The following is a 144,179-nucleotide window of genomic DNA, read 5'->3' as shown; positions in this document are numbered from 1 at the left end:
AACACCGACACACACATAAAAACACACACAAGATATCGATTCCGAATGGAGCGGGAATTTGTGCGCGATTTCTTTAACCGAATAGCGCTGGGTGAATCTTCTTCGGCTTCGGGTTGTCCGTGCGGGACAGTTTGTGGTTTTGCGGGGGAAAAAAAGATAAAACCACACGAGATCTAGTTTTATGACGTGTGACGTGGCTATAAAAACGAAATAATTCCTCGTCGACGTGCTTTATTGACAGAAATATTTCACTTTTATTGCGCGTTGAATAGTTGCAACGCGTGGCAGAAGGGTTGGGAAGGTTAGATTATGGGGATCTTGCTGAAGGTAGCTATACATGTGTGTGTTTGTCTGTGTTTGTGAGAAGATAAAAGGGCAAAGGACATGTTCTTCTTTTTCTTCTTTATGTGCAGAACATCACTGCTCTGGTTGGGTGGTCGGGAGATTCCTTCGGGCAAAGCTCTACGACACTTGCCGAGACCTGTTTCTGGCGTGCCGAAGATAGATGGTGACGGTTTTCTACCGTGAGGAATCTTTTTCGTGGAATAGAAATTGAGTCATCGGATTGGAACCATGGCATGCGGTGATGGACGTTTGTTTAGCTTGTGGTGATGCTCGGTTGCTCGATTGCTCGGTTAGGTGCTTCCCCTTGAGATAGACACCACCGGCCCCATTTCGCTATAAAACAAGGACAATCTGTGTACATCCCTAGTACGGATAGCAGCAATGTGGAAAAGAAAGATCACTTGCCTCTCGTTAAATTCTGGTGTCAGTAGGATCGGTTCGGTATGGGACGACGGTAGTGTCTTTATTGAATTTTCAGCCAAGTACGTTTCCGCACGGAGAGCAATCGCCGGTTTTGAACGATGTGTAAAGCAGAACAGAGCTGTCAAACTTATATTTATTTCGATGATTGATTTAACAGGTGTTTTAAAGTAAGCGGAGGTGCAACAATTGACCAATAAAAACTACCCTGGCTTGATGACTGATTTTTATGAAATTTTTAAGTTTAGCTTGTTTATCACTTTCAATATTGAGAGAGGAAGTCATAGTTTTTCAGAGGCGCAAAATCAATCGAGTTAAACCAGAAAATAATTTTGAATGTTTTATATCAATTTTGATCTTCGGCTAACACGAAGTCACTGAAGGCCAGAGAACGAAGACATTTGAGGTTGTAGCGTCAAAAATAAAGATACAAATAATTGTTTGAATTGATTCTCTCGTAGTGATAGATAAAAAGATAAAAATGTAGAAAATGAATAAATAATATAATATTAATGCAACATAGGTACAATATTTCCTTGAAAGATTTGATGATGATATCTGTGATTTCATGGTTTTTATTCTAGTGGAAAATATAAATGCATTGGTTGACTAGCTGGTGGATAGCTTAAACTTTACCAAACACAAGAGGCCACAGAAGATATTAAAGTCGATAGCAAAAATTGAAACCAGAGATTTCTAAATCTAAATGCCAATCGTGAAGTTCTGTTGCCGGGAACCTATTTTAACGAATCCACGGCCTATTCACATTGCGTTTTACTTACTCGTCTGTTCGTGCCATTCTCATTACTCAGGACTGTTCATGATAAGTCCCTCAAAGCTGATAAATCCTCTTTCAGATGAGATTATACCTTCGACAAGGGATTAATTCCAACAAACATAAGAAATAATTTTTTATGTTTTATATTAGAATCGAAAACATTTTATAAAAAATAAAGAAGTTAAATGCATAAAAGACTTGATTTGTGTTGAAAATAAAAAAAGGCCGTGCTTCTCCGTGAGGGTTGGACAACACTGCCGTCGACTACCAGCAAAGGTGATTGAGTTTTTACATTCGATTATACGTATTTGCAGGCGATGAAATTGATCTTTAGCGAGCGAGTTCTATATTTGATGAAGCTTAAAATGGAACCAATCGCCATCCTGGGAGTCCTGGGTAGTGCGAATGGCAAAAGAAGCTTTTAATTAGGTCAAGTGGATTACCGTCGGAAAAGGGAACGGAGCGGACATTGAAACAAAGCATCCAAGGCGCGATCCCACGAAAGCACGTGATGTTTGAAGTTTGTTTGCCGTGCTCTTCGTGCATCAACGGTGAAAGCATCCCGCACAATCAAAATTAAAAACGTTGATATTGATTGAATAAGGGCACTAAGAGGATTATGCATAATTAGGTTTCCGTTTTTCCACGGCCGGAACTGCGGCAAGCGGAGGATAGTTAGAGAGGGACGTATTTAGCACCGGAGAAGAATTGAGCAATACTTTTCGCTTTAAATAAGCTTTAAAAAGGGAAAAAGCGAAAGGAAAATCCTTTTTTGTTGTGTGTGCTACTTTAATCTTTGCTTGGTGCAGCACGTTGAGAAGCTCTCGGCAAGTCGGTAAGTCGATGGAACAAATTTCGATTGGGCGAATGAAGAAATTTTTCCTCAGCATCACAGCTGCCAATGTTTAGACCGAACTAGCTTGCTATAGTCTATCAAGCGAACCTCTTCGGTGCATACGATCCTTATTGCACTTCGGTGGGAAAAAGCTAAGGTGAAGATATTTTTATCTACATTCCAACACGTACGTGCAGCTGATGCAATTCATTTCCAATCGAACAAAATGCTGCTCCGTCGGAGGCAGCCTCATTTTAGCAGCTCTAAAACTACAGCGCCGAACGCTGCTTCCCCTCGGGTGGTAAAGCAAAGTCAGAGGTCAATTTGTATCGGTGCAAACGATTCGATTGCAGCTTCGCCAGACAAGAAACCCATTCCGTGCCACGTCCCTAGGGAGAGGGTTGCCTAGAATGCTGCCAAAGCTAGAATCGAATGAAATCTTATTTATTACGTGAAGGATGCATGGAAGCGAAAAGAAGCAGCAAGGAAGCCAACTAACCGTGCGAAAAGGGGCAATCCGGAAACAATTTTTCAATAATGATTTTCACCCGGGAACGGATAGGAATTTGCTAGAAGTGTTGGGGTCCCATAAAAGGGTCACACCGGTCAGATGGACGTGAATGCATCTCGCAAGTGCTCATTGGCAGGGAATGAATTCCGTCAGGAACGGTGCATAGCGTATGCATACTTCATTCGTATTGTGGATGGAGTGGGGTTGTGGCCACTTACAGCCGGTTTGCACGTTCGCTCTTTGAAAGCAAACAGATCGAGTGTTATTAAAAAGATTTAAGTTTCAGCGGCACTTAAGCTTACACAGCTCGTTTACAGCTACGCCAAGGAGATGGTATGTTTAAGGTGAAAAGCGGATGGTTTCCAATGTTTCCCATACCAAACCTACCATCAGGAGAAAGTCTGTCATAAAAAAAAGTAGAGTAACGTGGTAGAAGCTTTTAAATATTTCATGGGAAAGGACGCACACAAGATAACGATAATACATCGAGAAAATATTTATCTTTATTGGATAAGATAAGTAAGTATTGGATTTAAGTAAGGTCCCAAACAAATTATTTACAAGTTAAAGTTAAAGTAGAAGTTTGTTCCAATGCAATTTGTTGTTCAAAAGCATTGCAGTAAAATTAATAGATTGTTATCAGCTTAACTTTTGTTGTGGTATTTAACTGCTGATATGAACGGAATCGATAGGGAAGCATTTTTATGATATTTTAAATATTTTTATTTTATTTATTTATTTATATTTCTAGTAAGACGGCTTGACGCCGTATTGACAACAACGCGTGTGTTGCCGATTACGAGTACAAATAAATTAACAAGGCATTTCCTCCCTGTTTTTTTGCCTTATCCCAGGCATGCTCGGTTGTCGGTGTGTGGAGATTGCAGAGTAGTTGTCCATTTGAATAAAATTAATGTAGATGAAAAAAATAAATTAAAAACTTCCATTTTGAGGTTCATTTTTTATATTTTAAAGAAACGGTAAAACAGTATATATACCATCTAAAAACATAAAGCAGTAATCGATGGAGACGCCTGGTGTTTCTCTAATTCAAAAGGCATGGAGGTAGGCTCATATACCACAGTCTTTAACAAAACTAAACGAAACCTTGTTTTATAGAATATGGAAGATCTTAATTAAAAATCCATAACCATGTTTTAAAGTAATAGCGAATACTCAAAGCATCCGGTTGATAAGATATAACTACTTAGAAAACACATGAATTGTGAAACACTAACAATGGAATCAATTGTGTTGAAATCAGTTCACCAGATGTTCAATGAATTTAAAAACAGTATCAAAAAATAAATCAATCGAAAGATCGAAAATGCCGTTAAAACTTTAAAAAAAATAATTGTTCTGGTTAAATTGATTAGAAATTTACTATCATAATTATTGCGAAGCCTAGACGTAGGCAACCTTTCACAATTATATAGAGATATTTTGATACATCTTAATACATTTGAATGCTTTTGTTATTCGATTTCCAACACGTTCAGCATAACTTATGAAGAGTTTTTTTTTTCAAAACTGCAACGTGCAACTGACATTTTTTCCTCGTATGGCTCGAAGTTTTTCTCTCATTTTCGTTGTATTTTATCCACAATCTGTGCATTCTGCCTTTTTTTCTCTTAGACACTTTAGCGAATAAAAGAAACAAAAAATCAGTTTCCCCAAGAAATCTCCACTCACTTCCCGATCATTCAGCATTCTACCTTCTGGTTGCTGCTGCTGGACTGCTCGGAACCTGGTCGCGACTTTCCGTTCCTAATTTTCTCTTAATAAGAAAACTTATTAAATTCTCGCCACACTTTCCCTGTGTGGCCAAAAATATCACAGTTACAGAACGCTTCCGAATGCTGCATACAAGGCTAGCCAGCACAAACTCTCACACACTCACAAAACCAAACTTCTACAAAGAAAAGTCCAGCCGGCGAGGCGGGAGAAAAGGTGCGAAAAAAGTACGAAAGTTCTTGGTAGGTTGAAAAATGTTTCATTCAGTTTCTACTGTTCTTTTTTTATTTTTCTTTGCTGCATGTTTCCCTGTGGCTGTGAATTGGTTGGTATAAAAATAAAACTTTCCATTCAACTTTTTAGTTAGTTGACTTTTTGTGGCGCGTTTGAGTAGAAGAAGCAAGCAAAAACCCAAAAACCGAATCACCACCAGCGTTAAGAAACCGCATAGACACTATCGCCTTGAGAACACTCTTTTACTGGAAATTGTGTGAGGTGAGAAGCTTGAGCTTGCTTTTTTTCTGTGTGCCTTGTTTCCAAACCTGCCTGCTTTGGAAGGCTCAAAACCCTCGGCTACTTACTTTCGGTGTGCTTCTCCATGGCTCGAATCTCGATGCCTGTGGTGCTGTTTTTCAGTGGCCAGATTTTCCAAAAAAAAGACCTTCTCGCCTCTTGTACCGGCATTCAACCGGCCGACTTTTCTCTCTTTTTGTACGGGCGAATTATTGGCAATTAGAGATTTATGTTTCTCCATCATCCCCATTCAGACTTTGCTTCTTCTTATGCCGGTTTGAGAGTGTGAGAGTTTGGAACAGGCAAAATTGAATGAAAATAAAAATCGGCAGCTAAAATGAAATAAAATTAGTTCGATTTTTCCTCCGGAGTGGTAGCAGCAGTGGAAACTGTTGAAATGCTACTCGGTCCAACCTTCGCATCGTTAGTGGGCTTATTTGAGCGTCAATTGCCGAACCGAATCATACTGTAACGGCGGCCTCTCGTTTTCTCTCCATACCTCACATTCAACCTCCTGGTCAATGCACCTCGCTGGGTGTGTGGGTGTGTGTACACCGTTTGACATTTCTTGAAACTGGAATGTTCAATAGCACGTCAAATATTTGTCAGAGAACATTTTTCGGTAGAGCCTCCCCCAATGCCGGCATTCCCTCTTCATCTCACCTCACCATTTCACCACACGCATTCGGTGGAAAAGCTTTGGTTGGTGTTTAAAAATGCTCTCAAACAATTCGGCGTAAAATGGTACGAGTGAAAACATTTATTTCAACGCAAACGAACCGCTGTGAAGTTAGAGAGGGTGGAAGAAAGAAAACATGTGGAAAAAAGGCATTCGATCGGTAAAGGCTGGTTGAGCTCTCTTTCCTTTTTGCTGCAATAATAGTGCCAAATCACTCCCGGGGTGTTTGTGTTCTGTTTTGGTGGTGCCGGTCAAGTTTGGCTGAACATTGTTACACGCTGCGTCCTTCTGTCGCAGTAGTCTGACTGCTAGGAGTTGTTGAGCTGAAGTTGTTGTTGCTGCTGCTGTGGAGGGTTTAGCCTTTTTTCGCTCACACTTTCCACGGTTTGTTTGTTTTGTGGTGCACTTGCCGTTTGCTATTAAACTTTATTTTCTTTTCCGAATCCCTGATAGCCCCTTCAAACCCACATGGTTCTGACAAGTTCTCGGTTTGAAGTTTGGGCTCAGTTACCGGTCAACGAGGTTTTTTTCTTCGTTGTACCCTCGCTCGGTAAAAGTTTCTTTTTTTCCCCCTGTACGTGTGGGAGCTTAAGTTGTGTGTGTGTGTGGTTGTGGTGCTGAATGAGTTGTTTACTGTTTCGTGGTATTTCGCGCCAGTAACATACAAATAAAAATCATCTCTACTTTGTTTCTTACTGTAACTGGCTGGGGATAGAAAAAGTTCGCACTTTTCGGGTTGGAGTTATGCCAGTAATCGTTGTGCGTTTTTTTTTTTGTATGATATGTGTTTTTGGCGTGGTTATGGTTGTAGGAAAGGTTGATTGCTTTCTCTTTGCATTTTGGTAATTGAATTTTGCTATAATTTTAATAATTTTGATAGTACAGTCGTAAATAATGCTTTAATATCTTTTAAAATTCAAGGTATTTCACCCTACAATTTTAACATTGCTAATGGAGCAAGCCCTTCACATGTGAACAAAACTTAATTAATTTTAATAACTTTTGGAATTTCTACCCGGCTTAACTAACAGAATGCTCAAGGTAAATTTGGCAGTTACCTAAGGAAAAATAAAAATAAATATTTAATACAATTTATTTTTGCAGAAAGAATGTAAGCTACTCAGTGTAAACAGTGTAAGCTGCTATTTTTAGTTGTGTTTATTCAATATAACCGCTTTCAGAATCGATTTTAGCCTTGATCTAGTTCCGGATTGGAGGATATTCGATGTTTTGGTCCATGTCTATTGCTGTTCATTGATGCGATGGTGGTAGAGGTGTACTTGTAAAGTATACTTCTTTTATTAGGGAAATTTTTGGCAGCATATTTTAACGATTTAACAACAACTGAATAATCATTTAATTGATCAGGTAATAAAACGATTAAAATGCAGAAACAGTAATTAAACTTTTTTTCGTAGTGATATGGCGACCGGCGAAGAGGTGTAATTAGATTTTGTTTTGCGTGGAAAAATCTGGATCTGGAAAAGAAGAAACTGTAGCGCACTTCAAAAGGAAAAAGATTTACATGAATTAAATATCTGCTAACGAAATCACACAACGTTGGTGAGAAGTGTCAAACATTTCTGCGCGCCCCACCGTACCCTCTTAAACCCCAATCCCCAGCCAAGGACAATAATTTCCCTTTCCCTCTTACTTATTCATCTTTTGCCATAATCTATCCATGGTAATAATAAAGTTAAATGGTATTTCTTGACCAAATGATAAAGAAGAAAAAAAGTAAAAATAATCATGTGGTTTTCGTTCCCGAGCGTAAAAACCTTGCGGATTTTTCGCATTCATCTTTTATATTCGTACAAAACGTCCTGCTAAAATGCATGTCATATAATTCAACATACAGGTAACCAAGGTTACCTAAGTAACCAGGTTCTCGTTACTCGGTACTTTTTCTTGAAAACCAGGTACCGGTCCGTTACTTATTTTTCGGTACTGTTCCCATCACTATTTGGAAGTGTCGCAAACACGGACTTGAATTTGTCATCTTCGTTTTGTCTTGGTCACAAAAACAGAACGTTCTCTTTTTTACGAAATGCTAGCCATCGTCTCAATTTCCACCTAAAGTTTTTGTTTCTAGTGTCCTTCAGACGCTTCTTACGACCCTTCTGGGTTAGCAGTTGACCTCCGAGGCGGTTCTCAGTCAAGCAACAAAGATCCTCATTCAACACGTTATTTACCTTTTACATTGCCTTCACCTGTTAGTTAACGTGTTACCTTTAGTTGCCGAGCGTTTGATTTAATATGTCAAAACAATATGTGAGAATTGATTTTTCAGAACTGTAATTGTCAAATTTTCCTTAAAAATCCTATAATATTACAAGTAATCAATACTAATCCTTCAATTTTTAATTATTAACAGATGCTCTGTTTTCAAAAAATTTATTACTTCATTGCATTCATAAATGATAAATTTCAAAAGAATAACTTTAAATCTTCATCAGTCAACAAAAATGTGAGTTATGTTAAATAAACGTTGACTGTTCGTAGAAAACCTCTTTGAATGGAATACTCTAAAAAGCGATTTAAATTTGCCGCCACCAAAATTAACAGTATGATCTTACCCTGTCTTAGAGAGCCTCGGCACCAACATGGTAAAGAAAATGATTTCCATTTGAAATGGCAGCTCTGGGCATCATCAACGCTCGCCACTGTTCTACACTAGCGCCATTCCGTTTGCATATTCTGAAGCTTAATTATGCAGAAAGTCCTAATCTTGACCTCGGCCTAACACTACACAGCTATTTTAATTTTCCCTCACAACTATCGCCCTAAGACCCGGGTCCGATGACGGTTTGAGCCGGAAAAAAAAACTTTCATTTTCCTACCGACACCGTGTGAGATGGTGACCGGTGACAAGCATCTCGAGCGTGGAAAGCCGTGTAGCGCCGACCCTTATCTTGATTGACGTTACGGGGAGGATTTTTTGTTTCGGTGAAATCTTTTTAATTTGCCAAGATTTGCGTCAGTAGATAGTGTATGGTGGTAGACTGTATCGTTTAATGTGACGCTACATTTGCTGCTGCTGCCGCCGCTGCTGCTACTGTGCTGTCCATTCGTATGGATGGAAGGCTTGCACCGTGATGTCTATCTTGTCCGGGGCTTCAGTTGCTGACATTCCGTTACCGTGTGCCTAATTAAAGTTAATTTGAATGCATAAGTAGGCAAGCAGGCTGAAGAGTGCCAGGTCCTACAAATTGTGCAAGCATTTCCCATTAGGTGGACTAAGCGAATGCGCAAATGCAATATGAGAGGTTAAAGCTTAACATTCTATTTCTACAATGAATACTATCTACCTGGTGCAACTAGTGAATTGAGACCGCAGTGAGCAAGAAAACTGAATCTTTTGGGTAGTATAGGTAGTATTATTCAATTATTTTATGATTTAGAGTTAAGGATTTGGGTAAATTTTCACGTATTCATTGATTATAGCGTGAAGTAGTAGACCTTGATGACCTGGAAATGTTTCTTTTGATCATTTTGGAAATAATTCACTTGCACATCGTGTACCCTTTTTCTTGCATACGTTGAATCAAGGTATGGGGTGATGAGCATCTAACAATACTGGCATATTATGACCCTGAACGTAATAGTGAGCAACAGAAATATGTTGAATGTTTAAACAAGCAATTGGATGATAAATTCAATAAAAGGGACACTGTTTGGCCAACACATGACTAACCCGTTGTGGTGCCCTCTGTGACTCTCTTCGCTAACCTCGTTCCTTTTATAAAGTGTTGTCAGTGTTAGGCGACAACAACACTAGATGTTTGAAACATAAATAGCAGTTTTTCAAGAAAAATTCAAGGCTTTGAAGAGTCGCTCAGCTTTCAACCATTGAAGCGAATGTATTGAGCTGAAATTAACTTTACAGAATGATCTTGTCTGCATCCTTCAGCTTAAAATTAATTTATTCATTCCTTTATCTTCGATACCTCCAAAATCGGTTTATCAAAGAATGTGTGGCATCCCTGCTATACATCTGAAATACACCTTATTTCAACCAAGACCTTGGCTCTTGCCGTCAACCAAGAAGTTACTCAATAACTTTAAAAAGTTTTAACATATAACAATGAACTAACCATAAACTAGAAATTTTTGGTATAAATAAAGCTGTCTTCCCCAACCAAAGAGAGAGAGAGAAAGAGAGATAGAGAGAAAGAGAGAGAGAGAGAGAGCGAGTTGATTCTGGGCTGAGACTTGACGCAACTCAAAATCTGACGTCCAATTCCCTTCAAGAGCTTTGAGAATCTCCCTACCCAAGGTAAGGACTCAAAAGCTCCATCGAACCAGTAAGGGATATTTTCTCTGAATATCTAGTATCGCCTGGTCGACTCAACGCCGATGAGCTTCGAGTGTTCCCCTACCAGAGGTCCTCGAAGGCCTCGATGTCTCCAGCAATCCAGTAAGGAAGATAATGATCTAGAATCTTCACAATTGCCTGGACAGTTGATAAAGGGAAGAATTGGTTCGGTCAGCTAGTTGTTGTTCGTTGCTCTCGTCGCAAACCGAATGAACCACGTAAGTACGGCGCGGTACAAATCGCGTCACAATTGCGCAAAGTCCCGTCGCGTAAAAAGACCGACCGATCCCGCGTATAACAAATCACTCGCTCTTCCATATAACATAAAACATGACGACCGTTTTCCATATAACCTATAACAAATGTGCTATAAAGTATTTTTATGAAATCAATATTTTACAAAATCAAAGCGTTCGTGGACTATGCGCAAGTTAGTGTGATGTTTCGTTGGCTTTCGGACCGCTATATTGTAATGATGGCCTTATGTATGCGTTGGGTTTAATTGTACAGTAAATTATTTAATCTACATCTAACACACATCAGGGCGTAGTTGGACCTAGTTAAAAATACCTATCACCATGGCATTGAATCAACGAATTTTGATTTGTTTTACTGATTGCCGTATCAAGAACAAAATAGAATCCAATATTTGTAAGAGCATGATGCTGATTGGAATGTAATAATGATTACTTTGATAAGCTCTTTGTTATATTTTTCTGAACAAAATGTCCTAATAAAATGGCAATACGGCATCGGACCGTCATAATTACCTAATAAATATTGTAAATAAATAAGATTAATTAGTTTCACTTAAATGCAGATGATCATGTTTTTAGCTGTGCAGCCGAGCTACGCTAGACTAAACGCAGTGGAAAATTGTATAAAACAGTTTTTTCCGAAAGAAAAGAAAAGATACTTTATCGTTTTTTATTCCACAACGCAGTACTTTGCAAGATGCCCTCGGGCCAAATACAGCAAAAGAAGAAGAAGAATCACCTTACATGCACGTGGAAACAACTTTCACTGTATTATTTCTCGCTTTCTTTCTCCCACTTACACTCACACAAAAACATACCTTTTGAGAAGGAAAAAGGATGAAACGCAATGAGATCATAAAAGTTTTCCACCAGTGCACAATTTCCTTCCCGTGGGTGCACAAAAAAAGAAAGGGATCCAGGCGCCGGGATGATAATGAGCGTAATTATTTATAAAAAAAACTGCTACTGAGACCAGATTGCCGTCCAACCCAGGGACCCTCCCAGTGCCTTTGTTGATTCACCCGCAAGGAACCTCGACCTCGAACCGGTTGCGAAGGTGGTTCGTGTCCGCTTGAAATGGTTGCTCTTGGGTGAGTGAGCTTTTGAGGTATGGGTCAGCAAACACATTACACTCACACCCCTGGACAGAGGGTTTGTGTCTCGGGCGGTGGGTGAAAAAAAAACAGAATTGCATTCACCGTGGGATGCTACATTAACTTACGCGAAATGGTTTCAAATAGAGTGTGTCTCTGTCGCAGCTTTGCAGTGGAGCGTTTTAACCCTGGCATCCAATTGCCGGCGCCAGTGGATGGAAAACTTTCACCTTCAAACCGAGCGTGGTCTTTCGTGTTCCATTTCATTGTTTTTCTTGCTGTTTTTTTGCTTTTGTTTTGGTTGGTTTTTGTTTAACCCAGTCATTCACTGTCGCAAAAGTTTGAGCGCTGTTTTAAGTTATGGTCCTTCACAATACTAGATGATTGTGGGTAGAATGCTCTTGTGTGCTCACTTGAAAAAGGAGAAGGTTTGAAAGAGACAGAAAGAAAGAAAGAAAGAGATAGAAAGAGAGTGTGTGTAAACGAGAGAGAAAGAAGATTGATATAGGATGCCGTTCGTATTAAATCATACTAAAGTGGGTTATGAAGATCAGGTTTCGTGGCTATCAAGAAAATTTCAACTTTCTTTCGGAACTTACGTTCCGGAATTTTAGATTTTAAATGAATATTTCATTTGAGGAATACTTTCTTCTTCTTCTTCTACCTTGGCCCTACAACCTTGGGAGTTCTCGGCCTGTCATTTCTGGCTTTCTGTGACTTGAATTTACCCGTAGTAAAGTAGTCAGCCTTACGTATGGGGAGGCAGTTTGAATGGGATTTGAACCACGGCCCTGCCCATGTGAAGACCGGCGCCGCTATTGCTTCGGCCACCGGACCGCAGATAATGTTTGGTTTTTGTGTACGATTAACCACCATTCATTCAATTAAAAATATTTATACATTTATAATCTAAGAAATGCGGCTTTACTCCGTAATGAAATTAAAATATTTTGACTATTATCTGACTATTCAGCTACAAGTAAAATCAAGTCTAAGAATGTCGAACTGCCATCTTTGACACCTTCAAGACTTCTCGAAGTTTAAGTGCCATGAAAGAAGAAAAAGAAGAAGAACCTCATAATACCTTCAAATGTTACGGAAGGCATTTCCAGGTAGGCATTTCTGAAGAAGGAGAACATCATTAGATATTTTATCGGGCGTATTATTTAGGTTATATATATCGGCTTGTCACCCTAATGTGTTTTTGAATCTGGGTGTTTGGCTAGCAAGGATCCTACCTTCGTGCAACAAATCAGCGTAATAATATCCAGCTCTGAGAGGAATCTTGAAGATTAAAAATGTGATCTCCGTATTTTTTCTAAATTATTAGTATTTTTATTATTTTAAGTAAAATTGTTTGCTCAAGGGTTTCATAAATTCTATGGCAAGTAAAAGCTTATAAAAATAACAATTGAAATAATAGAAATTCAACTGGCATAAGACGGTTCTTAAAACTATTGACAGGAACATGGTGTTTAAAGAGATCACCTACCGAACTGAATGTCAAAAACGAGCGTGACGGTTGAGAAAAGAAAATATAAAAGGCAAGCTGCCGGAAGGGCGTGAGAATCAATGTTGGAATTAAGGATGTTGGCTATAAGTAACTTGCAGGCATGACCATGACGATCCTCAAGTTTAACCATACCAGCAGCTGACATCGCTCAGAGAAAGAAGCAATTTATCGCTAGAATCGTTAAATAAACGCCTGATAGCTATTCAATTGAACTTCTTACATCCTATTTATGGTGGAAAAGCAGGCAGCGAACCATCCAAAACAGACATATTCCAGGCGTTTAAGCACTAAGCAGTAGTACAGCGCTCTGAAACACGAAAGGCCACGAATCGCAGTAGCTATACGAGTGATGAGACCCAACACCCTGCTAGCTCTCTCATGCAGTAAGTTGTAATGCGGTTTAACAAATTGTCATCCACCCACACCCCAAGGTCCCTGACCAGTAGAAACCAGTGGAAGTGTTGAACCGTAGGGCTGATATTTGCGTTAATATTTGGTAGGTCCTCATATGCCTTATGACTTACTTTTAAGCATTGATCAGGTCGTTAATAGGCTATTACTCAATGATCTTGTCCCCTACCGCCAGGATTCAGAAAAATCGTTCGAATGAGTCCAGCAGTTCAAAACCTTGATTGACCGATCTACTGGCTCTCCCTGTTACGACGAGAGAAGTCGATTATTTTTCTTCGGATGCTGGAAGATCACCGATCCTCATCATAAGCCTTCTTTATTTTATTTATTATATATATTGCCTCTGGACCGCCCTGTACACGTTGGCTATAATTTATGATATAATAATGATATTTAATATGACATTATTTCTCATCGTTAAATAGTTCTCTCAAACTTATGCCTCTGAGATAGTTATCATAAGAAGTAAGAAGTTATGACATTAGCAATTTTAAGAACACTTTCATCTCTGTAAGCTAGACATGGGAGAAGCACGGCATCGTTCATTTTAACGGGAGTTTGTCAAATTTCAGTATTACAAATTTAGCATCCGTTATTGTTCCATGACACGAGTCCTTGTGAAGGAAGTCTGCATTTTGAAACAATAAAATATATTATAATTTATTTATCCAATGTTACGGTCCGATGCCGTATTGTCAAAATATGTTCAAAATCACCAAACAAAATTCAAAGCATATTGTTATTCCTCGCCGCTTTATGCATCCATGAACCTCTTCACTCATCCATATAGTTTCGCTGGCAAATGTACGCATGCAGTGCCACCGCCCAACCATGCCAGCTAATATTACCCGTTCCACCCCCGGATTATTGCGCCCATACATACACACCCGCCCAGATAACCTCGGTTGCCCATCAATCATACAAATTAATGATGACCGGTCCAGTGAATCTTGTGTAACCGCAAAACCGTAAAGCGTAACTTTCGACCAAACCAACGCCAACGCCGAGTGTGCACGTTTCAGCGAGCGCGATGTGCGAATCCGAAACCGTGCAGATTTCTCCTGCACCAGCGAACCATTAGCCTGCACTGGGAGTCCGAATCCGAGATTGGGCAGGATTAGTGTCCGTTCCCATTTTGCCGACTGATATCGAAAGCTAAACTAGCTCATCCCCCGGGTTACATGCCGGCGAATGGCGTTGGCCGTGGCGAAGGCGATCTCCAACCCTCACTATATCACCCAACGCTCTGCATCGATTTTGCTCCGTGGCAGTTTCCATCCGGTTGAGCGTTAAGCACGGCTAGAATACCCTGGCCACCGAATGTTGTGTTTGATTTGATTTTGTTAATGTTCATATTTTACAGCAAATTTGTTTGCATACATTTGCATCCCACGTGCATCCGAGCGTGTGCGTGTGTGTGTAAAGTGTTTGTAAATGCAAATAAGTGATGCTCGATTGATAAATAACACACTAACCTTCCGCCGCTTCCGGTCGGATGATTATTTATGCAGTATATGAACTTCTTTTTTTGTTACAGTTTGGTTTAGGAAAAAGAGAAGATATCCTTGTTGGAGGTTGTGACGCACGTGGTAGATGCACGCACAAGTTAGTGTCCACTTCCGATAAGGCAGCCGGAGGAGCATCAAATATCTGCGTCTGTCTGGGCAGCTGCAACATGGTGCGCGCTTCGGGTCATGGTGGCATGTAGTATAAACATGTTTATCATAAACAGTAACGACGGTACGCACACACACACGTAGAGAGACACGTTGCTGCTGATGAAGGTGACAGGAGGCCGCTCGCTCGGTTTGCCCCAGGGCGGAACCGAAGCACGGAAAGGAGTGGATTAGCTAAAATGGGTGGATGGGACGTTGAAATGAACAAAACAAAAGCGCTTACCCGGTGTCGACGTTTAGTGGGAAACACCTCTACAAACATGGCAACTTTGGAGGACATCTGAAGAGAGCTGTTTGTGTGTGGGGTGTGAACAGTGGCATGAGCGTTTTGTTTGTCACAGGAATAATTGTCGGCCGTGCAAGGTGCTTTGGGCTTAGATTTGATTAGAGGCAAGTTTTTCTGTAAAATAGAATTTATAAAAGTATCGTAAGTAAAGTTTAAAATTTAAATTAATTGTTTATCTGTTGACACTACTTTAAAAAACATATTCTTTCGTCCTAATTAAGACATCCTGAACTATGGAAATTGCATAGCTTTAGGCGTGCTTACTTATAAGAGGGATAAAGAATTAGAATCAAATAATACCACTTTGCACTCTTGCTAATCTTTCCTGAAACATTTTAATAAGACACACTACATCGACGTTCAAATTTAAATATCAATTTATTTTAAAAAAATGCAAAAAAGCACGATGAACACTCTAAAGTTGTTTAATAAAACTAAACATCCGCTGGAAGTCTTCCACCTAGAGACTCGTAAGTGATGTTATGATAATTTCTGGCATGTTTCGCAACCTCCTGACCCCGGTACCCAACTTGCACTTGTACCAGCAATAATACATGCCATACATCAAGGTTACTATCAATGTCTTACCAGCCGCAACACTAACAAGCCCCCATTTGTAATGGGATGTATATCTCATTTTAGCGCACTAACCAGTATTACGGAAAGGCTCTCCCGTTTTCACATATCCTCGTCTACTATTTCCTTTCCCTCGCTGCCCTTTCCCCTCCCCCCATCCCACTCCTAAAGATGTCAACGATTTATGAACAATCGGTGGTAAGAACGAGAGGACGTCTACGATCGCTTCCGGGTATCAGGGACCGCAAGGCGATGAGCATTCAAATTTATTCATATTGCTGCGTGAATCGCTCTCGAGCAGCCATTTTCCTCGCACTGGAAAGCGCGTTTAAGGAAGTGACTACTTTTCCCCCGGAGTTTATGTGTGCGTTCGTGTGATTGAATTTGGGATAATGGTGGATAATGAATAACAAAATCGCGTTCGCTCACCTTTCTCACCGTGTCTCGCGGGAACCGTTTTGTTTAATTTTGAGCCAGATCCGGGTGGGATGGGTTGCGTTTTATGGCATCCCACCGTAAGTGACACACGCGCCGACCGGGTTGACATCTGCCTGCTGACAATGACACTGTATTTGCATATGATCAGTGCTGCTTTGAGCCGTTGGATGCGTGTGTGTGTGTGTGTGTGTGCGAGTGATGTGTGGCTGAGACATGGAATAGAAATCAACTGAACAAACATGCTACATACATGTGGCAAAGTGGTAGTTCTGATTTGTCTTTGCCCGAGGTTCATCAGCCCTTTTCGGTATCCTGTGTTCGCAGTTTGAAGGTGGCGGAGCTGTAAAAGGATGGCTTACCAATTGACACACTGTGTGTACCGGACTGATTAGTGAACACGGCATGTGGCATGCAGAGACATGCTAAATGGTAACATAATAAAGGGACGGCGTTAAGTTTGAATAATGATCGTGAAATTTTAATCACCATTGTTAAGGGTGGGTTAACACGTGGATGAAACTACAAATGTCAATAATTCCTGAATCGAAATAAATGGAAGAAATTTAGTTTCAAAATTCAGATTCTTAATTTTTGTAAAGTATGGCATGAAGGTTGAATTGGCATATAGTTACAGTTGGGTAGATAAGTCGAAGACCTTATAACGAAAAGAGATTTGGTTTTATAAAAAAATATTTATTTTAAAATAAAATAATTGTCTTTGGGTATGCTCAATGCTCATAGAGAATTTTTATCCTTTCGAAGCAATTTTGAAAATATTGTTTGCCTTATTGATTGGGAAATTTTGAAGGGCGGTTCGTTGGAAGATACAACAGCGGCGCCAGTCTTCACACGGCAGAACCAGAGTTCAATTCTCATCTGGGCGGTTCTCTCATAGTGAGGACTTACTATCCAGCTATGAAGAAACAATGAGTCTAGTAAGCCAGTAATGGCAGGCATGATCTAAGAGGTCGATTGGCCAAGAAAGAAGAAGAAAATGTTAAATAAACAATCCTACCTTTCTGTAAATTCTGTGAATTCTGTGATAATTCTTAAAATCCATTCTTGGGTTCTGTTTGTCCTTCTCATGAAAATATGGCCAACAAATGCTATACACTAACCGAGTATGCCCTGGATAAGGCAAAACAACAGGGAAGAAATGCCTTGTAAACTTTGTGAAGTTATAATCTTCAGCACATGCGGTGTTGACAATACGGCGTTGTGATGATTTTGGACACCGTGTGTTTGCATGACCAACTGATCGTGAATTACACGTTCCTGAGAAATCGCAAGAGCTTATTAACTTACTCTTGAACTATTGAAACCAATACTTATTTTTAGTAGATGATAGTGCAGACACTTATCTAATCAATAAATGATTTTAAAAGTGGTTGTTGCTGTTAAAAAGCAGTAATTATACATTTTTCTGATAAATAACAGAAGTTGCTCCTTCTGTAATCTCTATAACTTATAATGTAATCAACTGACAGCTTTCAAATCCATTCATGTGAACTTGGAAGGTCGGACAAATCTGGAAAAAAAACAGATCGTGACAATAACTTACCTACCTATCTGTTACATTAGGCTTTCAAAAATACTTTCTCCTCCATGCATAGAGCTTTTTCCTTCTTACTATACGCAGTTTTATCAAACGATTTAAAACACATGAGATCATTCATAAGGAAGCACCATTTGCTTTTGTTTACGCATCTTTAAGTTAAAGGATAAAACATTCAAAACCCAATTTAAAGTTTCAAACGCAAACGATAGTCCAAAATATTATGCAATTCACCCGCTTCACCGTTCAAACCATTTCATCAGTAACCATTCCCACTCTTCATCGCTATTGCCAGTAAATATTCCTCTACCAAAGGGGAAGATGATAGCGTAAATGGAATCGTTTAGGAATGGGACCCTTTAAAAAAAGGAAACGGCACAAAAGCGAGAATATCAATGAAAGTGATACCACCACCATCGACCGACGCCGACCACCCACCAAACCCACTCGAGCATGTTTTGCTTTATTTTTAGTCACATAAAGAGACAGAGTGGTAGCTTTTCATAAAACAAGCTACAATGAGTTTCAGTTCTTTGTGAGCAATTTTTTTTTCATTCACCCTGCCGGGGAGTAAATCGTAGCAGCAAAGTGTGTAACCAAGAACTGGAGGGCTGGAGATGGGTTTAAGGCAAGGTAATGTGCCCCGGTTTGAATCAACCCATGCCGGGAGGAGCAAAATAAAAGCAAACAGGAACAGGATAGTCTCCCAGGAGTTTCATCATAATCTTCCTTGTCATCGTTAGGGGTTGGTGGGAGTGTATTCTGTGCGAGCGAACGAGAGAGCAACTTCCCTAAGTGGGTGCATAAGCTTTCGTTTTTCGTTTTTATTGGGGTTTGTAACAATGACTTACTTCATATTCGATTAACGTGGAGGCAAAGGGGGGAAATGGAGTTGGCGGAGGAGCAGCAAGGAAGCTCGAGAAAATCGACTGAATCCCCACGTCTCGGCCTGTGGCGTAGGCTCGGTTCTGCTCCTTGCAGAGTTATGTTAGCTTGTATCGCATCGATTGCCGCTCCAGTGCAAGGTAACGAGCAGGTTGGATGCGTAGGTTTTTATTCAATCTACAGAATTTATACGCATGAGTTCCCAATTTTCTAAGGTTCATTATTCAATTCATTTTGGCCTCATGTAGTACGCATCATATGGTGTAGGTTTGGCGATGAGTTGATTCCCACCCGGAACAAAGATGATCGTTTGATGTAAATTTAACTGGGTTGTGTGCCTTAGTTTCCCTCTTTTTTGTGTATAATACACCATCACACCATCTATGTTGAACATTGCGTTATACTTTGAACCTTTAATGTTTTTTTTTTCCACCGTAATGAGAGAGTGATGTTGCGGAGCAGGTATTTATCAAATAAATGAAGGATGGTGGATAGTACTATAGCTCATAAATGACTTTGTTCTTGTGGGGAAACAAAAAATCAGTAGAAAAATGTTTACAAATTGAAAGGTAAGTTTTTGCTTTTGTTATAATTCCTGTAAGAATGATTTCTAGGTTATTTATTTATTTGATGCAGCAAGAGAAATCCATTTATGTAAAATTTGCTCTTAAAAGTCTCCTACATCTTTAGCTCTTAAAATTCTATAAAATACTATTCAAAAAATTATGATTAGTTTTGGCTCTTCATAAAAATTCAATAGAAGTGCTACATCGGGCTCAACGATCTCCTGTGTCGAGCAACGACCTTGCATGGAGCGATATCCTCGGGACGTATGTGTTGAGACTGGAAAGAAGAGCCGGTGAGTCGAGAGTATTGACTGTTAACCCAAAATTCCCGGCACAAACAGCTTTTCGGAATGGCATTTTCGCTAGACTCAAAGCCTTGCAACGCACAGCGTCCGTCATAATTCACTTGGAACCTCAAGAACCGCGCAAGAACAGCCTGATGAGCTTGCATTGGACGGGTTTCAAGCGTGTCAGGGGATGAGCTGCAAAGGGGTACAATAATACAGAAGAATATTTCTGAACCAACAGCGTCGGTCGGTTTAAGCGGCCGTCCACCGTGCGCGGACCGTTGAACAATCATTAACCCTACAAAAATCCTAGTCAACTGGTCCTTTGACGTTCTACGTTCCTTTGACGATCCCTCATTGACGTTCTACTGCTAGTGCTGTGGAACTCACTCTACAGTATTCTTAGGGCTTCCTAAAATTAACTATACTTTTTGTGGAGTCTAAGCCTATGGTCCTAAGCTAAGTTCCAGAACATTATTTGTCAAAAAAGAATGAATCATGAGGTGGTAGAGCAGTTTGGTGAAGCAGATATCCTGTCGATAGTCAAATCCGGAAGTATATTGACTGCGATATTTGTTGAAGCACAGGCTCCTTTGTTCCTCATGTAGAAGAGCACAGAGAGTACGTCAGCAGGTTGAAAAGGAGTAAATTCTGTTGAAGATTGCATGAAGTCATTATTGAAGGAATGCAAATCTGAACCGAGTTTTCTCGAAAAGGTTTGACGTCCTGGTTTACTCTACTAGACAAGGTTATTAGAGCGGGTCAACAAAGAAAGGAAAAGCAAGCATGAAACGAAATAGAGTTATCAAAAATAAAACAACACAGCTTGTAAATCTTACAAAGTAAAGAAAAAGTGATGAGAAGCAAATGTCTAGCAAACAATATGCCAGAAAAACCAGAGTACTTGCCAAATATTTGTTCATGAAATCATTTCATGAAGCTTTGTTTTCTTATTCATCAAGAACCATGACCGTGATCATCATTCATGACATAAATAGAATAAATAAAAAACAGATGAAAGAAAACTCTTATCAAAAATAGGAGAATAAAAATAATTATCTAGCGTTGAGTCTTTAAAAAGCTCCTAGAAAGGAAGTTAAAAACGGATAACGAAATATGCAGCATTCGCAGAAGTGTCAACCCTAATGGAAATAAATAAAGGAATGGCGAACAGTTCAAATCTAGCAAAGAATAAAAAGAGGAAAATAGTGAACTATTCGGCTGCTTTAATTATGATTGAGAACTATGAGATTGTGTTTTTTGTCATCTCAATTGAGTTCAACAAACACACGCTCCGGAAAAATTCATTAAAAATGCTCCACGTGCCCGGATGCATTCACTGCAGACACACGCCCATTGTTCGGGGTAGGTCAGGCACGCGTTAAATTACTTCGCATCGATTCCATTTCCTAATCCTTTCTCCGGCCACAATGCACGCACGGCCGTTGCCCACCACAATATTCCACGTACGCGTCAAATCGTGGCTGTGTAGTTTAAAATCTCATACATGTCAAGTGGACGGTGGAACAATGCTGCCTACTACAACGGGTAAAACCACCACTCCAAACGGCTCCCGGAGCATCGGATGGCACCGGGGTTTGGGAAGTAGTGGGAACAAAACGAAGGAGCAGAAGAAGCAGATTACTTCACCAAATGGGATCAACTAAACTGGATTCCGCTTTATACACATCCTACCAGGCGGAGCAGGCGTGCAATATGGATTGATCTATGCCAAACGCAAACGAGCCAAATCCTGTTGTTTGTTTGCTCGCTTTTTTTTCGTTCCGTTTTGGTTTTCGCGGAAACAGGCAGCTTTCTCGGCTTGGCTGACCACTGCTACCGGGCGGTGTTGGAAACTCCCTTTCCAGCATTTGCGCCGGAGCGTGGGGTCCAAAGCCACAGCGCAAAATGGAGATGACGTGCCTCTCGTGGGGACTATTTTTCCAGTCGCTTTTCTTTTTGTCCGGTGCTCTATGTGTGTTTTTTGTCTTCAACCGCTCCGATCTGTTCTTCTCCACCATCTGCCGGGTGGTTGGCTGCGGGTTTGGTCGGGAATTCCGTCCGGTACTCCTGGAGCCCAATGTTTTTTTTGCTGTTGTTGTGTCGTTTGCTTCCTCTTTTAGTGTACTGTAAAGCGCGATAGCATTTTGTCTCGTGAATCCTATTCCACGTGAGCCCCTCCGGATAAAAAAGGCGTTCTGCTGTGAAAGCGAGTAGATAAACCAACCCTTAAAACCGATCCCCATGGCACCGAAAATGGAATGCAGCCCGATGGTGGGGTCGGTAAGGGAGCGAGAGCGAGAGGTCGAGAGTGGTTCGCGGAATCGCTTCAGCACATAAAGCTGAATGGAAAGTCAAATGGAGTGTACAAATAACATCCCAACCTTGTGCCAGGATTCTACCTCTAACGAGGATTTTTGCATACGACCGACCGGTGGCCGTAGCCGTAGCTCTCCTTCTCTTTAGCTGCGGCCGAAAAAAAAACCCCACCAGCATCACCACCACAACCCCCGCGTAGGCCTTTGGCTTGCGGAGCAGCCCCGAAACAGAGTGGACACTAAAGGGCTTATAAAAGTTTCAGACAAATCATGATCATGCGGGATAGGTTAGGTTTGCGCTTCACCCGTACACTTTCGACGTGGGGAAGAGGAAAATTCGCGATGCAAACCAGGGGAACAAATGCAAAAATCGAATTCACTGCCATAGGGATTTTCAGCGGGTTGAGTGTGAGTAGTGGAACAAACAGAAGAGAGAGAGAGAAAAAATGCGAGCTTTGGATAAACTAGTATTTTATATTAGAAAGATCTGAACAGGGAAAATCGAACCCGTGGTGCAAAAAAGGAAAAATGTTAAACCAAACACACCGCCTAGTGTCACGCAGCGTATTAAAATCGGTCAGCCTGGTTGGCTTTCAGCGGATCGAGCCCACGTCCCGTTGGAGTGATTTTAGTGCCACTCCGGTGGTACATTGTTCCGGAAGCCACTAATTCTGTATCTATCGATTTCTCGTCCCTTCTCACTTTGCTCACGCACGAGCGCTAGATTGCATTTCCAAACTTCTCGTTGTGTCCATCCCTTTTCCCTCCCAGTTCAATCCTCGAGTGAAGCGGTTTATCTCAAACTAAGCCTTGTCCGGGGGACGTGTAGCTGGGCATTATCCGCTTCGTTAGACGGTAGCGTAGTGTGCTGGAATCAAATGACGAGCAAAACAAAAAGTAAGCGGGAACTTTTTCCCCACAGTGGATTTGAATCTTTTCGCACAGCAACTTAGATATGGACGCGAGCTGGCAGTTTAGTTTCTGATCAACTCGGATGCACCGTTGCAGTATTGTGGACTGTATCGATTGCGTTCTCCATAGAAAGTGGTTTTGGAGGTTTCTTTCAGTGGGAAAAACTCTAACCAACGATGAACATTGAGTTTTTATAGGGTGTTTAATAGATGTAACGAATGAAACTGATCATTAAAAAGGTTTAAAGGGGCAGCACCCAAAACTTGTGCTGGAGCTAAATTACAAAAAAGCAATATCTGGACGTAATGAGGAATATCAGGAAAAAATTGTAAACATTTAGTCCGCTTTTTCGCTCAGTGTGAAGCTGGTTCTTACCCTACACTTTTACTGGAAGATAACATTAGTTAATTTCAAGTAATAATGTTTCTTATTGCAATATTTTGCTATTTAAGAATGTCAATCGGTCGGAATTAACGATCCAGAAACAAGCCTTAACCAATAGCCTATCCACGAAAAAAGCAGTACGTACTTTCAGAATTTAGTAAATGGTGTGAAAGCTCGCTTAAATTCAAAATTGGCTCGTTCATATTTTCGTCTGAGCAATACGGCCTGGCCGTTCTTTATGAATAAAAAAAAATCGTCTGATCTAAACCCTCACAACGGTTGAAAATTTGAGATTAAAATCAGGAAAATTATTTTACTCTTGCTACAAGGAAGAAATATCTTCAGCTAAAGATAAGAGTTGCAAATTATCTTTTCAAGGGGTTATATCGAAAGAAAATAAATTAATAAGCTGCAAACACTTTTCTTCCAATAGTTTTTGTAGCGTTGAAAAATCAAATGCACAGGAAAATATTTGTTTAAACCACACATAACATGAGCATGAACTTAACTTTATACATTTCCGTGGAAAACGAAACAGAATAAGATTAAACATAACATTTTCACGCGAAAAAGCTTGATTTTCCTCCCCAATTCCACCGCACGTGCGTTCCTTATCTGATCCGATTTGCAGCTTAAAACCCCGATCTGAGATATGGGTTCAATTTATTTCACAATAAGCGAGATAATATGCGTAATGACTATATATTTGGAAAGATGGATAGATATATAAAACTGTATCAATGCCGTGCTTCCGTTCGGTCCCGCACATTATAGGGTACCGCTTATTCTTCAAAACCCGAAACCCAAAACCCGGCGCTGCCGACTGCCTTATACCCTCGGGCCCAATTGTTCCCGTGGCAGCGGGACGACGCAAATTCGACCACCGGAAACCGCCATTCATCGTACGTTTGGCAGGTAATTTGGTGGCCATCAGCCCTCCATCGCATCCCGGTTTCCAGGCACTAGCGCTGTATTTGTCTGCTTTTTGTGCGTTTTTTTTTCATTGCGCTGGGTTCGAATGTTGCGATAGTGTGTTGCGCTGAATCGATTGGCACGGCGGCAAATGGGACTGTCCCTGTTCGGCTTCGGTCAGTCTGATATTTATTTCGAGGTTTTTGTTGTTGTTGTTGTTATTGTTTCTCTCCCGTTTCAGCCTTGTTTTTGCTTTCAACATACAAACGTACAAATGAAGAAATGTGCGAGAAAAAGAGAAAGAGAGAGTGGGGAAAATATTGGTCCCGAGCAACGGTCCTGGGACCCCAAACAAGCGCCAAGGGCCTGATTTGCGAAAAAAAAGACAAGCTTATAGGCAACAAACAACATAAATGGGGGAGAATACGCATACAAAAGCGCGCACGCGAAAAAAAACAAATGGTTTCAGCACTGGCCCAAAGTGGACAGTAAGGATTATATTATCGTTTTTGGATTCTGCCGCAGACCGCAAGTCGATCGCCCCCGACACCCTCCCCCCCCCTCCCCACCAACACAGCCCCCTAGTGGAGGAATTTAATGTCGTTTTAATATTGCCAATAAATTTGATCCCAAACGCGGCGCACCGATCCCTCGCCAAATGCGTATGAATGAACGCCTTGGGATCGGTTTTCGAAAATAAACAAAATGGTAACGAACGCCAGCACGGGCGGAATGTTTGGTGGAATGTGCAGAGTGTGCGTAAGTATTTCTTGATGAAGGTGCAAACGCGCCGTCCATTTTCCCGTGGCCGGACGGTCGGGTTGTTCGGATCGATTTCGGGGAAAGTTATGAACGTAGCGTGGTATATGTAGATTGGTGGAAAGGAATGGACGGAGTACAGTGGCAGGCAGGCTAGATATTGCTTGATGAAACAACATGCTGAAAGATTAATAAGGAAACTGACGGCCCAATCTTTAAGCAAATAGTCAACAGGTACCGAAGCGGATCGGTAGTTGTAGCAAAAACGTATTGAATGGATAGGAAATCTTTGTTGGTATGGTGGATTGGAGTGGATAATTCTGATAATGATGTATAAATATGTGTAGGGAAATAGGAATAGTAGAGTTGAGCAAAACGATAAAGAATAAACCTTATTAAACTTTAAAGATTATTATCCTTACAAATGAATAATTTGTTTTATTTTCGTTTTGGAACACTCTATGTATGGATTAAAATTGTTTTGTTTGTTTTAGAATAAAAATTATGAGTAACAATTCTTCCAACAGGAGATTCCTTTGTTTTAAGACATTCCTTTGTCTAGATTCTAGATTTGAAGATAATGTTGAATATTTTATACCCGTTGTTAATTTTTGTCGAATATTGGACGAAAAAACGTAGCTGCGTTCTCTTATTGTAAGCCAGATGTAATTGTAGGATTGTATAGTTCGACATTTCATATGCCATAATACACGCTTCGTTTTAAATATTTCCAAGAATGAGAAATAATTTTCATTGTTAAGATCGTAACTGACAAAAATAATTCTAGATCATGTTTTTCTCAACCAGACGTACCAGATCAGTTAAATGTGGAGTAATAGTTAAAGTTGTTCCATAAAGGGAATTCATTAACATTTGGTTTTTAGCTTATCTTATTTTACGCAGAAATCTCTGTTGTACTACATAAAAAATGCTTTACTCAAAACAAAATTGAGGCTTTTCTTTAAAAACAACACGCAAAGTTTCTTTCTCTTTTCAAGCCTATTTTCAACAAAACGGGCTCACAGCATAATTATACATGAAATGAACTGTCATTGACCTTCTTCAATGGCCACGAAATAATTTAAGCAAATAATTAATCATGGAACATCCCGCTGCTGGGTAGCGTCCAGTACCACTCGGCAGTTCTTTGCAGACATTTCAGCAATCGATAAATATTCAAGTGATCTACATACAAATGAGACATCTTCCGTTCGCAGTGTCTTAAATTTTTTGACCCCTGAAACAATCCTAGCACGGAACGGGGATGGTTGGAAAATGGTTTGGTGATGAATGGAAAAGCTAACCAGCGTGTATTTCTGCTTTCGCCATTTCCACGCTTTTCTCATTTCCGTCCATCCTTCCGTCCGTAATTGATTCAACAGCAGCATCTTAGCACACTCAAGAAGCATGGCAGACAGTGCTCGTCCTGCGGTAACAAAAAGGTACCATCTCGTATTGGTTCAAAAAAAATGGAGTGGAGAGTAAATTGGGGCAAATCTTAATTAGTGACCAAAAAACCTGACGCTTGAGAACAGTTCGGAGGTTGACTTTGGGGAAAACGGCCGGCGACTTGGCGACTTCTTTTGAAGAGGTTTTGTTCGCATTGCAAGCGATCCATTATTTATGCTGCTCTTTGACGGTGAAACTGCTCACCCCCAAAGCGCCCCGAAAGCAGCTTCAGTGCTTTGAAGGACGAAATGATTTATTCTACCTTTTTTTTGTTTTTTACCTTTGCTTCCCTCGTTCCAGCGGTGACCAAAGAGACAATTCTTTTGTTAGCTTTTGCTGCTCCGTTCTTTTGCTTCACATCAAACAGTCAGTTGAGGCTCAGGGACAGTGGGCAGCGACCTTTGGTGGAAGTGAGCTTGATTTTTGAAGGAATACTCTCAAATTCATTAGAATATCAAACAATTACATCATTTCAAGACACCTCTCCGGTCTGGGCGCAGCTCAGGTAGCCGTCCGGTGGCAGGACCGTTTTCGCAAGCGAACCAAATTAATCGGGCTGTTTTAAGGGACCGTGCAGATAAAGCAAAAGACGAATCTTAAGCTGCTGGCACTGTGCGCCGTTGGAGATGTTCTTAATTACTCAAACTGGCGGGAGAGAGTGGAATGGAGCCGAAAAAATAGCGTTCAAGATTGAATGTTTTTGATTGAAGTGCTTTGAATAACAAGCGAGAAATTATGCAACCGAAGGGTGTCCTGCTTAAAGCAAAATGTTGAAACTGTACATTTTATCTTCCACCTTGTCGCAAAACGTCTACAGTGATAGTGTTTTTTCTCTCTCTTCTTTAAATTGTTTCAATCGTGAACGTGAGCGAAGATAAGCTGGTTTGTTGTTTGACCAGATTCGTCTCCACACCTGAGCCATGTTTCCCGTGGAGAAAATCCCATCCCCGTGAGCTCGTTTGAGTTGAACGAGCATTTAAGCGGAAGGCTGGTTGGATGTTCGGCAAACCCCAAATCGAAACCGAAAACAGCTACCCCCGACAGTCGAGTGGGAAAATAAATGGAAGATTTATTCATGAGCTCACAAGATTGTGACTAATGCGTGCCTGGTTGGGTTGGCAACAGGGGACGTTGCATACGACTTTCAACGGAAGTAAATCAAGGGAAGCATTAAAGTAGCTCCGACGTTCGGTGGGTGAAACGTTGTATTGAACATGGACCAAACCGGGAGTAAATCTTACTGCCATTGTTTTGGAACTGTTTTCCATTTCTGTGGAAAAGGTGTAGAAGCTGGAAAAGAAAATCCCGCCATCATAAAGTAAATCACAACCGATTTTCAGTTCCTCGTAGTTTTGTCGCTTTACTGGAAGATGAATGTTTTCGCAAGAAATGTTAAGAGTTTTGAAGAGCATTGATTCCCTAAATATTTCCCGTTTTAAAATAGAACTTATCAGCACAGACATTTACTGATGTGACTAGTAATACAACTACGTAAATCACTATCAAAAGCACGTTAACGAGACCCTCATTAATTCATTGTCATTTCAGCATCGTGCAAAGCATTCGATTAGCAGCAAGAGGTCCCTCTTCCGAGATTCGCTAGATTCGATGCTTTGGAATTAAATCGTACATCCATGCCAACCCACCATCACACGAACACACACACACATACAAACCGGTGTCAATGTGTCGCCAGACGAGTGATTATTGGATTATTATTCTTCAGTTCCGTCGGTTCACAAAGTTCCACCACTCACTACCGGCAACTCTTCACCCCGGTTCGGTTACTTCCGGCTACTCTTCGGGTGGTTCGGGTTTTTCCTAATAGTCTTCCCTCCCAGGAACTAGAACCCCTCTCCATATCTTCCCTAGCTTACTCTTCACCGCGAAAGGACGTTACGATGGTTTGCAAACCGTTCGGCACTCTCATTGCCGGATGTACGCTGAGCATAACGGGCTGCGGTGGAAGCAAGATTTGTTCTGTTCGTCGGTCTGCCGCCCGGTATCGAATTAAATCGCTCACTTACCGGACGCCACTGCCGGGATCGAATGGGAAAACGATCCGGAAATGGCTGCTAAATGTAGTGAATATTAATTACAGCAGAGATTAATGCGCACCGTTCCACGAACCGGACGACGTTTGTCGCTCGTTTCGGTGCGTGCAATTGGGTAATGTGGCCGATTCGGAGCGCTCGCGTTTAGCCTGTCGACAAGGCGATGAAGATGTTTGTCGTTGCCCGTATCCATACCACCACATTGGTGCGGGACCACACGGGGTGCGGAATCAATCAATCAGTCCAGGGGGAAAATCATCAACGACATTTGGCGGGACCGTGCGACGTACCGCGGATCCACATCTGGTGGTGCGTTGTTTGGTCGGTCGGTCGATTCCCGGCCTGGTAATGGATACAGTTTCATTAGCATAAGAAATGGTTGGCAATCTTTCGCGGATGGGAAGGCTACACCTTTTGGGGGATGAATGTCAATCGATCGTGTGTTTGAGATTTGTTCTCGTTAAAGCGGGAGCTTTCGGGTGGTACCACGCGGTTGGGAAGTTAAAGGTGTTCATGAGGGATGCTTGAAATTTTGTATTGATTCAGAAGTGAGATTATGATCATTTGTTTACTTCAATTCCTGAAAACTTGTATCAATAGTTCTGTGAAATATTTGACCATATCATTGCTTCATGGAATTAATTTGAATGATTTGAAGAAATATTTTATATTTCATGTATGCTCAGCCCTCGTTTCTTGCTTCTATAAGTTTAATTCGTTTCTTGCCTAAAAGTGTGCCCTATAAATATTAAAAACAGAAGAAAAAGGACTTTAAGTAGAAAATATTGCTTGGTATTGCTAAACAGGCAAATAAACGTCAGGATTAAATTATTAAGACAACGAGAAGAACGTTATTGATGGCAATTTATGGTCGAGTAGCCAGCATTTGTGCTTAAAACTAGCAGCAGTGTCGCCGTCCTTGACCAACACGCCTTCGACAAAAAAGCTGGTAATGCCAGCTGATTGTAGAAAATTCAGTAAAATGTTGAAGAAGCCACGTTGCCGTCAAAGTGGATCAGAATGCTGTTGACGACCAAAACCCTGGAAACCGGGCAAAAAGGCTGATGAAGCACATCAATGGTGACGAGGTGACCCAGAAAGCCGTCAACGACTAGAAGCAAGCTGACGATGATCCATCGATCGAGCCATCGAAGTTCTCGATCGATCGAACGGACCTTCCGTGTTCTAGAAACAAGAGAACTGAAGATAGCGGCCTCAACCGACACAGAAAACGTCAACAACAAGAACAAAACGGATCAACAAGTAAGGAGGAACTTGTCAGGGATTTAAATGAAGGGTAAAATTTAAGTTGAAAAAGTTCACATGAAGGACATTAAAGTGCTCTGTCCAAGCCTATTGAGTCCGATCTGATCGCTCACTTTCAACAGTTTCGTGCGGTCCATTGGTAAGAGCTAGTGTAGGGAACGATCGTCAACTAGGATGGTAAACCTAGTTAAAGATATCTGCACCCGTTTGATGCAATTTATGTGGATTATGGGCAACTTGACCGAAAATCAAAAACTACTCAAACAATGTGTACTGGGTTGGATTTAAAAAAAGCTCTCCTAGATCTGATGACTATAGAGCCGATATGGTGCGAGCAGTTGAGGTCTGTGTCACACCAAGCTTTGAAGTATTCAATTTTGAATTGAAGTCTTATTTGAATTGAACGTGCTTTAAATTAGTGTAATGTACTAAATTGGTGTTTAAATTTGTATATTTAATAGCTTTCAGTTGAAGTATTTCCTACACTTTCATAAGAAATCATTTGACTGGTACCATTACACACTTTTTGATTGCTACACATTGTAATTTGCTTGATTTCGCTACAGTAAATCAAAAACGACAAGGCTTAGCGCTTGTTACATTCATTCAAGCATTGAGCGCTTTAGAGCACGGATACCTTTCGAATAATCGATGGAAAGCAATTAAATATATGACCTTTTATCTGTACCATGCACACACCCTCTTGTAATCTCCTTTGGCAAAACCCGTGATATTTCCACAAAACATTTACAAACGCATTTCATCCAATGGGTGATGATGCCTCACTGTCATCGCCGGTTGCCAGGTCGTGCGTTGCTAGGCAGTCCGCTTGAATAATGCACAGAACCGTCACACTGGGAGCAATTTCACTCACAAAGAGCATTGTTTTGTAATCTATAAACGCTTTGATAACATTTTGCCGAACCAGGTAGCAAAAACAAGTGATTTAGAAAATAGCGAACCCAACGGAATGAAAATAAAAACAAAAAATGACCCACCAGATATTAATACCCGGAACAGGTAATACCATTCATTTTCTGTGTAAGCTCTACATTACACTATTTCAAACAGAGGATAGAAAAAAAAAACAATTTACTGGAGCCCAATCGACGGGGTAGCAATGACATTTTTTCCAATTATCAACCAACCGGAACGGGTAGCATTCTTGCTCTGAAAGCTACTGGGCGCCTCCATCGGAACAGCTTACCGTGTTTGATGATTTCAGGGCTGTATGATTCAATAGGGTGGCCACGGCAGGGCATAGCGCTGCACAAAATTTCATCACAGGCCATACAAAAGGAACTCCCCCCAGCCACCTCCTCCCCTGGTGATACATATTTATACAGCTTTTCATCATGCACAGCGAAATGGGGTAAAAAAATGAAAATAATTATGCATGACTATTTGTACGCGTTAAACACCCATAATTACTTGGCATTCCTGGTAACTTGTCAAGTGCATTGACAGCCGGGTTGATGTTTGATGGCCATGGAGAGCCGAGGTTATGTTCCCTGAGTGAACGCCGTGCTAGCTGTATTATTTGGATCCGAATGCATCAGATCACTGTTCTGGATCATCTAGATGCGTTCTTATCACTAAAAATAATTTTGATATCGATTGGAAAGATTTCAAGTGTCTATCATGAAGCGCAGTGAATTAATTTCCTTGGAATTATGTTTGTAAATTATTTTTTGGTTGTTTATTGCCTAGATTTAATCAATGCTTCAATCGAACATTTTCATGTACACTCCTACGCTTGGAAGCGTTAATGTTGCTACAGGAAATGTAGTCAAAAATGTTATCAAAATTAATGATAACCCAGGTGCGGAGGAATAACGTCCAGAGCACTCACATTACATACATAACCACACATATACACATATCTTCTCATGTTTGTTTTCATTCGTTCTAGACATTATCAATTTGGTACAGACACAAGGCGCACGTGTGTGTGTGTTCGAGAGGAAGTGTACATTTGTGTGGAATTAATTAATAATGCCTGATAGATAATAAGCGTGTGACATTGGCCTGTCAGTGTATCTCGCTCGATTACGGTTGATACCTGTTCCTGTAGCCGTGTGCACGTGAATAGATACGGAACGCCATACAATACTTACTACCGGTCTTGGTCGATTCGGAGCAATGCTAGCAGACTTATCGAACCGTAACTAATTGATTGTATTTTTATCTTTCCTCATGTATTTGACAGCTGACCATATAGAGCTCTTACTAAACCGTTACTTTGGTACTTTAGCTTCAAATTTTGCACCGAGTAGATCTGTTTCCTTAACGCCATTCAATTGAAATGGATACTCACAACCAACCCCTCCACGCACAATCAAACCATATAGAGACGATAAAAAGTAATTGAATTAATGTTACAGTTCAATAAATCCATTTAGGAAATGAGATTGTACTTAATTTTAATTTGAAAACGCAGCTTGAAATCATGTGACTAATTGGATCGAAAAAGTCATAGATTATGGACACGGCAATGGACCATCGGAACGATCCGATTCCTGTCCGACGGGATGGTTTTTCCGATTCGGTTACCTTACGCTCCTTATGTGAGTGTGTGTGTGTGCTCAATCCACATTGGCACACAATCCGCTTGGTGAATGAATTTTGTGGGCTTTCGCTTTTCATTTCCACCGTAGCTCGCACAGCTCGCGCCGCCCGCTATTGCTGGTTGTGGTAATGGTCATAGATCAATTTTACAATACACCTAACCATTCATCGCCCGGGTGATGACGTTTTGGTATTTGCTGCGCCTTCACACCACTAATGGGGTAAGTTGTGCAGGCATTAATATTGTTGTTTTTTTTTGCAGTAGAATGGATACGCGGTACGGTTCAGTGCACACAAAACGAAACATGGCTTCCGCGCTGCCAGGTACATTGCCTTCGCTCGCACTCACGTACTGGAAATGGTACACGGGATGGAATGAAAATTGAAAAATTATCATAACAGCTAAGGCCGCCCGTAATATATGTACACACGAACGTTTGTACGCTAACTTTTTAATACAATTCTCATTTAATAAGCAGCAAACTTACAACATTTCTCATTTTTCACTTTTCCCGGCTGTCCCGACTTTCCTCACCTGAGTCCCGCACACGGACCAACGGGGGGGGGGGGGGGGGGGGGAGGCCAAGAGGTTGGGGGTTTCTTTCGGCTTTCGCGCACCCTTCGGATGATGCTATTTTTCATAGGTTCACTTCGCCACGAATGCTCACTATCATCCTGCTTTCGGGAATCCTGCACCGCCGAGAATCGTAAATTATTGCGCCCAGTTTGTAGTTTTCTGTCCGGTTTCCTTTTTTTCTCGCTGTTACTTTTCCCGTTTGTGTTGCCCCGCTCTACACCGTCCCGGGACCGGGAGTATAGTTTTTCTTTAAAACCAGCAAAGTTTAACCATTTCTTTTACCTTCGCTTCCCTTTCATATTCGTTGCAGCTGTACGGTGGAGTTTATGTTTCATTCTTTTGTGCTTCCACGCTGGGAAACATTTACGTGCTGCAGAGCTACAAAGAAGAGGAAAAGCACGATGCGCCTCAAAATCCCAACTACGAGAGCTTATGCAACTCCTGGTTGCAGTAACTTCACGTATGATTTTCTTTACACGATGAGGATGGGGTTTTTTTTGTTGTTGTAGTTCTTTTCGTTTTGTTTTGTGGAAAGGATTAGGGACCCCAAAAGCACGTTTGGGTTGTTTTTCGCGGGTGGTAAAAATTGGTACAAATTTCGGTACGTACAAGTTGCACGGTATGAAGGATTTCACTTTCACGTGGCTGAGCTTGATAAATGATATGCGGATGAAAAGCGCTTGCAAAAGCACCTTCGGCACGGTGTTGGGGGAAAAGTTTGGAACAGAATTAAAAAGATAGATTTGGCTACACGTTGAAGATAGTTCATAGTTTTAAACGTGAAGAAGTTTTTTTTTCTATATGTTTTAAGAGTGTTGTTTTATTGTTTTTGGTGTTTATGGTGCGTCAGGTGAACTGAACCTGAACTGAAGTGAAGAAAACTTTTTAAGTATTCACTACAATACAGCATTGAACATAGTCATTGAGTTCAAGATAAGACTGTCTTCAACCTGACTTGCTTTTCGATAGCTTGGGCCCTTCACGAACGTACGCAATTGTGTTCCTGGATGAGGCGGGATGTGCACGAACATATTTTCGGGGTTCATCAGGGCGATAGTTTGAAGATCAATCTTCAGACTGCTTTTGCTGTTGCAAAGTTGATGTGCGTAAAGTAGCTTTATATAAAGCAATTGTTAGACTTTTGAAAATGTGTCAATTAAAGCTTCTATTTCAGTAATTATTCTTCACTTTCTATGGTTTTACAACCCCAAAAGAATTTGGTCTGTAATTTCTGAATTCCTTGACTTGATTTATTCGTCAGTTGCGCTATCCCATTGAGCAGCATGATAAAAAAATAATTGATACTAGTTGAGTTTGTACAACTTAACAGAATCCATTTTTTACTTCTTTTTCTCTTTCTTCTTCTTCTTTTTCTTTAGTCAAAAACTCTCGAAAGGTTTTGGCTTGCCATTTTTGGCTTTCTTTTATTTGATTTTACCCGTCAGTCGTCCGTACGGAAAAGCAATCTTGGCGAGATATAGCTGCATCGTGGCCGGTGCCGTTTTAACACTCATCTCATGTAATTTTAGTCCCTTAGTAACAATTATGAGGGGCTGGTTAACTGATAATATTAGCAGAATTACACCGGACAGCAGAGAATTTGTTACATGTATTACATAACGGCGCATCGAGCACTTCTGGACCAAGGTGCGGATCGCCAACCGGTGGTATTAGTATATAACCATTCCCTGAAGAGCTAAGAAGTATCGATAATGTTTCATTGAGTGATTTTTAAGAAAGCTACGGAAAATAGAACTCACGATGATGAAGGTTTAATAATACAAAGTTTAATAGAGGATAATATATATAGGGTTGATACCAGTGGACTAAAACCCATCAATTATATTTTTACTATGTGAACAAGCTTTTACGCAATTGTGTTCCATATTTTTGAGAATCAAAAATAACTCGATCTTAGTGATCCAACGACAAGCGTGAAGGTCTTTCAAGAACGTAAAATTGGAAATCAATGCGCATCCAGGCTACTAAAACAAGGCATAGCCTTAATATTGAAAGCAACTTAATGACGTGAATAACGCAAGAATCGTTGAAGAGCTTAAAGTTAAGCAAAACTACACAACAATTTTTTTTTATTCATAAAGAACGGCCTAGCCGTATTGCTCACACAACAAATCATAAAAAAATATTAAAAAAATTGCTTTTTTCCCCTCGTTATGGCCAAGCACTTCATCTAAATTCTTACAATCGTTCATTCAGAAAATGACGGTCAAACTTCTTCTAAAATCCAAGATTTGTAAATTAACAGACTTCATCCTATTTGTTCGTTAAATCATCTTTTCCTCGGTGGCTTTTATTATACTCATCGCGATCACTATAAAATGCTTTCAAGTTATGAAAATTAAAATAAAAAAATTCACATGATAAATAAAGTAAGCACGCTTTAAAACCCGTCATACATATTTTTGATTATCGAAAACTCTCGCATTCGACGCTTAAACTTGTTTCTTTGTCTTATGAAAACGCCATCGCACTGGCAGTGTCACGTGCTGGAAATGATCCCTTTTTTACGGGTTCATCCTATGTTTAGCAGTTATGTTTAGAGTTCAGCATCCGGGTGTTGGGAGTGTTTTTGTGTCTCTATTTTAAGCGTGCCGAACCGTGCAGAAGGCGCTAAAAATGGCTACCCGAAGAAGCAGTATTTATGATAGTCCCCATAGAGATACCGATACCGGGGAGTGAACATGTGCGTGTGCGCGCGTGTGTGTGTGAGTTTGTGTTTTTTTTTTGCTCGAACGGAACGGATCCAAAGGATAAGAATGGATTATGATTCTCTCGAAACCTGTACAAATCACCTCCCCGAACAAGCGTTATCTCGCCCCATGCTCGCTACCAACCCAGCCTTACGTCTTGTTTAGACGGCCCTTTGGCATGGTGCTTTTATTTTGACTCTTTCTCGGCAAATAAATCGATCACACTGGCAGCAGAGCGGAGCATCCTCACCACGTGTCAGACGCGTGCACGCGTGAGAGCACATGTTTATGCAGTTTCGGAGGCCCTTCAGCAAACAAAACAGCCGGCCCGCCAATCACACCATCGCGCACCGGTGTGAGATTTTATTTTTATATGTGCGCATTTTTTTTTTTGGGGGTACGTCGGGGCGTCAGCCTTTTTTTATCTGTCAGTATTTGCACTGAGCAGAGACCAAAAGTGTGGCAACAGAAAGTTTGCAACAGAAAGGATTGGGCTGCAAAAGGGACGACGCTTTCGCGAAATGCGGGTTGCGTGAAGTAGATTAAGGACATTGAATGATTAGATCGGTGGAAGATAAATATCTTGAAGGCAGTAAATTGGAGATTTTATTGCAAACTTCAAAAGTGACTGGGCGGTGGGTTTGATAGGCCGGAGCGATGGTTTAGATTTACATCCGCTGAAAAGATCACCTTCCTGTGATAGGGAAATGCTTTGAAAAGCTTATTGGAAAACTTAGGGAAAAGTATTGCAATTTTATAGATAATCTTTTTGAAATCTTTGTAGTCAGAATTTAATTAGAAAAAACGTTCAACACATTGGACAGTTTCAGGCACATAATAACCAGAACTATGTCAAAATGTAAATAAAAATCCCAAAACGTGTTTAAGTCCCTCTAGGACTCGCCAGCAAAACGCATAAACCACACTTTGTAACAACATTTCGCAATCACTTTTTGCTCCCCCTCAAATTGGACCTTTTCCAATGGCCGTTACCATCGTTTCCGGAATCTAGATAAAAGCTCATCCCCAATTTCAGTGCTGCCGCTCTAAAAACGCACTCTCACATTAAAACTGGCACAACTTGATCCTTCACAAACGACGGTTCCGATTTCTTCCCGCTCTATTACGTTTGCATTTGCATGGAGACATTTGAAAAAAAAAAATGAAACAAAAGGGAGCACAAAAAGCGGACCTCAGAAACAAAACAAAAAAGAAGAAGGCAAAGATTTATCTACATTTAGTGAACTGTAAAAATTGAACTTTTTACGTTCGATTCCGTAGATTTGTGGGTGACAGTTGGTTTTAACGAGCATTTGTTTTTTTTTTTTGTTTCGTTTGGCCTTTTTTCGGGCTTCCATTGGGCGCTTATTGCCGATCGCTGGAGTGGTAGGGTAACGCCCGGAAGTGGTAGTTATTTGGCGTACCGGTCTTCATGGTGTTTGTCCCACTTACGCACAATGCTGCGGATCCGCTCAATCTGTGCCGCTGACAAACTCGCTGCCAGGAGTGTGTTTGAATAATAAAATGTTTATGGGATTTTTCGGAGGACACAGGCAGGGGTAGGGGTACGCAACGGAAAAAAGGCAACATTGTTTAAAAAGAGTTCTTTGTACATTTAATGAAAGGCGGGAAGGGTGTAACCGTGGATCCTGCTGCGTTGAATTGATGTGCCGAACTTCCGAATGTATTTCTCTCCTTCACTATAACAACCGCACTTTGGAGCTGTGTGACCTTTGATTAGAGGAAGTGAGTTACTGATTTCAGAACTTGATTTGTGTGTGTGTGTGTGTGTGTGTGTGTGTGTGTGTGTGGGGGAGGGGGGTGTGTGAGGGTGTGCGAGAGCCAAATGCGTGTACAGAAGTTATGGTGGACTGCCATTCAAGCGACCTGTGCAGAGTTGAGGGATTTGGTGGACGGTATTAAAAATACACAGGTTGCAGTGCTGTAAACCATGCTGTTAGTTGTGAGTGTTTGTAAACAAGAAAGAAAAACGTGAAAAGTATTTGGAGAAACTTTATTAAAAGAAAGGAAAATAATAAAAAAACACTTAACAATTTACTTCATTATTTAATTTAAGGTCTGTAATACATTCCCTACCTTTATTTTAAATTTTGACACCTCTTGTTTATCTGAAAAGACTTTACAAGCTAGGTTGTCCGGTGCCAATCGCATGACCAGCCTACCAGAACTAGGTGAGTGACATTGCTGCACGATGGTGAGATCACCGTAGAGCTCGTATAGCTCGTCAATATTACGACTCCTCCAAGGTCCTTTCAAAAATAATTTACACCAAAATAAAAATAATGCAGGTTTGCGTAAAAGTACCGCTTGAACACAAAGAAGTACACAATCGCAGCATGAAGACTTTAACAATAAGAACAGCAAAAAAAAAACCACAATCATCTGGAAATAGGAAGCTATTTAAAAAAAGTTCATTAAAATTTTGTGAAACCTAGCAGTCAATAAATGCTCAATTATTCCCAAAATTTAAACTGATCGCCTATATGAACACCACTCTGCAGGATGTGGACCTACATCCTCCAATGCAAGCTGTAGTACAAAGCTTCCAGAAAAGACTTGCATATTTTTAGCATAAACTATACCCATCATAATAGCAGTAGAAACAGCCACGAGAAGAGAGACCAAATGTTATATTTACAGATAGTGCTAGTGTGCTGAAACATAGCATCTGAAGTCTACACGTAAAGGCGATCGAACCCATCATACAAGTTGGAAATTTGTTTTCTGCTGGAAATCAGCTCAGCTTGGTAGAACTGCAAACGAAGAAGCTTAGAGCTCAAGATCAGATAGATGGTGCCATCTTCGGAGCCGTTCCAACTGTCCGGTTCAAAGCAACGGTAGAACAGAGCTGGTAAAATGTTTTGAACACGTCACCCTTTTACCCCCCCGTAAAGATGAATAAAACAGTTGCTTCTTGGCTCGATCCTCCGAACCAGTGCGACCAGAGGGCAATAACAAGGTTGAGATTTGGAGATACGAGTTTGACACACATGTGCCGATTGAGGGAGGTATGTCACAGTTGGTGAGTCCGTCAGACCGATAGAATTGCATAAATATTCCGATGACATTCCAATCACATCGAAGAGAATAAAAATTATTAAATTTTTAGAAAGACGTGGATTTATAACCGATTTAGTTGTGTGATACTAAAAATTGTTTTTTTTAAGAGATAAATAATAAACAAAACTTTGGCTCAGTTAGAGGCTAGCGATAAAAAAGTCTCATAAAAAATAAACACAACAATAACATTAACCAAATTAACAACTTCACGATGACAAAAGCCTTTGTACCGTGAGTAAGTTGATTTGCTCCCTGATTTGGTATTGATAGATTTTATTCTTTGCACTTCACGAAAAAAAAGTATTACCAAGTTTCATATGATTAAGGGAAATTGTTAGTTAGTTATTAAATTGGATAGGCTAGGATACTATGCTAAGTCATATGCGAGCATACTTAAAGTAATCATTTAATCTCGCATATGCGAACTGAATAAAAAAAAATTACGCCTCCAAAGCATTTCTGAGGTTTACAATCGTACCAGCAGCTTGGCTATTGAGAAATAAATTGCATCAGACGTGCACTTGATATACACATGCCCAGTTGGAGCACACACAAGCAAAATGCATGGCTAGCGTCATTCATTTGCGTCTAGGTCAGTTCAATGGACGTCACAACATGATCCACGTTAAGATTCTTAAGCCCTCTCGGAGACTCTCTAACGGATGGTTGATGGATGTGTAAAAAGCAATTTCTGCACCGTACAGTATGCAGCCGGAGCTTCACAGATCTTCACCGGAAACGTTGAAAGACACTTTGCCAGTCAAGTGTGCGCTTGTGTGCGCCAGGTCGTGCCAGGTGCTTTACCGAGCGCGAACCTCACAACGACGTGCTGGCAACTTAATTTATATAAAATTATTAATGATAAGCTGCAACCAGAGCATAAATTTTACGTCTCCACACAGTAAAGGATTTATTTCACAAAGGACGATTTGCATGCTACCGCTCTCCTTTCTCTTGACAGTTTCATTCTCGATCTTTAGCACCGACACCATCATCACCATCATCATGGTTGGTTGGTTTGCAGCACTTAAGACAGTGAGCTGTACCGGTCGAGAGGGAGAGCGAAATTCTTATCACAAGACGCATGTGTGTGAGGGAAGGATTGGAACGGCAGGTGTGTAACACAGTGTCAGCATTGGCTTGTTCGAATGGGCTAAAATTCGAACCACCTCCGGAATGCCAACCTTGCGCTAACCTCGTGGATCGAAGCATGCCGTGTACCGACCATTAAAACGACATTATACATCATAGCGACCTCAGAAAACCCTCCCGGGGGTTTGTCTCTCTTTATGGCTCTCGTTCTTTCGCCCGAGATGTGTGGGCTGAAACGCTGGCTGAAAGGTATCGGATGACAAAATAGGCGTACTGTGTGGTGAGCTGCAGACAGAGACAAAAGCGTTTTGCCAGAACGCTCGCCCGGTTTACCTGGTGGACCCTGGCTGCCTCGTGGGAAGACGACGTGAAAGATACGCTCAACTAGCAGCTACCGGTGGCGTTATTTATCGAGAATTTGTTATGCAAATTATCTATATCTACTCAGCGGACGATGCACTTGCCTTGCGTCGTGCGTCGTGCAGTCCACTTCGCTGGGATGGGTTACCCAGTGTGTGCTACGTCGTTCTGTGGCCACCTTTGACCCCGACACTGATAGCTGGGTAGTGTGCTCACTCCGTGCCTGGGACTGCCGGCTCTGTACGCCAACACCTTCGCTGCGCCCGGTTTCCCGGCTAATGGAGCTTTTTAGCCTAATGCAATGGGGTGTCGGCGACCGTACCCGAACGCGCTGCTGGTTGCATAGCGCTACATTTTCCTTGTACGAAATACCAATATCGTTGGCAACCTTAAAAAGCCTCACACTGAAACCGGTGCACCGAAACGCCGGTCCTGCTGGTGCAAAGCAACGTTCGCTAAGGTCAAGGCCAGTGCGCTAAGCCTGCATGTCTTCGGTTGCAAGGTTTGGAAAGATTCTGTAGGTTTTTGAGTGTGTGTCTTTATGTGTGAGAGAGTGAGGAGACAAGAATTATGCACACGGCTACTCGGATGATATTAAAATTTTACCGCATCGCTACATCTTCGAGGTGGTGCAACTGGTGAGCGGATAGGATAGACCGAGGCGAATGAGCCGACAAAAGTGTTCGTTGTGGGACGTTGGGTTCATATAAATAAAAAGGAAAATCAATTTTCCACACGTTTAGCATCATGAAGCTTCTATGGTGGGGCATAATGGGAGGAAAAAAGCTATTCCAAATAATTTTAAAGAAAAATTATTTTGTTTGAAGAACAGGAGAATTTTTTATTTATACAGGAAAATTTGTTTTTTCATTAAATTGAAAATAATGCTATTGTAAAAGAAACTCTTCAGTTTTGCACTTTGCTTCTTTAAGCTTTTCTGGAGATGAATTTTTGAGACGAGTAGTAAATTTTTCCAATATTCTGAAATATTTTACCTTTTCTCAAAGCTATTTTAGCTGGATAGTCAGCTCTTTGAACGCAGCCTCTACTGGTACGGATAGGATTGGATCCTCAGACCTGTTGTTTGAAGACTGCCGTCGCCATCGCTTCAGCCAATGCATTGAGCATTTGAGCTTGGGACATTGTCGTTTGTTCATTATTTTTCAGGACTTTTTTATATTTAAAACAATTTATACGTAATTTCCTAAGATGATTATTTTGTTATATATGATTTATTAACATTCAAATCTTTACCGTTGCACCCATCAGCATTTTCGTTCCAGGAACATTCATATTATTATCTCAAAAACAAAATCTTTACCTTACGACCCCAAATATTTCTCCAGTGCACGTATAAACAAACGGCCCACAGCGTGATGGGTTCGAAATCATTTTATCTATATTTTAAACAAAACTTGCACTTCTCGGAACACACTGCCTGTTTGGCTGTTATGGTTATGGTTGAATGTTTAGATCTTTGGTTACGTATTGCGAACCTGCACCGCGGAAGGTTGAAAGGGCAGCATTATGTTGTGTTGCCATTTTTGGTTTCCTTTGCTTTCATCCTTCTGTTTGCTATCGTTGGATTGAGTGAGGTGAAGTCCTTCTGGGAAACGTATTCAATGAACCGTGACCGCATTTCGTCCGTAGTCATCCTGTTCGCCAGAATGGGATTAAACAAAAACCCAAATCCTGGAAGTGGCTTTGCCGGTTGTCACTGTTAATGCTTGTTTTGAAGTGACTGTGACGAGTGGTTGGTGATTTCTGCGGAATTTCCTGTTTTTGAACATGGATTACGCGTGGCCATTGGCGTGGTACAGTCGCTTTCCACGCAGCTATTTCTAAGACTGATTTCGGGAAACGAAAACCTTTCAGCTTGAAGAACGAGGTACAAGGTAGTCATTTTAATTTGATTGTAATATTTTATTTGTAGAATTTTGATTATCCAGCTGATATTTCGGTATAAAACTAATCAACAATAACGTTAACATTATTATCATGAGATAAAGTCTGGCCGAATTGTTCTCTTCTATTCTTCTTCTTATGGGTAGTGAATCTAAACAAGTGCCTGCATCAGAAAAGCGAAAGGAACACCGCACTGTGCAAACAAACGGGCAATTAATCGAATGGAGCCATATTTTGTCAGCCATTGCACACCGTCACCATTGAATGCCGAGTGGTAACACTGAACAAACATTATCAAACAGCACCGCGTTAGCAGCAAAGTGTCGATTCTGACGCCAAGATTCAACACAAAATTCTTCCCCTGGGAGTCTTTTCTTCTCACGTGGAAGGATCAACATTGGCCCGTGCGTTTGCATGTGTGTGTGTGTGTGTGTGTGTGTGTGTGTGTGTGTATTCATGCACGTGTGGGGTTGATTGGCCATGTTAAAATAATAAAAGACACCTCCCAAGCATAATTAAACCATCATGTCAGGTAATTGATTTATGGTGTATGTAAATCGTCAAACGTTGAACCCGGTACGTGTGTGCGGGTGTAAGCCAGCATCGTCGTTTAACAGCACGGCGATGACACAGGGAAAGCTAACAAATTATTTCCATTACCTCACTTTCCATCATCGCTGGTCGGTTGGTGTGGGAGATTCGGCGACCGGTCGTGTTTACCCATTCGAGTGCTAGCTGAAGATGTTTTGCCCTTCACCACCGAAAGTCTTCAAAACTCGAGCGGTTCGGTTCCCTCTTCAGACCTGTGCTGTTGCAAGCAGGCAAGAATTAAAACCATCAATTCTTCATGCTCGTCTGGGTGTGCCTCGATCTCCATCCTTCCCATCGATGCTCGGCCCAGTGCTTAGCCTGTCCAGACGCAAAGTTCACGCGACCTTTTGGCGTCCCTCAAGTAGATGATGGTTTAATCCTCCCAAGAGGTCAGTTAAGCGAAGATGCCGGGACGCAAATAACACTCGAACAGTCGTTCGTCAGCAGTAGAAGCTGCGCTTGCGATAAAGTGTTTTACAGCAGTGTAAGCAATCAAGAAACAAATCAAAACTCCCCAAGTGCTAATAAATTTGGTGTTTTTCCCTACCCGGCGGTCCGGGGACCTGATTCCCACCACCGTCAAACGGAGGTACGTTGCACGCTAAGAGCCTGCTGGAAATGTCTTTATTCTGACACATTCCAGCACACACACACACGTTAAACAAACAAATTGGTGCACAAGCGCATGGTGGGATATTTTTTTATAAAGAATGAAGATATGTGAAGTGAGGCTTTAGGTTTGGCAGGAACTCCTTCTCCCTGAATCTATGCAAAACCATTCCCGTTCAGTTCGGCAGTTTGTATCAATCAAGGTAAATAGAGACGTGAGGCTTGATAAATGCACGTATCGATTGAGCTGTCTGATAGGTTTGACCAGTTTATGCAGATGGGTCTCATTGTAAATTCAAATGTTTGGCTGAGCATTGACGTCCGGTGAATGATATGCGATTTGCATAATGATGATGGTTTGGCGTACTCGGCACTGAAGGTTCTCATAATCAATCGTTCAGATCGATGACTTGCATATCATCTCTGCTTACAAGTATGCTCGTGTGAGTGTGTATGATTAGATGCAATGTTTACCAGCATTAGAATATGTTTGATGCTTACTGAAAGATGCGATGACGTCGGGCAATAATTCTCCTCAAGAAACGACGAGTTTCAACACTTGCGTCTTGTATCTTGGAGTAAAAAACATGCCATACATCTGCTGATTGCATTAACGTTTTGTGGCTTCAAGCTCAACCGCTTGAAGATGAAATTTAATTTATGGTGTGTGTGTGCTTTTTATGTGTTTCCTGCATTTCCATCCATTTCCAGCATTTCGCCGCTGCTCTCACAAACACAGTTCCCCAGCTTCGAGTGTCAGAACCACTCGATTACCGGCATTAGTGTATGCAATGTCATTAATGTAGTAAATCATATTTTCTATCAATAATTTTGCGGTTTTGAAACGCCACGCTTTGCGCCCCCTGCGCCCAAACTTCCCATAAAACATATTCGATTACGGGATACTGGGCGCCTCCATTATACGTACAGCGCAAAACCAATGCACCAACCTTGTTTGGTGCAGGTTTTCTCGAAGGGGACCGGTTGTGAATGGAGTTCCGGAAGGAAATTGAATCTTCCCTGCTGTTGGTACGGTCTCGGCTGGATGCTACGACTTATGACTTGGTGCTCCGTGCACGATAAGACCCACGGACGAGAAAGTGCCCGTACATGTAACTAATGAGCGTTACTCGGCTTCGTGGGTGACCGGCGTGCGAGCACACCACGGTCAAATGATCTTCCCTACCCAAGTGGTGGTACACTTGAAACGACCATCAGCATCTTACCGTGTTTGAGTGTGTATGGGTGAACGAGTGATCCAAATGGGTTTATAATTTATTTATGATTCCCAATTGTCGCTTTCTTCTCCAGCACCATGCCGTGGCGTTGTGATTATGTCCGCATGATCCATGGATCCATGTACGGAATGGTAGCGAATATGAGAACCGTTCCTGGGAACTGCTGTGCCTGTGGAATGTAATCAGTCTTAAAGCGGTAAATACAGCGAAGTGGTCGTCTTGCTGGGAAAGGCTGCGAAATTTGTACGGATGCTAAAGTCTTATAAGAAGAAGAATTTACTTCCACGATTTGGGTTCAGAATTGTTTGCATAGCTTTAATATAAGTAAATTGAGTATCTTTGTAGATTCTGAACTATTACTTAGCAGCTATTCGAAGAAATGTAGTATTCTTAATACATCGAAATAGAACAACACCGACCTTGAGGGACGAAGCAAGAAATGTAATGAGTAAGTTTATGCAAATACGGGACATTTACTCAGTCAAAGGCGGAGGAATCTTCAAATCATTCTAGCAATGCTTCGATTACCCAATCACGTAATGTGAATGAAGCTGGACGCCTCCATTATAGTATCCAGAACGAAAGGGTTTTTCAGGATATCCAGACAAACTGTAGAGTTATTGTAAGCGAAAAAGGATATTTAAGACCAGCATAATGTATCAAGGAAAACTGCAGCTCACGAAAATCGTGTTGTGGATGTGGATTCTGATATGTTCGGTAGTACTTTTATGGATCTTATTTAACTTCACTTGATTAAGTCGATCAAACATTTAATTTAAACCATATTTTTGGTAGATTGCAAATTATGATTTTTTTTTTGTAGTCGCAATGATTTTTATAAATTTTGTTTTTATTAAAATAAAAACCTTCTGCGCGGGCTTCCAAGAAAAAGGAGAGTCCCTGAGCGGCCATTAGTCCATTACAGTTGTCGACGACACTAGAGCTAGGCACGGCGCATGAAGGAAGCTCGAGTAACGTTTCGAGCTGCCGCTTCTGCCGCTGGTGTTGTTGATACCGGGGAGGCAGGAGCTAGGCACATGCAGGCATCTATGGTAGCGTGGGAACGTATGGTCGGTCTGGTACAGTGTTATTTTGCTGACGCTGCATGCAGTATATAACTATATGACCGAAAGAACTTACGGGCTGGGTAGTCCGGTGTCATTCTCATGACGTGACCAGCACACCGAAGCCTGTGCGAGTCTAATGCGCTACATGATGATGAGATCATCGTACAGCTCGTAGAGCTCGTCATTGTAGTGGCTCCTCCATTGTCCTTCCACACATACGGGGCCAAAAATCCTTCTGAGCATCTTCCTCTCGAACGCGGCTAAGAGGACTTCGTCAGTTTTGGACAGAGTCCATGTCTCAGAGGCGTATGTGAGTACTGGGACTATAAATGTTCTGTACAGTCCCAGCATCGTCGCGACAGGAAGAAGTTTCCTCAAGCTGTAGTATGACCGGTTGGCAGCCAGCACCCTTGAACGTAACTCAACATCAATGTTGTTGTCGGTGCTGACTTTTGACCCCAAATACGTGAAGTTTTAGACGACTTCGAAGGTGCGGTCCCCTATCTGTAGATCACCCCTGCGTAAATCAGTGGTTGATAGCAGGGCCGCTGGTCTTCTTCTTCTTCTTCTGTGGCACTACAACCTCGAGAGGTCTCGGCCTGCCATTTCTGGCTTTCTGTGACTTAATTTTACCCGTAGAAAAGTAGTCAGCCTTTCGTACGGGGAAGCGGTCTGGATGGGATTTGAACCCCGGCCCTGCCGTGTGAAGACCGGCGCCGCTGTCGCCTCGGCCACCGGACCGCCCCTCTAGGGGGGGGCCGCTGGTGGTGCCACCATAATTTTGGTTTTCGCCTCGTTAATCTCCAACCCGAGGTTCTGTGCCGCACGCTCCATCCTTTGATAAGCTTTTGCTACATAGGAGAGCCTCAAACCAATGATGTCTATGTCATCAGCATATGCCATGATCTGGATTGACTTATAGAAGATGGTGCCCGAAGTTTCCACCTCCGAGTCAAGAATGGCTCCCTCTAGCGCCAGATTGTAAGGTCCCTGAGAGTTTTCCATTCACCTTCACCTGGCATGTGATGTTGGCCATTTTCATTCATACAAGCCTGGTAAGCTTGGCTGGGATTTCAGAAGAGCTCATTGCATCGTACAGTTTTACCCTGGCTATGCTGTCATATGCGGGCTTAAAATCAATGAAGAGATGGTAGGAGTGGAGCTGTTGCTCCGCCATCTTCTCCAAGATTTGCCGCATCGTGAAATGTAACATCAATCTCAACTTAAACGAGATAGTTGTCGAGCGAGTGAGCATTGTCTTTGATCTGGGTTTTGGTGTGCTTCATTACTCACTATCTTCTATTACTTTATACGTAACTGTTGCTACATCGTATAAGTGTCTTGGTCTTATTTGTAGTTATCTATAATATCATCTCTGCCTTAGAACTTTTTATTGTGCTCAGGTTGGATCAGTATTAGAATACCTCATCATAGTTTGGCCTATATGGACGTTCTCTGCTGTACTTCGTGGTGAAAGAGTCCAAAAACCTTCCACGCGTCTCGCTTTTCGTAGATTAACTGGTTTGTCATCTTAAACTCTCGTATTATAACCACTTCGTTCTTTTAAACATTTTAGCCAAGAAATCGTTAGTGACCATCATTTCCGTCTGGTATTCATTTAATTATAAACTTTATTTGATTCAAGCAACTTTATTTCGGGTTTTATTAGTTGATTTAACAAACATAGATTTTATCATTTGCTATAGATTTACTTTTACAAACCGGCTGTCGTTTAGAGAAAATTTAATTTCTAATTTAAATGCATCCATAACATCGAAGCTACATATTCTCAACGCTGTCCATTTGTGGAGTTCTTACATGAAAGAAGTATCGACCTTTTCCCTTTTGCGACTGTCACCCACCACGGCTGTCACTTACTGCAAATTCAATTAAACGTAACACATCTTCTCCGAGAAGCTTCCCAAAACGATTGAGCTCGCTGCTGCCGGCTTCTACAAAAACATCAATGTCTCCATGTCGTCCGAGCGATATATAACATCTCCCGAAAATGGGTTCTCAACTGCAGAAGAATGGGAAGAAAGCAAACACACACACACATTCACTAACTAGGCTGATTCCCGAAACACGGTTGTTTCGCGCTCGATTGATCCCCTTTCGGCCGTCAGGGGATGGGGTTCGGGTTGGCCAACCAATTGCATCGTACCGAACGTCGTATCGTGTTCGTTGGCCGTTGTACGATCGGGGTGGTAAATTCGATCAACATCAGTCCAATGCAACCGGCCAACGCCGTCGTTTCTCATGTCGTAAAATGCGCACATTTTTGCATCCGATCCACTTCCCAAGCATGCAGCGAGTTGCAGGCGAGTTATCCCGCCTGGCCCCGTGTGTAATGTGCCGTGCTGTAATGGGCCGCGCTGCTGGTCGTCGGTCGCGGGAGCAGTATCGGAGAAGATTTGGACAGTGCATGCAAAATTAATTGAATCGAATGTTTACGGGATTATTGGGCGCCCCGGTCCGAGGGAATGCCAACGCGTCCCGAAACGGACGTGGCGCCGTCGAATGGACGATACATCGCAGCAACAGCAGCTGGGTGGTTTAACATGCCGGCCTAACTGCCTGGTTGCCGAATTGGACGGATCCGTTTCGTTCGGGTTCGATTGACTTTGAAATGTTCACTCCAGAGAGTTCTACCAGAGTTCTGCCGGTCGTGTTTTCGTGTTCGATCGAGTGAGTCACGGTTTTTCTTACGAATTGCAATTAGATTGGCGTTTCCCACAGGTCAATGGTGGTGTCTGCCCGTGTTTTGTGTGCGGCTGTGTGTGTAAGTGTACCGAGGTCGTACGAGTTTTTGGTGCATTTTGGGATGTTGTGCTGCAGCATTGGTAGCGCTGGAAGGAGCAAACTATCACAAACTTCGTTAACTGTATTTGACGGAAGCTTTTCACGTATTGCCAAACTCCTTACAGGCCTTAAATTGACAGGTGGACAGTGAGAAGCGTTAGACGTTCAGTTAAGCATAAAATCGTGTTCGTTAGTGATACGTTCTTAAGTGGTTCATGGCTTTCAGTTAGAAATTGATGCAATTTTTCCATTTAATTTTTGTGTTATTTGCTTCTTTTATACAATATTTTTGTTTTGGAAATTTATTCCCCGTGCTCATTAGAGCACTTACACTGTTTAACACAGAGCTATTCCATCCTTTCAATCCTTTATATTACCTTCCGGGTACGAATCATTGAAAACCATCGCCATTAAAACATTGAAAATCCTCATCTTCCTTCCTGTTTCCAAGGGGTTCACAATCAAGACCGCAAGCATCGTGGTAATTTGAGCCCAAAATACAGGAGAGAAAATGAAGCAAAAAAGAATCAACAACAAAACACGTAAACCGTAACAGTGGCCGTTTTCATGCGTGGGGATTCTCCCGGGCGCCTAAATTATGCAAATATTTGATGAAAAAGTTTAGACACTTGATTGAATATTTACCGACTGTGGTGACTTTTTGTTCTACTTCTGGCTCTATTCGCCGCTCGTACCTTCGCCTCCTACGCCTATACCTGCCTTCGAAGCTATTACTGCTGCTGCTGTGACGTGGGTTAGGGCTGTGCAACTGTTGGTGTGGCCCCCGATGACCGCAAGGGCCGGAGTTGGTCTTTTTTATGATTGTTTATCTTCGGTTTTGTAGGCAATCGACGTTGATGACGCAGTTCCTGACATCGTGCTTTCGATTTCTGGGTGGGGGGTATTGTGGGTTAGAGGAGGATGGTGATTACATCGTGGGTTGAACTGGCGGATAGAATGTGCTTTCCTTTTCGCCAGGATTTTCACGCCATTTGACCCCTAAATCTCATTTCCGTCATCGTTGTTTGCTGAAGTTTTATTGGTGGTAAGGATGTTAGGGGGAGGGAAGCAAATCAGTCAGCGAGAAAAACGCTGCGGGCAGTTAAACAAGAGAAAGCAACAGCAGGTATTGAGGTTGGAAAGGCCTTGGAAATTGTTTGAGTTAGTTTCGTGTTTCTATGGAACAATTTTCCATTGGTAGTTTGCAATGTATTCATTACAATGGTTAATATTAAAAGTATCGAAAAATGTATCTCAGACTTTTTTAAACGACAAAAAGAAGCAGTAATGAATTAAAGCATATTTTTCATTACACAAGGAAACGAGAGTCTGTAAAATGCAATTATTGAACTTATGTTAAAGTGTTTAAATATATTCTCTTACTCGTTTACTTATACACGGTCAAGACCTGCGGAAAAATTCCTCAATACCGCTAAGTGTTAAGCAAGGTCATCTTTCTATCCAATAAACCAGAAGAATCCTCTGGGAGAAGAGCCAATGTTATCACAACTCAATCAGAAACTACAACTCTTCCTCTGTCTATTTGAACGTTCAAAAACTATACCGTCTGATGAGGACACCGTGCTGTTCTTGGAGATGGCCATAGCAGTTTCTTTAGTGTCTTGCCACACATACGGCGATCAAAATCCTGTCAATAAGTAGTTCGTCAATCATGGACAAAGCCCATGTCTAAGAGGAGTACATGTGCACTTGGACTTTAAATTTATATACAGTCTTAGCTTTGTTTATAGTTACAGTTATTTTGAGTGAAGAAGTTCTACGGCTGCAGCGGTAGCCCTAAACTGGCATCGGATTAGTGACCAATTCGACCAGGAGCTGCTTGGGGAAACGCCTCTAAGAAACGGCCCATGATGTAGCGGAATAAAATATTCAACGACACGTACCGACTTTGACTTTGAGAGTCATTGGTCGCTAATATAGTCATGAGAGAAAACTTACGTTGATATCATAACTCAAGATTTAATCCATCCTCTTGTCCTGCAATTACATCAATTAGGAAAGAGTGGAAAAATTATTTACAACTTCACTCGGTGATGCGTGTTTGATTCTATTGAATTGAATTTTTTAAGCTAGCTCAAAACTATTCAAACGAAATAAACCATCTGCCGTATGGCTTTACAGTTCGTATTTTCATAACCTAGATTGCATGAAAGAAAATGGATCTGACCCTAAAGCAAATGGCGTGAAAGTAGAACCAATTTCCTCGAACCGGAAGCAAGTAAGGACTATCCTTAGAATCTCTTACGGTAAAATGTTTTCTCTGTCATTCGGACGACGCACTCGACTTCGTAATTGTGCCAGCAAGATACGTTGGTGCGTCATTCGTCTCGCAGGAAGGAGCAGAAAACTCATGAATTGAAACGATTCTGAACAGAAAATCATTACGCTTTGCCTTATTTTCAACCAGGAAGTCTGAATCAAAATACGGCTATCTTTTATTCATTTTCTTAGTGGATTTTTTTTCAACTAAGCTCCAACCACACCCCTCCACCTGATCGGTCCGGCATGGTTCGTTAAATACGGTGAGTAGCGCTTTTTTTCCTTCTTCTTCTGCGTTGTCGATTGTACACCAAATGGAAGCGTGTAAATAGCACGAAAAATAGCAGCCAGCAGTCCGTGTAGCAGCACTGAAAACTCATCACATGCACCGTGAGTGAGAAAATGTGAGGTGTAAAGTAAACTGCGGCGGCAAGGCCATCCATTATAAGTGTCCTTTTTTCCGGTCCGCCAACGGACCTTGGGTTCGTGGCATGTATACCTGGTTTTTTTTTCGCGTTTAGGACGAATGGACGAGCGGAATCCAATTTAGCGTTTTATCACATTCCCTGCCCGTAATACGACGTGATCGGATGAGGCACAAAGGTAGCAAGGGGCAGGGCTTTATAAACTCTTAAGAATATTCTCATAAGGATGTCTTTTACGACTGCGATACTGCCAGCAGCGGACAAGAACCGGTAGATATGCGGGTCAGAGGTTGAAAAAAAATTGCTTCCCGAATCCTGGTGAAGAAAGGAAGCAAAAAAAAAATTAGGAAGAAAGAAAACCCAATGACCGGTAAACGAAATTACATGACCGTCGCTCATAAAAGCGGATCAATGATCGGATGCTGCGGCTGACGGGAAGGATGGAAGTCAAATTTTCTCACCCGAGAGGTGTAAACGGGCCACGGTACGATGTGATACCGCTCACGTTCGGTTGATTTCGCGTCCCTGACTTGCCGTGTGCCTGGCTTCCAGCGAGTGCGGGAAAGGTGGGCAGGTTAGGAGTCATTTTCCTCTATCTCACTTACGTTCCTCATTTGCCGCAAATTTACTACCGTCCGTCGGTCCTAAGCTGTATTGACCACCACCAACGCCCCGATTTGGCATCGGTGAAAAATTCGGCCTTTATTTCCTCGTAGCTTGTGCATGAAAATGGTTTCCTAGCTTTCATTTTCTATGCATAGGAAAGATCGACTTCTCGTTGGACGATCTCAGCGAGGCGACCATCCGTGGCCGATAGGCTGGACCAATTGGACATCGTCCAATTGCAGCAGTGTCCTTGGGAAGCTAGAAGATATAATTCCCCGAATTTGGGTGACTTTCCACTCTTTAAGAGGAAAAAAGGTGGAACATTACCATGGAAACAGGAAGGACCTGGTGTACGGGGTAGGATCGTTTTGGGTGAGCTGCGCCTGTTCGGGATGGTTTCGATTAGGCGAATGGTGATGAAAATGAAATGAAATGTGCACCCCGAAATTACCGGGTATAGCCTTTAATCGGATTTATGATTTGTACGAGTGGTACTTACTGGAATCGATTTATTAAAAAAAATTCGTCCCTTTTCTGTGGGATTAATCTGAGCTTTTTTTTGCTTTGTGTGTGTTTCACGCACTAGAAAATGCGAAAAGGGACGAATGGTGGAAGTATCGAGCATTAGCATTTATGATAGGAATTTTTCAAGCGAATCATCACTAGGCAACTAACTGACCGGTACAGATAGGGAAAAGGACCTAGTCCATTTGGTTTTCTTATTGGGGATAATTTTTACTAAACTGTGTTTTTGGATTGAGATATCCTAATCAAACCGTAGGTGCATCAAAGAATACTTCATTTCGAACCGTAGTTTTGTGGCAAACTGTGGGTGCATCGATTCTGGATCGATCAGGAGGTACTGCACCCAATGGGTAAAACTCGATTCCTATAGAGGGGAATTTGGGTCGATTCGTCAAAAGAGTCGAATTATTGATCACTAAAAGAGTGCTTCTAATATGAATGCATTAAGTTCTAAAAGACCTGCACCACAAAGCAAAGCCGGAGCCGGAGTTCAAGTACGACTCGAGTTTATTGTCCTGCTGGCTGGAAACAAGCAACGATATTGGTAAAATTACAAAACTTTTTAAGATCGCATACAACAGGTTGCCTGTGTGCTCACCGGATAATATCACCGAGGTAAGTCCAAATCCAAAGTCTAATAAACCTCTACATACTGAGTGACAGGAGATTTTATTGTCATAAACAAATTGATGGTCACGAGTCAACCTAAAAGGGTAATCAATCTGATTCTTCTGTTTGGTTCTTCATAAGACTATCAGCGGAAATATTGACGCCCCGTTTATTCTGGATAAATTAACTTCCTTGCTCCAGGTAGACAATTAAGACCACGAAAACTATTACGACCGGATTTTTCTTCAACAAACCATAGCGCTTACGACCCAATAATACAAATGATCGAGACATATAATGATTTCGACGATTTAATAGATTTTAACATGTCAGTTAACAATTTAAAAACCCTTTTAAGGCAACGGTTTTAATGATTATTTATTGTAACGTATCTGGTTCATGTTATGAAGGCAATTATTGTTAGATAACTAATAAACGAATATGAATATGAATATGAATTTGAATAAGTAAAAGTACTGACGAAAATTGTTCTAAAATTTCTGGATAAGGGATGCTCAATTTGGTTTGATTTTGGCATTATGTAATCGTTATGGAATTGATCTATCTCACGCTGACGTAGGACATTTCATTTAATTGTAGGGTCTTGTAAGTGTAGCTGAACTTATTTAAAACGTGAGGTACTTCTGAACATCATTCTTTCTTTTTTAGCAATTTTTTAAACGATTAATTTTCTTGCTAGTTCTATAAGAATTAGATATTAAGGTTTTTGCGACTCGAATGTTTGACATGATAGATCCTTTGCGCATATTTCTGGAATCAACATGAGATCTGATGGAATTAGGTTACATGGGTAATTTCCTTCAATCTTCTGCTGTATTCGCTATAAAATCCAATAAACAATACATTAAATATTTTAAAATTTAAGTATAGAGTGTAGTATTAGTATACAGTATGTAGAATACACTTTACAAAGTAATCGCAAAAATCTCCACAATTTTTGTACATGTACGTTCACCTGTGTAGCAAAAGAATAGTGTACACACTCGTACACTATGAAGTTCACCGATGAGACACATTTCGAGCAAATGTGTTAAGCTAAAACGGGTATAAAAAGCAGTAAAAAAACCCCTCGTCACAAACTTCCATGCTTTCAATGAGAGATTTGAACGAAGAATGGTTTGCTTTTGAGTGCAGCTTACTCGACGCCATGATGTAATCCTACCAGGACTCTCCAACAGTGAAAATGGACTACCTTCATACACACACACACGCTCGTTCCGATAATCCGCTCCATTGCGTGGCCCTGCGGACATGCACATAATAATAAAAATAATAATAATAATATCGGAATGTGTGTGTGTGCGTGTGTGTGCCAACGGGTAAATTTTTCAAACAGAGTAAAAGAGCGCTACCGCTGCTGCGTTCGGTTTATTACTTTCTCTTTAAGCTCGTTCCGTTCCGATACTCGATGCTGCGCTCCCGCCGAAGGGTGAAATCCGTTATCCTTTCGCATGAGCTGGCGGTATTAGTTTGTGGTTTAGGGGCGAAGATTCTATGAATCCCGGGCCGTTTCGCTCATCGGATGTGGGCTATGTATGTTTAGGACGGGAACGGATCACGATCAGACGGGAGGATTGCATTGCGTTACACTGGCCGGCAATATCCCTTTTGCGATTGGGTCAATATGACGCTGCCTCCAGGGGATAGTAACGAGAAGCGAAAGCAGCAACCAACAACAACAAAAAACTCTCCCGTGAAAGAAGACGTGAAGGACCGTAAAGAATTTATGCCGGTGCGGGGTATCACTTATTACGGTTTATTTGATTAGAGATCATATAAACTCTGGGAAACATCATCGAATGGCATCTCCTTTCGACCGCTTTTCAAATAGTGGTGCGGATAATGATTATGAAGGTAGAGAGTATCAGCGCTATCGGTGCTGGAATGCGCAGGACAGGGTATCATCGGCATTACTACACATCTAGCGTGACTATTTGAATATTTTCTTTTAACCGTCCCACTAAAACGACTCCAATTGAGTGTAAACGAGTTGATTTGATTTCATAGAACCGTAATTTGATTAACATTTTTGTAGAATTGTATGGCAATTGCTTATCAAGAGCTTGCGAACCGGGGTTCAGATGACGTTCAACACCATTTCATTAAGGATTTTAAATGATTTTTCCACTTACATTATCATAAGCTGCTAGTGCTCATTAGACGGTATGATAAGAAATTCATTTTATTGATGCAACTCCCGTAGCGGGAATGTAGTGTAGATCAGTCCACATTAATCAATTAGCTTACATCGTCTCTGCTTTCCACGCTTAGCTGTGTGGCGGTACTTGGAAAAGCGAATTATTTTCAATTAACATGCGATTTATTATAACTATATACCCGGACCGCTAATACGAGTAAGGTGGATGTTTATCTAAGCTCCTTCGAGGGTACACACTCACAGCTTCATCGATCGTACCGAACGGTTAGAGCAGATTTTAACTCAATGATAGGAAAATCTCATTGAAAGCACCGATAAAGCATTAATCCACCGCTGTGCCAGAGCGAACCGAGCAGCAGGGCAATTTTGCAGCTCCGTGTGTGATTAGGGGCGGTGGATGTGAAAGTGCATGTGCCGATTTTCCCACCCCGAACCGTATCGTGCGCATCGTGCACTTCTTGGACGAATCATTGTGGTGTGGTCCAGCGAAATGCGAGCTACGGACAATGGAATGCGTGCCTGGATGGTGCATTTGTGCAGGCGTGCAGGAAACCTCACGTTCGGATAGCGTGCGTGCGTGTTTCGTGCGAATATTGGTGCATCGGGTTTTGCACTGGCGATGGTGAAAATGGTGGAAAGTTTATTTTTCATTATAATTGAATACACCAATCTAATGGGTTTCGTTTATTTTTATCTCACTGTGTACGTTATCACGTTATTGCTTGATTTTAATCATCACCGAGCGGGAACGATAATGGTGGGATGCTTCCCATATGGTGCTGGTATTGGGCGCGAGAATTATCGAGAAAACACTGAAGAACTAGATAGGTACTGAACAAACTGGACATGTTTACCGAAAATTATTGATTTTGGGAGCAGTTTTTTTATACCTGGACATGTTTTGTTCTGATTGTTTGATGCCTGGATCTTGTTTGTTAATAATAATATTTCAAATATGCTATATATTTTTGAACGCTAAATGAGTTTGATGCTCTCTATTCAATTAATAATCAAAAAATAAAATAAAAATATTATGTTTCTTTCATTCGCGGTGTCTGCTACTTGAATTTTTTGTAACCCTTTAAATTTCTCCACCAATAATATTTTTTTCTTATCACAAAAGAAATGTTGTCACTTATAGTGATTTATAATTTTATCATTGGTAACAGCTTGACGCGGTATTTTCTGAAGTATTTTGGTTGAAACAAATTTTATTTAATGGATGAGTAAAAGTTTATAGGCTGCAATTATTTAAAAGGTACTTGGAATTAAGAAGGCACTTGACAGTTTAGAGAAGGATAACTTCATGGCTTTTATTTTCAATACATTGCAAGACAGCGCAAAGAAATGAATCGTATGATCATCGTAGCTAACAAATATCGCCTTGTTGACAAGACACGGTTGGAGTTAGCGTATAGGACAACAGCTAGAGCCAAGTAAAGGAATGCGTTTGGTTTGATAACTTAGTTGAAATGTAAACACATAAGACCTAGAATAAATTTGCAGAAAATAAACATGCAATTTTTTGAGCAGATCAAGTGACGTCTACAGTATTCTTAATCCTCAGAATTCGTAAGGCTGCAGTGTTAATATTTGTTTATTGCTTGAAGGATAATAAAACCCTTATAGTAAGACAGTTACTAGCACATTAGTTATCGAAGACTGCCCATAAGACATATGTTGATCAATATTTTAAAAAGAAACTTTAAAAAATCCGTATCTCGCTATTTCTTTCGACACCATGAACGGTTCCCATGGTTTACCGATGTAGTTTAAAATATTTATGATTTCGACCAAAGGCTTTTCTTAAGTTTCCCAGTTAATGTTCGCTTCTTTCCACAACTGTTTCCCACATTGTTTGCCAAGAATTTTGAGTTTATAATATTTCTTCAAGTAATTGTTTACTTTTCTTACATATGGTAAACATTGAAAGGTCTTAGGCTAAACTTTTAAACATGAAACATACAATTGCGTTAATCTAATTGATAATATCAAACATATCCGAGCAAATTTTTCTTATTTTTCCCCTTTAAACTTGAATTTAACAAGTGAAAGTGAAAGAAAGGCACTTCTATGGAAAATGGCTTTTCCTTTGCGCCCATTTACAAAATTCTTTTCTTCCATACTACAAACAGTCATGGTTGAGAATCGCAGTGCCAGCTTTCCGTTGACTGAATTTCGGTGAACATTCGAGTGGCTGTCAATGGCAACGGTTCTACCATTTAGTGATTCGGGTTAAGCAATCCACCGAGACGGTCCAAATGAATGTTCTTCCACAGGCTCGTTGTATCTACACAGACCAATAAGTTCATGAGCACTCACGTGCTGAGGCCCTCCAACCATCCGGTTCCCGTAGATGCAGAGGACACACCCATGCGAAGGTATGTGGCACAGGTGAATGCCGGAAAATATGTTCCACCAACGGTTAGAAACAGAAACGCTTGCTACCGGTCTTTCATTTGGAACCCTTCGATGCGACAGTAAAACCAGATCTGAATGTACAGAAGATGGACAACGGGTCGCCATTTTGCGACGTGTAGTCGAACAGAATCAGGCAGCCTTTCGCTTGTGCATGGGGTCATACAAAACGGAAAACAGAAAATGATAGTGCACAAAGAAAAACGAAACGGTAGGAAAAATAGCTTGCAAGCTAATTTTGTTTGTACATGTGTCTACCCATTTCTTCTTCCACTATCGTGCACACTGTAGCACTATGGAACGCGTGCTACCCGGTTCACATATCCTCCCGAGCAACCACATTCATAATGCTTTAACCGTAATAGTCAGATTAGCAGCGTTGCGCAACGGTTGGTTCGTTTTGTTAAGAATGAGCTTGCGTGAGTGTTTTCCTTCTGTCTTTTTCTGTGAGTGTGTGTGTGACGAGAAGGTTCCTCACAAGCAGGGAGCTTTTATGCGGACAAGAAGGATGGCCACGTGTTTCCTGTGTCTCTGATGCAGATGCAGCATTGCATTCCAAGCAGAAGGTAGGAAGCTCAAGCTCAGAAAAAAAGCCAGGACCAACAACAACAAAAACACACGAGACAGACCGAGAACTTTATGTAACTTAAAAATGAGCATCGTTGTAGCGAACCGAGAGTGACTCCTCATGATTCTACCGAACCGGACAGTTTTGTCTTTTTTTTTGCGTGTCTGCTCACACCGTTCCGTTCCCGATTCTCGTACCGAGGTCACCGTGATGAAGGAGCCAGGAATGATGCCGGGAATGAACTTACGATCTTTTGTACAATTTGCATAAACCTGGTTCCTGTTGGCTTCCTTGCGCTCGCCAGCTTCCTTACGCCCGATGTGCGATGCGTTTTACTTCATGTATCGACTAGAGTGCGCTTAGGCTAATGCTGGCCAACGGGGGAAGGCTGTGAGGGCGGATGGCTGGCAGGAAGATTTAATGTTGTTAAACAGCAGTTTTGCGTTGGTAACAGAGGGGCAAAAAGATTTGCAAAACGGGAAAAAAAGACCAAAAGATCCGGGGACGTCACCGATGGTACTTACAGAAGGATCATGTTGTCGTTGCTATGGTTTACAATATGCACATTACATGGCTCGGGTCCGTGGGGTCGTCTACGATATGGGAGTGTTTTTGAAGCATATGTACGTGTTTCTGTTCCTGATTGTCCTTTTTTGCTCTCCTGCAGACAAGATGAGTACATAATTTTAATTTACGTCTGTTGGTTTTTAAATGTTTGTTCGTGCTTACTTACCGATGTTACCATTAGATTGACTTTTGTTTTCTTTGCTTTTGTACGCAGAGCTTATTTGACGTCTTAAGAGGAAATACAAAGTTATGCGTTTTCTATTAATGGGGTATATAATGCTTGGCTTTTAATCAAACCAATATTCATCAGATAGCATGCATGTATGAGGTTCTCAAATGAATGAAGTTTAACCCTACTTGACGTAAAGGACGATGCTGTTGATCTTGAAAGATATACTTTTCTTCATTATGCAAAATCAGAACCTTGCTTCAAAAACTTTTCCGAGCAAAGTTCGAGGCTCTCTTCTTGGCCTAACGACCTCTAACTATTATATTCATGTCTTTCATTTCTTGCTTACTAGAGTTAATGATACCACGTAGGTGGATAGTTAGTCTGGATGAGATTTTAACCCTGGTCGTACCGTGTCAAGGACGGCGATGTTATCGCTTTTGTTATAATTCTGCAAACCCCACTAACTTAAGGCGGATCTAACAGTGGAAGCGGCTGGTGCTGTCAAGATTCTTGTAAGGGGGCCTCGTATGAGGGATCTCGATGTATTAACCTCGCCGAAAAGGTAGGTTAAGCCCCTGAAAGGTTTCTGGCTAGTCTTAGGTAGAAGGACTTATTACAAGATCACTGTTGGAAATATTCGTCGAGACAATATACCTAACCAATCTCTTAGGGATCTCATTATCTTGTCATGATGACTAGCTTTGTAGAATATTTGTTGCAAGTGGTAACGCTAGATGAGCTTAGAACTTAGCGCCTAAGAGCCCACTGACACTACATACTATAGCCTGTATACAATTCTCCAATCGAAATACCTGTTGCGACAGACGAAGGTTGCAGATAGATTCTGGATAAAAATGAGACTTATGCACTCATAAAACCCTCTTCGCCGCGAGAGGGAGATGCTAATATATAGTGTGGAGATGAGCAATAGAAGAGTGGCTAAAAATGTCGAGCTCTACTGGCTGTACTGTGATCTTGAAATTGTACAACGAATAAGACTCGCCATGCTCCAGGCAGCTGATTAAGTTATGAGAATGGCGCCTAACAGCCCAGCTCGTAACGTCTGTTAAGGCCGTCCACATGGACAAAGGATTGCAAATCGAAATTGAGTAATAGCGTTGATGCGTCTGCCTGAACTGCCAGGATAATGAATCGTGAGTTGTTGTGGAAAGTCTTATTTGTAAGTAAGAACCTTAAAAGAAGTAATAAAATATTTCTACATTGTGGTTTATCTGGAGTATTCAAAAGAGTTTGTTGAAGTTTCTTCATCTACGAACTTTGATCGCATGAATCGTTGTTCTCTTATGTTACCAGGTATTTGCTGCTTCCTGTTCGACCTATATCAACTTACCTGTTCCACTGTAAAGACACAGCTAAACTCATAACGTTCTCGCTAATTAAACGATTAGTGATGGGATGATTAAGATGAAAATCACATCACATGCATAAATAAGTGAATCCATTGAATGCGAAAGATCTTTAACCTCATACGTCGATGTGCATTTTAATCTGTAAGCAACATAAAAAGAAGACATAAAATTTTTACCGATCACATCCCGGACATTATTTTCATGTTCTATTTTAATTCTATCGCACCGCACTCACACACACGCGCGCGCGCGCTCATTGTTTAAAACCAATTTTGAAGCTCTTCGCGAAAGACAACAGACCCGAATAGCAGCATCGAAAAAGTTAAGCCATTCTAACCGCCATCCGATCTCTGCCTCCGACCGCTAACACTGCACACTCGCACGCAGTCATTTTGCTGACTCATAAAAACCATGCACGATTGTTCAATATGAACATATCAGCATATATTGCCGCATGCAAAACCGTTCCACTAGCGCCCGGATAAGACGGTTGACTGTGAGCTAGATATAATAATATCCATTGCCGTTAATCGACACCGTAATGGCTCACAGTCCTCCTGGCGCCTGGCACCACCCATCCACGGCATCTAGCGGGAAAATCGACCGTACCGAGCCCCCGAACAGCGCCAGTTTTAAACAACATTAAAGATGCTGTTGCTCGATCGACGATGCCACCGCGTGGAAATGATTATGATGATGATGACGATAATGATGACAATGTTATCTGTTGAAAACTTTTCTTCCCCATGCTGTCAGAGCGGCACGGCTACATGTGCTCTCGTGAGCCTGGGTATGTGTGTGTGTGTGCGTGTGCGAGCGTGTATGTGTGATGGAAAGCTTCATGCAGAAACCTTCGCCTCACTGTTCCCAAGGAGTAGACCGAAATGATAAGAAGATCACGTAGTTTCAGGAAATAATTTATACCGACGTCAGCGCTCGGGAAAACGAGTTCCGGAGTTTGTCCGCCAGAGCGCCGGCCCGCTGGAATGGCTTTCGGGAAGACTAGGGCACCACTTTGCACGATTTCTTCCTGTTTGGTATGCACATTAGAGCGCTCGCCGAAAAGTTCACCACTGCCACAGGTCACAATAATGGGGCCGTAGAGTGACATGACATGGACCGGGCGGCAGGAGCGAAGGCCCTAAAACTGCACCACGGCTGCCGGTGCTGGTGCTGCACTTTCGATTTGGCCTGGACAGAACTTACTTTCCTGCACGTACGGTGCAACCTTTCGTGCCATGGCAGGACGGGTGCCCTCAATGTCCGGAACCGTGCGCGAGTATGTTACCAAATTTTACCACAATTTTACAACGCTCGCTGTCAAATAGAGCGAGAGAGAGAGAGAGATATAGAGAGCGAGCAAGTAGATGCGACTTGCTATAAGGTGTTGCGATAGCGCATTTAAAAGATTATAGCACATTTTTTCTAGCTTCGGGTTCGCGATAGTTCGTCATTCTGTTAGGACCATCTGGGAAACTTTTCATGGGTGTATTAAAAATAGAGTTGTTAAAAGAAATTCATTGACAAATCAGCTAAATGATTAGAAAATTTATTTTAACTTCGAGTAAATAATGCATAAGTCCTTTCCATGAGTCGATCATCCTTAGAGCACGATGTCTCACTTGCAACTTGTTTTCGTTCCGAAACGAAATCGAACTGCACACATGATGGAGGACCTTACCGTAAACCTGGCCTGTTTAATATTCTTGACCGCAAACCTCAGCTTCAGTTGACCCCTTTCTCGAAGTGGCAAAGAGTTGCGGCGAGGACTCATGGTTGGAGGAGTTTATTTTCCCTGCAAGTCATTCAGATGGTGCATTTGAGATGATCACGAGTTTTACTATCTTTCGTGGAACTGGAATTTTGTTACTTTACTACGAAAAACCTTACAAAGATAGGATGTAGTTTGGCTTTAGACGCGTTGGCTTGTTTTAGGAACATTTCAGGGAAATTTCCCCACATGATGCCACAGCTTGTGACACAATTTGCAGCAATTGACATGCTCTGGCGAGGTTCTTCAATTACATAAAATAAATTCTAGGAGATATTGGCACCTCTGGCTGTGCGGCATCTGTTTTCGGAGCTTAGCGGTTTCGTTTCAAATTCATATATCAATTGTTGTAAAAGCGAAATTCCAGCAACCAATAAAACTAATTCAAGGAAGCCAATTAAGCAGGGCCAAAATCGTACAAGATGTTAGTTCCAAGAGAAGAATGAGACTTAGCTCCGATACGTCTCTGCTCAATTTTCACAATGTTTATCGTTGTAGTTACACTGATCTGCACAGGACTATTTGTCAGCAGATAAGGAAGTGTTTTTCTTTTTGAGCAATTAACATTAATTTTAGTGTGTTTACTGAAGAATCCCTTGCGGGGCTCAGCTATACCATTATTAAATTGGAGCTAGAACTGTAGTCATCGTGTTGGTTGTCACAAAAATATATTTTCTAAGTTCATAAAAAGTAAGTTACTGTTCAATGTGAAACGTGGTTCGCCGGATTAATAGAATTTTTCTAAGATTTTTCCTTGCAATGATACTACGTTCCCAAAACTATTATTGCACACCTCTCATAGCACACCTTACATGTGAAGTATTTTCCGCTTAAGCTCATGTTCTACCATAGCTTACCACTACGTAACGGCAAGTGCTCTGTCCTGTCTCTTCATCCAGCAAAGGAAGCTCACGGTGGGGTGAGATAAATGTGCTCAGGACGATTATCATCAGCAGCTTACCTGAGATCCCGGAATGTCCTTGCTATGGTGAAAAGGCGTCATCTTCGTCTTCCGGCTTTCTGCGGGGATGCTAATGGGAAAACAATTTTCCAAAATGATTAATGGTGCATATCCGTTTTTTCCCCGTTCCGCCATCTCGGCGAGTATCTGGAGCGCACTGGTGCTGCACACAGGACACCACCAGGATAGCACCAGAAGACTATGATGTAAATGTATGTGTGTCTGTATGTGTGTGTGTGTGAGTGCGTTTAAATATGGATCGAGGTCCCCTTGATGATGACAATTTCTGGGTAGCGTTCTCGCCCTTTGAAGGATGTGGTGGGTTAAGCACCGGATTCAGGATGTCCTCGTTTTTGCTAACCGCCAAACTGCTGGGCAACGAACGCACCACCCCCCGCTCCCCAACAACCGAGACTTTATCCATTACTTTTTGTCCTTCGAAGGTGCCAGCACCGTGAGGAGCACCAGCGAGGGACAAATTTAATGTCAGCTAGTGTTCGCATCTCGGACTTTCTCGGTTTGTGCATGGAAGTTTTTATCGGGAATTCATGCGATGGGAAGGAGCTGAGCGGCCTTGGGAGTGCGAGCGAAGCGTTGTAAGTAAGATATTGTTCATTTGCCGAAAAGCAAACTCCAACTCCCTGGAAAGAGCTATCCATCATTTGAGGTTACCCATTACGGAGCACACAAGAAAGAAGACGAGTAAAGCCACAAATTTCGACACTTTTACTCGGTGGCCGTCCACTGAAACAATGGCCCCATCGTGTCACCGGTGTACCGGTGGACAAACTGACCCTCGTCCAAAGCGAGCAAGAAAAAGAAGCTCGTCTTCTTTTCCAATGTACATTTGCGTAGGGTCTTTTTTTTTACTTCTTCTATTTGGTTTTGGTATTCATATCGGTACGGTAAAAAACCGACTAACTGAAGGCCAACACATTAAGAGTAGGGTGAGCGCAACCGGCAGGCGCAGATACAATTAAGGGGTTTATGATGAAGAAAAGTTTCCATCGGTAATCAAGTGTAATGTGGCCCGAAAGTAGGCTCGTGGCCACGGTTTTTGCGGTTTGTGCTTGATGGAAGACGTGCTCAACCGGAACGACACTCGCACCCCCTTGTCCGATGGTTTCTGGGACACGTGGTAGCCTTGGTAATGAGATAACCTTTCGCTTTGACCACGGAAACTGTCCTGCTGAGAAAAGGTGAGTATGATTCTATTCTTTTTTCCTTTTGCTTTCGGTGCGTTTGGAACGAAAACGTAAATGAATGAGCCGAGTGAGTGGGTATTATCTCTTACCGGTGGTTTTAGCTATTACCTTGCGGGGCAATATGGTATTCGTGAAGGAGACATTTGTAATGGACATTGCATGGACTAATTTCGGAAAAAAGGAGAAAGTTGGTCATTGTCGGAACCGCTTGCTTCTATACCGTTTGATTGCGGTTTGGTGAACAATTTGTTGGGAAAGCTTAAGTACAAGGTTATATGGAATTTAATTGTTATACAGCATAGTTGAAGAGGGTGCATTTATTCACTGAGGAAAAGAGTGAGTGAGTAACTTTGCATTTTTCAAACGTTCGCCAGTGCATTAACTGTAACAAACAATTGCTTAACATATATTTATTAATACTTTCAAAACTGTTTTTTTAAGGACATGAACCATGTAAGCGAGTGTTCTGTTAGGTAAAGTACCAGAGAGGAAATTAAAATCAAAAAAATCGAAAGAACTTTTTATTATACCTCCAGATTTGTAAATCTGGCATTTTTTGTTTTCGAACGTAGAATACGATCAACTAAATAGTCATAAAAATGAATCATTTGAACCCAATAATCATTTTATTGATTATCTTAACTTCAATGTATAACAAAAGCAATGAATGCCCATGTGCGACTAGTCCGCATTAATTTACTGCTGAGATTCATTAGTGAAGGGATTCAAAAGAATACGAAATATGAACCTCATTATTTGATGGGCGTGATGAGCTGATCTACAGATCTTCTAGACTTGGGCGGGCCCCTGGACATCCGTGGACTAGCCTGCATTCGACCTTTATACTTAATTGATGGCTCGAGTAAAAAACAATTAATCTTATACCCATTTCAACTATCTTTCAAATATGCTATTAAGAAACTTTTCCTTAAATATCAAATCAGAATTCTACTACATCAGAATTGCAACTTTTTGCAATGATCTTGAGGTACTAGACGTTGATTTTTCATGGAGATCGTTTCCTTCGTTTACAAGTAGGGTTAATGGCTTCCACACATTACAAAAAAATAAAATACTTAATAAAATACCTTAAATGTTTATATAAGTTCATTACCATTATCAAATCTTGATTTCGTGTTCAAATCTTATGGCTGATGACTAAAATTCTATTTCCTTAGGTGGACCTTATCTTTTCCAAACGCACGAAGTTATTCGCTCAACCAATCAGAGGTTCGCCACGGTGTTGTCACCGTCAGGTGCATTTCTGGCCTTGTCTACACGCTGTTTTCATCCGTTCTCGAGGTATAACTTGAGATTTATGCCTGCGCGAACATGAGTTATCCATCGGCTTCAATTTCGAGTGTTCAAATACCTTCCTACATGAACGAACATATTTAACCAACAATGGACGCGTTAGGTACATTAGCGTCACGAATGGCATGAATCCTACAAACACGGTTACAATAGCCACGATGAGGAGTGTGAGAAAAGTTTTTTGACTTAAAGTTTTTTATTTTATTCAATAATTTGTTCAGGCGAAGGAGGTATCAGAGATCGAATGACTCCATGTAGAAGGTTAAGATTTTGAGAATGCTTTGAAGAAATAATAAAATTAAAGCTCCTGCAATTATCAAAAGCAGTTATTTGAAAAGGTTTCGTAAATAGTTGTGTTGAGAATTTACATGTAATATTGTGAGGAAGTAATTGGAATTTCATATTCACCGCAAGCTCGCTCGGGATAGGGGCTAACTGGCATAGTGTATATTCGGCAAGTGATGCATGAACTAAACGTTGGAAGATGAATGCACGAATGAACTTGTAAATGATGAACTCTTGGACAAATGAATAAACAGTTTTAAACCAAACGGCGCACAGAGCAGCGGTGTCTCCTTCTACCGGTTACTCCGTGGATTCCGATCATCTATCTAAAGTGGTTATATCTCACAAATGATCTTTAACGGTTCTTAGTTTCTTTAACAGATACAAGCACACCGAAATATTTAATGATGAATAAAATTAAATGTATAACAGCTGGAAATATTTTTCGCTGGAAGGTAGAATATTAAATGATAGCAAAGCTTCGTTAGGTTCGATGTTTCAAAGCTTAGAAGCATTAATTTTTTTTACTATTTAAAAAATTGAAATATAAAAATAAGATCTCATTGAACGCTTCTTAGCAGGAATATTGCACGCTATCATAATTTCCCGATTGAATCGCATCGGTCAGAAGAACACTCCATTTTCAAGGAAACCCTTCAATCACAGCGCCATGAACGATTCGAGTTGTTTGTGAAAAATAATTCTTAGCCACACTGGCCACACTTTCTTTTCCACGTTCGCTGCAGCAAACAACGACTAATGCCTTTGATTTCACGCGCTCAGCGCACCGTTCTGCTGGACAGGAACCATCTAACCAGCTTCTCTCGTGCTTGCCGTGTCTTGTCAACTTGGCCCGCTCACGGGCCAGAAGTTTTACCGGATGGCCGGAAAAATATGACACACCGTCTGACAAACGAATGACAAACAACACGTCAATCCGGCATAAGTGTGTGTGTGTGTGTGTGTATGTGTGGCTGAGTGTGCAAATGGTAGGAGGTGGGGTGAAGAGTAGATTGCAAAGAAAAATAACCAATCTCCACACTTTCAACTACCCTCTCAAAAGACTACCGCGAGCATCCCCGAGCCTGTTTCACGTCGAGAGAAAAGTTACCCCGAGACATTATCCTTCTGTTGTTGCACTTTGAGGATAAAAGAAAAAAACACTCTAGCATGGGAAAAATTGATGACTGGAGTAGGTGGGAGAATCAGGTGGAGTAAAAAGAAAGTTTTTTCCCACATTTTCTTTCCATTCTCTTCTCCGCCCACCATTGGCAAACTTCTACACCCTTCTTCCGACCCAGTGTGTGTGTGTTTGTGTGTGTGTCTTTCTCCCCCAAGTCCACTTGACTGTGGGTTTGTGGGTTTGAAGCGCTAGGAAGGAAAACTCGTACCCTGCCCCTTCCTCATCGCCTCTCTCCATCCCGCTCCGTCTGATGCCTTGATTGGAAAGGAAAGCGATTCGTGGTTAGTTTTGATTCCCGTGTCAGTTTCTTCGAGCAAAAATTGAGCTTCTTCCGGATGGTGGTGTGGATGACGACGACGACGACAACAAGGAGGAAGTAGTGAACGGTTATTTTGGTAGCTTCTTGTGCGTGTTTTTTGGATGTGTAGGTATGTGTGTGTGTGTCTAAGGAAAAAAGTTCTTTCTTGCCTTTGAGGTGTCTACCCTGCCACTGTTTGAGCTGCCCTGTGAAGCCAATGTTGCGTACACAACCAGGACCAGCTGGTGACGAACGTTGGTGAGTGTTTGAAATATGTTTTCTTATTAGTTTCCAAACACTTTTCGAACGGATGGAAGCGTCGGAAAGGGGAGAGAGAGAGGAGTGTTTGGGGTTTGTTTGTGTTGTTTCGGGTGTCACTTTTTACGTACGGAGGAAGTGGTGAAGTGAACAGCTCCCAGCGGTTCCGTCAACGCGTTCGTCGCTTGAGTTGCTATTGAGTCGAGCCTAACCGAGGAGATAATTCGTTTGCAAGCGTCCTTGACAGTCGTATGGCTGTTAAAGGGGCTGAGGAAAAGGGTGGAATGATGGCCCACTTCAGTTATTAGGAGATTTGAACGTGTCGACAAAATCTATTTTATTACAAGGTTTTTATTTTATTGAAATGTCTATTCAGTTAATATTTTTCAAGGGCTTCAAGAAGCAATGTGACGTTTTTTGGATTTTACACAAAATAGTATATTGTTGGATCGTACTGTAAAGCTAACTCTGATATAAAGCACAGCGAGCCAAGTTAAGCAAGCATTTCCCCTGGTTTTCTTTGTCCCCGGGGGTGGTTTATGATTTATTGTTCCTAAAGGTGGCAGCCGTTCCAAATGGCCAGTTCCATGCTGCGTCTTCTTTGATGAGAGTTTGGCATCGATTTGAGCAGCTGGGATTTATGTTTCCATTTGCACCGTTTCCACTTCCGCCTTCTTAACGACCGTCGGCAAAGCCTGCCATGGAGGGAACCATAATCCAAGAACACACAAAAAATCAATAAATGATAACTTTTTGAGATTTGTTTGCTTCACTGTGCTGTTCGTCACTTGCCCGTAGCTAGCAGGGACGTCAACGTTTGGTCGTGAAGGTGTGTGGCACGTTATGAATTATTTGGCGAATCTTGTTTTTTTTTTTATGTTGTCGCACACACAAACCAAAGCTCCACGTGCGCGAGGAAACATCAAAAGGAATGAATATTATTTTGCAACGCAAATCCAGTGGCCCCATTGAGCTGCTGTAAGAATTCTCCGAATGCGAGGAAATATGCAATCGGGAAGCATTTTTTGATTTCCTACCACCCGTAGGTGCTTGTTTGCTTGTTTACCGGTAAACAGCTAAATTCAGGTTCAGCATCAGCCGACTTATAGTTGCTTAGATTATTTGGTCTTTGCTAGCTGCACCTGCTGTGGTTGTTAATGGTAGCGCGATGGACATGATAAAAATATTTTCAACTGAAGTGAGGGACCTCCCTTACACCCAGTATTTTTTTGTTCTGTGGAAAGGTCATTCGGAGTTGAGAAACATACCTCGCTTGGAAGGAGATGTACGAACTGAGCAACAGTAGCAAGGATATGTTTATTTTTAGCCTCTGGTTAGCCCGAGATTTATTTGCTGATATGACAAGTAGTAATCAAAATCAATGTGTTTTTTTTTCGGTGTATTATTGGATTCTATTCACAAACTTGTTTTCTGGTACTGATGCCACCGAAATGGCAAGTGGTGGGCGGAAATGATAATGCATGTCAACAGTGAGGCAGTAACAGCAAAAATATTTGAATCAGCATCGAAAACATGAATGGCGTAGGAAGTAAACCCCCTATGTAGACATGTTAGAGCAAATGGTTGTGTGCTTGACAATACAATTTGAAGGTCTGCTGCTCCAAAAAAAAGGGTGGTTCTTTTCCTATGTCTTTTAGTGTTGCTTGTAACAGTTAAATGTATACTTATCATTGGCACTTCATCATTGGTTTATCCTAAGCTTTCTTTTAATCGAATTTTTCCGACATTCGCCTTCAGGAACAAGTGCCTGAGTACCTAATCATGAGGTGCAAACATTGTCATTATTTTTATTTAGATCGGATATAAAATCCGTTTCAATTGTATCGACGCTTACGATATTCAATATTGTTTTGAAAATACCTATAGAAAATCCTCTTCTGCTTGATCAGTTCTGTTAGCAATGCAGCGCCGCTAGCTCGTAGTTTATGTCCATGTTCTACATGTCCTGCTAGTGTTCATTTCGTTTGTTGATGGAATCTTGTACTGATTGTACGAGTTTGTGAAGCAAGTAGAAGGGTCGAATCAATTAAACAATGTGATTGACGAATTTTTAACCGATGTGACAATAAAGCCACGGTAGCAGAGCTCTCCAACTGATACTCTGCTTTCGAGGCGGGAGCTATCGTGGTTAAAGCTATCGACAAGGAGGTGCTAAATCTTCTACGCATTGATCTTCAATCCTATGGGTCTCTCGTTTTAGTGAAGAATTCACCTCGCACTCGCTCGGAAGTTAGTTTTGGTTATAAGGCAAATTCCAATAGAAATGTACCTTCTTTTGTCAGCATAGCCCTGTTTTATGCAAACACGAATTAAGCAGCTTCTTGATAAAGGTAAAAACATGAACATTTGAAAACAAATTCAAATCACTAATCAAAGTCTTATTGGCTGCCAACAACTCCCAACGCCTTTCATGTGACATTAATCTCTCCCTATAGATGTGGAGCGCCAAACCTTACACGTATGCAAAGTTCATTAAACCTTCTGCAAACCACGCCGCCACCAACGCAAAATCTCGCCATAAATAGGACCCTCAGCAGCTGCCAAGCCAATTATAAGCGGACATGTAATAATTTCCAATCGTTTCACACCCCGTAAAGACAAACATGGCTGCTCCCCATCGGCGACCGTTTCAATCCAGTTTGCCCAATCGCACCGTACAGAAGTTACACATCACCTCGGTGTCTTGTGATTGCACAGGCCTCCCACAAGACATTCCGTATCGCACGCGGGCGAGCGCACGGCACTGCAATTTTCTCATCCGAGCATCGATCCGGCCTGGTCCCAGTGTAGCAGGATCCGGATACGTCCCTGGCGCTGCAATAGTTTCAAGCGCCGTCATCGTTGTCATCGTTTCGTCCAATATTTACATTCAATTATTTGGTTTTCCTTGCGTTGACTTTACATATTAAATATTTACCCAATGCCAATGGCTGCGGGCCTGTCGGTGGTGATTGCCCCGCCACCTGAGAAGGCATCGGTGCGCCATTCGCATTGTCATCACCTGACAAATCGATCGATCACGGGATTCAATGTTCAATATGGTGCGATGTGGGTTGCAGCGGAAACGGATAGAGAACAAAGTTTTCCACGCCCGGACACATCCGAACCGTGTGAAAGCGGATGGGTGGTATCGAAAGAAATTAGGTCCTTTGTTTGAACCACCGATCCATGTGAGGCTGCTCCGGTTGGTGGGGCGTTGCGCGTGAAGCGTTACTTTTGTTCCTGGCGAAGGCTACGGGAGGAAAAGTTAAATCCAATAAAGAAACTGATTTCCATCACCTTGCATTGTAGCAAACTGTCGATGCTTCCGGTATCGATGGCAAGGGTGAACTGGTCTAACTCAACTTCGAATCGAATCTTCCTCACGAATCACGACACAACAATAGATTAACGATGAAGCTGGATGTGTTTGTGTGTCTATTTGATGAGGTAAAAGACATTAAAAAGCGGTAAAACTGTGCCGGAAAATCAATCCCGTACAGGAAAACACTCGTACTGACGACACGTCATCAAACCGTGAAGCACGCCTAGCTAGACGAGGCCGACCGACCGAAGGCTTCTGCTCGTCCCATCGGGCAAAAGTTCTATTTCATGGGCCGTTCGAAATGGTACAGGCGATAAAGTCTTGCGCCATAATTTCGTCTCACTCAACGGAGGTACGGCTTTTTATGAGCCGGAAATTCATCAAAACAAAGTACAACATGAATCGATACGCAGTAGGGAGGCGAGACCGACCGAGCGATGAGGACCATTTTCCCACTCAAATTCTCCCTGTGCTGAGTTGAATTGTGGGGTGGCATACTTACGTGGTGCGATAAAGTGTCACCGTGAAGCTGGTCATTATAGTCTACGAATGTATGTGTGTGTGTGTGTGCCTGTATGAAGGAGCGTGTTTTCCTGCTTGCAATGTGTCTTCTAGAGATCAGAATTCAATAACCTCGCCGATGGAAATCAATGCCCATTTGCTGGCAGTTATACGGCCCAGGTCTACGGCACGTGTACGGCACAGTACGTCGCGGAGACACTTTCTCGTTATCGGTGACGTTTTTACAGCCCCTTAATCGAGCGGCTGGGTGGGTGGGTGGTTATACACCAACTCAGCCACACGCGCACACAACCACGCAATCACACCGAGATAGCGGCAGCGATCATCATTAAACGTGAATCACCCAGAGCGGTCCTATCAGAAATCGGTTTGGCTAAAATCTTCCCACTCGTCCGCCGATCCCGACAGGCTCCGAGGCGGACAGTCTCATCAGTCACTTCCGGAAAATGGGACAGTTCTCGGTGGTGTAGCGCGAGACATAAATTGATTTTTAATCATACTGCTTCAAGTGATGTGCTGTTTGCCGAGAGAGCAGAGTGTAAGAGAACATCATGGCTGCGAGAAGCTGATCATCTATTCCGGCCCGTGGGATGATCGAATGACGTCCGGCAATGTTTCGTTGGCGATTCGCATGCGGGTGGGTGTGTGTGTGTGTGTTGATCTAATTTCTCCATCGCATGGCAGCATGAAGCTAAAAGATGGCGTTTTGCATGCATGATGAAGTTGTGATGCTCGTGACTCTTCGTTGTTTAACGAACGTGACCTCGGATGTGGGGATGAGCTTACATGTGACCGTTCAGAGTGAAAAATAACGGAAAAATTACGTTTTATTACAATCACTTTGAGCTTTCTCTGGTGAAGAGTAATACATTCATGGGGTTTAATACAAAAAATCAGTCACAGACATTAGCCTGACCCTACACAAAGTATAAGATTTCTGCTTATGAATTAAAATCAGCTTAAACAGTGAGATGTGCAACGAAAGGTAAACCGAAACCACAAGTAAATACCAACAATAAAGGCATAGTTACCTGTTAGCTACCAAGTCTCGGCCAAGCATTGTGTGCCCAACTGATGCAAACCTAATGCTAAAAACCGCATTAAAATAGGATTTCCTTTCCAGGTGCATACACCCGGCCGGATAAATCGGGCTTGCATTCCACCCTTTTTCTCTTTGAACCGTTTTTCAGACCATTTTCACCACTTCCACATGGGTAGGCATACAGCCACGTAATGGAAGTGGAAAACGACCGACACCGTTGCGTACCAACATTCTGGCCGTGGTTTTTGGCAAACCGCTTACCCGCAAAGGGGTAAAAGCCAAATCCAATGCCACACTGACGAAGAACAAAAAAAAAGGAAAGAATTATTTACCAGTTTTACAAACAATTCGAAATAAATGCACCAGAAACGTTGGCAGTCGATGGTTTGTGTGGTTAAAAAATTTGGCGTAGCATTCAAAGCCAGCTTAAGGAACGCCAGGAACTTCTGTGCATACCTTAGCTTGCAGTCTAGCGGGGTGGAAAATTGTTCGCGCAAATAAACACCACCCACCCTGCAGATGCTGTACCCACCCCAGAGCATCGGTGTGGCGATTTATTTCGATTTCATTTACTAGCGAAAATTCCATCCGCCATCATAAACAGTAGTTTGTGTGGAACTGTATTTGAAAGCGATTTTAGCGCTTCCCTGCGAGCTATATTTGCTAACTTAATCATGGTGAGCTAACGTGCATGTGTGTTGGGAAACGTCGGAGGGAAGTGTGCAATGGAAGGATGGAAAATAAACTGTAGATTTGATTTTATTCTGTATTTTTTTTTCGTTTATTATTTTATTTCTAGGTTCAGTTTATGATAAAGAATATGGGAGAGTTTGGTAAGATATTTTAGTTGTCATACTCACTTCTTTTTCCATGATTATTGTTGTTTTTTGTCAATAGAAACCAATTGTTTTTATTTGCTTAAAACATTTTAAAACCATGTCATCAGCTTTGTGTGCACTTAATTGTATCGTTGGTTATTGCGTTTTACAATATAGTTCACGTGTATAGTTTAATGTCCATAACATAACATAACAAAAAGAAAGAAAAGATAGATTGGAGACCATACAAAGACACATGTTTATATCCTATCACAAGCATTACGGCCACATCCTTAAAAAAGCGTATAGAACCCTGGTACTTATTCGCAAATTCTTCGTTGAAATCACTGACTGATGTCTGAAGTCGTTTGTTTCGATCCACCCTCGAGTACGGGAGCATCATCTGGTGTCCCTCGGCTTCTGTATGAATCGCCAAGCTAGAACAAGTGCAGCGCTGTTTTACCTGACTAGCTACCCGTAGGTTCCTAGGCTTCTCCAATCGGTCCCTTCCTTCCTATGAGATCCGATGCCAACTCCTGGGGTTGGCGTCCTTAGAGAAACGGTGGTCTTTGGCTAGTACGGTGTTCATCGCTGGCTTGCTCCTCTACGCCACCAACGCTCCTGATCTGGATAGGCCTATATGTCCCCACCCAATCACTCCGTCCCCGTGATCCGCTAGCTATCGTATCCCGGCGTACGTGCTTTAACCATAATGGCCTATATGTCTGCGCAGTTTTAATAGTGTCTCCGATCCTTTTGATTTCAGCTCATCAATCCCTGCCTTCCGAACAACCCTCCCTACAGCTCTTAACCTCACTTTGCAGCGAGTCAAAACCTGCTGCTACTCTCTTACGTTGCCTAATTTTGCGTCTCTGGTGGTGTAAATAAATAAAGAAATAGATAAAAGTCTAGAGCATGCTGCCTACTTCTTATCGGACTCCTGTCCTTTTTTACGTGTTTGATATTTACTCTTTGGACAAGATTCGTCAATACACACAGGCAATAGGCACGGTGTTTATTCCTTCATAAGGCTATTTTTGGGATCCTTGATGCCTTATATTTACACTTTTCTATATTCGTCTTAGCTCCTAGTAGTTCTTTGAGAAGAAGAACCTGAGCAGACTTTAGAAACAGAACGAATAGTGCTATGCTTTCCTTCCGACGTGATAGCTAAACATATTGTTTACTATAACAGAACAGTTTTTATTTATATCTCCGATAAGTATAATGTTTTTTCTTGAAATAGTAATTAATAAAGTTATAAACTATTAATTTTTAAAGAAAGAAATTTCCGAAGCCTATTTAGGACTAGAGAGGCTACAAGGAAAAAGAGAAAACATAATATAATAAATGTCTTAAAAATATTATTAAGCGTTTTATGTGTGTATATGCAACGGTTTTAAATGCGTAAAACAAACTTATTTGCGAATTGAAGTATACAACTAAGGAAAATCTCAAATTTAACAGTTTTAAAAACAAACCAACAATAAGTAGCTAAAATATTGCTGTAAGCATTACATCCAGGCCATTCTTATTGATTAATCAAGAACTATGTACTAAAAAATTGCTTTAATATCAATAACAAACCTAGAACCGAAATTATACATACAGAGGACACCATTAATATCAGGAAAGCTTGACATTTTATGGCATTAGGGGCAGAGATACAAGAACAGTAACACTAGGCAATCAACTATCACACGGAGAATCTTGTTCAATGACCCGAGAAACAATGTGTTGACTGCTTGATGCGTCTTCAGATTAATAAAATGTTATTATTTTCAGTAATTTTACTTGAGGTGACAATTACTGTTACTTCCCCATAACCTCTATTCAGTTGTTAAAACGTTAATAACATAATCGAGTTTATGTCCATTGTTATAAAACCAAAAATTGAAACAAGTTTACCAAAGCTCTGAACAAGTGCTTCGAATTGTAAAGTTAAATTTAATATTTACCACGCTGATGAAGAGTAAACACGTTTCTCCATTAGAGACTAAAAAAATGCGACCATCTCTCCGACTTTTTTCTGGACGGCGCTTCTGATTACTGGTACAAGCCAAGACCCAAAGGGTAAGGCCGATTTGTGAAATTTATCTTTATTGAACCACTCTCTCTCTCTTTCTCTTTTTATCCGACACATACATCGTCTTTCCTCACAATTTTCATCGCTTTTAGCGACCCAAAACACTTGTAGGCTAAAAACTTTGTGAACTCTAGACCCCTTTCTCTTCCTTGCGCTTGCACCGTTTTTCTTTAGCGGCACGGATTTACGATCTCTATCGTTGGAAGCTTCCACCATTGAATTCCGAGGCTGCGGTTGGTGGGAAGAAAAATACGGTGAAACTTTATCATGCTCGCTTGATACACCATCCGATCGCGATCGTTTGGGCGGTGCGAGAAGGAACAGAAGGTTAAGAGAAAAAGGGTATGAAAGCATGTTTTGTTTGTTTAGCCCGGTCTGATATTGGAATGGTCAATCATAACCGCCGCTTAGGAATGGGGCATAACGCTGGATGTACATGCGAGGACGGCTTACATAAAACCAGCCAACCTTCGGGGCTAAAGTTTTGTGGTACAAGTTCATTTTTGGCGAGTCACGGATGGTGGTCCGTTTCTGTTTGCGCACACTTCCTAGTGTGTGAGTGGGTAAATAGAGGCCAGTGAAATATTTTGATAATCCCCATCCATACACGAGATTATGATGGTCTCTGACCATCGCCATCATCATCATCGTCACGATCATCGTCGTCATTGTTGTGCTGCTCAGTGCTCAATGGAGTGATACTGGTAGGCTTATCTGGGTTTTTTCCCCCCCAGCTGTGTGCTCTGCTCAACCATCGGCCCAGCTCAACATTGTTTGCTTTCCATATGTGGTCGCCGATGTAGCTCGGTTTGGCTCGGTTTCGGTTTGTTGGGCAATGACCGGCATGTAAGCTTGGTTTATGATGCTGAATAGCTTTATCCATGATAAGCACGCTTAACTTCGTTAGATCATCATATTGTCTGGCTTGATGAAGTCTATCAGGCTGCAGGTTTCGTTTGTTGTTTGCGATGATTGCGAAAGAAAATTAGAACGCTTCCAAATGAAAGGTTAAAACTAGTGAGCAACACACTCAACAATGGGATATAATCGTGAGCTAAACGAATCGTACCAAGGTGACAATGTGAACCATGCGTGCATGTGTCTCAACAGGCAGTAAATGTATCTTTAATACCAGCATCATTATCGCAACCTTTTCTTCATTGACTCACATTATTCCCTAAAGCGCTCACCCGGTCCTACACACGCTCCCCCCAAAACGCTGCTCCTTCTTGTTTCGATAGTTTTCCAAGTGGGAACCTCCGCGCAAAGTCCGGTGGTCGTTAGCGCGCGAAAGCGAAGCAGCACAATAATTTAAGATGCATTTCAGCCAGCGATAAGAGACGAAATTTATGGCCACCAGGCGAGGAGAGACATTAATTTCGTATTCCAGTCCCCGCCACACGCCGTGGAAGAAAAGTTTTTGCTACCAGCGTTGCAGCGGGGGCCGGTTTGGATCGTCTTGCAACTTTTCTGGCGACTGGTGCTGGGTAGTGCGACAGGCGCTGGGTTTCACGGGCAGCGCTTAATTTAGCTCGAAATGGAAGGAACACTTTGGGAGTGGTAAGGCATTGTAGTAGCGTTCTTCCATCTCGAGTGCATTGTGCCATTTTTCGGGCGACTCTAAGGATGAGGCGGGGATTTGTTGGGTGCGTGCGTATCTTTAGAAATTGTTAGAAAAGTTGGGATGCAACGTTTTTTTGTACTTAGTTTTATCATATAGCATTAAAAAAAAAATTACTCGAATGTAGCAGTACTTAAATTTTATTTTAAATTTTGATTTTTGTAAAGAAAAGAAAACAGAAATAACCGGCAATTTTATTATTTTTTTTACTTTTTATGGGAATTATAAAATTTCCTGTAAATGTACTTCATTGATTTAATACTCATGCGTACCAGGTCATGCAAGTCGATGCCTGCTGCTGAAACTCCAGTCACTGGCAGCACGACGATCGGCAAAACGGTGACTGTTTGTGGCTAAGTTGACACGCAACGAAATTGAGGCCAGTACTCATATATGCCTCTGAGACATGGACTCTGTCCCAAAATGACGATACTCTGTCAGCCGCATTCGAGAGGAAGATGCTCAGAAGGATTGTTGGACCTGTTTGTATGGAAGAACAATGGATATGCTGATACAACGACGAGTTCTACGAGTTCTCAACATCGTGCAAATAATTCTTCTCGCCAGGCTCCGGTGAGCTGATCATGTCATGAAAATGGCACCGGAAGACCCAGCTCGTAACGTAATTTAGGGCATCCTCATAAGTAGAAAAGGCCCAAATTGACATGAAGTGATAGATTTGTGGCGTCCATCGAACGGTCGGAATAATCGAATGTCAGACGACGGCGCTGGACCGACAACGGTATTGAGGAATCGTCAAGACCACGAAGCGGTTTTAGCACCGAGTAAGTAAATAAGTAAACTCTCCTTAGGAAAGTAAAACTCTCAGAACTTTTTGAACTGTCAGATCCAGTTAATACCACATTTTTCATGACACATGCATGTGTGATGAATTATTGATATAAATGTATTTTTAAATATGATCTTCTTAACCATCTTTGTGTGAAGAAGAGCTACCAATTATTGAAAATTTCGAGAGGTTCGAGGTGTTCTTACATAAAATTATGTTTAACTTACAAATTAACATGATTTTAAACCTTTGAATTTCTATCATCCTGCTTTTTGACTGTCAGTATATAGCTTGAAACACCCAGAAACTTGTAAGTTTACCTAACAAAATGATTTCGTGAGTCAGTGCTTGTGTTTGTACGCTAGTACAGACAGAAGAAAACTTCGTCGCCAGATAAACCTCCTTGCCTTGAGCGTTCGAGGAAATGCTGCAGACTTACAGGGAGCATCAGCATAAAACGAAAGCAGTGCAACGAGCTGGCGAGCAGAGTCGTGGATTCGACAGCAACATGCAACCGTCCCCACTTTCCCTGTCGGGCAGCAGAAAGAGCCCTGACATGGTGCATTTAGACGCGTAGAGAGAAAGAATAGCTTCCCCTAAAAATGCACTCCCACAGACACACACACACACACACCACCACATCACCATCACACTGTGAATCCTTCATTTACTCGGACTTGGTCGTTTGTGGTTTCGCACCGAGAGTGCATCGTTTCGAATCCGTTCTTTATCACTGGCAAGCGAAACTCTCGTAAAAGAGCGTCTAAACGGAAGCGGTGGCGATGAAAGCTGAAGCTGAAATTAAATACGAAATAAAAGTAAGATTTATACAAATTAATTACATTTTGCTATAAATTCAGTTTCGTCCCGCTGCTTAGCAAAGCGGGAACCATTTAGCGGGAAGTGTGTCGCCTGCAGATATTCGGTCTTGCTCCGAGAGAGAGAGAGGAAGAGAGAGTTGGAACGCGGGCTTGAAACTGGCGGAGGGTGACCGATGGACGAGGACAGTGGGCGCAGAGCTAGCACCAAAGTTGACTATCGTTGGTGGAGCTTGAAAAATTCCTCGAAACACTGCTTCGGACTACTAAGACGCCCCGGTTCCTCGAAGCGACGAACGGTCGGTCGGTGTTGGTGGGAGCATTTTGCAGTTAGTTTGGCTGATGCATTCGCAGCTTAATGCGAATTAAGATGGCACCGGTGGGAATTGGCAACACGCAACGTTTCGGTTGAGTTTTGGTGCAGCAGAGTGCGCTACGTTCCGTCTGAGGTGATGGTGGTTTTCTGGTTGCGAGCGTTCTCGGACGGCGGGACATGAGGCATACCCATTTCTCACTCATCGGTAGAGGCGAATGCGCCCCAGCTTCGCTTGGGACAAAATTTCATTTGCAAAATTCACACAACGACCGCGTAACGCGTTCGAGCGACGGCACTGGTGAGCACAGTTTCCAAAACGGCATGATGATAATTCGGAATAGTTCGCGCTAACTGCACTAAGTGTTTCAACCACCAACAAGTAACTGAGTTATAGCTGTCTTTCGCTGTTTCGGGCTGTGAGTGGGTCTGGGCAGATAGTGACAGTACGGGTACTAATTTGAAGCGAAAAACAAAACGACAGTGCTGCAGCGGAGAGTACGAGCGATGCCGGGGTTACATGTAAGTGCTGCGTTTCGTAATGTACTCGCTCGCGTGACTCGCGCTAGGATGGTTTTGGAAGTGCGATGGTATCTGGCAGCTAGTTTTGGGGCCATCGCCCAGTAATATGCACTCGGCTGTGGACCACCAACACGTTCTGAAATTGTGGTTAGTTGGGTGAAAGTTGTTCACCGTTTTAACTGATGCGTATTAGAGCAAGATGTCAAAGTAAAGCGACTTGCTGTCAAATCTTCATTAACGACGCTAATTCATGGAAGTGAAATAATGTTGTACAGTTGTATTCCAAGGGCTGGTGTTTGCCAATATTATGAATAGCAAACAGAAATGTATCATTTAAAGGACTAATTTGATGTCTACATCTATGGAATTCCTTTGTTGCATGTTATATGACGACCATTGCTGTTCTGAAACACATTTGAAATTTCATGAAATCATTAATAATTTGGTAAACTTACTGTTTCCTTCTGTTTTGATATATTTACTTAAAGCACAACTCTTCTTCTTTTTTGGCCTAACGACCTCTTAGGTAATGCCTGCCATTTTTGGCTTACTGTGACTTAATGATACTGAATAGTTGGATAGTCAGTCCTCACTATGGGGGAACGGCCCGGATGAGACTTGAACCCCGGTCCAGCCGCGTGAAGACCGGCGCCGCTGTCGTATCCACCACCGGGCCGTCCCTAAAGCACAATTAAACTTGTCGAATTTCAAATCTGTAAAGTGATGACCGACCGACCGGTTCTGCTTATACTTAATCGCTGCGCATTAAACGAAACCCAGGTGAAAAGCATACTCTAAAAGTTCAACTCCCATTATTCAATATAATTATCTAGGTACTTTTGAAAGTAGAGTACTCAGCAACCTTTAATTTTACGCTCAATAAAATTTCGGGCTTGAAAACAAATGGAAAGTATTTACTTAATAAGTAAATAAAAATAACATTTTTTTCATAGGATTTTTAATACTTCAAAGATTGCCTTTATACGACTTTTAGTTTTTTTTAAATATTCTCTCGAAAGTTTTTACTTCGGTCAAATTTTATACAGAAAATATTTGAAAAAGATATTCTACAACGCAATGACATTACGAGTCCAATGGTTATGGCAAGATTGGAGGCTGTATTCGATTACGAATGAAGCCATATGCAGTCCTCATATTCAGAGACATTACTTTGTTTTGGGCTTAGTGTAATTTTTATATTACTTAAATGTATCATAGAATGGTGGATGCGGCAGCGGCACCATTCTTCATACGGTTGGACCAGGGTTAAAATCGCATCTGGGTTGTTCCCCCATAGTGACGGCTAACTCTCCAACTATGCGGTATCAATTAGTCTACTAAACCTGAAATGGCAGAGATGGCTTTAAGAGATTTTTAAGTCAAGAAAGAAGAATATGAAATGTTTCAAATTATATCTCCGGCGATAATTATATCTCATTGGAATTGAGCGAGTCTTTAAATGGTCTTTAACTTCTTACTTCTGTCAACGATAAATGTTTATCTTTGAATTTTATGCATTCTCTAAAGCCTGCCAAGTACACCCAAAAACTGATATCTGTACTTTGATAATGTAAGTACTATTGAATCCTTAATAATAACTTGTCTTATTGTTTATAATTCTTCTCATTAAAATAACCTTTAGCAATTAAGTTGTAGTTTTTTCACTGCTCAAAAGATCATCATTCAGCCCTATGTATTGACATCTCTTCTGAACAATCGCAAAGAAATCCGGAACGCCAATTTAAAACTAACCATCGTTAAGAACCATCAGCGTCAAACTGACAACGGCACGTCCCACTGTAAGGTGGGCGAAAGGGAAACTAAGGGTTTTAACCATGACAACCGTCAGCTTAGCATTACGTTATCAATTATATCCAATCGACGTAACAATCTGTAGGTACGATCTTGCCGATAGCTGCTCCGTAGAAGTCGAAAGGTTTCCAGATTCCATCCCATTGCGGAATGTGGCTTCAAAATGTGGAAGTTGTGGAATGCAAAAACCGCATCGTATTGGGACAGGATGCCATGCTGATAGGGAAGGTGGTGGTCGTGTAAACCCAGCATACGAACGAACAGGTATAATCTTCACAGAATCATTCTAACGATATCTTTTCCACCACTCGTTGGTTGACGCGTCGGGAAGGTGGTGGATGAAGACTTTGACTATACCATTACCTTTCCAACCTGTAATCTCGTTACAGTGGCAAATGCTTCGATTATTTCTCTTACCCATTGGTTCAAGACCTTCGAAGAGTGGGCTGCCGCCAATAGTGGTGGTCATGTCGCGTAAGATAACCCCATGAATGGTGGTTCACGATGGGAAACGGGCATGGGGTACATGAAAATCAGCGCACTTTTTTACAATTTTGCGGTGAGTTCTGGAAAGCGAAGCTGGTCCTTTGAACCACAGCCACGTGTTACAGCTGTAATTTAATGTGAGCATAAGTTTTAACTTGTTTATTCAGCGAAATTGCTCTCAGTATTCCCGGACGAGAACGAGACGAAAATTATTTCAGAATGATTGCTATAATTGAATAGAACAAGAGTTACGTGTGAACAAAATCGCGTGAAAGAATTAGCACACAGCACACATCGATAAATCGTCTACAGCTTGTAAAACACCAAACAAGTGTCTTCCATCCATCAGACCGGACTGAGTTATTTCACCAGTCGAAGTGTGACAGCCGTTCTGATAAGACGTGTTTAAATCCCACTGAGATAAAAAAAAAAACCGAAACCAAAACAAACGAAATGGTGCTACGCGTGAACACCGTAAAGGTGGACTTCACCGGTGTACCGAAACCAACGTACCAGGAGATCCACAAGTTTGTGGAAATCAACCTTAAACTGGACGTACATGAGGTGGTAATGCTGCAAATTTGCAAATTGGAACCAACCGTGTATGTCAAAGTATCCAGCCAAGAAGTAGCCGAACGTACAGTGCTTGCAGCCGCAGAAGCGATAATCGTGCTAAATGAAAAAACGTACAAAATCCCAGTGGAAATGGCAGACGGAACAGTGGAAGTTAGGGTGTATGATGCACCGGAGGAAGTAGAAAAGGACGATATTGCCAAACTCCTACAAAAGTACGGTGACGTGAAAAGTGTCATGCCAACAACGTGGGGAGCCAACTACAAATACGCAGCCAAGACGGGTGACTTCAAAGTCCGTATGAAAGTAGAAAGCCCAATCCCTTCCACGGCCTACCTGGGAGGCGAACACAAAGTTTTGATAACTTATCAAACTCAAGCCCATTTGTGCCGATTCTGCAACTGCAAGATACATCCAGGCGTGTCATGTGCTCAAAATAGGTTAAGTTATGCGGATGCAACAAAGGCTGCAGTAAGCACAGCTAACACAAGCAAAAGTAATCCGAGCAAAACCTCCACACTCATGACTACGCCTAAACCCGCGGTTACAAATACATCGCCGACACCATGCACATCAAAATCTCTAGCTTTACGCATAGAGAAGTTACAAACCGAAATTGCGGATGAAACGAGCGTAGTGATGACTGAACTTTCGCCAATCTCTCCCGTACTTACACCAATAAACAGACCCAAACTAGTGCGTCCTTTCCCCGTTGAAACAGAAGATGAACAAAAAGAAACGATCAAGCGAGGAAGGGGGCGACCAGCGAAACCTAAACCCAGCCGTGACAATAGTAGTGAGAACCTGTAATAACAGTGACCAACAAGTTTGAACGACGTATACAAAAAAAAAAAGGAAAAAGAAAAGATAAAATTCAAAAAAAATTTTTTTTTTAAAATGACGCTAATCAGTTTAAAAATTTTACAAAGTAATATAAACAGTGTGACCAAAAACAAAGAAGAAATATTACGGCTTATGTCTGCAATGGACATTACTGTCGGATGTTTTATGGAGACGTGGCTCAACGACACAAATACGCAAAAAGCCAAAATACACAATTATAATCTAATACACACAAACAGAAAAGACGGGTACGGTGGAACTGCAATTTACGTAAAAAAAGGTATCCCATATAAAGTGTTAGAAGAATATGAAGAAAACGAATATATTCAAATTACTGAAATTCAGCTACTCCAACTAAACTTAAATGTAGTTAGTGTGTATGCGGCCCCATCCACACCGATAAGTGTATACAAAAACGTCGTGACAAAAATACTAACAGCAAACGCACATCAAAACAAAACTGTAATAACAGCTGACATAAATTGTCACCACACTATATGGGGTAACACATACAATGATAGCAAGGGCAATTTTCTAGTGGATGTATTAGAGGAGACAAATCTGTGCTTGCTCAACGAGAGTGAGTTCACATATATTCCCACAGATGCAAAAAAACAAAACACGGCAATTGATCTTACCATGGTATCGGAAGATATCATGGTTAAGAGCAACCGAGAGGTATTAGACCACCACATGGGAGCCACAAATCATAGAACCATCATAACAAATATACAGATAAAAGATCGAGCGAGGCAAAAAACATACGTAAACAAAAAACAACTGATGTGTGACATCAACCAGATTGTACCAGACAGGACCGAAAATCTAAACACGCTTATTAAAGTAATTCAAAAGAAAATACGGAAGCACAGTCATGTACAAAAGAAAAAACCAAAAATATGGTGGAACTCTGAAACTGAAAAGGCCTGGAAAGAAAAAAACCGCACTCGTAAAATATTTACCAGAAACAAAACTGTAGAAAACAAAATCAATTACAACAAAGCTAATGCAATGTTCAGGTATAAAAAAAGAATATTTAGAAGAGCACAATTTGAAGCGAAACTAGACAAACTTGACATGAACACCAATAGTAAAGAAATGTGGGAGCTTTTGGGTAACTTGGAAGGAAAAACCAAATTTCCGTTAGAACAAAATAGAATTCATCAAAGTAAATCAGCGGCAAGAGAGTTCATGAGAACAAATTTTAAGAAAAATCAAAAAGGTAACAAAAAAATATACAATGAAGAAACACCACCAACACTAATCAGCTTTGAAGAGTGGATTGATATATTGCGAAGAAAAAAGAACACAGCACCAGGCAATGACAAAATATCTTATGAAATACTAAAAGGCCTCAATACTGTTGCGACGAATAAGTTTATAGACGAAATCAATGAAATGTGGAAGGTAGGAAGGTTAAAAAAACGGTACAAGCATATAAAAATAATAGCGATCCCGAAACCACACAAAGATCTAAATGTAATCAACAATTACAGACCAATAGCCATGATACCAACAATAACAAAAATTGCAAACACGGCAGTATTACGCAAACTAGACAAACAAATCGCTCAAAATAACATAATCCCGGATGCTTCGTTCGGCTTTAGGAAAAAACGAACCACGAATCAATGCATTAGTCTCCTATTGAACCAAATTTCTCATAACAAAAGAAAAAAGAAATTTACGGCAGTCGTTTTTGTGGATCTAACAAATGCATACAACAACGTCAAGACGGACATACTGATAGAAATTTTAAAGGAAACCCATATCTCTACTGATATAACAAGATGGGTTGCAAGCTTCCTGAACAATCGAACATTAGAGATAGAAGCTGAAGGAGACATGATTCGGAAGTTGGTATCAGATGGGCTCCCGCAAGGAGATGTTCTATCCCCTACTCTGTTTAACATATACACACGATCATTTCACAACAACAAAAACAAGAATGACATAGAAATCATACAATACGCGGACGATTTTGCAATCATACAATCAGGCAATTCACCAGAAGAATTAGAACATAAACTACAAGAGGCACTGAACTCATTTGTTGAGACAGCAAAAAAATTACACCTGCACATTAACACACAAAAAACCAAAATTTGGCTCACAGAATCTGAAACAAAAGACATACAGATTGGAATAGAGGAAAAAATTATTGAAAGGGTAGAGACATACAAATACTTAGGCATATGGATGGACAGTAGGCTAACATTCCGTAAACAAATAGAAGTACAAAAAGACAAAGCCCGCACCAAATTTAATGTAATGAAACACATTTGCAACTTCAAAAATAATCTTAACCCAAAGAAAACGATCGCGGTACATAGAACAATAGTAAAAGGAACACTCGAGTATGGAGCATCCATTCTAGGAAATGGTAAAAAACAACATTTGAACACAATGAACCCAATAGTCGCACAATCTATCAGAAAGGTATCAGGTTGCACAAAAACTACCCCGATCAACACACTTTACGCCATAAATGCAGAAATACCCCTAGGCTACAGAACTAAATACCTAGCTACGAAAGAGCTCTTTAAAACAATCCTATATTCACCCATACATAAAAAACAATTTGAGAGGAATCGCACCAGAAAAAAACGGAAGAAAAACTACCTAGAAATATTATACACGGAAAACAAAGAGACCATAAAACAAATGACTGATATAACCTTAAACAAAGTACAGGAGGAGATAAAAATACGCACTAAACTCGATCAGAGGCTGTCAAAAAAGAATCCTCACGACCAAAAAATCATGAAAGTAGAATATATAAACGAAATCGAGCAGGCCCAAAAAACAAACACAATAATCTTCACAGACGGTAGTAGATCGGTAGAAGGAGCAGGCATAGGAATTTTCATCACATCTCTCGACAAGACTCACACCTACAAATATCGTTTAGAAAATTTAACTTCAACAACATCTATCGAATTATCAGCAATAGAAAAAGCCCTTAAAATAGCTCACGACACAAAAATAAAAAATCCAATACTATATACAGACAGTCAGGCAGCATGCCAAATTATCACAAGAGCACAAAAAGACTCACACATAGAAAAACCACTGCATAACATATTAAAGTACTGTAAGCAAACTAAAGCAGAAATCAGATGGATCCCTGGACATGTGGGTATCCCAGGTAACGAAAAAGCCGATGAACTAGCCAAAGAAGGCATTAAATCAGAAACTCGCATAAAAAATAAGTTAAGATTAGAAGATACCTTAATAGTAGCAAAAAACAAAATGCTAGAAGACACAAAAAAGTGGTACAAAGAACAATGCGAAGAAAAAGGTAAAAAATTCAAACAATATCAACAAGAATTTACAAGTAAACCGTGGCATCATGAAATCGACTTAACTGCAAACGAAATAAGGAGGGGCAATAGAATCTTAACAGGCCATGATTTAGCAAAATATTGGTTACATGTAATGAAACTATCTGATAACCCAAACTGCAATGTGTGTAATGTACCAGAAACAGCTACACATTTAATATTCGAATGTCAAAGATTCGACCCACCGCTAGGTTCAACTACTGAAGATTTTATGGCACACTGGAATGATAGGGATGGAACGATGATGAAACAAATAGCGAAGTACGTAAAGCAAAACAAGATCGAATTCTAGAGAAACAACAACAAAAAACAAAACGCAAACCCAAATTCCGAATTAATCGTAATATTAATACGTCGATATGACTCAGGGAAGTCAAAGACAAACAAGAGAGAGGCAAACCTCTGATTATGTAGAGATGGTTCTGCCACTAAACATAGGAGGATATGTATTCCTCTCTCATATAGCGAAGAAGAAGAAGGGTTATTTCACCCAAATCTCATATTTCATCTCCCGCTAACGCTAGGTGGTACGGAAATTCTGTACGCAGCACAGATGGGGTCCTCTAAATTCGATCCATATGTGTGTGTGCGTGTGTGTGTGTCTGTGTGTGAATCTTCATCATCGCCGAACGGGTGAGATGCTGATGATGGAAACGATACGGAAAGCGCGTGGCGTGAGCTGAAAAATGGCGCCAACTTTTAAATCAAATTATATTTCGTAGATAAATTATTGCCCCGCGTGGTTAACTCTGGGTGGAGTAGGTGTAAATGTGGAAAATTTTCAACCAATCGAACGTAATTACACCACCCTGCCGCCGCTTCAACCGATGGGGACGAAGGGATGATGCTTTAGTGCTGTGCTGTGGACGTGGTCGTAAAGCAGCAAGAAAAAGGTTCAGTTCAGCTTTGGAGAAAAACTTTTTACGCTTGTCAACGGTTGGTTTTGTTGGATTAGGAACAAGATTAATAGTAGTTCGGTTCATCTCCTGTGGTGGGATGGTTTGTTTGGGCAGGGGTTGTTCGAGGGTGGAACTGATGGGTTGTGAGCTCAGCACTTGTTCCACTTGTACCAAACAGCACAGTCCATTGGTAGTTACCTACTTTAAGTATGGTAACAGTTTTATGAACTGCTTGTTCATACAATTTCTCTTTTAATAAGACAACAGAGATCTTCAAACCAATTTTAAGGGAGAATATTACTAATAAGTTTCTTATTACTTGAAATAAATACCTTTTAAGTAGAATAAGTCTTTGCTCTATTCTGCCAGAACTAGTCACAACTTTCGCATTCCTCCTCGCATTTCGCTTTTTCTTCTGCTAAGAGTTTCACAAAAACGAGGCACATTTTTCCATCAGGAGAATGACACAGGGAAATCAGTCCCAGTACCGGCGTGACCATATATCACTAACGCATAGCCACTTTCGACCCTCCTCCTTCTTGCAGCCGTCTCGTACTGCTGCTGCCTTCCAACCGGTGAAGGTGAGCGTTGAGTAACTCACGCACACAATCACAATGAAATATACCTTCCACCGAATTCGGGCCACCGAGGTCTTGGTGGGTGGTTCGCCGATCCGAAGCGGGGCGTGTGTTAGATGGTGGAAATGCTTTTAGTATGATTAATTAACTTTATTATCGATACGCTTCGCAGATGTTGCTTCATACTTGGTAGTGAAGTGCGCTGCAGCTGTTTGGGAGGTAGATTGTATGTCACTTACCATTGCCTGATGTATGACAATAGATTAGAGCACGGTTCATGCTTCGGGAGAGCGTGGAGCTTTTATTGTGCTGCGTAGTTCCGTGTTTCTGTTGCCGGTACTGTTTGAAAGGTGCGTTTGAATTGAATAATTGTACAAAGCAATGTGTTACTGCAAAGATTTCATGCATCTCAAATGGCGTTTTTTAGCAGTTACTTAGTATGATTACGTTTAAAGAATTTTAAGATTGGTTTGAAATCTTTTTTAAAAAGAATTTTGTTTTATTTTCAGATTGTAGCTCATGGATTCTGATTGAAGTGTGCAATATATTTATAGTAATTATGGGTAGACTGACAGGGTTGTAAGAAGTCAATCCAGTTGATAACAAGAGGAAACCATCATCAAATTCTATACGGATCTTACTCATGATTGAAAATTCAGGTACGGGAAAAATCGACGTATCCTAGCGTACTCTACCAGATAATATTGTGTTCCAGGAACATTGAAGCCACGGAACCCTTAAAATACATGAAAATTATTCTCCTGAGTATTAAAAAAACACAAGATTGGCCTTAACTTTTCTTTAATTTGCCATACAGAGCCAGCATTGCGATTGCAGAACGTTTGCTTTAGGAATACTAAGCTGGAAGAAAGTTAAAAGTTTTACGCAAAATATTTACAACAAGCGATCATTGTATAATGAAAGGGCAACCCCAATCTTTATTTCTTCTCCACCTTTAATTTTCTCTTGTGGATTGTGTTGTTTATGTAACAAGTTTATTTATGAGCATGAGGCGATATTCTTCTTCTTCTTCTTTTTCTTTTTCTTCTTCTTCCTTGGCACTACATCCTCGAGAGGTCTCATCCTGCCATTTCTGGCTTTCTGTGATTTGGTTCACCCGTAGCAAAGTAGGCAGCCCTGCATAAGGGAAGGCGGTCTAGATGAGATTTGAACACCGGTCCTGCCGTGTGAAGACCGGTGCCGTTATCGCCTCTGTCACCAGATTATCCCATGAGGAGGTTTTATAACCGTTTAATGAGAAGTGAACCTTTCTGTTGCCTTAATGAGCAGTAAGGAATAATTTCGACCCTAAAACAAGCCCGGACTGAATTTCTAATGATCTGATATCTAGCATATATCTAGATAGCTAGCAAACATGTCTAAGTCTATCAGTATCAGATTATTTTATTTTATAAGTTTCATTTTGCTTTCTTTAGCAATACGACCAGACCGTTCTTTATGAATAAAAAAAAATGCTTTCGTTCATTGTAACAATTCATTTTATCTATTACAGAATAAGGATAAGATTTGGTTTTGTTTGATATAGTTCACCACATTCACATTCGATAACATTAGATATCGACATTAGAACTATTACAAAACACATCATTTAGGGGTAATCTAATAAAACGCATGCGTTGTAGTATTTATTAAGCCAACATTAATCGCATGCAGTTGGTTAGAGTTTGATCTCAGATTTATGAGGCAATGTTGCTGATGTCATATGTTATGATTTTGATAGTCTCGAAGTTGTTTAAATCATCATATCCATATTTGAGACTCACACCATTGACCTTACAGTCACCAATTGAAGCGTTTAAAAAGGGTTTGGCCCAGAAGCTACCAGAAAGATATTTAAATACTCTCAAACCTAATCGCTCATAAATGATGAGAGAAGACTTTAGCTTTTTGGTAATCGTTAACTATTAGAGGCTTTAGTTTGGTGCACAGTAAGATTGAACAAGGTGGGGAAAATCTGTGTTTTAAAAGCTGGCTAATATTTTTTCATAAACTTTTTTTTCGGAAACCGGAGTCTTCCATTTTTTCCCCATTTTGCAGCGAATATTTGTAAGCAATGTTTGTTCTATTAAATTAAATTCCTCCGTGGGAAACGTTCAAACTATTTGAGAACTTGTTTCTAGCATGACTTTAAAGGTCTTTAGTCCATCAAAGATAAAGAAGAAGATTTAAATACCGGATAAATAAATTTTATTTTTACGCAGCCGATACAAAGCCTGACTTTGGTATAACTTCCACATATTTTTGGTTACTCTGATACAAGCTATTTGTTGGCTCAACGACCTTCGCTGTCTTTTCGGCAAGCGATGGGAAAGATCTTAAAAAAAAAACACTTAAACCGGATAGAATGCATTACACTCACCAATCACTTTGTGCAACTCACCAGCATGGAAAGCTTCTTTGGCAATTCATAGCGGTTTTTCGTGATGAACGATATCAAAATAATAGATCGTTTAGTCCACCTGCAGTTAGAAATGATATTTGTAGTGGCAAACAAAATTATTGGAAAAAACCGCGTTCGAAGACAACGTCAAATCTGTCGTAAAAAGTCAGATAGGTTATCTACAATGCAACATTGTTGCTGTTTCAATTATGGCACTGTGTTAAATAAATTTTACATTCTTAAATCGTCATCAGCGATGGAGTTGAATTTTTGTTCGTTTCATAAACACAATTCTTTCGATGTGTATACAAAGCATTTGCAAGTTTGATTACGTAGAGCGACAATCCCTCAAATTTCCCAAACTTTCATTGAGAAAGCTTTCAAATTTATTAGCAACTTACGTTAAAAATAAGATTTAAGTTATGTGCATGTCCCAAACACAACAGTGTGGTTCCGGTAAATTTTATTCCTGTCTCATTCAAACCCGTCTAGTTGTGTTTATTATTCCACAGATTTAACAGAACTAATATGGTGGTTATCATAAAAATCTTTAATAATTTTTCTATTGAAGTTAAGCTTGTTGTAACTGTTTGTAACTGTGTTTAAATCTCGTAGATTTAAAATAAATGTATTGCTTGTTGTTGGAAGGACCTAAATAATCATTGCATAAACTCACCTCTGTACGTTAAATAATTAGTAGCTATTTTTCCTGCATTTGCCCTATTTTACGTTGCTTAATGCTTTACAACCATTTGGCAGCAAACCTCAACTCAATCACCGTAATTAAAACAACTCTCCCACCAGTACAGGCCAGCGTTACGCAACGTGCGCCAGGGAAAGATCATCGCGGGCCAACCTTCAAAGGTCGTATAATTAGTGTGTCCCACCGTTAGCCGAACGTGTGACAACTTCATCAATATGAAATTACACCATTCCCATCGCGTGCCACAATGTGCATATCGATCGGACCACTCGTGAGAGCGTTTGTGTGTGTGTGTGTGGCTGTTTGCGAGTGGAATTGATTTTTCCCAGAACTAAGTGACAAAAAGAAAACCTCGGAACGTGAACATATTATCTGTCATGCATATTAATGTCCACTCTTCGTACCGATTCGATTGTGTACTGCGCTGTGTGTGTGTGTGTGTGTGTGCATTTGGTGGTATTGGTGGTGGTGAGTAGGTTTTTTTTTTTGCGATTGTGTGTTAATAAAAACAAAATGTGGGTGAATCGATCCGTACGTATGCGATGCGCAATGTGTAAGTTCAATTCGTTTGCAGGATACGTGATTGTCCGGCTGATGATGAACTGAGCGCTTGGTTCCTGTGCTGCGCTTCCGGAAGTGACCTTATTTCACGGTTCATTGAAAGATTTCACCATTCGAGAGAATAATGCATTCGCACCGTTACTTCCTTCCGGCTGGTATTACAACGGCACCCATCCACCGAGTTTGGTTTCCCAGCATAAAATTGTCATCACCGCAACGAATCGTTTGTGCTGTGTTGCACCACAAATCAGATTGCATTCGACTGCCCGGGGAGTTGTTAACAAGCGATACACGAGGGCATTTAAATTTGATACAGGAATAAAAGTTCTATCAGGAAAGCTTCTATTTCACACTGGCGGAGTGAAATTCTCAATAAGTGCACTGCTCATGCTGTAGATTTTTATGTTGTGAGGAATGAAATATCATTATCGTAGCTTGCCCCGTTAGCACAAACTTCGGTCGTATGGCAATGACGGTGCAAAAGTGTGTCACATTCTCAACTACGATGCGATGGTTTGCCGGGCTGTAGTTGCAAACCATCACCCTAGGGAAATCCCGGACAGTCTGTCGTCCGGAATCAGGGAAGATGTGGCTGGTGTGATGAAAGTGATGGAAACATGACGGTGATGTTGACGCTACTGCGTTTCCGCTGCAAAAGATGCGCCCTATTCCACGCTGCTCGTAGTTTTTTTTTTTTTTCGTCAGCCTGACTCCAACTGAGACCATCTGGTGGACAGTCGAAAGTGGCTCATGCTGTTGCTGTCCATTTTCGATTATTCTTTATGGACATCTAATGAACTCCGCACGGAGCTGCCCGCAAGTCTGCGTTTTGGGTGTTGAAGATGCAGTCGTGTTACAAGACCCGCGGGCTTTCATCCTCCAGTATCTTTTGCTCTTAGTTGTGTGGTCAACATGAAGTTGAGTAGTTGTTGGCACTGCTTTTTATTTTTGGAGCAGTCGGTGGAGTTGCCAGTTAGCTCAGCTTGTGACACATTGTCTGTTTTCATTTGGCACCTAGTTTTGGCAAGCGATCCAGCCCTCGAGGAGGATGTGCAGTCAGTATTTGTCATGTTGGGTGATTTCCGTTTCTTTCTATCTCGCTCCATCTCTCTTTTTTTTGTCATCCCCCCCCTTGCAGTCCCTGTTCCCGGTGCCCACGTAAGCAACAAATTATGGAAAAATAAAAGACGGGACGGACCAGTTATTGCGGTGGCAACGATCCAGCCCGCTCGTCGTAAGTTCATTACGAGTGTTGAGCGGTCTTGTTTGGTGGTCAATTTTCGGGACGACGATACGACGCTACCCCCTGTGGAAGCATCCAATTACGAAAGCTCTTCTTCCTTCGGCTGCTGTCCCGGTATGTGACCGTGCCGTGTGTCTGTGTCTTCATTTGTAAGTGGTTTTTGGGGACAATAAAGTGAAATTCAGCGTAAGAAGTGAGGGCCCTTGGTGCTTTCCAAAAGGAACATATGTAATCTTTCGCAAGCTGGAAATTGAAACATTGTGCTAATGCGCTGAGGACTATTTGTGTAAGTGAACAATGTAAGGGAGAGTATTATGGCGAGCGCATCGTACCGATGAAGTGATTTGGGCACTTGATGACACTTGCTTCTGCGGGAATAAACCGATGGAGATATGCTGGTCCAGTTTGGGTTCTTTTGTGAGCGCAAAGGAAAGGGATCATAAATGAGTGTATTTAATAAACGTTACATTCAAAGCATATGCAATTTTTGACGCTTTTTTGTAGTTTTTGACGAATGTATATGATTTTTTTTTTCTTGTCCGGAGCTTTTTTTTAGTTTATGAATATCCTGCGTGCATTCCGTGTGTTATAATGTACGCACAAGGAAGTTTATTCTACTAACTTCTTGCTTTTACGAAAGCACACCAGAAAAAGAGACTGGAACCCACCGCGTGCACACTTATATATCCCTAGGTGAGTTCCCCGTGTGGAACTCCCTAACTTAACGACACTTAACGTTCTTATCGATATAACTCTACTACAGTCGAGTACCACAACACGCCCAATCATTTTTTTTTTTTTTTCTTTTTTTTTTTACGTTGCCCTGGTCTTCGGTTTCGGTGAACACACTGCACTTTTAATTTTCTTTGGCACGCACGACACTTACTCCTGGCATGATCGCCATGTTATAATGTACGCACAAGGAAGTTTATTCTACTAACTTCTTGCTTTTACGAAAGCACACCAGAAAAAGAGACTGGAACCCACCGCGTGCACACTTATATATCCCTAGGTGAGTTCCCCGTGTGGAACTCCCTAACTTAACGACACTTAACGTTCTTATCGATATAACTCTACTACAGTCGAGTACCACAACACGCCCAATCATTTTTTTTTTCTTTTTTTTTTTTTTACGTTGCCCTGGTCTTCGGTTTCGGTGAACACACTGCACTTTTAATTTTCTTTGGCACGCACGACACTTACTCCTGGCATGATCGCCATGTTATAATGTACGCACAAGGAAGTTTATTCTACTAACTTCTTGCTTTTACGAAAGCACACCAGAAAAAGAGACTGGAACCCACCGCGTGCACACTTATATATCCCTAGGTGAGTTCCCCGTGTGGAACTCCCTAGCTTAACGACACTTAACGTTCTTATCGATATAACTCTACTACAGTCGAGTACCACAACACGTGTATTTCTGATTTCTGCCACTCTGACAATCTGGTACAGGTTAATCAGCCCATAGAACAAGCATTCCAAACTCTTAAACAATGTGAAATAAGTGAAGCATAATATTTTCCCACTTGCTCACACTTTTCACCAATCACCAAGCTACCCCGTTTCAATTGATGTTATAATTTTCGAATGTTTTAAAACGCAGTAAGATTCGAAACTTTTCTTTATAACTATTGAAAACTTGAATTGAGAAATGATTTTGAACATTTTTCATATAAGATGTTTCGGAAGGCGTTATGAGTAGGCAATAATAAAGCAAGAATTGCCATGAATTAGCTACAGTAATATGTTATAGCAGTTAGTGAGTATTAGTATTGGTGATCAGCAAATATATAGATATTCTTAAGTACTTAAGTAGTAAAAAAGTCAGCCCCGCGCATGGAATGGTGGTCAGAATGGGATTTAAAATCCGGTCCTGGCATATGAAGACCATTGCTACTGTAGCATGGGCCGCCGATTCGCTCCAAAAATATTCCATCTGGAATCATATAAGCTTTAGACCTTACTTAGAGCAGAATTTTTTTCATCAAAGTAAAATAAAAATTTTATTATTCGCTAGCCCAGCCATCTTGAAGTTTAAGTTTATAGTTTACATACATTTAAGAACATGGCATTCCTGTTCTTCTTAAATAGTTTGAAGTATGAGAAGCATTTTATTTATTTATTTATTTATTTTCGATTATGACGGCTTGACGCCGTATGGTCAGTACCGCAAGTGCTGACGAAGTACAAAATTCAAAGACACAAAAAATTACCAAGGCATTTCCTCCCTGATATTTCGCCTTATCCCGGGCATGCTCGGTTGTAGATGTGTGGAGGTTGTGGTGAGTTTGTCCAGTTCTATTGTTGGTCCGGGTCTATTGCTGTGTAGAGTGTGTTGGTGGTTAAGATGTGTACACACGGGACTCCATCCTTCCGTGTAACGGATCTGGACTGAAACAAAACAGAAGGAAAACAACAATTGTGACAGCACAAACATTTGCCTGTGAACAGTGGACCTCAATCTGCCCAGCAGTGATAGCCCGAGCTCGATCAAGCCAGCACCGAATTCAGAAGCTATCGGCGAGTTCCATTCCGTAACAGCAGGGTCTCTGCTAATTACGAGGTTGAACCCGCCGACCACCTCCGAACCCAACGCCAGCAAGGCCGCACTCGCTCCATCAAGGCTAGACAGAGATGAAGGACACTGTTACAGAAAATTCTGCCTCTCTTCTTACGACAGTGACGTCTTTGACCCCGGATGCTGTTGCTTCGTCAGCGGATCACCCGTGGCACTACAAGAAAAAAAAACTTAACACTTAAGACAAAGACAACACAACGAATAACATAAAAGGAGTGGCGGATGTGGATTGGAAGGATAATAGGGATGCGGAATCAAAGGATGAGACCGTTGTCTCTGGCGAATCGGTAGATGAGCCTCATGTAGGCGAGGTCTCTAGTCGCCAACACTTCCCTTATTTCTATACCCGGTCGTCTGCCGATGCTCTCGACTGCGCTTAACAAGGAGGGTCTTGCAGTTTCAAACTCCACGCAGGACCACAGAAGGTGATCCACATCGTGAAATCCGTCACCACAGCCACACACCTTCGTCTGAGCCAGAATTATACGCTGAAGATGAGCGTTCAACGCGAAATGATTCGACATAAGTCGAGACATCATGCGTATGAACGCCCGGTCTACAGAGAGCCCACCGAACCAAGGCCGCAGGGACACTTGTGGAGAGATCGAGAAAAGGAATCGCCCGAGATCGTCCGCCTCCCACATGCTCTGCCAGCGAGACAGGAAAAGTTGCTGTGGTAGGCGAAGAAACTCTCGGGCCGAGATCGAACGGTCGTAAAATGCGCCTTGTTGGACGCCTGTTTTGGCCAGTGAGTCTACCTTCTCGTTGCCGGGAATTCCACAATGAGCAGGTACCCAAATTAGCGAAATCCTGAACGCCTTGTCGAACATGGAGCCAAGCAATTCTATGATTTTAATGACAAGGAAATCCTGACTCTTAACAGCCTTCGGGGACCTTAGTGCTTCGATAGCGCTAAGGCTATCTGTAAAAATGAAGTACTGATCCGAAGGTCTCGCTGCTATAATCAATAGTGCGTACAAGATTGCGGCTAGTTCTGCGGTGTAGACACTACACGGCTCCCGCAATTTGAAAAATGCTTCGGCGGACTCACTAAAAACGCCGAAGCCGGTGCCTTCCTTAGAGGATGATCCGTCAGTGTAATACTGGCTACTTTGGTCTAAATGGCCATACTTATCCCTGAAAATGCCCGGAACTACCATCGGGCGAAGATCATTCGGTATGGTCTTAATTTCCTCGTGCAACGAGGAATCTGTTGTTAAAAGGGAACTGTAGGTCTCAGGAAGGGCAGCACGGTTTAATGCCTGTGGAGCGCTAGGATGCACTTGTAGGGCAACAAAATCTTCGTAGATTTTCAAGATCTTGCTCTTAGAACCTGTCTCTAGAAGCGCTTTAAAATTTTCTTCGATCAAGGGATTTGATACTGAAGAACGTACTAGAAGGCGAAGCGACAGCATTTCAAAACGTAGTTTTAGCGGCATCACTCCGGTCATCACTTCTAGGGACATGTTATGTGTGGATTTCATGCTCCCTAGTGCGAGTCTAAGACAACGATACTGTAGCCTCTCCAGTTTGAGGATATGCGTGTCGGATGCCCAATGGAAACATATGCTTCCATATTCCAACACGGATAGTACCGTTGTCTTATACAGTCGCAGGACGTCTGATGGATGTGCGCCCCACCAGAATCCTGTGACTGTCCTTAGAAAGTTGATTCTTTTACTGCATTTTTGCACCAGATGGGTGATGTGTGTACTCCAGTTTAGTCTTGAGTTGAACCAAACACCAAGGTATCGAAAATTGTCGGTAGTTGATATCTTTTCACCGTACAAAAAGACATCAATTTTCGGGTCAAATAGTCTTTTCTCCCTGTTTTTTGTCGTGTCGCTGAAGGGAGAAAAGACTACCATCTCAGTTTTCTTTGCAGAGAACTTGATACCAAGGTTTTCAGACCACTCGGCAAGGTTGTCCAAAGTGGTTTGTAAAGCCAGTTGGATTTCGGCGGCGTCCCTGCTTGCAAAAGATATGACGCCGTCGTCAGCCAATTGTCTAACGCTGCAGTTTGGTGCTAGACAAGAATCTATTTCGCTAACATAAAAGTTGTATAACAGGGGGCTCAAGCAGGACCCTTGTGCTAGTCCATGGAAACTGGTCCGCTTTAGTTGCACATGACCATTGTTGAAACTCATAGCTTTTTCCGAAAAAAGGTTGAACAGAGAGTTGTTCAACTTTGGACCCAGCCCCACATTTTCTAATTTTTGACTCAGCTTTTATGGTGATACTGAGTCAAATGCCCCCTGTATATCCAGGAAAATAGATCCCATGTTCTGCTTGCGTGCACGAGCAAGCTCTATTTCTGTTACCAGAAGGGCTAAGCAGTCATTAGTACCCCTGGCTTTACGAAAACCAAACTGGATCAGATTAGTAGCAAATTGCTTCAAAAACTGCCCGACATAGGGAGGAAACGTCTGTTAAGAGGATTTATTTTAGTGCGTTAGTAAACGAATCACTACAAAACTAATGTGGAATCAAGGCTCGAACTGATTTCTTCTATCAGGGTACATAAAAAACTACAATTGCACAGGAGCCACGTGATTCTCATGATAATTGCTACATATCCAACGTTCATCACAAGCAATACTTGAATTGAATTGATTAGAGTGATAGTGGCAAGCGTTGAGTGCTGCAACATGTGTTGACTTTCGCTTGATGACACACATTGAATGAAACTCTCAAGTGAGAAAATCATTAACTATTTTCCCCTGAACCGGCACACACCCACCCTTGGGTTCCCCGAGCTAGTTAAAAGGCGCACCTCCCAAAATGAACTTACTGGACAGGTGGATTGATGAATGTTTTTATTGTTCGCAATCAAGTGATTCTATTTCCGTCCGGCAGATGGTGAATCGATCAAACTGATCGCATAATGATGCAGTTGCACATGCTTATCATCAGGTGCGTCGTTATCATAATCGACACGACGGTGATCATTATTCAAATCAGGCAACCCCATGCAACTAATTACGTATCACATATTCAAATCTATCTTTTCTGGTCAGTACCGAACAGGTCATGATGGTATGTGCGCAGTTATGGGGTACTGTTTGAAATTTGATGAAGCGTTCAGCAGCGTGACTTGGTTATTTAGCAGATGATTGAGTTGCGGGACACCTTCATGCTGAAATTGAAATTGAATGAATTAAATTACTCTTAAAACGCAAGGGACCAATATTGAATATTTAAACTTATTTAAATTAAAAGATATATTCTGAGCAACGTGTTCTTACACAGATATTTCAATTAAGAACTGATCTATTAAAGTAAATTATTCTGGGAAAGTTAATCAATACTTTAAAAAATATCAGGTCGTACATGCCATTGTATTCGATTTTTTTAATGAGACATTTAGTGAACGATTTGATTGCATGTTTGTGATAAAGAGGTGTCTATGCGACTACCGAAACGACAGGCTATTCCGCTTTCATTGCAGCTCGGATTTCATGGGGCATATGCTAACTTAATTAGTTTTTTTTTTTCATTCTCTTCCGCATACATGCTTCATACGATAGGCTTTGATGGAGGCGCCCAGTGTTCCACAGCTGCACAAGATTATCGGCATGCATAAAAAAATATTCATGTTAATAATTCTATAAAAGTGTTTGAGTGTTCGTTCCTAATAAAATTAAAAATTTGTTGTATTTAAAATCTTATTGAGGAATTTTAGTTGTACTCCAAGCAAACGTAATGAGTTTGATTCCGTATTCAACCGTTGCTTACTATCTACAAAATAAAAGAAAAACGTCAAACACACACAACAGAAGACAAATATCGTTCTTATTATTTACCCTCGGAAGCACGGACTGTGCCACCACCATTGGGAAATTATTAAGAACTTTTACAACAAATGAATCTTTTGTGCCTAAGCAAACAACAGCTCAAACCAGATGTAAGTGATTTGAAGAGCGTGTGTTTAATTAGCTTACGAGAACTGTTTGCTATTTACTCTTCAGTGACGCATTTTGAAAAAGTAAATAGCCAACCGTTCATCATTCCGAGCTTAACGTTGATGATGATTTAGGATGTTTTGTCAACCTTGCATCGCATTATAAGAATGGTTATGGTCAAAACATTTTTTCAAAACTATGTAAAGGATGTATTGTGCATGTCTGAAATAAGAGCGCATTTATGTAAAACTCATGCGTAGTAGAAAACGATCATCAGATTTTGATAATAAATAGCATTTTTGGGGTTGAATCAAGTTTGTGTTCATACCAAAGATTAATAGTTTCTCAATAACGTCTTTTCCAATACCTGTTTCCAACAAATAATAATACCTGAAAGGGGGAATAACAATTACTTGGGTTTCAGATACGCTATTAAAAATCTGATAGATTTCTCTTCAGACAAATGGGAATGATAGAATACATACTAAAGAGTAGTTGAATATTCCAATACAATAAACCTGACCATAGCTCATAAATAAAATTTATATTTTATCACGATGTAGAATAAAAATGTTCATTGCTAACTTAAATTGACGTCTCATACCATCTAGCTTCTTCCCTTCTACCATCCCTTTTTCTTTACTCAAATCACTTGTGTTCACACAGTCAACTTATCCGAATATTTTGCTCCGTTCAAATCCCACACCTCAGAAGTTACTTAGCAGCCGTAGGAAATTAACTTCCGCTGGGAAAGGAAAGAGCAAAACTTTTTGAATTATTCGCACCTAACGACAGTTGCGTGCGACAGTACTGTCAAGTGCAAATGTCATTCGTTCTATGGGTGCGACCGGTTGTCGAAACTTTGGTCAACCGCCGTGTTCGGTAAGTTTAATCCGTACGCGAGTTTACATCAGCCAACAACAACTAGGTCAAAGGAACAATCTTGCCAACGTAGAACAATGGACAGTTACTTACCGCTGATGTCGCACTTGCTAGCGAGCGTTCCTTTAAAAAGACGTAACAACACTCTGTGACACCGGCAAAAAATTTCCTCGGGAGGCAGCGCTTACTTTTAAATATGGGCAACGGTGTCACAGATACCACTTCGCACCACTTTGCCACTTTGATGGCTGCCCTGAAACCAGGTAGGGAAAACCCATCGCTCTCAAGTCGTTAAATTCTTCACATAAAACGTGTTCTGCTCCTAAAGCTCACGCACCCTGCCAAACGAACTCGGTAAAGCAACGCATTATATGGTTGGTAAGAAAAAGAAAAGCAAAACAAGCTTCCGAAAAATAAAAGCGGCAGTAGCAACAACAAAAAAGGCGACCAACAGTCACCGGACGTGTTCCGCTACTCCCTCCGGCAGCCAGCGACGTAACCGAATCACGGGGTGTCATTAATACTTTTTCAATTACGACACATTTTTTTATGCAAATCCTACAGACAAATTAAATAAAAACACGCAAAATTAATTCCCGGTCGTGTTGCAGCATTTGAAATGAGTGTTTCACTAGCGCTCGATACCCGCGAGTGCCCGGCTACGGGTACGGCGTGAAGTGTAGCAGAAATGGCAAACAACTCACTCACACACACACACACACACACACACACACACACACACACACACACACACACACACACACACACACACACACATACACTTTGTGGGAAGAAGACTAGAGAACATGGATGGTTTACTTCGGCGGTGCCACCGTTGAAAGTGAATCAATTCCGTGTCGTAACGTGAGTCGCCTCTGATGGGGGTTCCGTTGGCAGGTCTGCCGTCCGCGGTCCGCAGAATAGGGAACTATGCTCTTTTATTACCATTTGACCACCGGGCGTAATGCCGAACGCGTGCTCCTGGTGCGGGAAAAATGAAGGGAAGTTGTTGGAGGTTGTTAAACAAAAAAGACTTCCAAATCTTTTGTGGTTGCTGGCCGGTAAAGTTGTAGCAATAGGCAAGCCACAGGGCGGGGAGTTTCGCCAAACTTGTTGAAGTCCGTTTTTTTTGTCTTTTGCCAGCGCTATGATACTTTGCTTAGGCCTGTTTTTCTTTGAGCGGGAAGTAACGAATGCGCGTGAAAGTTAATGGGCAACGGAGAAACCAACAGGGAAAAGTTTTCCAAAAGTGTCCATCATAAAAGGGGTGGAAAGTCTTCATGCCTCAACGCGAATAGGTATAATTTTACTGCTTTCGATTGCTCTAGGCAGGTGATAGTGTTTCACGAAAAAGACTGGCAGAAGTGAGACCGGAATGTACGTTGTCCTGAATATTTTTTTCCCAGAGTTTTCTTCGTCTGAGTTTTCCTATGTAAAAACTACAATGTAAGATCCAAAAATAAGTAGCTTTAGTAGGAAACATCACTAAAATTTCACCTTATTTTGAATCATCTATACAGGATTATCAATTCATATCCTATACAGAGCATCCATCCGGACCGTTCCCTCGTAGAGAGGACTGACTCTCGAAATACGTGGTATCATTAAGTATAGTAACCCAGATACGGTGGGCATGGCCTTAAAAGGTCGTCAGGCCACGAGGAGAGAGAGAGAGAGAAAAAGAGAGAGTGGGAGAGGGAGAGAGCGAACGTTCCGGTGTATTGCTTTAAAAGAGCAAAATCTTGGCATCTGCGAATTATCCTTCAACACTCTGTAAACAGTGCCCACTATTGCAATTGCACCTTTTTGTTTCCATTTTGAGGAGAAAAAGCACTTGCAAGCCACTACCATCATGCGTTTCATTACCTTCTCAACGTCTGTCTTTTCAAGCGAGTTTTAACAATGCAAATATTAGCGCAACAATTTAATTAGGGTTGAAATATGGGGGTTAAATATTGTCTTCATTTGGGTGGGTTGATAGGATTCAAGCTTTAACCGAATGATTTCGCGAGTCTTATGTCTGATGAGACTGAACCGGTTGGCGAACATCCAAGTACAATTAACAAACAAAGAAGATAATTACCAGAAAAAGAAGAATGTTTGTTGGGTTAAGGAACTACAGGAACACATTTTGAATTTAGAATTTTCGATCTAAAGGCTTACATGGAAGTAGTTTTACTCAGCAAGATCGAGAATCGAATCTGCTTTGGAGCGTTTAACTAGATGCAGTACTGTCTTTCCAAGTAAGGGAAAGCGCTGTCAACCCCAAAACTAATATCCAGAGAGCTTTGCCTATTATGATCTGTCAAGTTACGTAGATGGATTGCATATTTCAACTCCTTTTTCGTAAACCATTAACATTCCATCGATCATCTATTTACAGAAAAGTGCTATAATTGATTATATTGTTTGCAATGAATTCGGTGTTAATTACGTATCTGCTTACTGTGGAGGGCTTTGACATTGCCATAGTTCGTTCTTAAATAAAAATTCAATTCTTAGTTTTAGTATGATCCAGAACAGGAAAAGAAGAATGAAAAGATAAATAAGTGTGGACAATGCATGTATGTAGCGATGCGATGCACAAGCAGGTATTATAGAATATGCAGGTATCACTGATTTTCTTTTGAGGGTATTGAATCTAGACAGCGTTGTTGGTTAATGATGTTTTGCGGCGTCGCAGTGCAAATGATGAAGTTCATGTGGGATGTAAAGGGTCGTCTAAATAAATGTTCTGATGATACAGGGACCAAATGAAAGCCTATGTTAACTAGCGCACTTCACTTTCACCAGCCATCGGCTTCATACGCGGTCACACTGTTTTGAATGAGCAATTTAAGATCCACAGACATTACTCATTATATTGTTTTAGATATACGGGTGATTATATATTCTAGATGTAAAAATGACATTCAATATTCGGTAGGGACATCAACACCTTACTTTTAGTAGGGGATATCTTAAAGCTCTTTAAATGATTAGACGAAGGCTTTTACAAAGAATTAACTCTAATATTAGCAATTAAATTGATTCTAAAGAAGCAAAACTAATTATCTTTTTTTAAACAAAATTGGTGGGAATTCAAACATTTTGTCCTTAAATTTTGGTTTTTTTGGGGGCGAACCGTTAGATGAACCAACAGTGGCATCTGTCTTCTAATGGCATGACCCTTGGATCAAACCTCACCCGAGTCGTCTCTCCATAGAAACGATTGACTATACAGCATTGTCGTATCAATAAATCCACGAAGCCAATATATGGTCTGTGTGACGTAGGAGGTCGTTAGGCCAAGAAGAGGAGCATTCCTTTTCTCTGTTCAAAAATATTTGTTGATTTACGATGGTTGTTTGGTTCTGTTTGGGTTGTTTTTCAATTCTTGTACCATTTTTTTACACATCTTTAAGAACGTAGGTTTTTTATTTCTGTTTCTCTGTTCTTGACTTTTTACTGTTTTTTGGTGATTTCACTGTTTTTTGGTGATGTTAAGCAGATATGCGGCAATTTGAATCAAACCCCTTTGAAATGTTTCACTGGATAAGAGAGCTTTAATCTCTGAGAGCTGAGTAGTATATCTGATGACAAACGTAATAAGTTTGTTTTCGGTACGAAAATATTCTCAACAAATCATAAAACACATCAGAAAACGTTCAAAATAAAATCCACAAATTGCCATTCAGTCCTTTGTAAGGGATATATTTTAGGCCCCCCAAAATCAGTCAAAAACAACTCATAGTTAAGCATAAAACATATTTTTTACTTCTGAGCAAACATGCACTGCCCAGTAAAGCCTTCCTTTTGAAGTGCATACAAACACACCTACACATGAACAAACACACACACACACATGTCCAGTGTGGAATGCACGCAGCACAAACGATGAAGAATGTTTTATGGTGAACTTTGGGCCAGTCGTTATAATTTACAGAAATAATGAGAAGCCCGGTACGTGCACAAATCCACAAACGCACATCCCGCCACTGGAGAGCGTCAACCAGAAGAGCTTGGCTGGGCTCGAGCCGGGTTGGTTCGGTGAGTAAGCAACGAGGAAAGCTTTCCTGATAAGCATATCGGTCGTTTCCTAATTAAAAAACTGTCAGTGTTTGAGGTCAGAGCATTCGGTTTCGACTGAGGTCCGATTCCGTGTTTGGATTGCATGTGAAGTGCCTTTTGGGAATAGCTGTGAACTTCCTCTGTGTGTTTTTTTTTCTCTTTCATGCTATTTTAACTTTTGCTTTTATTTCCTTTGCCACTTTTTAATGGCACTCAGACCGTTGCTCTTAAATTGAAAGGGGCTGACTGGGGGTACTTTTTCACGTGCACAAGTGTTTTAAATTATTGGTCAGACGTTCGGTCCGAAGAATGTATGCCCACGTACTAAGGGGGCAAAGATAAATGCTTCAATAGAATTTATGTGGCTCAAGATAAGGCTCAACAAATATTTTAATTCGTGCGCTATGGAGTTTGTTTTATTGGTACGGTTAATAAGCACAGATAAAGGAGGAAAAATCATATTTAAACGCCATACTAAATTATTTTCGAGATGTGCATCAGTTTGTCTTCGCTTTGGTTGCTACGTTTCCAAGTAAATACAATGCCAGATTCGGTTAATTTACTGAGAGCAGTAAGGCAACAAAAAATCACACACATTCCACACATAATCGGGATAACATTTCCACCCTTGGTGCACGTTATAGTGAACCCCATTATCGGCAATTACGAACGATGACAGCAAAAGTAATGTTGTAATTTCGAACCATCGCTGCTACCACCGCTCACCATCCGCTCACCGTCCCCAGTTCCCGGAAGTCGTCGTTTGTCGATGAACACGATCATCTCAGGCATGATGTAATCTTATTTTCTGCCGCAAGCAATTGAAAATCGAGCGTTGGTAAAGGCACCACAAAAAAGGACCGGAAAATCCTTCTGCTGGTTCATGATACAGAATCGGGATTGATAATAAATGAAAGGAAAAAACGAGGAAGATCAGGGGCGATCGGGGATGGACACTCATGGGGTAAGGGTTTGTAATTACTTTGCAACGGTTTTTCCCAGGAACCAAACTACAAGCCGTTCAGCGTAATCGGGTGTGGGTTTTTAATGAAACATGTAGCACTGGTTGCCGGTGCAATACGTCAGCCAGGTGAACGGATGATGTAGCTTATCGATTTTTAGTAGCCTGAACCGGGGTGTGTGTGTACTTTCGTTGGCTTAAGATTGGGATTATGGTTCCATTCTAAGTCCATTTTCCAACCAGACGACCCATCCACCCGTGGATGTAACGATGAGTTTCCACCTCTTTTTTTTTCCTACAAAGGCACCCCTCAAGGAGGTTTTCCCTGGTTCTCCTTTTTTTTTACTCATCCCATTCGGCACAGTTACTTCTTACAGCCGCAAAGAAAAACAGCCTGGTTTGGTTTCGGTTTTATTTCCCCATTCCCCGGGAGGAAGATCGTTACCGGTGCCATTAAAATTAATGCATTGAAAATAGTGTCGCTGCACTTAAGTGCATCTGCAGTGCATCGTTTCGAGCAGCAGCAGCAGCAGCATCCCGCGACGATGACGCTGGCCCGGGAAGACAATTTACACCACGGCAAACGACTCAATTCGACCCGGAGACGTTCATTCGTGCTCGCGAGGCTCGGTGGGTGAGGGTGAAATAAAATAGATTGCGATTAAAAATTAATTGTTTGCAATGCACTCGACGTCTAAATGTCAATTTGCCGTATGCTCGTGTGCTCCTGGGAATAGGTAGCGCACCCAAACACCAACGATCCCGCACGAACGCCTCTGAAACTGATATATAAAACCTTCAGCCCCATAGCGATAGGACGGATAAGATGTTTACCCATCGGTGTGGGTGTAGGTGTGTAGGTGCAAGAGGTTCTTTCTCTTCTTTTTTGTTGCTCCCAGTACCAGCAATGTGAGCTCTTGTGTTTGTGTGCCAAAGCGAGAAGCTGGAAATGAAAATTGAAATTTATTCGCATCTCTTACCATTTCGCTTGTGAGAAAACGCTTAAACCATTATTATGCTCAAGTAGGCACTCGGAGCGGCCAGAAAATGGTGGAAAACGCTTGCCGGGGGAAAAAAATAAGCCAAAATGGGAAAGTAAAACAAAATAAACCACGACACGATGAAAACACATCGATAACGAACTATCATGATCAGCTTTAAAAAAGTCGTAATTCTTGCACACCGGCACCCTCGTTCGGCGCCGTTCGTACCGTGAGCATCAAGAACCGGGCAAACGTGGCAAAGCGAGCGATGTACAGTCTGTTTAAAATAAGTTATCTACGCTAAACAGCCCAACCGGGCACCGAATGTCTTTATTGCCATCGCTTGCCGGTGGGAGGAAAAATTAAGGAAGGAGCAAACGTAACAGCAAAAACAGAAAACCGCCCAAGAAAATGCGGGAATAAAAGCGTCGTGCGCAAATATACTTTTGCCCAAAACGGGGGAAAAAAAACCCCGCAGACTCGGGGATCCTTTTCCTTGAAGCTTTTATTTTGGCGCATCGTGAGCATAAAAACGGCACAGGGACAACAAATCATAAATTTTATTGCGTCCCTCCCGATTGCCATTGTTTGTGGGAAGGGGTTTTGGGTGGTGGGGGCAAGAAGGGCAAGGAGAGACCAGGGTGGTTGGTGTTTCTTTTATAGAGCAGATTTGAAGCAGCCCTAAGATGCTGGACGAATTTCCCACCATCAATAGGGCTGGGGTGGATTGAGTAGTAAGTGGCAGGAGGGGTTTTTGTTTGTTGGCAGTGTTTATGATAGATCTGTAATATATCAGCATCAGCAAAGGAAGAGTCCACGGAAAACTACGGGAACTAAGAGACTTGTCTGTTCCTGTTCGTCGAGACATCGTTTCTTTTAATATTTCTTGTGTGTTGAGAATCGGACGACAAGTAGCTCGAGAGAGGAAACAGTTTCAAACAGGATTTTTTTAGAATGTTCACCAAGAAAGCCAGACTTGTTGACCTCAAATTTATCCACGTTCTACATCGGTGCATTGCAAGACTAGCATTCGAAGCTACTGGTTGTAGGATTGAGAGTGTAGTTTCCCCACATGTCTGGGTTATTCCTGTGCAGACAGAACAAGAAAAATGCCCCAGACAGGGAGCTGGAAATAGCTTTCTTGGTGGTTGGTTCTCTTGCCCACTGTGATAAATGACATATAATTTTTAAATACCTTTCTAAGATATTCTTAATTTGTTATCAACATACTTTTCCCCCTCATCAGATGTCCTGCAAAAGAAAATCAACACCCTAAAAAACCACACCCATCAAGCTTCCAGCATCGAAATGATAGAATCGTGACTATTCATTTTACAACCCTGTTAGCTGTCAATCTCGCTTCAAACTTTCTCACTTAAAGCAACCACTAGTAAACTAATTTCCCGCCCTGGGTTGCAGCGATAGTTTTTGTGTACCTCTGCATAAAACGCTTCACTTGTTCGCAGAGCACTTCAAACTACTTCAAAAGTGGAAATTTTCGATGACTAGCGTTCTCTGCTCGGGTATTTGTGCAGCACGGGTAAGGCCTATGCATCGTAATTATTCACTCATTATCAGCTCAAGATTCCGCAGCCAGTCGGGCAGCCACACTTCGTGTCTTTGGTTCCTGCGAGCATCAAGAGATGCTCTTGAGATTTTGGTTTAGTTTGAATTCAGTTGATAGAGCGTAGATACATGATTTTCGTCTAATGCAGTATTAGTATTGAGTATGAGGCTCATCCTTTGAATCCTCATAATGCTTTTGATTGTTTATTACATATATGCAAGCGAAGAATATAGCCACTTTTGACGTTCGCTTATAAAGTTATGTTTTAAGGATTAGGATTATAACCCCCACCAAACAAAATTTTAAATATTTGCATCTATTCATCAGGAAAAGGTCTTGGTTGTTACATTTCATTCGAAATTAATTTTAAACATTCATCATCATTGAATAACGAAGTTTAAACGCCTAATGCAAGCTTAATACACCGTCAATATCAAACGCACACACATTGATTAAACCTTCGTTAACAGCCTCCATAAGCGAAGATTGCAATCTGCCATAAGCTGCCTTAAGCAACAGTGACGAAGCAAGCGGATAAACAATTATCCCAACTACGGTCGACGCGCGTAAGGACGTTCCGGCCGATGCAACAACTGTTGGCCGGCCGCTCGCTTATTAATCCCCATCGTCCACTCAACCCGAACGTCAAGGAGGCTTAGGCCTCTTACGTAATAATGACACGTTCTGGCGGGATCTTAAGCAAACGCCGGGCCGTGTCCACACTTGTACGCTCATACACACTTGAACCACAGCGTCATACGCGTCTGACCAGCGCAAAGTTCGATTCGCGAACCAAAAGCGAAGGGCACCCTCCCGAAACGGGCATCTCGCGCGTGCTGCGACCGGTGCAAAACTGTCCGCAGGCGAAGCCTACCCGGCGGCCATTATTTTATTCATTATCGTAATGGTTTATGGTTATACATGGCAAATTAGCATAGATTAGGGAATTGGGAGCAATAACGTCCATAACAATAACAGCAATCACTTTATGGCGGCTTTCGTTCCGGCTTTCCGGTCGCTTTCCGGTGGTTGGTTTGGGAGTAAGGTGTCGGGTCCACTTCCGTCCTGTCAGGAGGCTCCACCACTTTATCATCCTGCCGGTGCGAATTTACTTCCGTAAAGCTACCACCGGAGAGCCCTGTCAGTAGGAATGAAATGTCTGCCGAGCCTTCGCTGACGTGCTTGACGGTTCGCACCGTCCCGTGGGGAGGTGCCCGTCTTCTTGGGCTGAGCACATTGACAAACATTTTGAATGAGCTTCGATGCTCATTAGAATTTACAATTGACTCTAGTGAAGTATTTTTCCAGTCGTTTGTGTTGATCGACTTTTGACTTCAATTTGACAACACACCGCGGCCTTTGGTGAGTTCAATAGAGGCTTAATCGATTGAAAAAATGAAAATTTTTGTTTGACATTCATTTGGGAAGAAATCATATATATTTGGACAGCGCTATGAAGCATGCAAGTCGAAAGGAAACTTCTCACATTTTTCGTCTTTGCCTCTTCAAATACAACATCTGCAAAACTTTAGCCCTTATTGCTTCAATTTGATTGAGTGTAAGAATGTGACGTGCTGCTAATTTCTGAATACTTTGTACAGTTAATAAATGTTTGTACTTGCTCACTGCATTGCAACTTTACCGTTTCTTACCGTTGCTTTACCACTTCCTGCACAAGGATGAACGATCGGTGTTGAAAGTTTTAAATTGAATATTTTCCCCGTTAGCAAGCAAGTTGCTGGCAGAAGCAGCAGAGAACAGCAAAAAAGGAGCAGTTAAAACAAATCTCGCTAAAATTGCAAAACAGCCGACCCTATCATGGTTCGACTAGGATGGTCGGGAGGCATGCAATACCTTGAGCCAGCCGGGGTGAACCGGGCATGAAGGATAATGGGAATTTATATTAAATCTCGCCCAACATCTCACATCCATTCATGCCCGGTGCAGGGAAGCCAGAAAAGAGTTCACGCGAGAATGTCAGGTTCAAGGATCAACGAGCCTTTAAGTCGAGCCGCGTCTCATTTTTCACTCCACTTCTTGAGAAGGTGGATTGAATAAGAATTGCGCCCGGTACAAGCACGGGGCCGGACGAACGTTGGATGTACTGTTTTTCAATTACTGAAACTTTCACTAACCCATCCCGGTGCGGTCCAACGCACCGTAATGATGCTGTTGCTGCGTTGTCCTGCCTTCGGTACACCAACCGGTCGGTGCTTCAACGCCTTCGGGGCCGGCTGGTTTATGGTGTAGTGCGGTGAGATCAGTTTCAACGGTCGCTCGAAGCGTGGTTGTTTAGTGTTGCTGCTGCTCGCTGCGGTCGACGGATGGGGCAGAACACGTTCTGGGAGGTGGCTGGCGTGACTTTCAACGTTCTATAGGTCAGCAGGTGCTTAAGGCTTACGGGATCAAAACGGCTACGCACGCAAGTGCTTAAATTTGCATTCTTATCCAAGGAAAAGTAACGCTTGTCGTGGGACAGAGGATGGGCTTTGCAAGCTGCAGTGGAAACTGCAGTTTGTAAGATCATGTTCAGTGGATTTTGATCTGGTCAATAAGAAGCTCAAGTCATTTTAAAGGCGTTTCTCTCCGTAACTTTATTTAATATAGGAAACGCAATCACCATGATTCTTTTGAGCAAGAAAACGAGTGTCAGCTATCTTGATGCTCACTTGAATTTGTTTGTTGCAAGTTTAGCTACAACATTGGCGCACAACTTCTCCTCGGTTTAGCCAGCAGTCTAAGGCTACAGAATGTAGTTGACGATACATGTTTTCGTACTCCAGAACAGTCTGATACCGTTAATTGTATATGTAAAGTCTTCACCCGGCGGTTCGGTGGCCGGGGCGATAACGGCACTGGTTTCCACACGGAAGGACCGGGATTCAAATCCCATCCAGGCCACCTCCCCATTCATAGGGTTGACTCTTTTGCTACGGGTAAAATTGAGTCACAGAAAGCCAGAAATGGCAGACCGAGACCTCTCGAGGTTGTAGTGCCAAGGAAGAAGAAGAATAAGAAAAATTTTAACCTATACTACTTCAACTATTATTTTGGAGTTTTTCTGCCCACGTTTTGTGAATCAGTTTTTTTTTGCTAAATTTTATTACAATGGAGGAAGTGGTCTTATCTTATTGTCAGTCTTTTTATATTCTTGGATGTATGAAAATAGTTTAGTGCAGTCAGCAATGCATGTGTTGACTGTAAAGTATTTGTTTCTGATTTCGATTTACTGTTTAAGGTTTCCAAGAATTATTTCAAAAAACAGATTAAAATACAATAACATAACTCAACCATGTGTACATCTTCAACCTTCTCACCTTCTTTATATTACTTCACCATGTTCAATGGGGTCAACCACTCTCGCCAGGCTTGCGACTGTTTGAGTCATTTGCCTTTACTTTCTTCTTTTAAAGATTGAAGTCTTCAACTCTTGCATATATCTGGAAATAAATCTAGTAAAACCTGAAACTTAACCTAATGTATTGTAAAGCCAATGAATTCATCTGCTTCAATCTATACGAAAAATTAAATAATTGAGCATACGTTCATGGATTTGTAAACTAGAAGACACCTTTTTTTATTCATGTAGGACGGAAGGGCCGTTTTGTTACAAGATGACACCTTCATTGCAACTTATTTGTGCTGAATAATTTTTCTGAAAGATTTCATACTGTTTTAAGTTTTTTTCACAAAGGACCACCTTTTCGCATTGCTTGTTAGGAGTTCTATATTACTGAAATCGTTGATGATGTAAGCCAGACTTTTATGTATGTTTTTAAACATTTTGCAGGAAAAATGTTTCTAGCTATCCATACAACCAAAATACCAAAAAATATTCAGAGCCAAGGTCTGATATTTTTCCTAGTTATAGAGCTAGTATCCGGGATGAGGCAAATAATAGGGAGGAAATGCCTTGCAAATTTTTGTGAATTTGTAAAAGTCAACACATGCGGTATTGACAATACGGCGTCCTGCCGTAATCCTAAAAATATAAATACTAAATATTAGTGCTAGTATCTCTTATTATTTCAGAAACTTAATCCTTAACAAATATTATAAGTTCGTGGCGTGGTTACCGAAAGAAATGTCTAAAATGTGCAAAATGAATGCTTTTTTCGTTTTAGCTGCTTCTGATGGCACGAATCTTTGACAGAAGCAAGCTAAAATTTTCTGAATTTCAAGTACAGATCATCATCGAAAAAGGAAACTAAAAGAAAAGAGGAAATAATAACACTCGACTGGCTATCCAGCTAAAGGTGATATCAGGTCCTGGAAAGACAGAAATGGCTGACCGAAAACTTCCAAAGTTGCATAGCCAACGAAATGGGAGAAAAAAGTTTTATAAATAATTTCATTCTCCTTAGTCGAACAATTTTTAAACAAATTCATGGTTTATTATATCCATCACTCCACATTTTCTCTTAACGTTGTCTCTCATGGCAACAAAGAATCACCACGTTGTAGTTTACATTGACTGCACGACAAGTGTTTACAGAAGTTGTTTAATCCATCGAAGCTTCTCGCCATCAAGCACAACCTGGTAACATCATTCAAAGTGATTGTCAAACAACGGAAAGGCTTCTTAACTACATGTCCTCACTCCAGTAAGTAAGCACAACCTCAAATACACAACTTCATATTTAAAACTTCTTCCTCACCGTGGGTCTTGTACCGTTCGTTGAGAGTTTATTTCTCGCCATGTTCCACACCCCGTGAGTGTGTATGAGTGTCCATTTTGTGTGAATGTGTGTGTGTGTGTTCCGTCTAGCGCCATCGCTTCCAGCAAAACTGTCAACTGCGGTATTTTTCTCTCTACTTAATAGTGATTATTTTTGCACTACTTTTCTGTTTTCTGTCACCAGTGCTTCCGGTGTTCTAGGCCCGGGACCGGCTCACCGGCACCGGCTGACGTGCAGGGAACGTTACGTGTGACGTGCTAGGGCATAATTAAATGAGACATCACATCGCCGCAAAGCGACGTTCGTCAACAGTGCTGAGGCAGGTAGACAGCAACCAGCGGGTAGGGTTTCTTGTTCGCGGAAAGACTTGGAGCTGGCGGTTCGTTTGACAGTGGCATTTTCTTTCCACGTTGCTGGTTTGACGGTGATCTTTCGTTTCGGTTGTGCGGTATGGTGGTCGGAATGAAGAATTAAAAGCGGGTGGTTTAATGCTTATTTGTGAAGGATTTGATGAAAGTATGATTAAGTAGTGATGGAAGTGAATGGGTTTGCTGGTACCTTGTCACCTGGGATTGGAAGATTCTTTGTGACAGGTTGGTACTAAGTTGCATTGCAGTACGGGATGGGTAAGTTTTCAATTTTAAAGCTTTCTATGTTATTTTAAAAATTAATTACCAAAGCTTAATATTTTTCTTGAGAATAATAAATTATATCTAACTCCTTCTTGTTAAACTCACCAGAAAATGAAGCAATTTTTGTGTAGCTCTCAACCTAAATTTGTTGAACGAAAGCACAGTAAAAACCCATACCTAACGTTAATTAGAACATGGGTCGGTTTATGAGCACCAAGCACCAGGAAGCGCGCAAAACATAGAGGCCCACCACAGCCCCCCCCCCCCCCCAGCACCAACCACTCAATAGTTTGTGGCTGTTGTTTATTATGCTAATTATAATCATGTGCCAGGTGGCTGGAACCTTTCACTGGCCCTGGGTGCGGAAGCTACACCATGTCAGCTGGTTCGTGGTCGGTGGTTAAATTGCTCATAAAAATAGCGATCCATGGGCCCATTCGGTTCGGTAGTTGCGTGGTCACCGGGCTAGAACTTTTCGCCGCGTGAAAACACCGTCGACCAAAACAAAAAAGGAAGAAGGAACGCGACACAAAAAGCACAATGGCATCTGGCGTGTACGAAAATCGGCCAAACATCCTCCGGCCTTTTCACAAACTACGGATGCAAGGCAGCAGCATCACTGCTGAAAAAAAAAGGCATCCAGCCCGCTTTTGGGGATCGTTTTTGGAAGCACTTCTTGTACAAGAAATATCATTAAAAAATGGCACGAAGAAAAGAAGGCCAGAAGTTGTGCTGCACAAAATGCACAAATAATGGACAAATTGTAGAGACAAAAAGTGAACCATTTCTCGCCAAACTCACTCTAGTACCTTTCGCCAACCGGCGCTGGACGTTGCAATCGACTCCCCTCGAAACCTCAAAAGCGGAGAAAAGTCGCGCCTCGCAATGCTCTAAATTCTTCGCCTGTAACGAGCTTGCGGAAGCATTCTGTACCGGCAGGCTTGGTTGCGCGTTTGGTTGGGCTGTTTTTTTGCTTGCTTTCGAGTGCGATATTGCAGCACTTACTGGTCCAGATATGCGGCCTTCGGGGCCTCGGGTGCGCATCGATAGGATAAGGAATTTGCGACGCTGCACCGATGCAACGGACATTCTCGAGTGGCGTTGATAAATTTCACTTCACCATTTTCGCATGGTGTCGGTTTCGACGCGGATCTCGTATTTTTTGCTTGCTTCCCGCTTTCTTTGCTGTTTCTTTCTTAGTGGACATCTGTTTTTTTTTGTTTTGTTGGCGTTCGTGAAAGATTCGTAAAGGTGGCAGGACATGGGCAAATGCTGGACACAGTTGTGCCGGTACGGAAAGCACTTGCCACGACGAGGAGTTACTTAAGCGATTTGAGTCGCCACTCATGACGGCGAATAGGTTCAAGTGCTGGGCTGGCTCAGCACTGGGACACAATGGTTGAGTGTGCCATTTAAAGTATTTTGTCACTGCATTTTGTCTGTTGACGCGGATGGGTTGGTTTGCAGGAAATAGGCTCAGTTACGTTACACTGGCGATGCTGTGCTGTGCAAAGGCTTAGCTGTTGCTCGTTGTTTACCATTATGTTGAACAGAAAGCCCTTTTGTCTTTAAAGTAGTTTAACATTGTTTTAGAGTTAAAGTTACATGAATATCCAAATATGTGTATCAAATGAACAAAAACTTGTAGGTTTTTCTAGGTTTTACTTAAGCACAACAAAATCAGGAGGTTTAAGTATCAGAGGCCGAAATCGACGCTTTTTGTTGATTTCAATCGTAATTGGTTGCTCAGTCGTAAAAATGAGGAACGATCAAGAAGGGAATAGACAGCTACCTCAGAATGATCAGCGTTACTTTGACACCGCTGAAAAAAATGCTCTTGTTCAGTATCATCAACTGGCGAATATGTGGCTTCTGTACTGCGAAGCAAGAGTAAATTGAACTCTAGCTCGAGGGAAAACTTGGAAGCATCCATCGTTGAAGTCCAGGAATGCAATAAAGTTACTCGGTGGCATAGTAGATGATCGTGCAGATTTTCATTTTTCTATAGGACAATATCAGTTGAATGCAACATATTAATACATTACACACAGTCTGGCAGAGAGAACACTTTTCATCAATTGAGAAAGGGTTCCTTAAGTTAAAAGAACACAAAAATATCATTACACAAAGTTGCATCTAAAAATAAAATGAAGACTATGTAAAAGTGTTTGGTTATTTAGATCGGGCAGCTCCCGTCTAAACGGGGTCAAGATATCGGAGACACTTAATTGAACCATACGCTCCTTCCATGTAATTTTTGTTCACCTTACCCTTATCTCTTGTTCACGGGTATGCTTCACTTTTCTTCCTGCGTCCTATTATCCCAGCCAATTACAGGCGACGTAAAGTCCTGTTCCTGTCCACTGATAGCACCACCCGTGTGTTAATAGCACGCTAATCTTTTAAGCTTAGTATCATAATTAACACGCACCAGCTTAGTCGTGCTCCTTCACTTGCTGCATGGCGTTTGGAGTAAAGAGGGAGGAAAAAAACAAGATGTCCACTCCATCACTGAACCGTTTTAAATAGAAAATGGTCATTGTGGGTCCCTTTGGAAGCGAACCAGGAAGCGAATAGCGAGGCAGAGAGGAAAAAAAAGAACGATGTACAGCAAAGACATAAATACGTCCTAGCAAAAAGGAAAATTGGCTCGTTCAGCCCAATGCACGGCAAAGAACCCGATCCGGACGACCCTCGTCGAGCTGTCACCTATCGCCACCATCGTGCCCGTTATCGGATGAAACCGAGATCGTGGCCGGGAAAAAGACATGTTCAAGCTTCGGCTAGGTACTAGCTGGGCTGGACCTTATGCTAACTGCACCCGAATCATAAACATCTCATTTGTAGACTGCAGCATAGGAAAGGAACGAAAAAAAAACGATAGAGAAAACGTAACCGATCACAAGCGAGGGAAGTGCGAATTAATTTGCTCACAAGGCTCAAGGACCTTCGTGGGAGAAAGAGTTACAGCGCACAGTACGTAACATATTGGGCTTTCGAGGAGGGTTGTAGTTGCGTTGAGTAGGTGAATGTGTGTTTACACATGCTAGAAAGTGATGGAAAGGAAGTTTGAAAAAAGAAATAGCAAAAAGCAGCGAAAGTGTTCTGCGCTGCGGCAATGCAGTCAGTTGCGGGTGGATGCATACATCCTGTACGGCATGCCATCTGCCGGTACGGTATGCATATTTAACGGTCAGTGCATAATCTTGTTACTACAAGCGAAGCAAATGACCAGCACCGTATGAGATGAATTGGAAAGGTACGGTGGATAAGAATGGCTTGTCGAGTGGCAAAAAATCGGTTTTAATTTTTGTGCAACATGTGTTTTAAAGGCAAGACAGATGAACATTTCTTGTTCTTTTTTATAACTTTCATTATCATATCATACATTGTACTACTACTTATTTGTAAGAGTAACCTTACTTAACTGCTATATTCTTCCTAAGCTATGATATGTACCATAGACTGGCCCTATTTTTGGAATGGATCCGGAGGCAAACGAGTGCTACATTTTCAATAAGCCCTGTCATACAACCGAGGATATCTAAATCTCCATATGCTCCTTATTTCCAAAGAGGCGCTAATAACCAGCAGATACGTCGCAGAGCAAAGGTGTCTAAGAAAAGGGGACACATCTCATGCGCTGGAAATCCACCAAATGTCGGTGCCATCACATCCTCGTACCCTTTCTTGAGGAAAGCTGCACAGAATCTCAGTCATAACATTAACGGACAACACCACAGCCGCTAGTTTTAAGGTCTTCTAAGGCCAAGATTCTTCCAAATATTAGCTGGCAGAAAGTGTGAGCCAATCCAAACATTCCAATTTTTGTTGACTCAGTATAAACTAGCTCATGGAGAGCAACATTTCAGCGAATGAATCGAACAATTTCAGCAAGTACAGTGAGCTGGTGCTTACTAGTAGATACTCTGGAACACAAGAAAACGTTGAGATCTAGAGTGTCCCTTCCTTGAGATATCCCTTCCTTGAGATGGCCATTAAAATCCTTGCACTAAATCTTCCCACAGCTTGCTTGTACTTAATAAAATTGGTAAAAGTAAACAGTTATCCTTCTTTTGTTCGATAAATATACTATGCACATTAGTGTTAGCAATTATTATAATTAATATTTTTATAAATCTCTTATTACATGCAACCAATATTTAAATGTTCTGATTGTACCAATCACCAAATGGAAAAAAGAATTAATCGTTTATGTGAAATATTCCTTTTGCTTTTTAGCCGTGCCACGCAATCACATACACTATGCATGCAACTCACCGTATCCGTTGGCTTGCAAATGTTACTACGGCTCATCCTCACATCATTCCGAGCCGTTTGCAGCACTTTCGCGCGTATCTCCTTTTTTGCACTCTTCCACAACGCTTCCCTCACCTCTAAATCCTTCTCCAACCCATTCCTGCTGTTGAATGTGCCCGCACTCTCTAAGCTGCAGTTTCGCCCCAGCGTCTGCCTGTCCTGCCGTGTCCTTCTCTTTCTTTTCACAGTTAGTTTGTGTGCTGTTGCTGTATGCTGCGGCCGCTACTCTGTTGTAGCATTTTGCAATTTCAACCCCTCCCCATGTGCACGCATCTGGGCGAACAGCAGCTCGGCTCCCGAGCGGGCGTCACGATAAGGCCCCGGTATTAAATTAAATGAGTCCAGTCCAGATGAGTGATAAAGTAGATTGATGACGGACGGTATGACGAAGTTCCGTACTAAGGGCGGATGCCGCGTACTGCACTGTCCGCCAGCATCCGAGCGGACGGTTCGATGAAAATGTTGCATGCTCATATTTGTCCACCTGTCAGCTGATGTTTGTGTGATTCTTTCTTTTTTTGTCTTATTTTTGCCCCCTTTACTGGCAGAACGAAACGTGGCGTGATGAGATGTGGTGGTGTGGCTGGTAACGCGAACGCCACGAATCGTCAGTGTACATGTACGTCCGTGTTGTGTCGGTAGTCGGTGTCCTTGTACCGATGGACAGTTCTGTATCCGAAGCGCAACATACTCGTGGCGAATTTGCTCGCCATGTTCACAGTGCAGAATGATATCTCGACTCGGAATCATTTCTCCACGGAGTTCACACCTTCTGCTACTGCCTCCCGGCGGGTACTTGTGGCCGGGACGTATGCTTGTCGTTATTATCAACCGACCGTCCGGTTTCTTCATGGCGCAGCGGGGAAAACCCTACCAGGCTTGAGGTTTTTTTTCCAAATCGACTGTATGGCGAGGCTGACCAGCGCGTATCGTGCTGCTCTCGAGCAGGGAAGAAGCCATTTGCCAGTGTGTTAGACCTGCAACTTTGAAACATTTTTGTGCGAAACCTCGAATGAGACGAAACGACAAGAGGGCCAAATTTTCACACCACTCGTGCCATGATTACTGTGGTTCGCTGGGAAATGTTTAGGACCCAACTTTGTGTGATTCGTGGAATTGAAGTTGAAATGCACTTTTTATTTGTTTAATAAACAAACTAACTATTTTTCGATAATATTGCTTTCAGATATTCTCTTCTAACCGCTAAGAGGACATACCAGCACAAATGACATAATTGCTTCACATCCACAGTAATAAGTATGTTATTTGTGCTGCATACCTATTTCAAACCTACGACAACATATTGTACTGCTAACTGGGACCTCTGAGACCGAATTCCCATTTTTCTTACCTTTTTTTTGGTGTATCATTTATTTTACTACCCATCCGAACCGTTCAATGCAGGTGGTGTCCGTTCATGTCAGCGTGTTGTGTTAATTTGTAGTCTTCTCTGCACAGTGTCTAAAGGTACTAAATGACAACGAAAGAGAGGAAAAAAGCATCAACCCATCGTGTCCAAACCAAACGGTAACGGTACGGTACCGCAGGTGGCAAATGATGGAAGGATGGTCATCCCATCCCGGCTGAAGTTCGCCAGTCAACTCGCATCAGCTTACCAACGGTTCCGTGCGGCCGTTGTCGGTCCGTGAGTGGTTTGGACAGTGACAAAACGTCATCAAAACACGCCGGACACCCGCCCGCCAAAGTGAGGCAGGTGGCATGATGCCCAGATTGTAGCGTAGATTTACTTTCCCAGCCTATTTTCAGCCAGCGTGCAGTCACGAGCGCGCGGCAGAGCGGATTGGGACGGACACGGCGAACCCCGAGCTGAAGCGCTGAAAGTTACGAAACGAGAGATTATTTCCGCTATGTGAAGCGCAAGCATTTGACAAAATCGATTAGTATCTCTGACACTTCTGAAAGGCCGTACACCGCCCGGTGTGGGCATCAGCCGTGAAGGATACTGTTTCGGATCTTATCGTATCGATTTCGCTTTTGGATGGTACATCAGCTTCGTGGAATAGGCTTAAGACGATTAGGACGGTGCCGGGTTTTGGATGTGATATTTTGGTGTGCCCTTATTAGCACTGGTTAAGAACATATTTATGGTTGCTGTTGTCGGTTACTGTTGACCAGTAAGTCTTTAAAAGAGAGCTGAAAACTTATTGATTTATTGAAAAGATCTACTGAAAAGAATCATTCTTTTGAACCATTCTCAACACTTCTCCAGCCCATTCTTTAACACGCGATGCAGCTAATCAGACACCGTTGGTATTTTTATAGTCGCCTTTCCTCCTCGGAACGCACAACACACAAGCCTCTACATAAAAAAAGAAAAAACAATCGGGAGAATAAATTTATTTGTTCGTATAATTATCATTTATATCATCGCTACCGTCTGGCGAGCAAACGCTCACCCGGTTCGTCGGCACGTTGCGTCGAATCAGAATATCACGCAATCGTGCCTTAATAATCGTGAAATCCATTCAATCTAACGACCAGCATATCGGGTTCACTTTCACAGCGAAAGCGAGCGTGTTTGTGCCCGTACCTTAGCGAAAACGGAAAAATGAACATAAAAATGAAATAAAGTTCGACACCGCGGCCGAGGCCGGTAAAGTCGCAGAAATACCTGGTGCTAATGGTGAACACCCTGCTGGCGGATATCATGTAATCTAGTGGCTCGGTGTATCATTTATCAACCGTGCCGTACCTGACCTGACCTGCCGACTCATATTGATGGTTTGTAAATGTGTGTGTTGCCAAGGCGAGTGTGCTCGGACCGAGAATTTGCTGTCAGGCTTTAACTAGCTGCTTTCATTCCTTGGGACTCATTATTGGCAGAATGATTTCTCAAAACAGGACCATTTCCTTGGACGTTACTTTCCTTCTAGCGATTGTTGGATGACGTGGGAGGGTAGCCCGTCTCAAAAGGAACGGGCAAGAATCCAGCTTGGTGGAGGCGCCTGGTGATGCATAAAAATAAAGTATCGTTGAGTGGGATGGGTAACATTTGAATGGTGTAAGGTCACGAAAATCACTTTAGAGAATGTAGAATGAAGATTTGATATGAAATTATTTTGTTTTCTACGAGAATGTATTTTTGAAATACATCGGCTCTATTATACTGATTTTGAATTGATTAGTGCTAATAAACAATTTGTACTAAATTTTTTTACTCAAAAAAATAAATTTCAAATTTGAAGCGGACGTTCAAAAATTATTGCCCAGAATATTGTATTTGATCAGTTTTTACAATCTTGATTTAATGTTTCATTTATCCGTTGCACGAAATGGAGGCGCCTAGTCTTTTATGTTGAAAGCGTTAATCTTAAGTTAACCAACAACGCTTATTTTCGGTTAAGGCCAGTATTAACATTAAACTTTTCATTGAATCAACCCATAAACTTATTATTTGGACTAGCTTCGATTCCCAGTTCTGCCGTCTGAAAACCGGCACCGCTACCATCTCGATCATCGAATCGCTGGGAATCGCACAACGTTTTTCATAATTTTTTAAACTGTTTTAAAATATAAATTGCACAAACCTAAGCTTACATTTCAAAATGTTTCTTAAGTTTGTGATCTTTTTTTGTAAAAAAATCATAATAATGACCAAGCCAGGCATGATCGAACATTCATTTTTTAGTACATACAAACCTTCGATTTGCGTTGAAGGCTATTTTGGATTATAACTGTTAAACCAGGAGAGTTTGCTGCATCTCAGCAACTTGACGCATTTTATGAAGCTGTTTTTAATAGTTCTGGCATCGTCATTTACATGAAATTCAGTGGCGTTCAAATGTTTTTAATATTCAAAAATGACGACCTGGTTGAATTGCTCGTAAAATTGATCAAACCATGTTAAGTTTTATAAAAAATCTGTAAAAAAATAACGTAAATCTGATCAAAGATATTTGTTTTATAATTTTCATTTTTTGAAGTTAAAAAACATTATAACCAGTTTTTACAAAGCCTTTTTACGAATCGTTACTCTACAACAGATACATTTCCTTTTTCCAACCATAACTATTTTTTTAAATTTAATCACACAGCGCTTCCACTTTGCGTGCCTCGTAAAGTTTAATGCTTCCATCATGATGAGATCCGATTGCTGTTCCGGGATCGGTTACACAAAACCAAAACTCAAACGTACCGAAACATAGAGCAAGACAGAAGAAAAAACACAACCACCGGCTGGCCGCTAGCTGCTGGTAATGATGATTGTTTGCAACGGTCCGCAGTTCGGTCCATTGACGTTACGGTCAAGATCTGTTTCTCATCGTCAAACCGTGGAGTATATCAAGATTGTCCGAAGCACGCAAAGCAGCAGCAGCAAGGAAACACCACGTTGGACACGCAACTGAAGTACTGTTTTTTATGACTCAAAATACGTACACAAACACACACACACACACACACACACACACACACACACACACACACACACACACACATATATTTTCAAGCAACCCACACCGTCACAAATCGAACCGGTAGTTTTGTTGTGGATGTCCCCTTCAAGGGTGAAAACATATCGTACACGGGTAGAGAACGGTGGTAGAAAGGCAAGGAAAAATGTATTGCCAGTTTTTACCGGGCTTTCTTTCACAGCTCTTTCCTTTTGAATCCTTACCGGGTGGAAATCCATCTGAAGCTATGGCACGAACGCGACCGGAGCAAGGTCGGTAAATCATGTTCACGTGCCACGATGCAAACGGGACGCGTTCGTATTCGCGCGAAGGTCAACGAATTTTCCTCATAAAACGATTAAGCACTAAGCACAAGTCGAGCCGTTGTCGTCGGTTCGGCTGCAGTGAATGTGATTTTTTCACGTACAACTTGACTCCCGCACAGGAAAAGCAAAGCAAAGACCTCGTTTCCTGCCCATTCCCCTGCAATGCACCCCTGCCCATCATTGACTAAGGGTTCGGTTTTGATCGTAAATCCTTAAATGATGGTTCCGTTTTCATTGCCAGTTCCCTGTCCAGCGCTGTTCGTCCTCCAGAGCTCGGCACCAAGACGAGCAAAAATGATGGAAAGCTTCTCTGCATGATGTTCCGTCTGCTTTACAGAACCACCGCTCGACCCAAGCACCAACCCCAGCGGGCCAAAAATGATGCAGATTCTTATTTTCTCATTTCGGAAACAGCTCACAATGCTTTGCCGGCTGAGCGAATCGTGCCGAGCGCAACCAGCTCTTTTGTGTCCCAGGCAGAAGAAGCTTTTCCATTCGCGCTTTCCCAACATCCCCGTTCCTCAGTGTGCTGTGGAAGTGCTTTGAGGGGAGATTTCTTTTCTGTTTGTTACTGTTGCGTTTCAGAACCGGACCATTACCACCCGTCCACGCCAAGTCGCGGCGTTGGCGTTCCAAATATCTTCCGATCGCACTGGAAGAAAAATCCACGATGCGTGCTAGAGAACGAATAGTTGAGGAATAACAGAAGCAGATTGCTGCTGTTGCTCTACTGCCACTTTTGCTGCTTCGCGCTGGGGCCAGCCTATCGCATTACAAAAGCGCTACCGGTGTGCTGCCGGTTGTCCCACTGCTTGCTTCCATCGCCCCGGTTTCCATTTTCCATTTCCGTGGCACCGAATGCGGGCTACGGACGTGAAGGGAAATAAATCATCTTATCATCACGATTCATCTTCCACGTCCGGCTCAGTGACAGATAGACAGCCGAGCATCCCAAGCACCAGCCATCTATCTCATCGTGCGCCTACGAAGCGCTACGGTGCGGTTGTGGTGGTGTTAGTTGGTTTCGGAAAAGGAGACCCACTCCGCAAGAACAACATCAAGTGTATCTTCTTCGCGAGTACGAAATCACGCTTACCCGGGGAATACTCTTTTTTCCACCGCACCAAACTGCGTGGATGATGATCGCGTAGCATAAATCGTTTTATGCTCGCACACCCGCCAAATTCACCGATTTGCAACAATAGCTACCGGAGCGAACGGTGCAAAACGAACGAATGGATGGTGGAAATGGTTTGGGGGGGTGGAGGGTGTTGAAGCGCCTTTGAATTCATGTCCAAGCGAGCAAGCTTTACTGCCAGCTCGGGTTTGGCTTTGATCTGAGGGTAAACGTCGGTGGAATATAATATTAAGTACTGAAGTTTCGCAAAACTTGAGAAGTAAGCGGTTTTTGCCTTTTGCCTTTCTATTGGCATCATCCGTTTATTGGAAATGCCGGAAGGAATGGAAGCAGTTTCCTAGCAGTTGTCAATAGTGGGTTTTGAAATGGGAGAGGTTATTTTTATTCCTCATTGGCACTTCAAACGCCATCCCAGTACTCGGTAAAATATATCTAATGGCAGACAATTTGTGAAGCACAACAGAGCTCAAAGAAGCTATAGGAAAAGAGCATTGAAATGATTCGTTTGATTTGTTTCAATTGAAAGACTCAGTAAAAAAATCTCAGGAGTTTAAATCTGGAATTTTATGCGAATAGATTGAAAAAAGAACAAATGATGCCATGTTTTTAGCAGATTTGTGTATCAATAAGGGTCTATAATTTTTCGAGTTATTTGGATTGAATTTGTGACAGGATAGGTCATGCTGGGTATAGGAAAAAGCTTGAATAAAATCACTCGAGCCCACACCAAAAACTACAACCTATGATCATTCACAAATGCTTAAGCAATTAGGATCACAAACATCACATCACAAAACATTTGTTTTGAATTGTATCCTTACTACGATGTTTACAACGTCAAATTGATCTGTAGAGCAATGAAGCTTCCATTTCGTTTAAAGCTATTCCAGGATCGCCATATCGTACATTCTATTACCTCAAACCCATTGATGACCTAGAACCTTAACATTCTGCTTGAGCTAGGTGTTTTATGCAGAATATGGTATATCTTAGCTTTTCCGAAAATATAAATCGAGACAGCTTGCCAGGAAGCTCCTTGTTTGAAAAATCGTTCCCAATAGCTCTTGTTTGGTTATAAGTTCATTGCGGTATTCTAGACAATTAAAATTCAAACTAATTTCTTGGTCTATTCCTGCTATTCCTAAAGGCTATTCCTGCCTCACGAGCACATCAGTGCTCCACAATCTCTCTGTATGGCTCGAAAGTAGAGTAAGTGAGACACAGATGAGCGTGTGAGGGTTTTATATCCAATCACTCTCCAAGATTCCTTCAATCAAGATCTCCTGCTTTAATTTGAATGATATATAGGCTTAGATCTAATCATTTCACATTGCGCGCGCATCTGGCAGCGCATAGAATGGGTCGACTCCATAGCATGTGGCTGCCGATGACATAGATCTTGGGTAGATGGGCAGATCTTCAGGTCTTGGGTAGAGTACGAGACTGCTCAGTTTTGGTAAAATTCAGGGCTTTTGAAAGCTGACAAGTTTTCCGATTAGGAACTTGCTGAAAAACACAGACAACACTTACCTGAAGGCCTGTTTATTGGTCTATTATTTGTGTTATTCCTCTTTTTTATGATTGATGATGTTTGAAACAACGATTCAAAGAAAAAATTTAGGAGTGCGATGAGTCCAGGGTTTATTTTGGCACAAATCAGATGCAGATGCACTGATTGAAGTTGAAAGACGATTCGCGCGAGAAGAGACTAGTAGGACATTAAAAAAATGGACTACGTAAACACCTAAGTTATGGAAATGACGTTTCTCATTGATTTTGCATTACTTTCCTACTTAGCGTCCGAATACACCCGGGATAAGGTGTTCTTGTTTGATTTATACTCCCGCTATATGCGTTCGGTGATCAAATCCCACTTGAAATACCTTTCTGTACGCAGGACTGAATATTCCACAAAGGGTAAAACTAAGAAAAATCTTTATTTCCTATTACTGGTTACGCTAAAAATAATTACGCTATGGAAGCCCGCACTGACAAGCAAAAATTATTGGAGGCTGTACAAATACAAAAAACAGATAGATTATTTATTTTTTAGATTTTTTTTAAGCTTCACAAATAAAATTTAAGTCAATGATGTTATTAAATCAAAAAAGGTTTAAGAATACTGAGAATTTTTCTTGATCGCTTTTGGCATTACTGATGCCGACTATGTTTGGAAGTTGCATTGCTGAAGAAGTCTTCAAAAGTTTTAACGTTCGGGCCTGTCCAATGTCAATCCTTTGCTACAACCATTCTAGCAGCCGAATAAACGCCGTCACTCCGCCTAATCTTGTTCTATTAAAATGTCTTCTCTCTAGGACTAGGGCCAGGTTCTTCATTTATGAAAAAAAATCTTCAAGCAAGCCAGAGGGATGGAAGAACGCTGGATCTCGACACGCAGAAAACTGACGATGGTATATCCCAAAAAACAAACGGGATGAGATGATCACCTACGATACCGACCCTCGCAACCAACACTACCACGACTACTGGATGACGGATATATATCAACCGAGCTCACCCGGGATAAGGTGCCCTTTCACGGTTTGGAGAAGGAAATGTTTCCAAACCATCGTGAATTGTATTTACTTTTGTAATTTAGCTTTAAGCAATACGGCCAGGCCGTTCTTCATGAATAAAAAAAAAAAAAAATCTTCTCTCTAATGATATAAATGACCAAAAAATAATTTACAGGTTGGAAAGTCCGGTGCCATTCTCAAAATAAAAAAGGCTTTCGAGTCTTATTCGTTGCTCTATTCGAATTGACTCAAACAGCTCATAAAAATTGTTATTTTAGTGGCTCTGTTTTTAACTTTTGTGATGCTTTAGTTGCTGTAATTTCTCAATTTTATTAAAACACCAGCTTTTATTATGCCCGGCACATGGGGGAAAATATTTAAAAAAGACTATAATAATGTTAAGGCATGTCGTCTGATTTTGATTGCTTTATGTTGTGGTTCATTCGAATTCTCGTTGCTGATTTGTGAATTTTCTTTTAAGGCTTGTCGTTATGATGTAGTATTCAGTGATTTTCTTGGAATTAATTTCATGCCTATTGCATTTTGTTTCTAAATCCTACCCTCATTCAAGATCAAACTTCAATGACCGTATCCTTGCTTGACTATTCACGAAGTGTACATGCTCATACACACATCACATCAACACCAGCCGGTCAATTAGCATTGAATGAAGATTATCGCCAGCTCTATATTCATATTTTCTCCAATCCACTTATTCCCACTGGCCATCAAACTGTCCCGCAAATCGATCAGTAACACCTGATGTTAGGTCCAAGAATCAAATCTAATTAAAACTTACCTGCCACGCTACTAAGAAACGCCATAAATCATTATTATCACATTAGCCTTCGTCGGTGTATGTCGATGCGGAAATGGTGCGTTGAGCAATTCGTTTGAACATCTTACGTGCGAATGGGAATCTGCTGGATCAAATTACACCAGATTAAGGGACGGAGTCCAGGCACTCGGGCCCCCGTAACGCCCGATGAATGATGAAAGCGAATTAAATTTGAATTGAGTGGCGATTGACGAACACATGCAGGCGCGTAAGGTTAGCGTGCAGTGTTGTTGTATTTTTTTCTGTTTCCTTTTCCTTTTCCCCATCGTAATCTGTTTCAGCTTAATTCGATTCCATGCTTGAATCCCCGTTTTGTCCCACACCTATACCATTTTCCCGTCGGAAAAAAGGACTCAACGTATCAAACTGTTGTAGTGAGCTAATACGATTTTGATTAACAAAGTTTAATAACTTTCTGCGCCAGGCGTGGTGAGACTAAATTTCCGGGGATCATTTCCTACGGGGAATAGGTTCGGCGCAAATCTGCCATGGGGCAATGCGAGACGTTCTTGGGTAGTTAGCAGGGTAGGTAGCTCTTACCACGGAATTTAAATCGAAAAAAGCGCAACTCTCCACAAACATTTACGAGACGCGTCAGCTCTGTCACGCTCTCATGCATGGTTATAATGTGGTGAAGTTTTTGCCTTTTTTGGAATAGAACATAAAATAATGCTAACAACTTGGGGAAGAGTTTCTTCGCCGAAGCACAAGGAAAAGCTCCGAAGCCATCACTCCCATTAACCCGATGCGTTCGATAAAATAACCCGGTTAGCATAATCATTCACGTCCCATTAGCCATTTACCGTTCTCGTTGACATGCGCTGGCAACGTTGCAGGGACGAAGCAAAGTGGGAATTTATAAACAGAAGGATCAATGTTATCTATTTTTAATTGGGTCGAACGCCCGGGCGATGTGACTTAACCGCTTGATTCGGGTGGAACATGGAGTTTGGGTCCCTGTTCTATAGTGAGGTCTATAATGATAGTCTAATCCATCTTGTGTGCTGTTTTCTTTGCGTTTACTTGGTCAATACCGGTAATCAGGGTGGCACGGAAAACTTTGCGTTTTGAGCATGTTATAATTATTCAACGATCGGTAGGGAAGCGGTCTTTTTCAATAACGACACAGCACTAGCATTTACGGAGGTGGCTCATAGCTTACAAATTGTTAATGATTAAAAGTTTTGCAAAGAATATGATCATGAGCTTAAGAAAATTTGAATGCACTAAGCGATTGACATTTTCCTAACTTTCTTATCACAAAAAGCGAGTAAATTACTTTCTTGTACGACCTTCTGCTCAGTTCAGGAGAGAGAAGAGCTGTACATTCCAAATTCGTTAGACCATTGGGGTGTATGATTGCTAAAATGTTGCTGTCTTACCATATTGATTTTCTTGATGTTTGTTTCACACTGATTCGCAGTCTGATGCTGATTTTCTTTTAAACTTTTAACACATTACCAATTGTCAAACGCTTTGTGAGGACTTTCCTTCCTTCTTCCCAATTCTTGTGACTGCTCAACTGTTTCACAGAACGCTGCTTGTTTTTAGCAGATTGTATAGCTTTGGTTATCAAACACTTCATTATCCACTGAACAACTCAAGTTCTAACCGGTTACTTTATTTTATAAATTCCTAAAGCTTCCCGGATGATTTTTTATTCATGAAGGATGACCTGGCTAAATCGCTCTTTTTAGAAATTTATTAACTTAATTTACTACATGATAATCATGATTTTCCACCTGAAATTAGGCTTGAGAATGACGAACTTATCTTTAAGATGTATTTATTCTTATAGATGTTCTGGAAAAAGGCTACGGTTAAGTGGTGGTGTCGACTTGCATTCTGAAGAGTCCACCGATTAAAGCGTCTAGGATGACCTTCATGATTTCACGGAGAAAACCAGGTCTCCTAGATACTAAGGCAATCATTTGTTTAGCAATCAAAAAAGACTTCAACTTGATATTAACCTTTTTGCAAACATTTTTTCTTCTTAGTTTGCCTAGCAAAAACTAATTACATTTTGTTAATTTCGAAAATTCTCCTTGAACAATACATGCCTCTTTGCCCGATAATTGTTCCAAGTATTTTTTTCTGTTTAAAACAAATTTTATTCTTAAACAGCAAGTCATAATCCCGTTTGCAGGCTGCGGGAACAAAACCCGTTTACGACAAACAACAAGCGCTAAGTACCCGCCCATAACCGCACGCTTCAATCCCGGCGCGCACTAGATTATTCCTGTCACGTTCGTCTAATCTCTTCAAATGAACAAAAATACTGTTTGATATCTCACGTGGACACGGATTGTGTTTGCGGGTGTCTTGCAGCATCCAGTGAAAAGGAGGAAAAGCGGAAAAGCTTTACCACCTTCCCACTAACCAAGGCAACCAATGTTTGGATGAGGTTGTTGGTGCAAAAACGAGAGAACAAAACTGAAGCAGCAAGGAATTCTAGCTAGAAAACGGTCGGACACAAACGAGTAAGCTTCAAACACCAACACCAGAAAAAGGTTGAAGAAAGGGGTGAAAAAATATAACCCTTCACGTAACAAACAACTGGACGAATTGGAACCGTGGCCACGGACAGAAGTGGCCGACCAAAGCTTGGTCCGCGGTTCCACACCGTACATCCGCCTTCAACCCTCCATTTTCTGTAGCCTTAAGCTAAGCTGGAGGGATTTGGTGCTGATCACCCTTTTTCCAGTTCCCCGTGTATAACGCTGTGACACGGTCAGCCGGTGACTAATACCGCACCCGTGGGTCGGTTTCTAACCTCACTAATCCGTTTGCAAAACCCCAGCGATGCAGCGACCGTGTGCGTGTCTGTGTGTATGTGTCTAGGTTTCGCGACTTTGGAATCCCAACTTTGATCACAGTGACACACAATCCAATATTCCCCGACTGGGACACGTTTTTGGACAGCAAAAGGATAAATTGTTAATTGTTGTGCGCTGGCCTTCTGTTTTTTTATGATGAGGTTGGAAAATCCCAGCCCATATCCCACATCGAAATGATAAGGTTGACGGTGGTACTGTTGTTTCTACTCTGCTTTTTGTGTGACCTGCCAAAGATAAAAGGCGAAAAAGGTGAAAAAGTTAATTTCGTAGCAGCATCAACGACCTGCAAGTAGCGAGAGTTCCACCTAAAGAAGGGCTAATTGTAAATGACATCGGAACATGTGTACCGTGTAAAGTGCCGTATCTGCTACAGATTCTGGGGTAGGGACCCGTTAGGTCTGAGCATGAAAATACCATCAAATATTCTATAGCGAACCAAATACTTCGTCATCAACGCCTTACCCAACACCCAGCGTGTGCTCCTGTTTTGATGGTGAGGGTGAATTGAATCTACAAATACAATTCGATCACTGTTCCTGCTGATCCAGACACAAACCAGACGGAGCGAAGTAGTACCGGGAGTACTTGAGGACGAAACGAAACGTCCGATTTCGTGATTGTTCCATTGGTAAAAGTTTCCCACCAACCAGCGGTGGCAAGGGAATTGAAATAGGAAAATTACGAAAAAGACACGAGCAACTACTACCAACCATCAGGTCGAGTAATGATCGAACGATACGAAGCGGGAAAGGAAGAGCAGCCCGTTGGCCGGTCGGGACGGTCGGGAAGCGGTGACAAGAGAAATGAGAAAAACATTTTCCTAGTTTTTGAAGTTTTGTTTCAGTCGGTGTGCGACCATTTCATAACTGTAATAAATGTTTTGTTGTAGAACATTAGTGCTGCTTCTCCATTATGGGATCGGTTGGGCGACCGTTTTGTCCCGGTTGTCGATCGAGACACAAGAGAACTACGGGAAGGTAAGAGGACACTGAGGAGCAAAAGAAAAACGGAAGACAATTGCACATCCGCTCGAGAGAAGTTTCTTTGGAGCATGGAGACTTTTGCTGGTTCGGTCAATGGCCGACAACCCAAGTCCGTTTGGCAGTTCGAAGAAGCGTACTGTTGCCCTTGTCGAAGGATAGTGAAAGCTTGATGAAGTGCTGCTGCTGCTTCTCGTCGTGCTGTGATGGAAAAATGGTACCGAAACCAACCCAAACCATTGGCCAGTGAAACTTTCGTCATATTTTATTGCTTCTTACCAGGGGGACAGACCGAAATGGGGGGTTGAAAAACTAGGGACAGGAAGAGCATGGTGAGCAGTTAGAGGAAGAAAATGCTGTGTAAAGTGCAACCATGCGCCATTTTCTGGACACAATCACGTAGGAAACTTTCTCCCAACCTCCCGACCGGGCTACCATTGGTTGAGTGTTTGGTGCGGTTCTGGAGTGGATTCGGAAATGCATCCAATGCAAAAAACCAACCACGCTAGGATTATTTGTCCAACTGACTCCCTTATGCGATCGCTCCTTAAAGAAGGGAAAAGAAATATCGAGACCTGAAACGAGCACCTCGACACACTCCGACCCCGATGCTGGTTGATGGTGGAAAGTTTAAACACAAAGGGGGCAAGAAAAATGGGCAGCACTTCGTACCATAATTGAACACATGTTTTGTCCGTATTATGATGTTGCTTAATGCGCTTACCGTTAAGCGGGGACGGATAATAAATGTGTGCTATTTGTTGAAGCGGCTGAGGCTTGCGTTCGAGAAATGCTCTTAAACGTTGGTGGCGAAGGTGTTCAATTCAGTAAAATTTTCATGCTGAGTATTTTTATCAAGATATTTTTGGAGATTAACTGCTATATCTCCTGAGCTACCTTTTCAATTTATCACAGGTGTCGAATGAGGTCATCTGTAGCCTGGGATGCTGGCAAGTTATATTTCCATGCTTTATTGTCTTGGAAGGTTCGATGATGACAAGAAAAGTTTCCTTGACCACACAACAATAACACGCAAAAGAAACGCCAAGTTCATAGGATTAAATTGAGGATCGTTGCAATAAAGTCAAAGTTCCTCCTTGTCTGAGGATCTAACCGTGAAAGCGATCGCCTTCACAGGAAGGTATTAACTACGACGATCTGAAGGGGGTAGAGGAATTCTTATAACAACGGTGGTAGCTCGGGAATTATAAAACTCGGGTACATTAGTAAAGAAGCACCTGTCCACATGGACCAATCCTTTAAGTTCTGAGTTTCTGAAGACTCTAGCAAAACAAGGAATACATCCAGTGTTCCCATGTGGGACGAATCCTGTATTATGATTACGAAGAACGCCTGTTGCTAACGCGACAGCGCTAGGGACAGGGGAAGGTAACCTTGGGCATAATCAAACCAAATCTTGAATCAACATGTTGCATGAAAGAAACAATTCTTTCGATAGAATGTCACACGCATCGAGAAGATTTCAGCTAGCGCGGATGATGCCTCTAGCGCGGATAAGGCATAAGTAGCGCGCGTCCAATGTTTGCGATACAGTGTGGCGTACACAACGCCTTTAGCGCGGTGCTAGAGCATCGAGAATGTTTACAGAACAATGCGCGCCTCAACATACGCATTCAGCGCGATTAACGTTTACATTACAGCATGTGACAAACGGAAAGTGCGTCCAGTGCGATGAATGTTTACCTTATGTGAAACGCAAGTGTTTCTGATCAATGAACAAACATTATAGCATGGGTTTGAACTGATGGTTTGCGACCACGATAGTGAGTTAATGCGAATAATACGGCGTTAGCATAAAGAATACGTAAACACAAGCTGGAAAGGAAATAGTTAAACAAGAAAGAATGATCATTCGTCTCGTTCTAAGGTACCCCAAAATTTGTATATAAGGAATCAACTTATTCAATAAAGAGGACACAATTCTTAACCGGCGAACCGAACACTTCGTAAGAGTTTCAGGGTTCTTTTCAGGCACGAGATCCGAAATAATCCTTCCCTCCGGAGAACGGATTCGATCCCTCAGCGGTGTCTACCACTCCGACGGAAATTACTAGGAATCGTGACTGTGAAAACCCTTCGGAAATCTCCCCTTGCTCCCCTCCGAAGACCGGATCCGACACCTCAGCGGTGTCTACCACTTCGTCGGAAGCTAGGAGAGAAGCCAGTGTCCAGGCGCTGGTCAGCGGAAGATTCGACCTCGTCCTACCTACGGAATTCGGGCCGGTGCTCTAGTAGTACCTACTGCTCCGTCGGAGGAATTGGAAGAATCGAGATCGCCCCTCTCATCAGGACCACTTTTGGAAGATCGCCCGGTTATCTGGGAATGAAGCCACTTGTCTGACCTGTGCGAGGTACGTTGCATCCGTCGATTCAACGCCGAAGGAAGGTGCGCGACTTCTTTTCCGAATCGGCCATACCTTCGCGTGGCCGGTTCACCAACGGGGACGTTTTACATCCACTGCTGTTCCCGTAGCAACAACAACGCCAATACACTCGACATTTACGCAGGTACTAAGGAAGCATGTGAAGATCGAGAGTGAATTTTGAGCTGACTGAGCTGTTTGACGGTTCATACATCCTGACGTCCTTAATCAGGATACAATGATAAACGCACATTGTAGAAATACTGTATTCACACCTCACCAGGAAAATGTTCCGGAGAAAGATATAAGGAACCTGTTCGACACGAGACACGTTCTTTACAAAAGCAAAGAAGCAAAACCTTTCGATGAACGCAGTTTCCTGGAAATGAATTTGCGATCTGTTCATGTCATCTCACCATGCCCCTTTCAACATTGACCAGAACAATAAAATAAGAAATGGTTCTATTTAATCCGTTTATACAATTTATGTATTTCTTACATTAGTATAAAAACACCATATAAAAGGATTTAAAGAATTTCGTCATTTCCGATCTTATTAAGGTCGATATAACATTGGATGGAGAATTTCGCTCTTAATTTTAACATTCACTGTTCACCGTTTAATACGTAAACCAGCTGCTCTAATGAGCAAAATCCATTATCTTTCTACTGCCATCGACATTCTCGTCCTCGATCGTATTACCGTCAGCCACAGCCAATCTTGAATTACACGATCGTATGGTAACGCCAACGCGCTTGAAGCAGCCCTACCAGCAGCAGCACGAAACATAATTCTAATCGCCGAAGCAATTTAAATAAGTGCCTATCAAATTATCAGCGGAAGGAAATTTTAATATCAAACACCAACACCGCGCCCGGGCTGCGATCTGTTTCCTTTTGAAGAAGAATTTAAATTGAAAACTCGCTTCAAGCAGTGAGAGCAATAACCGCAGAAACTCCTAGCACACACACACTCGAATGATAACGCCAGCTTGAAGGGAACATGAAATAAGTCATGGTGGGATGAAAGCGCGGGGAATGTGGCGACCGTTACGCAACACTACAACTCTCCGATTGGAAGGTAAGGATGCGGCGTCCGATGCGGGACCAGAGCAACAGCGCGGGAGCGCATCGTTAATCATCCCGCAAGCGAGCACGAGCGCCCAGCTTCCCGTGAGCGAACCGGGCCAGTGATGGTTGTGCGGGCGGTACAAATTATGGTGGTCATAATTATTAAATTTGTGGAAAATCGTAATCCTTATCTCAACGAACGCCTTGGTCGTGTGGTTGTACGGATGCTTGAAGGAAAAAGTCAAAACTGAACCCGGGGATTATCGGTCGATTGGAAGTCGGACGTCCCGAGAATGACGAGCAGCTCTCAGATCGGCGTCCCAAAGAGCTGCTGTGGATATTGTCTGCTTTACAGTGAAAAGGGGTTTTGCGGTAGTTTCAAGAAATCGTTCGAAACCAATTCTGTTGCGATATCTTGATTTTGATTGAAGGATGATAATCGGCATCGGTAAGTGTAATGGTCGGCAGGTGGTGAAACGACTGTTTTTGTTCCGTAGGCCACCCGTCGGCAGCCGTGGGCTGTGGGTAATCATTAGTCTAATTGCAACACATTTATAGGGAAAGGGCAGAACGTAGCTAAACGAGCGGTTAACGGTGCGTTAAGAGCAACACTTCGACAGCGTATAAATTGAAAGATTCCGATCGGCAAAACCTTAAGGGGCGATTAAAGTTTTGATGAAGTTTTATTATTAATCAGATGTTTCTTCAAGCGTTTTGAGCTGCGATTCTACTGTACACCGGTAAAGAATTCTTTCAACGATTGAAATAAAAAAGAACTATTTAAATTACTGTACAGTTGCTGATAGTCTTCAAAACATGGTTGCGCAATGCTCATTTACTGCGATGAAGGTATATTTCTAGGCTGTTTGGTCGCTAATTCTCTCTAAAGAATTTAATATACTGTTATTACTGGATATATTCGTAGAAGTCTAAAGTGCAGATACTTTTTAACCATCAAATCAAACAATCAACTGAACACGACTTCATCCTAAAATGAAAAATTCAAACAAGACTTTTATTAGCAACTCCGTTTCAAACGTTGCTATTGCAATCGAATCGGAAGCAAACTCCATACATTTTCAGCAAGTGTCATCAGGTTTCTTCGCTGACATCATGTCAATTACTATATTTTCTTACGATGATCTATTGTTCCTTTTGAATTCAAGCACAAGATTCAAGATCGGCAATTGCATTTAATATAAGGGTAAAATACGTCCCAGTCCATAAGGGAAGAAGTGCAATTTCACGAATAGAAATACGAATAGAGGTTAAAGAAATGCTACCACTACAATGTAAAATGTATCTGTTTTGTTTTATACAAAGTACTAAGATAGTTCAGAAAGCATTTATTCACCTAAAGAAACAATATGTGAAGTTATCTTAATGTGTTTTAAATTATTTATTGTGTATGACTACTTGACGTCGTATTGTCAATGACAGAAAAGTGATTATAGGAACCGAGCGGATGAACGAGTACGTTGTATTATTTATCTGTCGAAGCATCAATCGTCACATCGAATAAAACTTTATAAACTCTTAGAACCATCTAAGAACCATGTGTAGTCGGATCGAGAAAACGAGTTGAATTTGTTCAGTAAAGTAGCACTTGAGCACTTGATTTGTTGCGCTGCAACACTTAGAGAATTGACGGAACAGCAGCGATTCTTCTTCTTCTTATTCTTGCTTGGCACCTCGAGAGGTCTCGGCCTGCCATTTCTGGCTTTCTGTGACTGAATTTTACCCATAGCAAATTAGTCAACCTTACGTACGGGGAGGCGATCTGGATGGAATTTGAACCGGTCCTGCCGTGTGAAGACCGGCAACGTTATCGCTCACCGGACCACCGGACCGCGATTCTTCTACCATCTTTAAAGCCGCATGTTCCAGGTGAAGGTGGATGGTAATCAAGGGCCTCCACCTAGAAACGAGCAATCCTAGTAATCCTGCTTACAATTACTGTTCTACGCTGGGACGATGTACATATAAGTAACTGCACCTTTAACTCCACACCTTTAACTCCAAACACCTTCATGGGGACAATGTTAGCACCGAAAAGAATATTTATGTTGACTTTCGTCTCAGGAAGCATCCTTTAAGCTGTAGTATGACCTACTGGCAGGTCCTTACGAGCTTCAAGGGCTGTACGATGATCTCACCATCGTATAGCAAACTAGACTCGCCCGGCTCCAGCAAGCTGGTGATGTCATGAGAATATCACCGGACGACTTAACCCGTACAGTTCTTTTGACATGAGGCATGGTCAGAGGTGGCGTGGTAGGATAACAAATTGAAATGGCAGACGACGACGCAGGACCGTAGGTGGAATCGAGGATTGTAGCAGCTGGCTTAGAACTCGAAACAGCCGAAGCGTCTGAAATGGAAATAAAGAGGATAAGTTTGCTTATTATTTTTTATCATCTTTTAGCTTTCGTTCTTGCTTAACCTCAACTATTACGTATTTTACTTATAATCATTTTTAACGTAATTTCAACAGCTCCTTGGGGAGGGGGCACAGTTCTAGCATAAGAGCACAACGTCCTGCGCTGAGTTCTCTCTCCTAATGATTCATCAATTGCGTGGTGGGTGAGTTTCCTACTTATCTAACATTCTGCTCATCTCATAGCACATTTGTGATTTTAAATTATGCTTTACAAAATTCTCAACGATTTCATAGAAAATCGTGCTCTAATAGACGTTTTCAATTTACTAACAAATTCCCCTGTTTTAAGTCGTCACTACACTATCTTGCTTGAATATCCCATCACCCATCCCGGTGGAAACTGAACCCCTTCGTGCCGTTGCAATTTATTCGAACCGCATCTGCTAAAACAAACCTCCGACAGCACGCTTGATAAACGATCCCATTGAGCGTTGCTGAGGCACGACCCGGACCACTGCTCCAGCCCCGGGCGCTCAAAATTCCTGTGGCAAGCAGATGAGCTCTCATTATGACTCCATAAAGCTCTCCAAACTCCGAACCGACCCGTTTGGTGCGAAACAAAGTTGTGCAACCTGCCGCGTAAAATAAATTTCACCAAATTTATTGCATCGTGATGATAGTTATGGTAGGCGTACACGGTACAAAGCCATTGTACCATTGGTGGGTGAGATAGAAAAGCGAGGGAGGGGGAGTGAAGGGTTGGGAAAGCCTGAAAAGTTAGACGACAGGCGTATATCAGGCACCACCACCAGCACCAGGGAGTGACGGAATGATACACGATGGTGAACTAGTCCTCGAAGTGGGTGCTTTGGAGGTAGGCCGAAATTGATGTGGAGCTGTAAAGCAAAGCAAAAACGGGGTAGAAATAAAAACGAACTGCATAGCAACTAAAACTCGATCCTTTTGCCCCTAAACATACAAGCCTGTCCGTACTTGTCGCTCTAACCCCTTACGGAGGAAAATAGAAGAAAAACTCAATTCTTTCGCCATTCGAGCTGTGGAGGCTCGCTCCGCGACGAGCCGAGTGGACTTCAGCTTCGCACCTCGGCAGCAGATGCTTCTGTTGAATGTTAAAATTACAATTTATTTACCCTTTTACTATCGTGGAGGGAAGGGTGAGTTTGCATGCTTTTCTGGGTGTTTGTCAGTGTGTGTGTGTGTGATGGTGATTGCCTCCATCTGGTCAATGTTTACCCAAACCGACCGGAATGAATTTGATTCGATTCCGGCTCGTGCTTTTTTGTGTCTGCTATTATTGTCCTTTTTCTTGTGCAGCTTTCCAATGCAACTTCGATGCAACAAATCGACCGGGAACACATATTCAGATTCAGTTCCTATGCTCTATCGAGCACAGATGGTGTGTATGCATTATTTCATTGCCGTTTTATTTGAACAGGGGTTTTCTTTCCCCTCGTTTTTTTTTTGTTTTCGTTACCTACTGTTCCCTGCCTTCGGTAGCAATGCTCATCGGAAAAGCGGGCGTGATTTTTCGCGAAAGGTAATTTATTGAACAAATGGCACAGGGGACCAGTTTTCCACGCTTTATTTGTACACCGCCACACTTTATTCGACCCTCTCGGGGGGAGGGGAGGAATTTCCCTGTCAACATTTCGAATCAAGAGCGAGCCGCACAAACATAGTAAAATTTATTGTTTTTCCATTCAAATCTAAACATTATCGAACGTGCACCGTATGCAACCAGCAGCACTGGGTGCGAATGCAGCGTTGGAAAAATAATAAACCAACTTCCTACCTTCAGCACGAATTTGCCTTGGTTCTGCCGAATTTCAGTCGCCGAAAGTTTTTATTCGCCTCAACATCGAAGCGCAACACATCAAAAGGTGGAAAATGATTTGCTTAAAATGCGGTGCAATCAAATGAAGGTTTCCCAGTGCGAGTTTCCGCCTGGTAAATTTCATCCCTTTTCTGCATCATTTAGTTAATTCCGTGAAATGTCAGCCAAATTCGATAAAGTGCTAGTGCCGGTCGGTCTTTGCACGGCGTGTGCTGACAGGAGCGAGCGCGCGCGCACCCACGCAATTATAAGCCTGTCGAACGTGGTGATGACGTACCTAAGTGAAAACCAGTTTAACCCTTTTCCCGACCCACACACACACACACATATGTCTCCCACAACGGGTGCAAATTTTCCATCGCGTCCAAAAATGCCACACTGCCACGAACTTGCGCATATACGGCGCGCGTGTGTTTGTTAAAAGTGGCTTAAGTGGTGGTAATTGATCGCATCACTTAACACTACGGCACTTGCGGGCCTTCACAGCACGAGTAATCGTTGTCGTATGTGTGCGCGTGTGGATGTGTGGTTTTTATTTCCTTTATATGAAAGTTTCGCTTTTTTCCTCATCATCTCGCCTCGCCTGTTTCATCATTCCCGGCTGCTCTCTCTTTCTCTCTATTCACTTCCGGCTCGTTAGTTATGGAGTTGGGATGCTAGAACGCATGAAAACGCCCAACCCCCCCTTGGAAGGCTCAGCGTTGGAAGCACGGGAAATCGGGTGTACCGTATGTGGCGTCGTGTTCATTTCTCTGACACCTCTCAAAACCATACTTTTAGCATGCTTTCCACCCGCTTTCCCCGACCCAGTTCTCTGCGCCGGTGAAATCGTTGCCTAATGGTTTACTGCTACTCCCGAAATACAAAGTACCATTAAAGAGACTTCCCGGTAAACTAATTAATACCGAATATTCGCTTTGAAGTTAACCGAACCGTTTCCAACTGCTACCCGTGTTCCCCCCATGTTCCTATTGCCCCGTTTGGCAGTGTGGGGTTCCGCTTAAGGAAGCTTTCCCGTGATGTGTCACTTGAAGCAACCGGGAGAGTAACGTTCGATCGGTACGCTTCTACTTTTAGCCAGACCCGGTACCACACCATCTTCCCGCCACGGAATATATAGTACACGGTTTTTAACAAAGTTATGATACAAATTGAATTAATCACACTTCTTCTGTCGCTGCTCTCGTGGGAAGGAGCAAATTGTGCCAAATAAGGCAGCCATGCTTCCTTGGTTCAATTTTCGATTATTTTATTATGGAAATTGAGTGTTTAAAGTGTAAATAACCAACATATTTACTATGAAAAAAAATATTATCGTTTTGAGGCAAAAGAAACTGTTTTAAATGAAACGAACGTAAAGAGAAAATTTGAATACCAAACTTGACGATACACTTGAATGTTCTCTAAGTACTTTCAAAAGCGTGGGAACTTCTCTCATTTCAATAGTTTTAAGTAAACAAGGCACATAACATTGAAGTTTACTGAGATTGTGGATAATTACCCGGCCGTCCTATACGTATCAACGCAAACCCTACATCTCAATCATGGCCTACCACGCCTCCTCTGACCGTGAGGTCAGCCTAAAAGAACTTTAAAGAGTTGTCCGGTGACATTCTCATAACAACTCATGGCTTCGGATCGATGTAAGTACTGGAATATTGGATTGGCATTAGTCATTTTTCGATCGGTTTAGAAAACTTCTAAAAAAATTGCCAAGCGGTTGTCAAGCCTGATAATTAAGTATGTACAACATATTTTACTGCTTAATATCAAATCATCCAATAATTCCAATTCTTTTTAATATATTTTTTATGTCAACCTACATTATTGCATATTTACCAGTTGATTAAGAAGAGCAATGGCAAGACGATACAGGCAAACTTCACTTGGAGATATATTCGTACAGTCAACAGTCAAGGACAAAATTTTGAGTGAAAAACTGGAAGTATTGATAATAACCTTTAACGATTACTATGAGTCTCAGATTATCTTTTTATTTATTCAAAAACACGAACCAAATCATGGAAAACGATTAAGTATAGACATCGTCCTTCTGATGATTTAAACATTTTTAATAGTTTATGGCAGTCAGGATGCGCGTAGCCAATATCATTAATAACATTAACACAAAGCAGAGGTACGAGAATACTGCCAAGTTGTACTCTGTTGTCCGTAGAAAGGCGATGAGAATGAAGCATTAATATTTACTGATAGGGTCCTATCAGTTAAGCTAACTGAGAGCCATCGAGCTAAAGTATTTTGACACCATATTTAAAGAGTTTAACAGTCGTGAATGATTGACATATTGGAAAGCAGCAAGAAAATCCGTGAACATTACACTCACTTGTTTATCACTATAAAGCTTCGCAAAGCAGGAGTTCAGCCAAGATATGAGGTTGGTTTCTAAGCTGTGATTTTGTAAGAATCCGTGCTAGTCAGTCAAAATTATGCGCTTAATGTGTTTATGTGCAGTCGATAAATGTATTGCGTGAGAAACTTGGAAACTTTGTTTTGGGTTTTGCCCTCATTGTAATATGATTGTACGATATTCCATTTTTAAATTTGAATTATCGGTGCCAAAGCAAGTTCCGCAAACATAAAGAATATACTTTGGATCTCACAACGACATAGTTTGTACCTTAGATTTGGTTCTTTCCATGGTTTAGAATTTAGAGCATGTGCGATGTCAATTTGAAGGTAATTTGCTTGTTGTAGTTCAAATTGTGTTCCAGTTAGCTGCTTGTTGGACCATTCTACTCCTTCAGGATGTCGACTAAACACCATCTATAGTTGGTAAAGCACTCTGCTCTTGTCACTCCATTCAATTGACAAGTGCCCAAATACGCAGCTGACTACCAAACTGCAGCAATGCTTTCTCGCTGTTTTGTTGTCACTATCTCTCTTGCTCGCTAGCTGTATCTCCTGGGACAGGACCAGGAATCGTGACCTGTCTACCGTGAATAAGGCCAAATTTCAGTGAAAGGTCCTTCACTCATTCTCCGGCTCATTCCTTCTAAAATGTAACGGCGCAACGCTTCACACTAACGGATCGGTCGGTGTTGAGTGTTTAGAAAGTAAATTATCACACATTGTGCACCGTGCCCGAAGGGTAGACCGAAGCTTGCCAGTGCTCGCACAAAACCCACTTGGGAGGTGTCCACCAGACTACCGGGAACGATGTATTCTGTAATAAAATAATGAAGAAGCTGGCACGCTTTGACGCCACCGACAACCGAGTGATGGACTGTTACACTAAACGATTATACTGCGAATTGTGAAGAACGTCTCGCGAGAATTTCACCGAGTTGGAATGCAACCGAAGCCACCGTTGAATGGAACGTTGCAGCAGCGAGATAAAGTTTTAATGCACTTTCGGTCAATCTTGTCACCAGTGGCTGTTTAGAGTCAATTTGTGAAATTAATCCGATTGCAAAGGACATGAATGACGTTTTAATTTTCATTTCATAACATTACTAAGCTATTTTATGGTTATCTTATTTAATAATTTAACTTTTTTTTTCAAAAAAATCATGAAATCAATAAAAATGAAAAGAACTAACTTTTTTCCATCAAACATGTCTACCGGAAACCAAATAAATTTGTCCTTTTGCCCAACGTTAACGATTAATTTAATTCCTCCCCACGAGCACCAGCGTTTTCACACATTAATTCTTCAGCAACACTTAAACTCTGCTCGGTTCAAGCATTTATCGGTGTTTATTAAAGCAGTCGTCAAAAACAAGGAAGCAAGGAAGCACGAAAAAACCACCGACCTCACGCTCACGCCGGAACCGTCAAAAGCTGATGCACCGACATTAGTCGCACCATCGATGACCTAAGAAATCGATGGATTTAAAGTGGCGTCGGTCATTAATGGTGGTGGCCTCAGGATTCTTCCACGCTTACCCGCACACAGCTGGGACAGACGAATCGAACGAGCGTTCGACGAAGGGACAATGTGCCGATTTGCAGGGGGCCAGTTTGCATGAATATTCATACGTCGTGATTAACATGAATTCCGTCGGTTTTCATCATGTTCGTGGCCGGTTTCATGCTTCCATGATTATTTATGGTCAGTTGTGCGAACTGCGACCGAACTGCACGGTTGTGTCTGTGGGTGTCTGTGTGTGTGTGTGTGGGTGTGTGTGCGCGTTCCGTATAGGCAACCTTCTGTCCTTTCAACCTTTCGGACGACATATTAGCAACCGAAGCAGAAAGCCACGTGCCTTCACGTGCACGGCAATTAAAAGAAGGTGACAGAAATGTGTGCGTTCGGTTGAGAAATGGTGCGCTTTAAATCACCTTACCGCAGTGTGTCGAAAGCCTGCCTGACACATACGAGTGGCTTGAGATTTGTTGGAGGTTATCATTTGTGGTGGTTAAGGATGTTGAAAGCGTTGGATGTGCTTGGTACGACATCCTTGTTTAGAATGCTTACGAAAGCGGATGAAAGGAGGTAACATTTTGACTGGTGAGGTGAAAGAATATATGGAAGTTCAACTTAAAATTTTAGAAAATCTAAGAAGCAATACGAATTATTACAAACCTACTCAGATAAATAAGTGATGGAACAATAAAAATATGTGCCACAGTGTGTTTAGTCAACACCGTGGCAGATTGCATATACAGAATAATGGAGCATGGCAAGGCGATAAATGGAGTTCTTGGCAAGCTCTGAGTTTCTTTAAGATGGCAAACAGTTTGGCAAAGAAGCAAGACAAAGCTATTGGAGAGGAATCAAATACATTATTAGTTAAAAAAGAATTTCGATCATCTCAGTTTTTTAAATCTTAATGAGGTTAAGGCGTGCTAAAATATAAAAACAGACAAAATATTTAAAAAGCTTTGCAATATTGTTCAAAATCTCTTTTACTTCCATTTGAAATTTATTGCATTCATTGTGAACTAGCCGTGTGACAACTTCCAATCGCTCGTACTAATACGTACGTACTGAGAGTGATGATCACCTGTCGCGATCCACACGTGCGGAAAGTTTATAGTCATGTGCCTTTGATTAAACGGAAATATGATTTATTTTATCACCATTCAACCATCACTATTCATCTCACTTTGCTTGAGGAAAGCGAACGAACCCCACCGTACGCTGACGGGTTTCGTAAATCCATCACCACCCGGCCCGGGTGGTCTAGGGCGCCTAGACAGAACGAAGAAATATCATCGAAGCTGTCACTGCTCCATGCTGTTACTCCGGGCCGGATGGTAGGCTGTACAGCGCCTAAATTTATACTCCCGCAAAGCCATACGCACGTACCCAAGGTTTGTTTAGTTCGGAGCGATGAAAAGAATGCAAGGATAAAAGACCTGCTGAACGCACACAAACACAGCCCCTTTACACGCAGAGCGATTATAAGCGAGGGTGCTTTAGCAGAGACATGAATACGCTCGGGTAAATTAGTTTCATACCCATAGATAAAAGACACCGGCTCGTGTATGTGTGTGTGTCGCGTGGTGTAGCACGATCTATCGGGTTTCATAAAATGGTGTATAGAATGGCGCACGAGGAGCACCTGTATGACCGTTCGTGCCAAGGAATCCTACTCGTTTATCACTATCGGGATTACCCTTCGGCCTCTAAGGTACGGCTATTCTCGACGATCGAGCATAAAAGCCTGTCCGCACACCATCGATGAGGTGGAAAAACGGGATTAGCTTTTGTTTTCACGTGTGCGTTTTTTTTCCCCCTTTGCAAAGCCCGATGTCTGTGACCACTCACTCACCAGGAAGCACAACGCAATAGCCTCTTGTATAAACTCTCATTTCACGATATGGATAGTTTCATCACTTTACCATCTGTTATCATTCACCTTTAGTGGTGTTTGTCGTTTCTTTAAATTTTCTTTTTTTCTAAAACTACTAAGCACACGTCAGAAATGCACCATAAGAGAAAGAGCAAGGTATATGAGAGTTATTTTTACAGGAGAACCTTTCGACGGAAGTACGGCGCAGAATACATGGTTAACACACCTGAGAATTCACAACACTGTTGCTTCAAGTTACTTCCTAGCAGAGCGTGAGGAAACACGTGTGCGTGTTACAAGCTGCCAACGCTGGGTGTTTGCTCCCACCAAACACGATCCATTAGACAAGCGTGTGCGGTGGCATAGATGAGTTTATTGTGCCAACGTATATTGCTTTTTCCACGCATTTTCGATGCATGCAGCTCGGTGGCGGGATGCAGCACGGATGCATTACCACCACACCTGCAGGCAGCATACATGAAAAGCATGTCCTGAATGCGAGA

The sequence above is a fragment of the Anopheles stephensi genome, chromosome 3 (assembly GCF_013141755.1).
Source record: "Anopheles stephensi strain Indian chromosome 3, UCI_ANSTEP_V1.0, whole genome shotgun sequence".
Lineage (NCBI taxonomy): Eukaryota > Metazoa > Arthropoda > Insecta > Diptera > Culicidae > Anopheles > Anopheles stephensi.
The sequence above is the reverse complement of the archived record's forward strand: the minus strand, read 5'-3'. Positions refer to the sequence as shown.